Raw genomic sequence first — 144,179 nt, forward strand, 5'->3', positions numbered from 1 at the left:
ATGTTTTAAAAAATGGATAGGAATGAAAATGTCGTAAAGACTGAAATAAATTTTATCTAATTCACAACTATGTGGTAAGCTAATTCCCTAGTTCCACTCTAGCTTTGGTTATTTGCTTTCGGTTTGCAATTTAAAAGTGTATTTCATCTTACACAGCAAAATGCTTAGGAGGTTTACACATCTAAGGAAAGCTCAGGGAAATCCACCTCTTGTTTATCTGTTCTAAAAGTTAAAATTTATTTAAAACGTATTTTTTCTTATAAGAATGTGGAGGAGACTGCTGATTATTTACTAAAATTCATGTAATGCAATTATATTTGGACATATGATCACTCAGTCAAAGACTACATATCCTAGTTGATGTTGTCACTAAATGTGGCCACTGACTAAATCCTCATGAACAGAAGTAATACATGTCACTTCCAGAGCAGAACTTTAAAACACTGAGTGTGCACTTCTTCACGCTCTTCCCCTTTCTGTAAGCGAGAACACTGAGTGGCCTAGGACTCGGCTTCACGCCAAAGAGACACTTTAGGGCAGCAGTTTCTACTCTTAGGTTCATGAACTTGGATGGGAAAATATTACATCCTTATCTTCCCTAGCCCCCAGCTGAAATTAATATTTTCTTCAACTATGAATGTAGACAACAAACCACCACATAATATTAGCAATACCTATGAATTTGCCACCCAAAAGAATATTTTCATATCACATTACAATTTCTTCAGATCTCTCTAAATATCATTTATGCTCCACCCTACTTCAAAGTTATGGATGTTATTATACCCATTGCTAGATTGTATTGTTTAATGAACTAAGAACTTTATTATTGTATCACAATTTAGAAAACTATTTTGATAACTGTCATGCAGTATAATCAGTTTCCTTTGAATCCAAATGTATTTCATTTTAGACGTTAAAAATGTTATTATAAGAGAGAGTCCATATGCTTGAATAGAGGGCTAAAGAAGTTCAGGTTGGGGCCGGCCCTGTGGCCAGGTGGTTAAGTCTGCTCCCTCTGCTTTGACAGCCCAGGGTTTCGCTGGTTTGGATCCTGGGTATGGACATAGCACCACTCATCAAGCCATGCTGAGATGGCGTCCCAATAGCACAACCAGAGGCACTCACAACTAGAATATACAACTACGTACTGGGGGGCTTTGGGGAGAAGAAGAAGAAAAAAATAAACAGGCAATGATGGAGACACAGGATGGAAGGAACTAGGTCCATTTAATGACTGTGTGGAGCAGAATCAGCCTGAAAACTTGGCCCAATCACCTCAGGATTGTAACATGTGAGAGCACTAAACAATGACATTTTTAAGTCACCGTATGTTGGGATGTCTTCTTTTATAAAAGCTTACCTTAAGAAATACATAGAACATAGGTTTTGCTACTAAATGTAAAATGATACATCTGCAATTTTGATATCTATGTGATTAAATGGCATAATAAGTAAGCAATTGTAGGAGTTTCAGAAAAAGAGATGATAGGGTGGGACCTAGTATTTGAAGAGATAATAAATAGAATATTCCAGAATTAAAGAAAGTCAGAAATCTTAAAAATCAAGATGTACACCAAAGTTCTAATAAGATATTATAAAATAAATTTAAAAAATAATCTACACCTAGACTCATCATAGTGAATGCAATAATAGATTATCTTAGAAGTAAAAAAGGAATTTGATATGGCTGTTAAAAAAAAAGCTTTCTCTATTGATATAGAACAATCTCCAAGATATATCATTTATGAAAAAAGAAAGGTCAAAATAGTGCACAAAACATGCTACCATTTGTGTAGTGTGTACATGTGTGTGTGTAGTTGTGTTTAACAACTAGCCCATGTATTTCATGAAAGTTAACAAATGGCTCTTCTGAGCCATATAAGCTGGCTCCAGCATACCCCGGATTATAACCCTTAAAAGAAAATACAGGGCCAGCCCTGTGGCATAGTGGTTAAGTTTGGTGCATTTTGCTTCAAAAGCCTGAGTTCACGGGTTCAGTTCCCAGGCATGACATACACCACTTGTCAGCCATGCTGTGGTGGTGACCCACGTATAAAGTGGAGGACGATTGGCACAGATGTTAGCTCAGGGCTAATCTTCCTCAAACAAAAAACAAGCAAACAAATCCACACTGGTGGTGAGAAGTTTTTCCTCCTGACAATAAATACATGGTATCTTTCCGAACACCATTTTTCCAACTCTATGATATCAACTAAGTGTGCTACAATTCAATTCAATTCAGACACTAACTACCCAGTATTTGTGTCAGACTCCACAGGTTTAAGGGCTCAGTCCAAGACTTCCCTCACTTCAGATGCCAGTCACACTTCTGTCCGACTTGGCTACAAATTTAGGAGTTCCCTGAAACCCCCCCTCCCACCACCTCAGGCTTGATAATTTGCTAAAACAACTTGCAGAACTGAAGAAAATGCTATAGTTACTATTACAGTTTATTATAAAGGATACAAATGAATAGCCAGATGAAGAAGTACATAGGGCAAGGTCTGGAAGTATCCTGAGCCCAAGAGCCTCTATCCCTGTGGGGCTGGGGTGTACCACCCTCCTTGTGTATGAACGTATTTGCCAACTCAGGAACTCCCCAAACCTTGTCATTTAAGACTGTTTATGGAAGTTTAATTATGTAGGTATGATGGTGGCCACTAGTGATTAATTCAATCTTCAACATCTCTCCCTTCCCCAGAGGTTGGTGGGAGGTGGGGCTGAAAGTTCCAAGCTTCTAATCAAGGTTTGGTCTTTCCGGCAATCAGCCCTTGTCCTGAAACTATCTAGGGGCCTGCAAAGAGTCACTTTACTAGAACCAAAGATTCTCCTAGCACACATCGCTGAGGAAATTTCAAGTTTTAGGAGCTGTGTGCCAGGAACCTGGGAAAAAGACCAAATATCTTTCTTCTTATTCCACAGGGAGAGATGGAAAGCTCTTCTTTACAGTAAAATATGAATCAAACAGACTAATAATTAGAAATGATATAGAACACTTGAGTAATACAATTGAACAAGTTTGATTCATTTTTATATATACCTACACACAGCAATCAGAGAATATGTATATTTTTAAAGCTCATATGGAATATTTACAAAAGGAATAATAGAGCAACGCCAAAGAAAATAGAAAGAAATAATGAGTAGAAAATAATGGAAAAGGAGGAAAAAAGAGACAATAAGTAAATTGAGAAACTAGTTATTTGAAGGAATTAATAAAATAGTTGTACCATTAGTAAAAAAAATACAGAAAAACCATAAATAAATATTTGGCTTAAAAGAGACTATAACTGTAGATATGTTAATGCAAAAAATCCATAATCAACCTATAACTCAAAATTGAGTGAGTTTATTATAAGCCAGATCTGAGAACTAGTCCAGAGCCTTCATTCTCCAAGGAAGGAGGGCATTGGAGAAGTAGGATGTACAGAGTGATTATATACCATCTTGGAACAAAGAGAATACGTCACAAATGATAGGAATGTCCCTTTTACAACAGTCAGAAGATTACTTTGCTGACCCAGCAGATTGATGAACACAGCAGGTCTGTGGTCACAAGGAGGTGAGTAACCAATCCTTAGTTTAGGAAGAGATGCTTATCCTAAAGGAAATGCCAGTTTGGGGGAAGTTACATTCCTATCATTAAAGGCATAATTCTTGTCTTTAGGACATAGTAAGTACTTAAAGCAGATGTACAATGCATGCTCAATAAGCCATGTCAGGTCCTTTTGGAAGAACAAGGTCAAGTCAAATTAGTTTTAAACCAAATGGCTTCCTTATGTACTCCAATATATACTATTGCTTTACATTTATTTGTCAGGTACAATTTAGATTGTTAAAATCATATGGAAAATATTATGAACAATTTACATCAATGAATACAAAAATATTGGTGAAATGTGTAATTTTCTGGAAAAATCAGCATCCTAATATTTATTGAAAAAAGAATTCAATCAATCGAAAAATATCAACAAAGCAAAGAATATTACAAAGTTTTTGAAGTGCGAGATAAATTCTGTTGTAATCAAACTGTTTAAAAAATAGTAATAAAGAGAAAATTCATCAACTCATTTTATGAAGCTGTATAACTTTGGTACCAAAATTAAGTAAGGACACTACAAGAAAATATCATACAAAAACCTCACTTATGAATACAGAGCTAAAGATCATAAATAAAATTTTTTTCAAATCCAGTAATTGAAAAAAGAGTCATGACCAAATAAGGTTTTTTCCATGAATGTAAGCATAGTCCAACACCAGAAAATCTGTAGCACTTTATCATATTAATGTTATTTCATGTTCAAATATTTACAGTAAAAGAGATTCTCACATATGTCAACTCATGTATAAAGATATTCACAGCAGCTATTTTGGTGTAATTTCAAAAAAATTGGAAATAAATGCTTTTTAATAAACAAATAAATAAGCAAATCATATATTATTCACTCTGCAGAATCTTATGCAGCAATTAAAATAAATCTATTAGTGAGGAGTGATGTCAGCAACATGGCAGACTGCGTTGTTCCCTTTGTCTCTCCTGCTTTGAACAAAAACTAAATGGACATTCATTGACCAACATAGGGTACCCACACAGCACAATAGGATGCCTGAGAGACCCATGCAGCTAAACATCTGAAGGTGGATGAGCTGAGCCTCCAGTAAGTAGTGGAGATAGGTGAGCACTCCCTGACCCTTCTCCAGTAGCCTTGTGCATGCCAATGCTTTCCCAGCTGGGAGTCCCATAGTGCCACTGTGGCCTCTCAAGTGGGAATGTGCTTCAGTGTGACTGTAAGAAGTGGCATTGGCAGCCCTGAGCCTGCATATGAACACTTTCCCAACTGGCACCATGCTGCTTTGGTCCCAATCAGTGGCCCAGGCATGGAGCCTGAAATGAAGCCCCTCCCACCAAGCACAGCAGCTGGCATGACCATAAGATTTGGTTGCAGATCCACACACATGTGCAAAAGCTTTTTTGGCCAGTGGAAGCACCCATAGTACTACTGCAGCCCCACAGGTGGGAATGTGCATCAGCACAACTGTAAGAAGAGACAGCAGCAGCCCTGAGCCCATGCATGAACACTTTCCTGGCTGGTGGGAGCACCTACCATGCCCCCACAACTTTCAGCAGATGGGGTGGCATCAGAAGCACAGATCCTGCTCCCCCCCAGCAGTAGGAGGTGGAATCTGTGACCTGATACTACCACAAATGCTCCAGCAAAGGATTAGCTCATCAAACACCATGAGAAACTACAGCAACAATTATGAGCATAAGGAAAATGACAGGCTCCAGAATCCAACCTGGAAGTCACAAAAATCTGCAATCTAAATGATAGGGAATACAAAATAGATGTCAAGAAGAAACTCACGAGTTACCAAAGAATTCAGTAAGACAGTTCAATGAGCTCAGGAATAAAATTAATAAGAAGAAGGGGTACTTCACCAAAGAGATTGAAACTAAAAAAAAAAAAAACAAGCAAAATTTCTGGAAATGAAGAACACAATTAGTGAGATAAAAATGATCTAGAATCCTTACGAAATAGAGCTGATTTTATGTAGGAAAGAATTAGTGACTTAGAGGCTAGAAATACAGAAATGCTTCAGGTGGAGGAGGAGAGAGAACTAAGATTTTAAAAAATTGAAGGAATTCTTTGAGAAATATCCAACTGAATTAAGAAAAGCAACATAGTATTATAGGTATCTCAGAGGGAGAGGAGAGGAAGAAAGGAACAGAGAACTTGTTCAAATAAATCATAGCTGAGAACTTCCCAAACCTAGGGAAGGAACCCGAATTACAAATACATGAAGTCGACAGAACTCCTAATTACATCAATGCTAAAAGACCTACTTAAAGCATACAATAGTAAAATTGGCAAAAGTGAATGACAAAAAAAAAAAAATTAAGGGCAGCAAGGAAGAAGAAAATAACCTATAAAAGAACCCATATCAGGCTTTCAGCAAATTTCTCAGAGAAAACCTATACGCTAGGAGAGAATGGAATCTTATATTCAAAATACTGACAGACAAAACCTTTCAGCAAAGAATACTCTATCCAGCGAAACTATCCTTCAGAAATAATGGAGAAATAAAAGCTTTCCCAGATAAATAAAAGTTGACAGAATTCATCATCACTAGACCTCCCCTACAAGAAATGATTAAGGATGTCCTCAGACCTGAGACAAAAAAGGCGAAGGTCTACAAAGCTTTGAGCAAGGAGATGAAATGACAGGAAAAAAATCAGAAAACTGTAGCTGTCTTTCAGAACAGGGTAGCAAACACTTAATTATAACATATAGGATAAAGGGAAGGAAAGCATCAAAAGGAACTATAAACACTTTAATTTAGTCACAAACTCACAACACAAAACAGAATAATTTGTGACAACAATAACTCAGAAGGGGAAGAGGAATGGGATGGAAACTGTTTAGGCTAAGGAGATAAGAGGCTCTCAGAAAATGGACTATCTCATCTATGAGATGTTTTATATGATCCTCACAGTAACCACTAAGCAAAAAATCAGAACAGAGCCACAATTTATAAAAAAGGAGAAACCTGAGCAAACCACCACAGAAAACCACCAAAATGAAATGGCAGTCAGAAATACAAAAGAAGAGAAATAATGGAAATATGAAACAACTGGAAAACAAGAAATAAAATGGCAGTATTAAGACCTCACATATCAATAATCACTTTGAATGTAAATGGATTGAATTCCCCAATCAAAAGACACAGAGGAGCTGGATGGATTAAAAAAACAAGATGCAATAATATGCTGCCCCCAGGAAACACATCTGAGCTCTAAGGACAAACACAAGGTCAGAGTGAAGAGACGGAAGACGATACTCCAAGCTAATGGAAAATGAAAGAAAGCAGGTGTTTCCATATTTATATCAGACAAAGCAGACTTCAAGATAAAAAAAAATAATGAGAGACAAAGAAGGGCATTATATAATGATACAAGGGACTTTCCACCAAGAGAACCTAATACTTATGACTATATATGCACCTAACACAGGAGCACCAAAGTATATAAAGCAACTATTGACAGAACTAGAGGAAGAATCAACAGCAACACAATAATAGTAGGTGACTACAACACTCCACTTACATCAATGAATAGATCATCCAGACAGAAAGTCAACAAGGAAATAGTGGCCTTAAATGAAATACTAGGTCAGATGGACATAATACATATATAGAGAGCATTCCATCCCAAAACAGTTGGATACACATTCTTCTCAAGTGCACATGGAACATTCTCAAAGATAGACCATGTGTTGGGAAATAAGGCAAGCCTCAATAAATTTAAGAAGATTGATGTGACATCAAGCATCTTTTCAGACTCCAATGCTATGATACTAGAAATCAACTACACGACAAAAGCTGGGAAACAACAAATATGTGGAGACTAAACAACATGCTACTGAACAACCATTGGATCTATGAAGAAATCAAAGGCAAAATAAAAAAAACCTGGAGAGAAATGAAAATGAAAATACATCATGCCAACTCTTATGAGATGAAGCAAAAGTGGCTCTAAGAGGGAATTCACAGCAACACAGGCCCACCTCAAGAAACAAGAAGAATCTCAAATAAGTAATCTTAAGTTACACCTAACAGGACCAGAAATAGAAGAACAAACAAAGCCCAAAGTCCGCAGAAGGAGGGAAATAATAAAAATTAGAGCAGAAATAAATGAAATAGAGAACAAAAAACCAATAGAAAAGATCAATGAAACTAAGATTGGTTCTTTGAGAAGAAAAAGGAAATTGACAAACCCTTAGCCAGACTCACTAAGAGAAAAAGAGAGAAACCTCAAATAAACAAAATTAGAAATGAAAGAGGAGAAATTACAATGGATACCACAGAAATACAAAGAAGTCTAAGAGAATACTATGAAAAACTATATGCCAACAAATTGCATAACCTAGAAAAAAGTGGATAAATTCTTAGACTCATTCAACCTTCCAAAACTGAATCAAGAAATAGAGAATCTGAATGGACCGATCACAAGTAAAGAGATTGAAACAGTAATCAAAAACCTCCAAAAAATGAAAGTCCAGGGCCAGATGGCTTCTCTGGAGAATTCTACCAAACGTTCAAAGTAGATGTAATACCCATCCTTCTCAAATTATTTCAGAAAATTGAAAAAGGTGGATCTCTTCCTATCTTGTTCTATGAGGCCAAAATTACCCTGATCCCAAAACAAGGCAAGGACAACATAAAGAAGGAAAATTACAGTCCAATATCACCAATGAACATAGACGCAAAAATCCTCGACAAAACACTGGCAAACCAAGCACAGCAATACATTAAAAGTATCATACTCAATGATCAAGTGGGAATTATACCTGGGATGCAGGGTTGGTTCAACATCCACAAATCAATTAATATGATACACCACATTAACAAAATGAGGAATAAAATATCACATGATCACCTCAATAGAGGCAGAGACAGCACTTGATAAGTTCCAAAATCCATTTATGATAAAAACTCTCAATGAAATGGATATAGAAGGAAAGTATCTCAACATAATAAAGCCATATATGATAAACCCATAGCCAATATCATACTTAATGGTGAAAAAAAAAAAGCCATCCCTCTGAGAATAGATACAAGACAAAAGTGTCCACTGTAGCCCCTCCTATTCAACATTCTACTAGAGGTTTTGGCCAGAGCAATTAGGCAAGAAAAAGAAATAAAAGGAATCCAGGGGCCAGACCCATGGCTGAATGGTTAAGTTTGCATGATCCACTTTGGCAGCCTAGGGTTTCATTGGTTCAGATCCCAGGCTCAGTCATGGCACTGCTCATCAAGGTATGCTGAGCTGGTGTCCCACATGGCACAACCAGAAGGACCTATAACTGGAATATACAACTATGTACTGTAGGGGGCCAATATTTAAAAAACAAAACAAAACAAAACAAAAATGGAGGCCAGCCCAAGGGCACAGTGATTAAGTTCACATGTTCCCCTTCAGTGGCCTGAGGTTCACTGATTTGGATCCTGGGTTCAGACCTACACATTGCTTGCCCAGCCATGCTGTGGCAGGCGTCCCACACACAAAGCAGAGAAAGATGGGCATGGATGTTAGCTCAGGGCCAGTCTTCCTCAGCAAAAAAGAGGAGGATTGGCGGCAGATGTTAGCTAAGGGCTAATCTTCCTTAAAAAAAACAAAACAACAAAGGAATCCAAATTGGAAGGGAAGAAATGAATCTCTCACTGTTTGCAGATGATATGACTCTACATATAGGAAATCATAAAGAATCCATCAGAAAATGATTAGAAATAATCAACAGCTACAGCAAAGTTGCAGGGTACAACATCAACTTACAAAAATCAGTTGCAGTAGACTAATAATGAACCGGCAGAAAGAGAAGTCAAGAACACAATCCCGTTTACATCCGCAACAAAAAGAATAAAATATCTACGAATAAATTTAATGAAAAAGGTGAAAGACCTGTACACTGAAAACTATAAGACATTATTGAAAGAAAGTGATGAAGGTATAAAGAAATAGAAAGATATTCCATGCTCATGGATTGGAAGAATTCACATAGCTAAAATGTCCATATTACCTACAGCAATCTACAGATTCAGTGCAATCCAAATCAGGATCACAATGACACTATTCATGGAAATACAACAAAGAATCCTATATGGAACAACAAAAGATCTCGAACAGCTAAAGCAATCCTGAGAAAAAACATAACAAAGCTGGAGGCATCACAATCCCTAACTTCAATATATACTGCAAAGTTATAGTAATCCAAACAACATGGTTCTGGCACAAAGACAGAACACAGATCAATGGAACAGAATTGAAATCTCAGAAATAAAACCACACACATATGGACAGCTAATCTTTGACGAAGGAGCCAAGAACATCCAATGGAGAAAGGAAAGTCTCTTCAAAGAATAATGTTGGGAATATTGGACAGCCACTTGCAAAAGAATGAAAGTAGACCATTATCTTGCAATATACACAAAAATTAACTCAAAATGGATTAAGAATTGAATGTAAGACCTGAACCCATAAAACTCCCAGAAGAAAATAAAGGCAGTATACTGTTTGACATCAGTCTTAGCAGCATCTTTTTGAATACCATGTCTACTCAGGCAAGGGAAACAAAAGAACAAATTAACAAATGTGACTACCTCAGACTATAAAGCTTCTTCAAGGTTAAGGAAAGCATGACCGAAACAAAAAAAACAACCCACCAACTGGGAGAAAATATTTTGAAAATCATATATCTGACAAGGGGTTGATTTCCCAAACATATAAAGAACTCATACAACTCAACAACAGAAAAACAAACAACCTGATCAAAAAATGGGCAGAGGATATGAACAGACACTTTTCCAAAGAAAGTATACAGATGGCCAACAGGCACGATAAAAGATGTTCAACATCACTAATTATTAGGGAAATGCAAATGAAAACTACAGTAAAATATGGCCTTACACCTGTCAGAATGGCTATGATTACCAAGACAAAAAGTAACAAACGTTGGAGAGGATATGAGAAAACGGAACCCTCAAACACTGCTGGTAGGAATGCAAACTGGTGCAGTCACTATGGAAAACAGTATGGAGATTTCTCAAAAAATTAAAACTAGAAATACCATATGATCCAGCTATCCGACTACTGGGTATTTATCCAAAAAACATGAAATCAACAATACAAAGAGATTTATGCACCCCTATGTTCATTGCTGCAGTATTCACAATAGCCAAGATGTGGAAGCAATCCAAGCCCATCAATTGATTAATGGATAAAGAAGATGTCGTACGTATATACAATGGAATACTATTCAGCAATAAAAAAAAAAGACAAAACCATCCCATTTGCAATAACATGGATGAACCTTGAGATCATGATGTTAAGCAAAATAAGTCAGATAGAGAAAAGACAAATATTGCTTAATTTCACTCATATGTAGAAGATAAACAGACACATGGATAAAGAGAATAGATTAGTGGTTACCAGAAGGGAAGGGAGCTGGGGGGTGGGCAAAAGGGGTAAATAGGCACATATATATGGTGACAGCTAAAAATTAGACTACTGGTGGTGAGCCCAATGCAGTCTATACAGAAATTGATAAACAAAATTGTACACCTGAAATTACACAGTTATAAAACTTTAGGATCTCCATAAAATAACTGAAAAAAACCCATTACATATATCTGCATGCATCAATGTCAAATCCATAATATTTATTGAAAAAGAGTCATCAGGATACCATGTATGATACAACATTTGTGTAATATTTGTAATCAAGCAAAAAAATAGTACATAGTGTTAATGGATACGTACATATAGGGTAAAAAACATAAAAACACGGATGTGAAGAATACGCATATAAACTTTAGGATAGCAGTTCTTCTGAGGAAAGAGAAAGAAAAACGAGATAAGAGGGCTTCAACTCTATAATGTTTATTTCTTAAGTAAAATGACTGAATGTGAATATTTGTTAAATCTGGCTTATGTGTACATGTTTTTTTTTTATGTTGTTCTTGGTAATTCTCTATATGTCCTCAATATTTTGTTTATAAAATGTTAGACAGGGCAATAATAATGGCTCTTTCTGAGACCATAAAGCCACAGTTAATTATACATTAGTTCCAATATTTTTTGTTTTGTTTTGTTTTGTTTTTGTTTGTTTTTTGTTTTTTGGAGGAAGATTAGCCCTCAGCTAACTACTGCCAGCCCTCCTCTTTTTGCTGAGGAAGCCTGGCTCTGAGCTAACATCCGTACCCATCTTCCTCTAGTTTATACGTGGGACGCCTACCACAGCATGGCTGCCAAACAGTGCCATGTCCGCACCCGGGATCCGAACCAGCGAACCCCGGGCCGCCGAGAAGCGGAACGTGCGAACTTAACCGCTGCGCCACCGGGCCGGTCCCTAGTTTCAATATTTTTTAATTAATTAATTAATTATTATTTTTTTAAAGATTTTATTTTTCCTTTTTCCCCCCAAAGCTCCCCGGTACATAGTTGTGTTTTTTTAGTTGTGGGTCCTTCTAGTTGCGGCATGTGGGATGCTGCCTCAGCATGGCCTGATGAGCGGTGCCATGTCCACGCCCAGGATCCAAACCAGCAAAACCCTGGGCTGCTGAAGAGGAGCACACAAACTTAACCACTCGGCCACGGGGCCAGTCCCCTACTTAATTATTTTTAAAATTGAGATTCATAATAGTTTACATCATTGGGAAATTTCAGTTATACATTATTTCTTGTCTGTCACCACACAAGTACTCCCCTTCACCCCCTGTGCCCACCCTCCACCCTCCTTCCCCTGGTAACCACTCAACTGTTTTCTTTGTCCATGTGTTTGTTTATATTTCCCATATGAGTGAAATCATCTCTTGTTTGCCTTTCTCAGACTGGCCTATTTTGCTTAGCATAGTTCTCTCCAGATCCTTCAATGTTATTTCAAATGGGATGAATTTGTCTTCTTTTCTGCCCGAGTACTATTCCATTGTATATACATACCACATCTTCTTTATTCAATCATCAGTCGAGGGGCACTTGGATTGTTTCCATGTCTTGGCTATTGTAAATACTGCTGCAATGAACATAGGGGTGCATATGTTACTTTGGATTGTTGATTTCAAGTTGTTGGGGTAGATACCCAGTAGTGGGACGGCTGGGTCATATGGTATTTCTATTTTTAATTTTTTGAGAAATCTCCATATTGTTTTCCATAGTGGCTGCACCAGTTTGCATTCCTACCAGCAGTGTATGAGGGTTGCCTTTTCTCCATATCCTCTCCAACATTTGTTACTTTTTGTCTTGGTGATTATAGCCATTCTGATTGGTGTAAGGCGATATCTCATAGTAGTTTTGATTTGCGTTTCCCTAATGATTAGTAATATTGACCATCTTTTCGTGTCCCTATTGGCCATCTTTATATCTTCCTTTGAAAAAATGTCTCCTCATATCCTCTGCCGATTTTCTGATCAGGTTGTTTCTTTTTGTTGTTGTTTAGTTGTGTGAGTTCTTTATATACTTTGGACATCAATCCCTTGTCTGATAAATGATTTGCAAATATTTTCTCCCAGTTGGTGAGTTGTCTTTCCATTTTGTTGGTGGTTTCCTTTGCTTTGCAGAAGGTTTTTAGTCTGACGTAGTCCCATTTGTTAACTTTTTATTTTGTTTCCATTACCTGAGTAGACATGGTGTTTGAAAAGATGTGGCTCAGACCAATGTCAAAGAATGTATTGCTGATATTTTCTGCTAGGATTTTTATGGTTTCAGTTCTTACATTCAAATCTTTAATCCATTTACAGTTAATTTTTGTGTATAGTGCAAGATAATTGCCTACTTTCATTCTTTTGCATGTAGCTGTCCAGTTATCCCAACACCATTTATTGAAGAAGACTTTCCTTTCTCCATTGTATATTTTGGCTCCTTTGTCAAAGATTAATTGTCCATAGATGTGTGGTTTTACTTGTGGGCTCTCGATTTTGATCCATTGATCTGTTTGTCAGGGTTTTTTTTGCCAGTACCATACTGTTTTGATTACTACAGCTTTGTGGTATTGTTTCAAGTCAGGGATTGTGATGCCTCCAGCTTTGTTCTTTTTTCTGTGGATTGCTTTGGTCATTCGAGGTCTTTTGTTGTTCCATATAAATTTTTGGATTATTTGTTCTATTTCTGTGAAGAATGTCATTGAGATTTTGATTGGGATTGCATTGAATCTGTAGATTGCTTTTGATAGTATGGATGTTTTGATTATGTTTGTTCTTCCAGCCCGTGAACATGGAATATTTTTCCATTTCTTTATGTGTTCTTCAATTTCTTTCAATAAGGTCTTATAGTTTTCAGTGTATAGGTCTTTCACCTCTTTGGGTAAATTTTTTCCTAGGTATTTTATTCTTTTTGTTGTGATTGTAAATGGGGCTGTATTCCTGATTTCTTTTTCTGCTAGTTCATTGTTAGTGTATAGGAATGCAAGTGATTTTTTAAAATTGATTTTGTACCCTGCAACTTTGCTGTAGTTGTTGATTATTTCTAATACTTTTCTGGTGGATTCTTTAGGGTTTTCTATATAAAAAATCATATCATCTGCAAGTAGTGAAAGTTTCACTTCTTCCTTTCCATTTGGATTCCTTTTATTTCTTTTTCTTGCCTAATTGCTCTGGCCAACACCTCCAGTACTATGTTGAATAGGAGTGGTGAGAGTGGGCACCCTTGTCTTTTTCCTGTTCTCAGAGGGATGGCTTTAAGTTTTTTGTCATTAAGTATGATGTTGGCTATGGGTTTGTCATATATGGCTTTTATTATGTTGAGGTACTTTCCTTCAATACCCATTTTATTGAGAGTTTTTATCATAAATGGATGTTGGATCTTGTCAGATCCTTTCTCTTCATCTATTGAGGTGATCATGTGATTTCTATTCCTCATTTTGTTGATGTGGTGTATCACATTGATTGATTTCTGGATGTTGAACCATCCCTGCATCCCTGGAATGAATCCCACTTGATGGTGGTGTACGATGCTTTTAATGTATTGCCGTATTCAGTTTGCCAATATTTTTTCAGGATTTTTGCATCTAAGTTCATCAGTGATATTGGCCTGTAGTTTTCCTTCTTCATGTTGTCCTTGCCTGGTTTTGGTATCACGGTAATGTTGGCCTCATAGAACGTGTTAGGAAGCACTCCATCTTCTTCAACTTTTTGGAATAGTTTGAGAAGGATAGGTACTAAATATTCTTTGAATGTTTGGTAGAATTCTCCAGAGAAGCCATCTGGTCCTGGACTTTTGTCTTTGGGGAGGTTTTTGATTACTGTTTCAATCTCTTTACTTGTGATTGGACTATTCAGGTTCTCTGTTTCTTCTTCTTCTTTTTTTCTTTTTTGAGGAAGATTAGCCCTTAGCAACTGCTGCCAATCCTCCTCTTTTTGCTGAGGAATACTGGCCCTGAGCTAACATCCATGCCCAGCTTCCTCTACTTTATATATGGGACACCTACCACAGCATGGCTTTTGCCAAGCAGTGCCATGTCTGCACCTGGGATCTGAACTGGCGAACCCTGGGCTGCCAAGAAGCGGAACATGTGAACTTAACCACTGTGCTACTAGGCTGGCTCCTCTGTTTCTTCTTGATTTAGTTTTGGGAGGTTGTATGAGTCTAGGAATTCATCCATTTCTTCCAGGTTATTCAATTTGTGGTCATATAGCTTTTCATAGTATTCTCTTATAATCCTTTGTATTTCTGCAGCATCTGTTGTAATTTCTCCTCCTTCATTTCTAATTTTATTTATTTGAGACTTCCTCTTTTTTTCTTTGTGAGTCTGCCTAGGGATTTGTCAATTTTGTTTATCTTCTCAAAGAACCAGTTCCTAGTTTCATTAATCCTTTCTACTGCTTTTTTAGTCTCTATTTCACTTCAGTAGTGCCAATATTGACATGATTTTAAGTTATTACAGAAATGTTCTGTTTTTGTACTACCTCCTTAGTTTCATTCATTATCATAACAAAAGGGTATGACTTCAGAGTTTGTATCCTTGGGCACACTTCTGGTTGTCAGGTAGGCCAATAACAGCCCTAAGATTCATATTCAATTGTCTGTGATGGTTGCTAAGCTGAAAAGAACCAAAGAGAGGTAGGGGAAGAATTCATGTATTCTGAACAAATTAGTTTTAGTCTAATGTTTAACCTCATATAAAATAGCACATTAACCCCCCTGAAGAGCCCAGAGAGATCTAGAATGCAGTTACTGCTCTCAAAGAAGTTCCATGTTAATTTATATACCTAAAATGTAACAATAGAGAAGAGCATGAAATGAACATGATAGGTAAATATGACAAGAACTTGGAGGGCAAAAAACACCTCTGTGAAGTGAGATGTTTGGTAAGATTTCAAGGGGAAAAGGGCACTTGAGGTTAGAAATCAAAGGTGAGAACTAATCAGATAAAGAAGGCAGGTGGGAATTAAGTCAGTGTTTAGGATGAGGAAGTCTTGGGCCATGGAGAAGACAGTTTTGGGATTTGAATACCTCTTGCTTTGTTCATGACAACTGACTCCAAATTATTTTCCCCTAATTTTAAAATGCAAGCAATACTATTTTATACTTAGGTAGTTTTCCTAAGAAATTAGAGGTATGATATTAAAAAAAACCCTTAAAACTAAATTTCCAGACTGCAGGTAAAAGTTTTATCTTCTTCAGGGGAAGGATACAAGTGCCAATTAGTTCTTTATGTTGAAAAAGAGTACAAATATGTTTATTACTGTATTTGCTCCTTTATTATTTCTGTATGTATTTCTGTCACAAGTTAGAGCTGTCAGTCCAGATAACCCCTTTCTCTACAATAGCTTTATTTTGGGAGACATGCTGAAACAGGCAGACAGTTAGCCATTAATGATTAGGTAGCTAGTAACTAAAGTTTCTTAGTTGTTCACCTGCCCATTGTTAGTTGTGCTGTTTATTATTAAATGTCGTGGAGATAGGCAATATATTATCCGACTCCCACTTGGTTCCTCATAGGTAACATCTCCCTGACACTTGGGTCTCCACCGTAATGGATGCCTGAGTTGTTTTTCAGAAAGTAACAATTACCCCTGTCTGATTCAGGCCAGTGGAGACCACCACCCCACCAACTCAGCCTGTGCAGTTTCTGATAGGTGAACTCCTGATGTCAGGGAGTCAAAAACTCCACCCTCAGATCATGGTAATGCCACCATTTTGTGAACATGTGTCTTATGAAGAGCCATGAAGCTTGACTATGCTTGTGCAGATCATCAATTACCTGATTTATCCTTGCCTCCAATCATCTATTCCCACACTTCAGACCACCTCTCCCCTTTATCCCATAAATATCCCTAATCCTCATTTTTAGAGGAGGTGGGTTTGAGATTTGTTCTCCTATCTCCTCTCTCAGCTGCCTGGTGAATAAACCCTTTCTCTGCTGCAAACTTATCACCTTGGTGATTGACCTTCCTCTCAATTGGCAAAACAAACCTGGTTCAGTAACAATGCTGCCTGTCTCTACCACTGGACATTGGGTGAATGAAGCCTTCTCCATCCCAGCAACATTCTCTAGTTTCATATCTCAGAGAGTAGGGAGTAGGATATCCCCAGAGAGGATATTTAGGATTTATTCCACTCACAAGGCCCTGGGCTCCTTAGGCAGATGTATTTACCTCTGCCCCAGTAACCAGCTTTACATTTCAGGAATCACAGTGAGTGACAGACTTGATCAAGTCTTGATAGGGTCACTCTAGTGACTCTTCAAGAAATAAATAATAAGTTTCTCTTGCAAACAATATCAAAAAATGTCTTATTTTGCTACTCTGCTAAAATATCCATAATACTGTGTTGGTCCGGAGTAAAAGGCACAAAACATGTTCTTCCGTCTTCTCTATTACCACTCCTATTATTTGTCCCAATTCTTCTAAGATTCCTTTTTTTTTTTTTTTCCTTTTTCTTCTCCTCAAAGCCCCCCGGTATGCGTAGTTGTATATTCTAGTTGTAGGTCCTTCTAGCTCTGCTATGTGGGATGCTGCCTCAGCATGGCTTGATGAGTGGTGCTAGGTCCATGCCCAGGATCCAAACTGGTGAAGCCCTGGGCTGCTGACGTAGAGCATGCAAACTTAACTACTCGGCCACAGGGCTGGCCCCTAAGATTCTTTTTGATCTGAGTCTTTTTCTCCTGAATATTACATAGCTTATTTCCATTCAAGTAAGTCATTGAGAGCAATAGAGTAAAGGAAAAGGTATTTAAGGTTACACCCAAGACTGAGGTACAAGAGCAAGAAGAGGAGTGAGGTGGGAAGTAAGAAGAGCTGGTGGAGAATCTTGGAATCAAGGAACAATTGGATTTTCACTTGTGACAAGTGTAAGTTGGTGTTACTTTTAAGTATACTGAATGTCAAAATGTCTTGAATCTGATATTTATCATATGCATGTGTTTCTTTCATCCTTGGACAGTTAAAACATTTTCAAATATCAGAAATTTCTAATACCATTCTGGATAAATCAAGACGTAACAACAAAATCTTCATTGTTAGTGTGGGAGATCAGAATTAGCCACCCCAAGATGTATCTCTTTGCCTTGATTATTATTATTTTTTTTTTTTAGGAAGATTAGCCCTGAGCTAATTACTGCCAATCCTCCTCTTTTTGCTGAGGAAGACTGGCCCTGAGCTAACATCCATGTCCATCTTCCTCTACTTTATACGTGGGACGCCTACCACAGCATGGCTTTTTGCCAAGTGGTGCCAAGTGGTGCCATGTCTGCACCCGGGATCTGAACTGGCAAACCCCGGGCCACCAAGAAGAAGAACTTGCGTACTTAACTGCTGTGCCACCGGGCCAGTCCCCTCCTTGATTATTTTTAAGAAGAAAATATTCTGAAAGAAACATCAACCTTCCCCCTAACTGTCTAAAAGAGTTTAAGATAGAAGTCCTGTTCCAGGAAGGAGCTAATACCATAAGAAAACTATAGTATAATGCAAAATAGGTGTGATAGAAAGGCAACAACAAGCCCATTTTTATCAAATATCTGTCTCTCAGGCCACATTGTCTTTAGGTAGCCCAGCAAACACTTGTTTAACAAACATTTGCATTTCCATCTCCATGTAAATTGCCTTCCTCCTTTTTGAAGTCCCAAACCACTACCTCAAACATTCTCCTTTGTCTTTAGCTGGAGATGGTATTTAAGGTGGTGGCTTTGGCCATTCTGGTGAGTTACTCAGTTTTCCTGGGTTTCTCCCATGTATACATGTTATGAAACTTTGTTTGAATTTTTCCTGTTATTCTGTCTTATGTCAATTTAATTCTTAGACCAGCCAGAAGGACCTAGAGAGTAGAGGAATTGTTTTCCTCCCCTACCGTAGTGTTGATGCAAAATAACCAACAACTAATCTATGCATGAGAGAAATAAGGTGACCTTTACTTGAGCCAAAGAGAGGATCATAATCCAGTAAGGCAGCTTTCACAAAGGAAGAAAGCGTTCTGGAGGAACATGATTTTCGTTACAGTCTTATATCTTTTTAGAACAAAGAATGTACATTAAACACACCCAGGATACATTTTTGTCAAAGTTCCAAAGAGGTATTTAGTTACAAATTAGCAGGTCAACGTGACCCTGATGTTGAGAAAGGGATCTTATTTTAGGAGTACTAATATAGGCATTACCGATAGGGCATTACCAATAGGGCTTTGTAGGAGGGGAAGTACATATTCTTATTTTAATGGTTAAAGCAGATATAGCATGTATGTTTGACAGGCCTTAAATCAGGCCTTTTTTTTTTTTTTAGTTGAATTTGAATCAGTTTTGAATCAGAATAGTTACCCTTTATTCCCCAATATGTGAAAATATTTTGTCAGTAGAATATGAAACTTTCTTCTTTAAAGCTAAGAGCTTGATTCCCTTCAGTGTAACTACTGATTTTGACCTTATTATGAAAAATTTCAAACATTCACAGAAGTGGAGAGACAAATATATTGAACCCTAATACACGCAACACCAGATTAAAAATTATCATTATTTTGCCATACTGGCTTCATCTATCTTCGTTTTCTTTATTTTGTTGCTGAAATATTTTAAAGTAAATCGAAGACCTCATGAGACCTCATTCTACCTACTTATAATTCTACTTATTTTTAATTAAATTATTGATTAAGTAGTTAACAGAAAAACAGGATATTGCAGGAAGTATGCAGTGAGGTGCAAAGTATGGCAATTAATCTTTTCTCATTAATCAAAGAGAGCAGCGGGGCTCTAGTAATATCAATTATGTTTAGAAGTGGAAATTTTTAAAAAATCAAAAACAAGGAAGCAATTTAAAGTATTTTTAAGCCCTTACTTTGGTTTTCCTTCCTCTTGACATATTCCCTATTAACAACTAGCTGTGTCTCAGCACTCTGGCTCCTCAACGTAACTAGGATTCTGTAAATCATATTTGTGTAACTCAGCAAGGGATTGGCAGGATCCTGAGACAGTTCCAACAAAAATTTTCATTTTTTACAGGAAAACCCTGGCCCTTCTGTCCAGGAGACCTTTCTAGTCCTTTATATTTTACCACTTCCATTTATGTTACTGTTATTTTAACTGTATTTATCAGTATTTTAAAAAAATTCTTATTTTCATATGAAAAAAGAGATGAAATAAAATATCCAGTTTTGATGAAGGTATTTTGATGATGGATTTCTGGTGGGAGTAGATATAATTTGATATATTTAAACAAGAAACCAGTTTGATAATAATACTTGAATATCAAGTTTCAATATTTGGAACTTGATACCAAGTTTCAATCTTTGGTATCTTAAATTCTGTTAGCCTTTCCATAATTGAACAGAATAAAAAAATTTTAATGTGGTAATGATCCTCCCTTTGCTAAAAGAAAGAAGGCTGTTTTTTCCTTTCCAGGTTTCCACCCTTTTCCTCTAGAGAAAAGTTCCCTCTGCCAGACTGGATTCATGGACTTTTGAGATGCAAAATTCAAGATTAAGAAGGGGTGGGGGGTAGAAAAAAGCTAATCAATCTAGGGTAATTTAAAAAGTTAAATAACAAGCAGAAGGTGGGGAGAAAGGGAAAGCGGTTGAGAAAAGGAAGAGAATATTGGAGTGTGGTTTGTAAATAAGAGGCTCCAGAATAATGTGGGCTTATGGAAAATTGAAAAGGAGAGAAAAAGAGATGTGAGAAGTGGTACTGGGGTATATGAATGGGAATTTATTAACAATTTACTTGGAGAGCCAAGTAAATTATTAGAATTCCTTTAAAAATATTTTGGCAGTTTGCACTGTACTTCTGTCAGTGTCTCTGTTTATCAACAAATGTTTTTCTCTACTGGTACACATTATTTGAAAGCATCTTTTTGATGACAGCATAAGGTTCTATCTAGTGAATATATTGTAGTTAATATATCATTCCTCTATAATTGGATTTATATTATTTCCATTTTTCTGCTATTTAAAAACCACTGTGATGAATATATTTGGACTCACAGCTTCTTTCTTACTTAAGAATATTTCACTCGGACACACAGAAGTAGAATTATAGGATGAAAGTTGTAAATCTCCAACACACTACCACTGTTACCGAGCCCTAAGGGACAGGTGACCTGCAAGTGGGTCTTTTTGCCAGGAGCCCCTGGCGCCAATAGAAGGAGACCAGGTTCAGAGTAGCAGAGCAGAAACTTTCCTCATTGATCCACCAACGGAGGAGGCAGAGCTCAAGCTCTAACACTCCTGCCCGAAGGGAAGGTGAGCAGGACTCTGATGGCATGTGGAGGGGAAAGGGTCTTCCCATCACCGCTGGGGGTGGGGCCATTTGGGCATGCGCAGATCTTCCCTTCTTGAACATGGAACCTTTTGCACACGTTTCCTTTGGCACAGGCACCTTTTGGGCATGTTTCCTCTTGCTATGGTGGCCCATTGCCATCCTGGACCTTTCAGGTTTGGACTTGTTCTGGGGTTTGGTCCTCTGGCAATGCTCTGCCTTGCTTCTTGTAAGCAACTATAACTTAAAAACAAAGCTTTAGACGTGGAAAATGTTTTGGCGACTTCTCTGGGTGACACCACCAGAAATATATGAGAATACCCATCGTATATAACTTCTTCAGCACTGGGTATTTTATTTCTTAGTGTCTTTTTTTAATGTGATTGTTTTTCCGACTTTTGATATGCTTGCCAAATCATAAATTGGACAAACTTTCCTATTCTCTTAAGAAAAGAGATTTAATCACTATCATCTTAATAATAATAAATGTGTCATCTTAAATTACTTTACATTTATTTCTTAAAGTGGTATTTGATAGATCATCCCTAGATTTTTTTCCATTCTCTCCTTTCCACCCCTCCCTTCCTTCCTTTCCTCTCATTTTTTGGTAAAGCTCTTTTATATTTATTTTGGAATATATTTAATAAGAAAAACAGAAACAAGTTCTCTATCTTGGTAATGTTAATGTTGAGTACTTTTAATAATGTGAAGGGAACTTATTCACTTGCAAAGTCTCTCTGTCCCATTTCATTTATCTTATTTGTTTGTGCCTTGAAGCCATACAAAAATAAGGTCTAATTTGTTCTGTACATAATGCCCTTCGACTGACTGAAGATAGCTGTCTAACTATTCTATTCCCTGTGCTAAAGAACTGCAGTGACTTTAACCTTGCCATAAGCAACAGCATTTGAAAATGCTTCACTAACCTGCTCAAACTTCTCTGGACATGCTCTTCTTTACTCTTTCCTGGAATTGACAGCAGAATTTCAGATGTGGCATTATACAGCATTTTGTAAAACTGCAACTGAAAATAATTGTCCATTATGTTGGAAATATCCTTTGTATATTAGTAACTAACATATTACTTTAGCTCCCAGGAGGCACAAATATAATCAGCCTAGATTTCCTGGTTATATTTATCCACACGCTCATTAAAAAAGTATTATGCTTTTCTTTATCTTAATGACATCATAAATTAGTAACAATCCTGTAAAGGTCTGATTTGAACTCAGTTCAGTGGATCTACTACTTTCCTTGATCTCGATACTCATCTGTGTGGGAAACATAGCTATGTATCAAAAAGAAAGGAAATGTTTTAATTGCAGCTCAGTTGAAGTACTCATAAATTACAAAATAATTAGTCCAGGGTTTTGTTTTTTGTTTTTTGCCAGGAAACAAAAGGTGACCAAGACAGAAATAAGTATCTAAATTGTTGTCAAGCTGGGTTTTCACCTAGTACTACTTCCGAAAATATTCCATCTTTATTTGAAGAAATTTTATGTTTACATTAGACACTTTACCCAAGTCAACAGATGTGAAGATATCTGTAGCCAGACTTGTACAACTGAGATAATAGCCATATTAATACCAATGTCACTTTAGTTAGAATCTAAAAGGTATACCACCATCTAAGAATCTGAACAAAGCAATATTAAATTTGCTTTTTCAATAGAATATTTTTTAGTTCATCACTGCATCACTATGTTTATTTCTTTGTAGCCTGTTTCCATGCACATATTTGAGTATGTGCCAGGTTGAAAGTTTCATTGTTATGAGAAATGAACCACCAAACAATGTTCAAATGAAGGCTTTCCGACCCTAACTGCCACATTTGAAGTTGGAATAGTTACACACGAAGGAAAGATTTGAGGGAATGTGTCAGTGAATGAAAAACAACCTACAAGCAGCAGAGTAGCTTAACAGCATAAAAGCCATTCGCCTGTTTGGTTATTTCAGTGTCATCTGTCTCTTTATATTTGCAATACAAATAGTTAATGAGTTACTTGAAGAAGTTAAACACTGGTGTAGAATTGCAAGCCTTAGGTCGTATTCCACCGTCCAGCTCTCTATCGCATTACTGGGAATTTAAGATCTCTTAGAACTGTTCATTGACTTCACAATAATGAATTCGTCACAGCCTGAAGTAAACAGATCGATCTTTAAAAACCCAATGCAATTTAGATGTTTTTCATAATTTTAACAGCTATGTTGAGCTCAGCGATTTGGTGAGTAACAAAGTCAATTATCAGCTCTGTTAGGTCAGTCTCCTGTAACCTTAGGAAAAAAAGGTCTTAACAACCTAGCACATTCAGCACTTCATGCTCATAAACATCAGTGACTTTTTCAAAGTGTGCTAGTTATCCAAAACTTAACTTCAACTTTTCAATGATGAGAAATATGTGTGACTTGTTTAATTCATTAATTAACTCTGTTATTTCTTAAATGCCTACTACGTGTCAGCCATTGTGCTAGGTAGAGGATACAAAAACAAATAAAATATAATTCCTATCCTTAAAGAACATCTTGTTATGGAAAAAGAAACATAAATAATTATAATACAATATGATATGGAGCCATATTATTTACAATGTTACTGAAGGGGACATTTGTACTGGCCTTTTTCTTTTTTTTTTAATGACATGAAATTGACATAACATAAAGTTAACCATTTAAAATGGAACAAATCAGCAGCATTTAGTACATTCACAATATTATGCAAACATCACCTCTATCTAGTTCCAAAATATTTTCTTTTTTCCCCAGCTTTATTGACATATAATTGACATATAACATTCTGTAAGTTAAGGTGTACAACATGATAATTTGATATATGTCTATATATCATGAAATGAGATTAGTTAACACATATGAGGTTAGTTAGCACACCTATCACCTCACAGCTACATTTTTTTTTGTGATGAGAACTTTTAAGTATTCTCAGCAACTTTCAAGTATACAATACAGTATAATAAACTATATATGCCATGCTGTACATTAGATCCCCAGAATTTATTCATCTTATAACTAGAAGTTTGTACCCTTTGACCACCTTCACCTTATTTCTCCCTCCACTTCCCCCTACAATCTGCTTCTGTTTCTATTAATCCAGTTTTTTTAGATTCCATACATAAATGAGATCATACAGTATTTGTCTTTCTCTGTTTGATATTTCACTTGGCATAGTGCCCTCCAGGTTCATCCATGTTGTCATAAATGTCAAGATTTCCTTCCTTTTTTTTTTTTTTTTTGAGGAAGATTAGCCCTGAGCTAACTTCTGCCACCAATCCTCCTCTTTTTGCTGAGGAAGACTGGCCCTGAGCTAACAGGTGTTCCCATCTTCCTCTACTTTATATGTGGGTTGCCTACCACAGCATGGTTTGCCAAGTGGTGGCATGTCTGCACCTGGGATCCCAACCAGTGAACCCCAGGATGCCGAAGTGGAACTTGTGAACTTAACTGCTGTGCCACTGGGCCAGCCCCAAGATTTCCTTCTCTTTTAATGACTGAAAAATATTCCACTGCATATATATGTATATATATGTGTGTGTGTGTGTATATATATATACACTGTTTTCTTTATGCCTCTGTCAGTATACACTTAGGTTGTTTCCACGTCTTGGCTATTGTCAATAGTGCTGCAGTGAAGATGGCGGTGCAGTTATCTCTTCCAACTCTTCAAGATGGTGATTTCATTTTTTTCAGATATAGACCCAGAATGGGATTGCTGGATCATATGGTAGTTCTATTTTTAATTTTCTGGGGAAGCTCCATACTGCTTCCACAGTGGCTGTACCATTTACATTCCCACCAACAAAGCAGAGAGTTCCCTTTTCTCCACATTCTGGCCATTACATATCTCATTTTTTTCGTAATATCCATTCTAACAGGTGAGAGGTGATATCTCATTGTGGTTTGATTTGCATTTCCCTGATGATTAGTGATGTCAAGCACCTGTCCTTGGATCAGTTGGCCATTTGTATGTTGTCTTTAGGAAAATGTCTATTCAAGTCTTTTGTCTATTTTTTAACCAGACTATTAATCTTTTTTTGCTATTAAGTTTTATGAGTTCCTTACATATTTTGGATATTAATCCTTTATCAGATATATGGTTGGCAAATATATTTTCCCATTCCATAAGCTGCCTTTTCATTTTGTTGATCTGTAATGGTCTTGAAATATGAGTAGGAGTTTTTTTAGGCACAAACTGAAGAAGGGGCATACTTCAAGTGTTCTACTGTTTTATTATAAATCATTAATTACAACTCACAAGTGATATTTCTAGCATGATAAAATTAAGTGAAACAAATAATGTAACATTTTGGTACACTTTATTTATTAATAATGTTAATGTCAAGTGATTCACATATATTTTAAATCATTTTCTTCTGAAGTATTTGATGGGTTCTTAAAATCTTTAAGGGCTTTAAGAGTTTTTCAAAGTCCTTTTGCCAGAAAAATATATGTAACTAGTTTAATAAGCAGTGTCCTCTCAGTACAGTATAAACATAAAGATTATATTTTTCTAAATGACTTCAACTCTTCTATCGAATCCCCCTGACTCATCTCTTAATGACATCCCAGTCAGATCTCAGAACTTTCCAATCATATTCAGTTATTTAAAATTCAGCCTAGTTTGACCTACTTCTGCTCACCCAAGTGCCCTGCTTCCCCCATGTTAGCCAGTTCGTGGCCTGAGGGAATTGAAATGGAAAGAGGAGCTCTGTTCTTCTACGCTTTGTTGGATGTCTTCCTAGATAAATATAGTAAGCTCTTCTTCAGCACAACTCTAATAAAGTATAGACTGTGGACTTTCCTGTTTGTTTTCATGAAGTCAATGAACCCAGCAACATTTTTATTATCTGCCATTATCAACCAAGGCTTTCAGTGGCATGTATCTTGTGTGGACTCAGAATCAAGCTTTCACAATTTGAAGCATGTGGCTGCCTGTTTATAACTTTACGACACTGTTCATTCAAGAAATATTTATGATTACCTACTCTCTGGCAGACTTCGTTTTATAGGTCAAACCATAGCACAGCAAAACAAATGGGTTTCATTTGGATATATTTTTAAAGGCATAAACAAGGTCCTAGGTGGTCCAAACAAATATTTTCTTCTTTATTGATGCAAAATCTAAGTTACTTCTGAAAATTTCAAGGTCCCCATTGTGATTGATAGTTCAGGTTGACTTAAACTGACCAACAGTATAAACAATAGCAAACAAATATTAAGTAGGTACTATATGACACTGTGTTAAGTGACATACATGTTTTATTTAACCTATATAATAATCTGATGACCTCGTTAGTAATATTATTCTCATTTTGCAAAGAGAAAATAGAATGTGAGTAGTCATTAAGCTAGCCTGGTTTGACTACCTGCTAAGTAAGCCTTGAGCTCTGTCTGATTCCAAAGCTGGCTGAGCTAGTCCAGCTGTCTGATTGGAGCCATGACATGAATCTAGGCTCCACCCCTGATAGTTTTGCAAGTTATTGCACCTTTCTGTGTGGCAGTTTCCTCATCTGTAAAATGTAAATAAGCACTGTACCTTTCTCACAAGTTTTATGAGATGAATTCAGTTAAAATAAAGCACTTAGAATAGTCTGGTACAGAATATACATTATAAAAAAATCTTAACTATTACAAGTTCATAACCCCTTATCAGAAACCTATGAGGTTTGATTTATTTTGAAATTCAGGATTTTACAGATTTTAGAGAAGGAGAGCATATAATAAAATTTATTTACTATTTCCAGCTGAGTCTGGAAACCTCCCCATAAGCAAAGATATGAATATATCTGATTTAAACTTGTGAATTCACACAAAGTGGAACAAATGAGGACTATAAGTAGTTTGATTTCAGCTGGTCTGAATTTGTTACCCAATTAGTCTGTGGCAAAAGTCAAAAAGAACTTTTGGCTTTTAGGCCCTTTCGGATTTGAGAATTTTGGTAAAGGGCCTATTATTAACAACTAAGTTATATTACCTATCCCATAAGGGTCAGAATCATCTTTACTTCAGGCTCTAGAATTTCAAATAGGATTCAAAGGAACATTTCCCATGTAAATTCTCCCTAGCAGTTACTTGGCAGAATTTAACACTCAGTGACATTATTTGACATAACCAGTTTCATTTCTTCTGTTCCACAAAAGTTCTCTGAATTGAGTTTCCATTTTAGAGGTTCCAAAAGACATTTTAAATCATTATAAAATTTCTGCTAGCTGCCCAATACAAAGCTTTTGATTCACATTTAGATTTTAAATCTTACGCCATCAGGTTTCAAAAGTCATATAAAAGCTTCCCAACCTTAATCATTTTGGTGCTATAAGCTGAAAACTTTTTAAGTTATAACTATCATTCTGGATAAGCTGGATTTTACTGCAGCTAACATACAGTCCCCTGAATCTCCACGGCTTAAACAATAAAGGCTTCTTCTTAAGTGCTGAGAGTTCAGTGCAGATGGGCATGCACATTAGCTTATAGAAATGTGGTTGAAACAGACTTTTGGGGAAGCAATATAGCATCATGAATCAAATCTTAAATATAGTTATAGCCTTTGACACAGTAATTCTATTCTTGGAATCTACCATAAGGAAGAAATCAGAAATGAAAATAGAGATACATGCACAAAGATGTTACTCAAAATGTTAATTATAATAGAGGACAACTGGGAAAAACTAAAAATCTACTGAAAATAGAACAAATAAAAAAATGATGGCACACTGCTGAAAGAAATTAGGCACAAATAAATCAAAAGACAACCTGTATCTATGGATTGGAAAAATGAATACTGCTCAAATGTTCATACTCCCCAAAGCAAGCTGCAGATTCAGTGCAGTCTCTATCAAAATACCAATGGCTATATGATATCATCACGTTGCACATTTTAAATGTCTTGCAATTTTACTTGTCAATTATTATTCAATAAAATAATTTTTAAAAAATCTTTGCCACAGATTTATTGAGGTGAGAAAACTTTACAGAAAACAGCATGGGCTGTCATTATATTTTGTGTGTGTCATTTAGGGAGATCTAAATAGTCCTTCCTTTCAGATTCAATAAATTCAAGTTATTTAGTAAAAAAAAAAATGCCAGTGGCATCTTTTGCAGAAATAGAATGAATACTCTTAATTCATACAGAACCATAAAGGACTCTGAATAGCCAAAACAATCTTGAGAAATAATAATAAAGCTAGAGGCCTCACACTTCCTGATTTCAAAAAACTAAAGTAATCAAAGCAGTATATGATACTGGCATAAAGACAGACACATGGACCAACTGAACAGAAAAGAGGATCCAAAGTTAAACCCATGATGCGAAACCTCTTAATCTCAAATTTGTGTGCCTGATGGTCAATAAACCAATCACTGAGACATTGGTGCTTGGAGATGGATAAAGTTTTATTCTAATTGGCCAAAATGTGAAGGCGGGAGGATAGGTTCTCTGAAATCTTCCTTAAGGAAACAAGAAAGCAGGGGTTTTCATAGAGCTAAGGGGCTTGGAAGAAAGAGTTTTAGAGAAATGAAGGGGAAATCTGTGTTTCTTTCACTCCAGATAAGCCCATGGGAAATCAGACTTCTGGGTGTCAGTAGCAGCAGGGCGCTGGTTATCTGGTGATTGTTTACTTCCTTGAAGACATTCTTTTTCTTCTGCAAAACAAGCTCATAAATCCCTGTGACCCTTGAGTCAACCCTCAGGTTAAACAAGAAAACAACAAATTAACCAGATTAACTTCTTTTCATCTGTGTCTGTATTGGGAGCAATGCTAACCATGTTCTTATTGAATATTTATAGTAACCCTTTCTCACAAGTTTTATGAGATGAATTCAGTTAAAATAAAGCACTTAGAATAGTCTGGTACAGAATACACATTATAAAACATCTAAACTATTACAAGTCCATAACCCCTTATCAGAAACCCATGAGGTTTGATTTATTTTGAAATTCAGGATTTTAGAAAAGGAGAGCATATAACAAAATTTATATATTATTTCCAGCTGAGTCTGGGAACCTCCCTGCCAAAGATCATTTCAGTGTATAAGTGTGGGTAAGGCCAGGTACCTGAGGGTTACGCCTACCACAGCATGGCTTGACAAGCAGTGCCACGTCCACACCCAGGATCCGAACTGGTGAACACCGGGCCACCAAAGCCGAGTGTGCCCACTTAACAGGTGTGCCACTGGGCCAGCCCCCGCCCTCCACTTTTATATATACTTTCAGCCAAAGATGTTAGGCTTATGTTGATTATTTTTGGTCTCGAAAAGAGAGAAAAATGTGAACTGCTGATTAGAATCAACTATTTTTGACCAGGTGGGAGGAAAGCAAGACCAAGAGAGAAAAGAGAAAAAGAAATAAAACTAAAACAGGGGCTGGCCCTGTGGCCAATTGGCTGAGTGGTTAAGTTCACGCACTCTGCTTCGGTGGCCCAGGGTTTTGCCGGTTCAGATCCTGGGCACGGACAGGGCTCTGCTCATCAAGCCATGCTGAAGTGGCGTCCCACATGCCATACCTGGAAGGACCCACAACTAAAAATACACAACTATGTCCCAGGGGGCTTTGGGGAGAAAAAGGATAAATAAAATCTTTAAAGGAAAACACCCCAAAACCCAAAACTTTATCAAGGAGGGAGAAGAGATATAATAGCTAAATCAGAAAGTTAAAAAAAAAAAAGAGTTGAAAAAATTTCATTCCTCCTAAATTCAAGATCTTTTCTTTTAAACTTCATTGTCTTTTAATGTTTATTTTTATCTCCTATGCTTATTACCGAGCAATTGGAAAAAATACACAAGAAAAAAAACAAGTCATCATTTCTGTTAAGGCAATGATGTCTATCTTCCTAATTCTTTTTTCTGTGCATACACACACACAGATATTTTTTAACTTGAAAACATATACATTGGTCACCTTTTCATTTTGTCTTTCATTTCAATAGATACATTTTTGCAATTACATTTTAGTTTATTGATTGCATAAATTTATGCTACATGGGTATATCACAAGTTACTTATATTTTCCCTATTTTTGAGTATGTAGGTTACTTTCAAATTTCATTATTTCAAATAGCTCAGGGCAGTACAATTAGCTGAAAATACTTAGGACGAAAAGCAAAAAAAATCTGAAAAATTCTGAAACAAAAATTTTTAAATATGTATAAAGATTAAGAAATTGGCTAAATGGGGCCCATGTGTGAAAATTAAAGTTTCTGAGAATGTGTTTGACCACTTTGTCATTTTGACCAATTGTCATTTTTATTATTTTTAACCAAATCACGTGGAGCTGATGTTATTGATAATTATTGCTCTGTAGGAAAAAATACAGAAATTTTTCTTTCTGCATGTTAATATTTTATGGTTTTAAAAAATGAGTGTGTACTATAGGAAAAAAAGCCTTGCACATCTTTATTCCTAGGTAATTTATCCGTTTTGCTGCAATTGCCAATACAATTAAAAAATTTTTTTTTGTTTTACTTACAAACTAGTTACTGGTGGTGCATAAGAACCCCACTTAATTTGCATATTCTATTATAGCGAAAGTAGCCTTGGCTGAGCTGAAAGAGAGATTGATTTTATGGGGCTTGTAGACCCCTCACCTTCTCCTCCCTGGGGTATTTTTCTTTTCCTTTTTCTCCCCAAAGCTCCCCAGTGCATAGTTGTATATTCTTAGTTGTGGGTCCTTCTAGTTGTGGCATGTGGGATGCTGCCCCAGCGTGGCTTGATGAGTGGTGCTATGTCCACGCCCAGGATTCGAACTTCCGAAACACTGGGCCGCCTGCAGCGCAGGGCGCCAACTTAACCACTTGGCCATGGGGCCGGTCCCTGGGATATTTTTTAAATGATAAACGTAGTGCTTATTTTTTCTTTTCCTGTTTTGATGATAAAACGCTTAAAAATCATAAATTCACCTACAAGTGTAGCTCTGATTTAGCAGCAGCCCATCTCGTGTATATTGTTTTCATATCAATTATTTCCCAAAAATTGTTACTATATTTTTAATTTCTTTTTTGATCCAGTTTCTATTTAGAAGAATATTCAGTGGCTTCTTAATGTTGGGCCCTTTGTTTTCAACCTCAGGTTAATACTTTGATTTTGTATGATTTGGCATGTGTCCTGTTTTCATGTTTATTATTTTGTGATAACTTGAGATATAATTAACGTTAAAACAATCAATTTGTATCTATATAAACACATAAGTTTTGTATTTCTTTTATGGCTAATTAGGATATTTCATTATTTGGATTTTTTTACCACTCTGCCTCTTCTCCTTTTCTTCCCCACCCAACTTTTTGTTTTTTCCATCTTAAGGTCTGTGTATTGGTCACCTCTCATATGTTTGTTTCAGACATCTGGTTTTGGGTTCAGACGGTATACCTTGGTTTGGCTATTACTCTTTCTGAGCAGTGACTCAGAGGTGTGGGCATGGGTAGAAACTCCTACAGGTTTTTGTAAAATGTCTCATACTTGTCACATATAAGTATATTAAAAATTCCTTGGACTGATCCTGAGTAGCCCCATTTGGCACATTTTGGCAGCAGTGTTAACCATTTGGATAAGATATTCAGTCAACTTTCTCTCTAATTTACAATGCCAGAGTCTAGACCATATGGTCTTAACGTGTTGAAAAGGGGAAAGAATCACCTTACCCAAAGTCAAAATACATGAAATCCAATGTTCCCTCATTATCGCTAATGGCCTGATAACTATCACAAAAGTTAATTTATTAGTACAGTAGGCTTTGTCCTTTTTAAGCCTTCAGGAATTCACCTTACTGTACTTGGTGGTTATTACTGGATTGCTTGAAATCTGTCATGTAGTGGTTATCTAGGCATCCTGGTTTCTCTCACCAGTTTAATAGGGCTGCATTATGCCCATCTTCATTAAACAAACTAGTATTTCGGGGCCGGTACGGTGTCACAGTGGTTCAGTTTGCGCACTTCGCTTCGGCAGCCTGGGGTTCATGGTTTCAGATTACAGGTGCGGACCTACACACTGCTCATCAAGCCATGCCATGGTGATGTCCTACATACAAAATAGAGGAAGATTGGCACAGATGTTAGCTCAGGGACAATCTTCCTCAAGGAAAAAGAGGAGGATTGGCAACAGAAGCTAGCTCAGGGCCAATCTTCCACACCAAAAAAAACAAAAAAAGGAAAACTTGTATTTCAATGATTTCTTTAGCAATCTTCAGAGTTTTCATATCAATACATCCTCCACAATAATGGCCAATCTCCTCGCATCTGCTCTGGTTTTAGGTGACTTGCAGACATTGTCACTGAGGCACCAGTCACTTTGTCACTCCTCTTTCTTTGCTATTGTGCTCTCTTTCCAGGTCATGTTACTCAGGGCAGCTTTAAAATATACAACGAGGAGAAAAGGACAGTAACATGAGCAGACCTAGTGGATTACAAAGGGCCAGAGAAAGTAGGTCCTGATATTCTCCTTACCTTTCCTCTAGAATATTCTCTGCCAGCCTCTGATAAACCTATCCCAAGGAAAGGAGGGAGAAGCATTCTTCAGTTAGGCAGACCCAAAGCCATAACACAGTTCTGGATTTTGAAATCCCTTTACTGAACCAAGCTTTTAACATTTGAACAATTCCCCTGGCTTAAATTAAGAAAGCCTTTTATCTTCTACTATCTAATAATAATGGCACCATCTCATTTAATAATAGCTAATTATTATGTACCATTTCATTTAATTCAGGTAAAAATTTAACAATAATATATTTTGAGCCCTTACTAGGACCAGTATTATTCTGAAGACTTGACAATCATCTATTACAATGTCGGCATCTCTGTTATTATCACTGTTTTGCAGATAAGGAAACAAAGGTTAAAAGAGATTTTAAAAATTGCTCAAATTCTACAGCAGGAATGTCTAACTACAAAGCTCAAATCCTTTTAATACCCTTCATTACCTCTCTAGTCTCTGTATAATATGCCTTAAAGAGCCAGAAAGCAAAACTGCATGCTTTGGAGCAAGATAGGGTAGAATCTGAAGCTGGACTTGTGTGTTTGTCAAATGCTATGGAGTAGGGATTAACCATTATAGTTTGTGTGCACACACAATTGCTCTGAAATCCTTACTTCCAAATATCAAAATATTGTTTCAAACACTCCGTATGGAGGACTGAATAGGCATAAGAATAGAGATATTAAATGTTTAACTTAGGAATTGGTGTTAAAGTAATTAGGTGCATTTGGGGGAAAGTTAGAATGGTAGGAAAAGAATATAGAGTGATTATTCAATTCAGTATACCTTAGGAGTCTGAAAAAATGGTTTTAAATGATAATGCAGAACGTGTTTAGCCGGTCACTCATTTTATCATTCAAAAGATAATTATTAGGTGCCTATTAATGACAACCATCAGCGAAGTCCTGGGAAAAACAGATTAAAAAAAAACACAGGGGGCTGGCCCCGTGGCCGAGTGGTTAAGTCCGTGCACTCCGCTGCAGGCGGCCCAGTGTTTCGTTGGTTCGAATCCTGGGCACGGACATGGCACTGCTCATCAAACCACGCTGAGGCAGCGTCCCACATGCTACAACTAGAAGGACCCACAACAAAGAATACACAACTATGTACTAGGGGTCTTTGGGGAGAAAAAGGAAAAAATAAAATCTTTAAAAAAAAACAAAAACACAGGATTTAAGAAAGCTAAATATCTGCTTTTTCATCTTTAAAGTGATGTTTTTGCCACTGTGATATATAGAACTACGATGAAGTATTGACCAGCACTTGTGGATTTTTAATTAATACCACTTAAATAACAATAATAAGGACTGCTAAACCAACTTTATCAAATTCTATAAAGCATATAATCTCAACATTATTTTTAAAATTAATCTGCTTTTCCCCACTGATTTAAAATATCACATACTAAATACGCATATACACTTGGATTTTTCTCTCTTTTTCTTTTTTTGATCTGTTTATTCTTGTGCCAGCCTCATAATTTATGGCTTTATGATATGATTCGACACTTGGTAAGATGCACCCTCTTTCATTACTCATATAAGGATCTTTAAAAAGCCTTATTCCCTTAGATGGATAAAATTAGGAATCGCTTGATATATTTCTCAGATCAATTAAATCAATAATTGTGATTTACAATATGCAAGATGCTCTCTTGAGACCATAAAGGATATAAAAAGGAAATTGAGAGAATTCTTGCTCTCAGGAAATTAATCTATTATATGAAGTAGAGTTATAATTTGATTCTAGGAAAATGAAAAAGAGGCAAGTTAGAACAAGCACCCGTGACATGTTTTATAGAGTTAAATATTTATTAGCTCTTATAACTGAGCATACCTATAACTAGCACAGACTTTCTTAGATATTTCATGTGGTCGTCGCAGTAGTTTATAGACAGCCAGCTCCTTTAGGCTATCTTAAAGATGTGAAGTGCAGAACAGGTGCAGCCTCATTTTTATGGAGCAGCTCTGAAAATTGAAGCTCTTAGAGGCTCTTCCTTTTCCTTTGTTTTGGAGGGAGAGTCGAGGAGCAGAACACTCATGTCCTGGAACGTCAGGTATCACAGATGTTTTAGATTTCTGAATTTTCAGTTCCCTCTACAACGACATTAACTCTGTTAGGCATACAAGAATGATTTCATTTTAAACATGTTTTTAATTTGGTGGATGATCTAGCTTATTAGTCATGCCCACATAATCTTATTTCACAGAATCTTTTCTTCTGCAAATTCTTTATGTTATTACTCTGGTAACTAAAGTTGAGTCCATTGTAATTAAAATAGTTATGACTAGAGCCTCTGGACTTACATTCAGTGATCCTTTCATTCCCTCATTACAAGATGCTTATTATGTAGTAAGTTATAAATGTTTTACTAGTCTTTTACGTGTGCTACAATCTTTATGACTTACATCGACAACGTGGGTGGCATCAGGCAAAGTTTGTTAGGTGTTCTAACAGATGTATAAAAACAGAAGTAAATTTGGACTCAGAAATCTAGGGGGCTCCATGAAGATGATTGCTGGAGAGTGAAGAATGAGTGCAATTTCAAGAAGCAGAGATAGGAGGCAGGTCATTCCAGGTATTGGAGGGCCCCAATGTCATGCTAAATACAGGAAGAGGACTAAAATGTGCCGGACACTTTATACTGATGTTATATCTCCATAACTATTTTGTATCCTCTAGACATCTTGCAAGATGCTGGATGGTTTTAATGATGCCTGTAGCTAAGGATTTGTTCCAAAGCCCTAGATAATTTACGGGTTGGCTTGTGGGCTAGGAAGTGGTCACGCAGGAGAGTTTAGCATAATCACAATACTCTATGGTGATAAACCAATACAAGCCCTGACTGAGGGCTATTCTTATGTGAAACTGGCAGTTTCGGAAGCAAACTAGGTGGGCTTAAAGCATTTATTTATTGAGTATCTTTTATTTTCCAGGCACTATTCCAGTCAGTGGAAATGGGGCACTAGACAAGATTGTCTTTGCTCGCTTGGGGCTAACATTGTAGTACAAAAGATAGATTCTAGAAAAGTAAGTACATTGATTTCAAGATTACAGAGTAACAGTGATACACAAAACATAAAACAGGTTGTTGTGATAAAGGAAGCAATAGAAAGCAACTGGGAACAACTATTGGGTAAAATCTGAATGACAGGGAGACACACAGAGAGAAACCAGTAGGTAGAAATCACAAGGAAGCAGAAACAGACAATTAGAAGCAGAATAGAGATAAAAACGGGTGGAGAGAGAACAGGCAGAGAAGTCAACTGTTCACAAACTAAGCAGAGGTTCAGTTGCTGTTGGGTCCTCAGAGCCACTGCTTGATTTCTGACTTCTAGGGCCACTCTTGTCTCCTGAATGTGTGCATAAGGAGATGCATCCATCCAATCCTTTCCCTAGTAAGAGACAGCTAGGTTGCAGCCAGTTTTTATTTATTATGAACAATACTGCAGTGTACATTCTTGTACACACTTTCTCATGTATATGTGTGGGATCTTTGTATATACCTGGAATTGAAATTGGTGGATGGTAAAAAATGACTGTCTTCAACTTATTGAATATTGCAAAATTGTTTTCCAAAGTTTTTTGGGTTTTTTTTTTTTTTGATGAGGAAGATTGGCCCTGAGCTAACATCTGTTGCCAGTCTTCCTCTATGTCGTATGTGGGATGCTTCCTCAGCATGGCCTGATGAGCAGTATGTATGTCTGCGCCCAGGGATTGTGGGCCCATGAACCCCAGGCTGCCAAAGTGGAGAGCACGAACTTAACCACTACACCACCAGCCCGGCTCCCAGTTTTTTAAAAAAATAAATTTACTTTCCCACCAATAATATTCACTTGGCATTATCAGAATTCAAAATGTTTCCAATCAATATGGATATAAAATGTTATTTCATTGTTGTTTTAATTTGCAATGCCTTAATTATTAGTTAGAAAGTTATATTTTCATCAGCTTATTGGCTGTTTGGATTTCCTTTTCTGAAAATTGATGTTTGCCCCTTTTGCTATTGGGTGGTTTGGCTTTCTTAGTGATTAGTGGTATTCTGAATACTACTCTTTTTCTGATCATATACATCATGATTATCTTTTCTTCTTTTATGGCTTGTCATTTAACTTTACGAAGTTTTCAATTTTCACGTTTTCAAATTTACCTGTCCTATACCTTCATGGTGTTTGCTCTATGAGTCTTGTTTAGGAAATCCTTCCTTACCTTACACTCACAGAGAGCTGATCCTATATTTTATTATACATTTTTTTATTCATTCATTTATATTTATTGAGTAACTACTGCCTTGCCGAAGATATAAATATGAACTAAAGTCCATAGTTTACATTAGGGTTCACGCTTCATCTTGCAAAGTTCTATAGGTTTTGAAAAATCCATAATGTCGTGTGTTCACCATTACAGTATCATACAGAATAGTTTCACTGCTCTAAAATCTCCTGCGTCCCATCTGTTCATCCCTTCTTCTCTCTGCTCAACCCTGGTAACCACTGATCTTTTTACTGTCTCTATTGCTTTTTCTTTTCCAGAACGTCATATAGATGGAATCATACAGTATATAGCCTTTTCAGATTGGCTGCATTCACTTAAAAATACGTATTTAAGTTTCCTCCAAGTTTTTTTGTGTGGATTAGGCCCTCATTTCTTTTTAATGCTGAATCATATTCCCTTCTATGGATGTACCATTTTTTATAAATGTATTCGCCTATTGAAGGACATATTGGTTGCTTCCAAGTTTTGGCATTATGAATAAATTATGAATTTATATATTATGTAATAATATGCATATTACATATTATTAATATAGATATAATACATATATCATAGTTCCAAGTTTGGAATTATGAATAAAGGTGCTGTAAACATTCATGTGCAGGTTTTTGTGTGTTTTGTAAGTTTTCAACTCATTTGGCTAAATATCAAGGAGCATGATTACTGGATCATATGGTAAGACTATGTTTAGCTTTGTAAGAATCTGCCAGACTGTCTTCCAAAGTGGCTGTACCTTTTTGCATCCCACCAATGAAGAACGAGGGTTCCTGTTTTTCTGCATCTTCACCAGCATTTGTTGTTGTCTTTTGGATTTTAGCCATTCTAACAGGTGTGTAGTGGTATCTCACTGTTGTTTTAAGTTGTAATTCCCTAATGACATATGATGTTGAACATGTTTTCATATGCTTGTTTGCTATCTGTATATCTTCGTGGTAAGGTGGCTGTTCTGACCCTTTGCTCATTTTTAATTGGGTTGTTTGTTTTCCTATTGTTAAGTTTTGAGTTCTTTGTATATTTTGGATGCAAGTCTTTTATCAGGTATGTGTTTTGCAAATATTTTCTCCCAGTCATTGCCAAACCCAAATTTTCTCTTAAGAATTTTATAGTTTCATTTTATAGTTAGTTCTATGATCCATTTTGAATTAATTTTTGTGAAAGGTATAAGGTCTGTGTCTAGATTCACATTTTTTTGCCTAAAGATTGGCACCTGAGCTAACACTTGTTGCCAATCTTCTTTCTTCTTCTTCTTCTTCTTCTCCCCAAACCCCTCCAGTACATAGTTGTAGATTCTAGTTTTAAGTCCTTGTGGTTGTGCCATGTGGGATGTTGCCTCAGCATGGCCTGATGAGCTGGGCTAGGTCTGCGCCCAGGATCCAAACTGGCAAAACCCTGGTCACCAAAGCAGAGCACGCAAACTTAAACACTCAGTCCCAGGAGCTGGTCCCTAGATTCACCTTTTTTTTGTACGTGGATGTCCAGTTGTTCCAGTGTCATTTATTGAAGCGATTATCTTTTTTCCATTGAAATCTGATACAAATGGCTATTGTTCCTTTTTCAAAGATCAGTTTACATTTGTGTGAATCTATTTCTGGACTGTATTCCGCTCCATTGGTTTATTTGGTTAATCTCTTGCCAATACCACATTGTTTTGATTACTGTAATTTTACACTGAGTCTTGAAGTTGCATAGTGTCCATCTTCTGACTTTGTTCTTCTTCAGTATTGTGTAGGCTATTTGGAGTCTTTTGCCTCTCTGCATAAACTTTAGAATCAGTTTGTGGATATCCACAAAATCACTTGCTGGGATGTGGATTGGAATTGCATTGAATCTATAGATCAAGTTGATAAGAACTGATATTTCCTATATATTCTGAAAGTTTTGCTTGTAACATTTAGGCTTTTAATCTTCTAGAACTGATTTTTGTATATAATGAGGTGGGATCAAAACATTTTTCTCATACAAATGGCAATTGTTCCAGCACCATTTGACTAGCCCATCCTTTCCTAATTTTTAATCCCACTTTTACTGTTTATTAAAAAATGCAAATTATACAAAAATTTAAGAGATACTATCTTGAAATGAGAAGGTATTAGTATATTATTGCTCCCCAAATTGGAAGGAACTTATAATTTAGTGTTTCCTGTAGTACGTGATTTAAAAAAAAACACGCCTGTCTGGAAAATGTTGAGTTAACTTTCTATATTAGAAAATTATATCTTCTTTTCCCTCTTTTTAGTTTATGTTTATTGATAGTGAGCTATGTATTTTGTAATTTTCAAAGGTAAGTAGGTTCTTTCCGAACAATCAGAACGTAAATTGACGTTAATGAGGTAATTACAAACATTCTGAATGTTAATTAAGCTGAATCCACTTAGTGACTTAATTTACCACTAACAAACTGTATTCATCATGTACTAAATGCTGCAAAGAAGACAGATTGAGAGGTCAAATCTCAAATCATTTTCCTCAGTCATAAGGAAAATCAGGTGGTCCCAATAAATTATTTGTAGATTACCCAGTTTCCGATATTCCCTCAAGAGGGGAAATAGCTGCTATAAAACCTTAAGAGTAAAAGTTTGAAGTTAGCCGTTTCAAGGCCCACTCAGCGATACCCTGCAACAGGCATTGAGCTATTCCAGCGCTGAGCCTCCAAACTATTTGCTTTCCTTCCCTTTCATCTTCATCCCAGCCTACAACCTATTTTCCCTGGCTCTGAATCATTCTCAGTATGGTCAAACATCTCACTTCAAAAGAAATCTTGAAGTGATGTCTGTCGTTGTATTACCCAAATACCTTTACTGGTTCAAAGACCATGATCTGAGTGTACAGCTAATGAGAATTTAGTTGTCAACCCAACTACGTAGTCCCCAGTATACAGCAGCTCCAAGATCTAACTCTAACTCGCACCCCAAGACCCTCCTGATCAGGTGAGCTAAAGCTTCAACGCTTTCCAGGTCTTGGCAGGGATCAGGCTCAGTCCGGAGGAGGAGCCCCGCGTTTTTCAGCCTAGCAGCACACACTGCAGGAGCATCCGCTGACAGCGGAGGAACCGAGCTTGGGTCCGCCAGCCCATTGTGTCGGGGGCTAGAAAGTCGGCCTCGGCCCCTGACGTAGGCGGAGGCCCCGCCCCGCGTGTGACGCCAGCGTCAGGCCAGTCCCGGCGTGCTCCGCGGCCGCAGGCGGTCGAGTGCAGACGGGAGGAATTTTCCCCGTGAGCAGCTCCAGCTCGCTTCAGCCGCTGTCCAGACCCAGGTCGGCGAGAGTGTCCCCTCCAGTCGTTCTCCTACCGCTCGCCTGTCAGTCTGAACGCCCCCTGCCCTCCCGCGAGGGCGCCCCGGGACGGAAGGATCCACCAGCCTGTCGGCGCCCGCCGTTCTCGTGGTCGCCGTCGCCGTCGTCGTTGTAATAGTCTCTGCCGTCGCCTGGGCCATGGCCAATTACATCCACGTCCCGCCCGGCTCCCCGGAGGTGCCCAAGCTGGACGTCACGGTTCAGGATCAGGAGGAGCAGCGCTGCCGGGAGGGGGCCCTGAGCCTCCTGCAACACCTGCGGCCGCACTGGGACCCTCAGGAGGTGACTCTGCAGGTAACGCCCCCCCCCCCCAACCCCACCCCCGCGGCCCTGGGTCGCTGCCAACTCCGACGCGGCCCTGGGGGTCCTCACAATCCTTCTATTCCCGGATGAGCGGGCGGGACCTACGGAACGTCTTCTCCCTCAGTCCTTTGGGAAGCGATCCCGTTTTTCCTCCGTTACACCTAGGAAGGTCACTCCCCCCTGCTTTCACCAACGCTAATATTGAGGTTGTCCCGAGGGCACGTTTTTTCTTTCTAGAAGCGGCTACGTAAGTGACGCACCCCTTCAACCCCGGGAAGATTCCTGTTGATAGTTGCCCCTCCTCCCCCTCCTCTGTCCTTTCTAACTGCAGAATGAACCCTTTGCACTCCCTCTTGCAAGGGATCCTCGCCAGTCGGCCCAAGCAACCTTCTCCTCTCCTTCCATAAATGATGCAATAACTAATCCTCTCTGATCTTTTCTTTTCCCTTCCCTCCCCCGTCGGTTTACACCCATTGCTGCCTCACCCTGCGTTTTGTCTTCTCAAATCCTCGGATTGGCGAGAGTACTTGATTCTAAAGTAAAGACCATGATCATCATGTATTACTAGATTGGGTTCTTAGGGAACACTATACACATTATTTGGTTTGCATCGATATTTCTGAGTTTTTTTTTCAGTCGTGTTAGTTAAATTAACAGTATCTGATGTTAGAATGATCAGTGGCTTGTGAATATTTCTTTTTCTTGAGCTAGTGTGTTCATAGAAGATAAAAATTGGGAGGAAAAAGTTAAGAATCTAGGCGTTTTCTAATAACATTTCTAATAAGTTATTATTAGTATACGTGAAATTTATTTTGAATACTAATTGTTTTTAACTTTTGCAGTTTCAGGAACTATATATGAAAATGAACCTTCTGTTCCCTTGCAAACACAAAACAAAGTAATTTTAAAGGTTAGGATAATTGAGGATCTAATTCAGATCTAAGCAATAATGTAAGAACATTCACTTGAAGTAGCAAAATCATGTGTCTTGTTTTGTTGACTAATTTATTTTAGCAATGTTACTGACTTAACGGTGTCTCAGATTCTTTGTTAAAAGTAGTCAACTATACAAAGATGAATAAAACATGAACAGTGTCCTAGGGCCCAGAACGTTCCTGACACTCGGGGTGTCATGAGTGTTAGTTTCATTTCTTATTGCCCAGAAGAGTTTTGAGCAGATCAAGAGGATCCTGTCTTTTGGGAAAAAAATTGTTAGACAAAAATTTTGAAATTTTAAGGGAGTGTTTGTTAGCCAAGTATATAGGACATAGTGAATCCAAAATTATTTTCATATGTAATTTAAAAAAATTAATATATTTTCTTTAATTAAGGAAAATTAAATTAATTGAAACTTCCACAGTTCACCCTTCCAAATTGAAACTCTTGACTTCTTTATTATTCAGTAACTTATTTGTAGTTTATTATAGAAGATTTTTGTATTTATTAAAATGATTTACATTCTGACAGTCAATCATAAATTAGATATTAACTAAAGGCAGTGCTACTTCCTGGTAACTTTGGTATTGGCAAACTGTGTTACTTTTTAAGCAGAAACTTTAAAGTTTGAAGCTTTGAAGACTAGAGTTTCCGTTGAAGTGTTTCTCTGTAGAACAGTAATAATACTCACTGTAAGGTACGATGTGCCAGATTTTTTTATCCTCTAAACAACCATGTTTGGTAGGTACTGTTTTTTTTAGGTGAAGCTCAGAGAAGTAAAGCCAGGATATAGGCAAAAAAGGGACAAAATGTGGTAACATCAAACTGTTTTTGATTGTTGGAAAGTACTTGGGATTGAATCTTGTCTTATATCTATGTAGCGACTTTTGACTTGTGAGAGTTTTGGACTCATCATCTAAATTCATGTACTTATTTGTAAGTGAAGGTAAATACTACTACTTATTTTGCCCTGAGGATGATTGTTAGTTAGAAATGCAATCCTTCCATGTGCAGGCAAAGCTTTTCATCCAGAAGCTGGGACAACTACGAAGCTGAATTGATGGTTATTCATTTCTCAGTTTAGTAGATCTAACTCTCACATTTTAGGTCATTACAAACTGCTTTTATGATGCTTCAGGATTTCTTTAGTAAATCTCAATGGGAATATATATTTTTGAGATTTGTTTTTATTTCTTTTGAAGTATAAAAAGTCATACCTCATTTCAGAAGGGGAAGTATGTATCATATAGTCAGTAGGTTAAAAGAGTGAGGTAGCAGTAATATAGCCCATTTTTTCCCAAAGATTTTTAAAAAATTGTATATGATTCAAAATAATGCTTTAAACATACCTAGAAACTTACTCTAGTAATACTTACTTTATCTGGCAATTAACTCCTGCCAATGAACTATTCAAAACATATCAGAAAATCCAGAAGCTAGCAAAAAAGACTTTGATGCAGTCAAAATGATAGAGGGCCCACTCTTTGCTCAAAACTTATGGACACAGGAAATAGTATCTTATTTTAGATAGGATTTTACCAAGTTTGTTTTGTTTTCCTATCCAGGTCATTAAAAGAGCTGGTGAGCTTTTTGGAGTGCAGCATCTTAGAATAGGCAGAGTAGGTCTAAAACAATACCAGTCACAATGTTTTTGATTTAGTAATATTTTACCGTTTATAAAGCACTTTCACATTCCTTTACCCAACAGCAGTCCTGTGGGGTAGGTGTAGGCTGTTAATATGTATTTTATAGTTAATGACACTGAACTTGCAGTTTGGTAAATGGCAGGTCTGGAATGAGAACTCATGAATTATTGCTCTTGACCAAGGAAAGTTCATGTTTTATTATAATTAAGGCAGGGAAACCATTCTTGTGTAAAATTAATTTCTTAAAAATTAAAGCTTTGGCTCATAAAAAGATTTTTCTTTAAGTTCCCTTGAGCCTAAATTTCCTTTAAGATAGTACTCCTTTTGTGAGGTAACAACTCCCTTCCTGTCTTATTTGAAGATGCGGAGTTTTGATTTACTTCCATTTCTTTGGATAGTCCTTGTATAAAGAAATAAAAAATCAAGTGAGATCTCCTAGGCCCACCAGAGTAATTCTCAGGAGACTCTTAAAATTGTTTTTCTTCCAGAACAGTTGATGAATCAGCGTTTGCGATATTCCAGTATGTTGTCTCTGGATCGTTCTGTCTGCAGTGTTGGACAATGTTTTTTCATTAACTTGTCACTATGTGAATTTTTCTATAACTTGGGACGTTTAGTAGATGATGGCAAAGCCTTCATAGTTCCGATAGAACGTAATTATTATGTGACATTATAAAGCTAACATATCTCTTCTTGCTATAGGGTCTCAATGAGATCACTTGCTGTACGGTACCTTATATTAACTTAGATTTTCAATAAACAGCATATTCCAGTGGTCAAGGGTTTGAACATAGTGCTGGTTTTGAGTCCAGGCTCTATACTTTACTTTGTTACCCTTGTCAAGTTACTTAACTTTCCTAAGCCTGGGTATCCTTAGTTGTAAAATGGGTCCAATTGCTGCTGTCTCAAAGGGTTGTTTTAAGAATGAAATAAATGCTTTCTCTCGTGATCATCTCATGATAATTATTGCTGCTACTGAGTACCTGCTATATATTGGATGCCCGAATCAAAAACAAACAATACATCCATTCTTTGAAATTCCTAGTTTGATCAGGAAGACAAAAATACAGTATGGTGTTTTTGGAATGAACATTCAAATTTTGTTCACATGCAAAGATTACACAAGAACATTCCAAAAGCATACTATTCTTTCTGCTGTACTACAAGTTTTTCTGTGCATAATTTTTAAATCTTTTAATTTTACTTTTTAATCATACAGACAGTATCTTGGAAACTTTGTTGAAGGTTCTGTACTAGCTACCTAGCAGTTTTCATATCCCTTTCCTCTTTACTTAACCATGTTGGAGATAGTGAAGTATTCTATTAAAAATCTATTACTTTATTTTAATGCTGATTTGATATTTAATATTTGATATTTTATTTTAAATGAACAATCAAAAACCAGATATATACAGTTGCTCTATTAAATCTTGTTTTCTTTAGTGTTCTAATTTAGTAATTAATTTTCTTTCCCATTTTTAAAAAGATGAGTTTGTTCTTTAAGTGATAGAAGTTTCTGAAAAGTCTTAGGTAAATTTAAGTAATATATTAAGTGTCAGAAGGATATGATATCTGTAGGAACCTTGAGTCCTGTAGATACATGTAAGGGGTGATAATTTTAATTCAACATAACTTTTAATATCAATGGTTAGGTCCAGTTTTCTATTCCCTATTCCCTGTCTGTTTTCAGTGTTTTATAATAATAAAGTGTTCAAGTGGGTAGTGGGACCTAAAACTATATTGACTGTGGCTAAGAGAGATATATAATGTTTGATAGGCTCCTATCAAAGATCTGTAATGTTTGATAGGCTCCCCGTGTATTTTTTTAAGATGACTAAAAGTCAGGAGCCTGATGTGCTAGTTCATTTCCAAGTATTAACAGCTGTGTGACTTGGACTATGCCAACTACTTCATCTCTTTGGAGCCTCAGCATAGTGTAGTGGAAAGAGGATGGTTTTTGAATCCAATTTTAGCCATTTGTAACCTTCAGCAAGTTTTAAAATCTCTATAAAATGGGGTTAAACTATCTACCTTGGGAAATAGTAGGATAGTAGAAAATAGTAGAATTTTACTACTGTACTACTACTTAGCTACTGTACTACCAATAGTAGTTATGCTCCTAGTACTGATTTTACTACTAATAGAATAGTAGAATATTGTGAGAATTAAATAAAATACATAAAATTATGCATAGCATGTTTTAGTACTACATACTTTCATCTCTCATCTCCAAAACTCCCCCAACTCCCCCCCGCCATTCGTAAGTGGAAAAATTGATGTGAAAGAATTCTATGCTGCTGAAATTCAATAATTCTGATGTGTAGTTTTTGTCCTAGGCATAAAGCTTGTTTTAGCAGCGTTCCTTTGTACATTTAATTGTAGTAGAAGGTAGGCATGGGAGAATGTAGGAGGGAAGGCTTCATAGAGGAGGGCGTACCTGAGCTCAGCTTTGAAGGGAAGATAGGATCAGATGGAATGGTGAAGCATTTCTGGGCAAAGAAAACTGCTTTCAGAAAGCTAGACTACGAGTATCTTGGGCAGAGTGGAGTGTGAACAAGAAAAGAAGTGGGAGTGATTTTTGAGAAAGGGAGTGGTTAAATATGAAGGTTTTATGCCTCATTAAAGAGGTGGTATTTTGTTATCTAGAACATAATGGGAAGCCATTGAATGTTTTTAAGCAGGTGAGTTATATCATGTATTTTTTAGAGAAGTGGCATGCTACAATGTAGCCAGCATCTGTTGAAGGAAATGTTTTGAATTGGGGAATAAGTGATCACTTAGGACGTTGGGTTTGAAACTGGGGGTTACCACACTCTAATAGGATGCTAAATCAATATAGTGGGCTGAAACCACTACAGTTTAAAAAGATGAGTTAATGTAGGCTGTGGTAGCATAGATCAGAGAGCCTTGCAAATAATAATAAGGTAGATATTGTTTTGTGAAGCGTGTTGCATTAAAAAATGTTTGTGAAAGACTTACCATAGGAGAGACTGTTTTGTTAGTTCCGACAAGGACCCAAATTAGGGCAGTGGCCTTGGAGATGGAAACAAGGGACAGATTTAACATTTTAGAAAATAAATGTGCAGGACTTGTTAATTGTTTGCAGGTGAGGGAGGAAGAGGGAAGCTTAAGGTTTTTTTTGTGGGTGACAAAGATAGGGAAGTAATTGAAGACCTATATTTAAGGAATCAGGTTATATTTCTTGTGATTTTTATCTTAAAAGGAGTTATTTTACTCTTTGATATAAGAGATGGGCTATAAATAAATAAATTTTGATTACCCTTTTAAAAATTGTGCAGTACAACAACATACAGAAAAATGCATGAAACATAAATTGTTGTAGAACAATACCTGTGTAACCCAAACCCAGGGGAAGAAGGAAAATGTTACCAGCAGCCCAGAATATCCTCATTTCCCTTCCTGGTCCCTTGCTCTCCCTCTCTCTAGAGGTAATCAAAACAGCAGGTTTGTTTTTTTTTTTAAAGATTCTATTTTTTTCCTTTTTCTCCCCAAAGCCCCTCGGTACATAGTTGTATATTCTTTGTTGTGGGTCCTTCTAGTTGTGGCATGTGGGACGCTGCCTCAGCGTTTGATGAGCAGTGCCATGTCCGGGCCCAGGATTCGAACCAATGAAACACTGGACCGTCTGCAGCGGAGCACGCCAACTTAACTACTCGGCCACGGGGCCAGCCCCTTTTTTTTTCAATTAAGTTAACGAAATAGAATGTTTTGAGTTAGTGATTTTTTTCAAGTCAGTACTCTGAGAAAATAATATACTAAGTACATGAATTTCCTTTTACAAGTGACTACATAAACATGAAATAATTTAGTTTTACTAAAAAGATCTATCACAATGTGAAAACTTTGAATAGAAAAAGGAAACCTCATTTCCTATCCATATTTTATTTAAAAATCAACTATTTTTGGGTTTATTACCTTCTACTACTTCCATGTATTATATATAGTTATAATCATACTATGTGTACAACTTTGTATTTCTTTTTTTCACATTTCATAAACATTTTCCCATGTTTGTATGGTATTGACTATAATTTTTGATAGCTACAAACATAATATTTGGTCATGTTAAACATCACGTGACCTTTATTTTTTTTTCTCCCCAAAGCCCTAGTACATAGTTGTATATCCTAGTTTTAAGTTCTTCTAATTCTTCTATGTGGGATGCCACCACAGCATGGCTTGATGAGTGGTGTGTAGGTCTGTGCCCAGGATCTGAAGTGGTGAACCCTGCACCACTGTAGCGGAGTGTGCAAACTTAACCACTATGCCACCAGGCCAGCCCCGGACTTTATTATTTTTAAAAAATTCTGGAGTATAAAGAAGAAAATTAGAAAGGCTCATATTCTATCTAAGCCTGTTTATTTTGTTTAAGAAATACACATAATAAAATAATAAATATATTAATAAAATATTTAATGCATGTGCACAGCTGTAGAATGAAAAGTAAAAAGTCTAAACTCCCTCAACTCCAAGTCATTCTCCCCAAAGGTAATATTGTGAACAAGTTCTTTTGAACTTCTAAAGAAGTATCAAATTATAGATTTACCAGGGCACGTATCTCCCTATGTTTATGAATATCAGTAAATATAACTATATTCCTTTTGTATAACTAAGTTATTCTATATTTCGCTTTTTAAAATAATATATCTTAGACATCCTCCCATATCAGTATGTATAATCTGCCCCATATATATATTTTTTTTTCAGGAGTATTGGCCCTGAGCTAACATCTGTTGCCAGTTTTCCTCTTTTTCTTGAGGAAGATTGTCCCTGAGGTAACATCTTTGCTAGTCTTCCTCTCTTTTTTTTGTATGTGGGATGCCACCACAGCATGACTTGACGAGCAATGTGTAGGTGCACGCCCGGGATCCAAACCCACAAACCCTGGCCCACCAAAGTGGAGTACATGAACTTAACCACTGTGCCACTGGGCTTGCCCCATGCCCCATATGTTTTAAACAACATTGAATTGTTTCTATTTTTTGGATATTAAAAACAGTATTACAATGAACTGCTTTTATACATATACTTTGGATAACTTTTCTAAGTGTATCTGTAGAGTAAATTCTTATTAGTGGAATTAAAAAGTTAATATCTGTGTGTCAGTCCAGAGAAACAGAATCTCCCATATATACATATATGTTCACACACATGTACATACATACATACAGGATTTATTTCAAGGAATTGGTTCGCACAGTTGTGGAGGCTGGTAAGTCTGAAATTTGTAGGGCATGATGGTAAGCTGGAACCTCTCAGGCAAGAATCAATCCTGTAGTTTTGTTTTTTGGAAGATTAGCCCTGAGCTAACAGCCACCAATCCTGTTTTTGCTGAGGAAGGCTGGCTCTGAGCTAACATCCGTGCCCATCTTCCTCTGCTTTATATGTGGGATGCCTACCACAGCATGGCTTGACAAGCGGTGTCTTGTCTGCACCCAGGATCCGACCTGGCAAACCCTGGGCCGCCGAAGCGGAACATGCACACTTAACCTTTGTACCACCGGGCTGGCCCCGATGCTGTAGTCTTGAGGCAGAATTTCTCTAGGAAAACCTAAGTTTTGCTTTCATAACTCTTTACCTGATCGGATGAGGCGCATTCACATTATGGAGAATAATCTTTACTTAAAAAGTCAACTGATTGTAGATCTACAAACTACTTTCCCAGCTGCATCTAGATTAATGTTTGATTTGTAACTGGGTACTGTAGCCAGTCCAACTTGACACATAAAACTGTCATGCTTTTTCTCACTTTGATATTGCCAAATTATGATGAAATTTGTATTAATTTATTCTCAAAACAGTGTTTGAGGGTATCGTTTTCCTTATACGTTGTCTAATCCCTTTTTATCACATTTAAAGATTTTTGCCAGTTGGATGCATGAAAATGGTATTTTGTTTGTTATTACATTACTTTTAATTTTATTTTGGAATACAGTTTATTCCAGAAAATAGTTAACTGATGTATATTAATTTCTACCTTTCTAGGCTTCCCAGGCTTGTCTAGTAGCTTTTATCTTAAAGAATAATTGAAACTTGTCTTTACTCTGTATTGGCTTGAAGCTCATTCCTTTGAATTCATTAGTTATTTGGTCATTCTAGAGCCTAAATACATATCAAAACTCTGTTTCCCTGCTTGATGGCTTAGTCATCTGTAAGGACTGAAGAAATTTCATAGTAGCTAAGTCGAGTTAAATATGTTTATCATCTCAGGGTTTATAGTTGCAGGACAGTGTCACATACTGAAAGAGGATACTGGATTATGTTTTGGGGGGGGGGGATCTCAATGACCTTCAAGTTCATTGATATTACTTTAGCTTTTAAGGTGTCATTAAAGCTGTAATCTCTTTTTGCCTACCGGGTAGTCTATATTGCTACAAGTAGCAACCTGTGCAGTTTTGGGCACTTGTGTAAGTTCCTAATTGGTATGGTCAGTTAGTCCTGGCTAAAGGGTGAATTTATGTGTGTTTTGTTTTACAGTCCTAAATAGGGGAAGTGTTCCTATAAAACGTATGTCAGTAATACATTCTGGCAAAGGATCCAAAACCCCTCCCAAAATACCTGTTCCACCACTCCAGTTTGCATCCAAACTTTTCCCATCAACAGTAGCATCCCTATATCCTTCCAGTTTAACTGTTGATCCTTTTAGAGTCTCTCACACAGGTTTTGGATTTAATGCATTGCACTTCCATGTCAAGGAGTCTCAAGGTTTCTTCTCCAACACCAGGCCATTTAACCCACATATGTGCATTTGGCCTTGAGTCCCCAGCTGCTGAGGGTCCAGCCAAAATCCTGGCCTCAAATTCAGTTTTCATCTTGATTAATCTGTTACCTAGCCCCAAATTGGTGGCAGACTCTCAATATCATGTCTGCATTCTGGCTTTTCTTTTTTCTTTTTAAAGATTGGCCCTGAGCCAATATCTGTTGCCAATCGTTTTTTTTTTTTCCTCCTTCTCCCCAAAGCCCCCCACTACATAGTTGTATATTCTAGTCGTAGGTCCTAGCTCTGCTTTGTGGGACGCCGCCTCAGCATGGCTTGATGAGCCGTGCCAGGTCTGGGCCCAGGGTTCAAACCAGTGAAACCCTGGGCTGCCGAAGTGGAGGGCGCGAGCTTAATCACTTGGCCAGGGGGCCCGCCCCTTTATCACAGTATTCATCATGATCTGGGGGCAGGGCATATTATCTGGTTGAATATCCTGGTCAGTATAAAGCCAGTCTGATATGACCTGCATATGCAGCATATCAGCCACTTCATCTGGAATATTTCACTTTGCATGCAAAGGAGGGACAGGAAAATTTCTCTTCTCAGGATAAACAAACTTTCTGGCTACTTTTCTTTCTTCTACTAGGCTAGCAGTCCTCTTGGAATTAGGTTGCTCTGTGTTCAGGTTGTCACAGCCATTCAGGAATGTTCAATAGTGAGCTGTGGGTCCTGCATTAGCCCAAATGTGCCTTGGTCTTCAAACCGTAGAGTGCTTGTAACTTAACCATTCTTATGAGTCATGTTGATAAAGATTTTTTAAGGAGCTAGCTGTATTGATCCACAAAATGAGACAAAAACTTTATACTCTATCCTCTGGTTTTGTTAATTTTCTCATTTTGTGCCTCTACCGCCTAAATAGTCTTGATAAACAGAGGTCATAGAGGAGTGATCTGTTGTTCAGCATGATTTCTCTCTCTCGTGATGGGTCTCTGGTTAGCAGCCTGATGTTGGATTGGACGAGCTGGAAGCTGGGCTGGTGCAACATCAAGATCCACCCTAAAACTATCTTTACCTTTCTGTTTTAGGTAGTGACTAACAGCAGACGAGGAATCGTGCATTTAGCCAGTTTCTCCTTTTTTTGCACTTTATTGCGGATTCAGTGACTCAGCTCCTCTGGGGTCGGATGTATCATTTCTAGGTTTCGTTTACTTTTACCTCCTGTAGCAGATGGCAACGGGCCTGCTATTTCATACTATGGGTGATTTATTTTTTTTTAAGATTTTTTTTTCTATTTTTCCTTTTTCTCCCAAAGCCCCCTGGTACACAGTTGTGTATTTTTAGTTGTGGTCCTTTTAGTTGTGGCATATGAAATGCCACGTCAGCATGGCTTGATGAGCAGTGCTGTGTCTGCGCCCAGGATTTGAACTGGCGAAACCCCCGGCTGCCAAAGCAGAGGGTGAGAACTTAACCACTTGGCCACGGGGCTGGCCCATACTATGGGTGATTTTGATAAATAACCAGGCATCAAGGATTTATTGCCCCTTCCTTATTCTTTTCCTCAAGTAATGCTTTAGCAATATTACAGTGAGTTTGGGATCATGCTAGGGAACCCATAAACTTGAGAGTGGTCTTGATATCCCTGAAATAGATTGAGTCATGATACCAGGTATTTTATTTTTTTCTTGTATGTATTTAGAAACACTTATTAAATTCTTCTTCATCTTTTCTGCAGAAAAATATAGCCAGCTTCTTAAGCTTTTCCTCCTAGATAACACATTTACCACCCTGTAATTATTGTGGTTTTTTTTTCCCTTCCCGTTATGGTAACATTGGTTTATAACGTTATATAAATTTCAAGTGCACATCATTATATTTCGATTTCTGTGTAGGTTACTTGCTGTTCACCACCCAAAGACTAATTACAACCCATCACCACACATGTGCCTATTCACCCCTTTCTCCCTCTTCCTTCCCGCCTTCCCCTGTGGTAGCCACCAATCCAGTCTGTATCCTTATGTGATTGATCGTTGTTTTTATCTTCTACTTACGAGTGAGATCATATGGTATTTGACTTTCTCTCTCTGACTTATTTCGCTTAGCATAATACTCTTCAGGTCCATCCATGTTGTCCCAGTTGGCCGGATTTCATCGTTTCTTATGGCTGAGTAGTATTCCATTGGTATATATACCACATCTTTATCCATTCGTCCCTCGATGGGCACCTAAGTTGCTTCCAATTCTTGGCTATTGTGAATAATGCTGCAGTGAACATAGGGGTGCATGTATCTTTACGAATTCATGTTTTCATGTTCTTTGGATAAATACCCAGTGGTGGAATAGCTGGATTGTATGGTAGTTCTATTCTTAATTTTTTGTGGAGTCTCCAAACTTTTCCATAGTGGCTGCACAATTTGCATTCCCACCAGCAGTATATGAGAGTTCCCTTTTCTCCACATTCTCTCCAATACTTGTTGTTTCTTGACTTGTCAGTCACAGCCATTCTGATGGGAGTGAGGTGGTATCTCATTGTAGTTTTCTTGTGGGTTTTTTTTTTTTTTTAGATTTTATTTTTCCTCCTTCTTCCCAAAGTCCCCCAGTACATAGTTGTGTATTTTAGTTGTGGGTCCTTCTAGTTGTGGCATGTGGGGCACCACCTCCGCATGGCTTGATGAGTGGTGCTAGGTCTTCACTCAGGATCTGAACCTGTAAAACCCTGGGCTGCTGGAGCAGAGCGCAAGAGCTTAACCACCCAGCCATGGGGCCATTGTAATTTTGATTTGCATTTCCCTGATAGTTAAGGATGTTGAACATCCTTTCATGTGCTGTTGGCGGTCTTTGTATCTTCTTGGGAGAAATGTCTGTTCAGATCTTTTACCCACTTTTTAATTGGGTTTTTAGTTTTTTTGTTGTTGAGGTGTATGAGTTCTTTATATATTTTGGATATTAACCCCTTATCAGATGTATGGTTTGCAAATATCTTCTCCCAGTTGTTAGGTTGTCTTTGCATTTTGTTGATGGTTTCCTTTGCTGTGCAGAAGCGTTTTAGTTTGATGTAGTCCCATTTGTTTATTTTTTCTATTATTCCCCTTGCCAGGACAGACATGGTACTTGAAAATATGCTGCTGAGACCAATGTTGAGGAGCATACTGCCTGTGTTTTCTTCTAGAAGTTTTATGGTTTCAGGTTTTATATTCAAAGTCTTTAATCTATTTTGAGTTAATTTTTTTGTATGGTGTAAGATAATGGTCTACTTTGATTCTTTTGCACGTGGTGGCCCAGTTTTCCCAACACCATTTATTTAAGAGACTTTCCTTTCTCCATTGTATATTCTTGGCTTCCTTGTTGAAAATTAGTTGTCCATAGATGTGTGGGTTTATTTCTGGGCTCTCAATTCAGACACCAGCTTTTTTTTTTTTTTGAACTTTTTATTAAGGTTATGATAGTTTACAACCTTGTGAAATTTCAGTTGTACATTATTGTTAGTCATGTTGTAGGTGCACAACTTCACCCTTTGTGCCCTCCCCCCACCCCCCCTTCCCCCTGGTAATCACCAATCAATTCTCTTTGTCTCTATGTTTGACTTCCACCTATGAGTGGAGTTATACAGGGTTTGTCTTTCTCTGTTTGTCTTATTTCACTTAACATAATACCTTCAAGGTCCATCCAAGTTGTTGTGAATGGGATGACTTTGTCTTTTTCTATGGCTGAGTAGTATTCCATTGTATATATACACCATATCTTCTTTATCCAATCATCAGTTGATGGGCATTTAGGTTGCTTCCACGTCTTGGCTATTGTAAATAATGCTGCAATGAACATAGGGGTGCATGGCACTTTTGGAATTGCTGACTTCAAGTTCTTTGGATAGATACCCAGTAGTGAGATGGCTGGGTCATAAGGTATTTCTATTTTTAATTTTTTGAGAAATCTCCATACTGTTTTCCATAGTGGCTGCACCAGTTTGCATTCCCACCAACAGTGTATGAGGGTTCCTTTTTCTCCACAACCTCTCCAACATTTGTCACTTTTTGTTTAGGTTATTTTTGCCATTCTAACAGGTGTAAGGTAGTATCTTAGTGTAGTTTTGATTTGCATTTCCCTGATGATTAGTGATGGTGGGCGTCTTTTCATGTGTCTATTGGCCATCCTTAAATCTTTGGAGAAATATCTGTTCATGTCGCCTGCCTATTTTTTGATCGGGTTGTTTGATTTTTTGTTGTTGAGCTGTGTGAGTTCTTTATATATTGTGGAGATTAACCTTTTGTCAGATAAATAACTTGTAAATATTTTTTCCCAGTTAGTGGGTTGTTTTTTTTGTTTCAATCCTGTTTTCCCTTGCCTTGAAGAAGCTCTTTGGTTTGATGAAGTCCCATTTGTTTATTCTTTCTATTGTTTCCCTCGTCTGAGGAGTTATGCTGTCCGAAAAGATTCTTTTGAAACTGATGTCGAAGGGTGTATTGCCTATATTCTCTTTTAGAAGACTTATTGTTTCAGGCCTAATCTTTAGGTCTTTGATCCATTTTGAGTTTATTTTTGTGAATGGTGAAAAAGAATGGTCAATTTTCATTCTTTTACATGTGGCCGTCCAGTTTTCCCAGCACCATTTGTTGAATAGACTTTCTTTTCTCTATTGTAGGCCCTCAGCTCCTTTGTTGAGGATTAGTTGTCCATAGATGTGTGGTTTTATTTCTGGGCTTTCAATTCTATTCTGTTGATCTGTGCACCTGTTTTTGTACCAGTACCATGCTGTTTTGATTACTGTAGCTTTGTAGTATGCTTTGAAGTCAGGGATTGTGATTCCTTCAGCTTTGTTCTCAGACACCAGTTTTTTAACCTGTTCTGCCACTGTGAGTTTGTTTTTTTTGCTGAGGAAGATTGACATCTTCATTGAACATCTGTTGCCAATCTTCCTCTTTTTGTACGTGAGCCACTACCACAGCATGGCCGGATGAGTGGTTTAGGTCTGCACACCTGGGAACCGAAACCAGGCTTCTGAAGTGGAGCATGCTGAACTTAACCACTAGGCCACTAGGGCTGGCTGTGACTTTGGATAAATATGAGAACTTACCTACGCTGTAGTTTTCTCATCTTACAAATTGATCATCTCCAAGGTACTTTACAATCAGTCTGTACATAAGCAAATATTTTTTTAATATCTGTATGTTCTAGGTGACTGTTTCTCAACCCAACCCTTTTTACAATTACTCTCTAAAGAGAATGAAATTAGTTAAAATCAAATTGTTAGTGTCTTCCTAGCAGGAGAAATTAAATACTAAAGAATAGGATTTTGCCGGTAGGGTTGAGCTTTGAAGAGCCACAAGCCATTGTAAAATCTAAGATTTTTTTTCCCCCTTTGGTGGTGATAGAGATGCATGTAATAGACTAAGAAATTTTATTTTATCTTTTTATATATATGAGAGCATATCTGTATATCTCTGTGTATATATATGTTTTTATCTATATCGTCTCTTTAAAATAGTAAGATAGAAATTAAAGCCAAAGTGCCAGAGCTGTGTATTTCTTTTCAGTTTTAAAAACCTTATAGCTTTATGGAATTTTCTCTAGGGTTACTATGAGTTGAAGGTAATGAAAAGATTTAAATGAAAGTACATTCTTGCTGATCTGAGTATTACATTAACTCTTCCTAATACAAGTAAATTTGTTGTTGATGTGTGATATATCTAATAAAAAGTGCACAGATCGTAAGTGTAGAACCTGGTGAATTTTCCTACAAAATTACCACACCCATGTAGTAAGTATCCAAGTCAGGAAGCAGCTTTGGGGAAACGGTACCCCAGAATCCTCTCTTGTGCTCCCTTGCAATCATTATCCATCTATCTCCTCAACCAAGGGTTACTCCTATCCTGGTTTTTTGTCTTGTCGTTTTACCTCTTTATGAATTTTTTGTGCGTGTGTGTGAGGAAGATTGGCAACAAATGTTAGCTCAGTGCCAGTCTTCCTGTTTTATTTTTCCTCTCCCCAAAGCCTCAGTACATAGTTGTATATCCTAGTTGTAAGTCAGAGTTCTTGTATGTGGGATCCTGCCACAGCCTGGCCTGACGAGTGGTGTGTAGGTCTATGCCCAGGATCTGAACTGGCAAACGGCAGGCCACTGAAGTGGAGTGCGTGAACTTAACCAAACTATTAGTTTTCTTTCTTTTTTTTTTTTGAGGAAGGTTAGCCTTGAGCTAACTACTGCCAATCCTCCTCTTTTTGCTGAGGAATACTGGCCCTGAGCTAACACCCATGCCCATCTTCCTCTACTTTATACATGGACGCCTACCACAGCATGGCTTTTGCCATGTCCGCACCTGGGATCTGAACCAGTGAACCCCAGGCTGCTGAGAAGTGGAATGTGTGAACTTAACCACTATGCCACCAGGCCGGCCCCTTTTTAAAAAATTTTTCTTTCTTCTCCCCAAAGTCCCCCAGTACATAGTTGTGTATTCTAGTTGTGGGTCCTTCTACTTGTGGCATGTGGGATGCCACCTCAGCATGGCCTGATGAGCGGTGTCATGTCCACACCCAGGATCCGAACCGGTGAAATCCTGGGCCACTGAAGTGGAGCGTGAGAACTTAAACACTCGGCCACGGGGCTGGCCCCTATTGTTTTTTTTTCTTTAATGGACTCATACGGAATATGCTTTTTTGGGGGTCTGACTTTTCCTGAGATTTTGAGAGATTTATTCATGTATATATAGTTCATCCTCTTTGGCTGACTTATTCCATTGTAAGGATATACCTCAGTTTATCTCTTACTGTTGATAGACACTTGGGTTGTTTTTCGTTTTTGGCTATTACAAATTATACTGCTGTGAACATACTTGTATACATCTTTTGAGAACATAAATATCCACTTCTGTTACGTGAGTACTCGGAAGTTGACCTGCTGAGTCATCTGGTGTGTGTATTTTCAGCTTTACTGGATACTTTTCAGTTTTCCAAAGTGGTTGTGCCGATTTATACCCCTAATAGCAGTATATGAGAGTTTCATTTGTGCTATCTTTACCAACAATTGGTCTTGTCTGTTTTCATTTTTATCATTCTGATGGGCCTTAAGAATATCTTATTATGGGTCTAATTTGCATTCTCCTGCTAACTAGTGCATCTTTTTTTGTGTGCATGTTGGATATTTTGATGTCTTCTATTTTGGGGTGTCTGTTCAAGTCTTCTGCTAATTTTTCTATTGTATTATTTTGTCTTGATTTGTAAATGTTTTTTATGTATTCTAGATTTTAGTCCTTTTTTAAGAAATAATGTTTGGCAAATATTTTCTGCCAGTTTGTGGCTTGCATTTTCACTCTTAATAGAGTCTTTTGATAGTCTTATGATGAGTAGCCTGTTTTGTCTTGATCTCTTCCTATGCCACAGTCATAACGGTATTCCTCTTTGTTTTCTAGAGGTCTTATTGTTTTGATGTTTTACATGTTGATCTGGAGTTATTTTTGGTGTGAGGTGGAGGGAATCATGATTCATTTTTTCCATATGGCTATCAGTTGGTCCAGTATCATTTATTGACAACACCTTCTTTTCCCCATTATAGTGTCAAATTTGTCATAAATCAGGTGGCACTATATGTTGGTTTATGAATTCTCTTCTGTTCCTTTGGTCTGTTTTATCTGTTATTGCACCAGTATCACACTGTCTTGATTACTCTCAAGCTTTGCTGTGGATCTTCATATCTGATGTAGTTGCTGTCGTCCTTGGTTTAGGACTCTAGTTTTGTTCTTCTTTAAGATTGCCTTGACTGTTCTTGGTTATTTATTTATTTATTTATTTTTTAAAGTTTTTTTCATTTTAAAGGGGTGTTTAATGCTTTTTTTTTTTCTTTTTTGAGGAAGATCAGCCCTGAGCTAACATCTGCTGCCAATCCTCCTCTTTTTGCTGAGGACAACTGGCCCTGAGCTAACATCCGTGCCCATCTTCCTCTGCTTTGTAGGTGGGATGCCTACCACAGCATGGCTTAGCCAAGCAGTGCCATGTCTGCACCCGGGATCTGAACTGGCGAACCCTGGGCTGCCGAGAAGCAGAACGTGCAAACTTAACTGCTGTGCCACTGGGCCGGCCCCTATTCTTGTCTTTTTAAATTGCCACATACATTGTATACTCACCTTTTCAATTTCCACAAAAGAAACTGGATAGGATTTTGACTGATATTTTGTGGACTCTATTATTTGAGTAGAAGTTAATTCATTAACAATATTGAGTCCTACAGTCAATAAATATTTATTTAGGTGTTTAATTTCTCTCAAACTTTTGAAGTTTTCACTGTAGAGATCTTGCACATTTCGTTTGATTTTTTCCTAGGAATTTGATGCTTTTTGATATGCTTTTTGAAACTTTAAAGGATATCATTTAAAAAAATGGTTTGCTGTTATACAGAAATTCAATTGATTGTTGTATATTGAATTTACACATAAATTTTTTTTCATTTAGGTTCCTTTTGCTTTTTCTCTATATCTGCAAATAATGACAGTTTTGTTTTTTTCTTTCCTTTCCTATTCTATTCTTTTTTGGTCTTACTGCATTGGCTAGGGCATCCAGCACAATATTGAAATAGAAGGTGATAGTGGGCATCCTTGTCTTGTTCTCAATCTCAGGGAGAACATTTCCAGTAATTATTAGGTGTGACGTTCACTGTAGGTTTTCTTTGGATATTCTGTCAGATTAAGGAGGTTTCATTTTATTCTCAGCTTGCTAAGTATTTTCATTATGAACAACTGTTGAATTTTATCAAGTGCTTTTTCTGCATCTCATGATGATTACGTGATTTTCCTCCGTCTTACCTTGATTTTTTAAATTTGAATATTAAAAACTTTTGTATTCCTGGAGTAAACCCTAATTTGGTTGTGTGTTCTTTTTTTAAAAATATATCATTGTATCAGTTGCTAATATTTTGATTAGGATTTTTGCAACTATGTTCATGAGAGAGAGTGGTCTATAATTTTCCTTTCTTCAATGTCCTTGGCAAGTTTTGGTATCAAGTTGGCGTATTTCTTTCTCTATTTTTGGAAGGGTTGTGTATAATAATATATGTGTGTAGTGAAGTCCACTTTATTGATAATTTGTGTCTTTTTTCCTTGACAATTTTGCTCGAAAGTTACCAACTTCATCTTTTCAAAGAACATTTTAACTGTTGAGTTTTCTGTTTTATTGATAATTTTGCTCTTTTATTTTCTTCCTAATCCTTTTTTTTTTTCACTTTTTGAAGATTACTTGGTTGTTATTTTTCTCGCTTCTTTAGCTGGAAGTGTAGATCACTAATTTTCTGCCTTTTTTATTTTTAATATTTTTATTTATGTGTCCCTGTAAGCACCCACAAGTTTTAATGTGTCTTCATTATCATTCAGTTCAGAATGCTTTCTAGTTATCATTATGGTTTTTCCCTTCATCCCAAGTATTATTTAGGTGTGCACTGCATCATTTCAAATGAGTGGGAGAATTTTTAAGTTTTTTTCTTGATTGTGGTAAGAAACAAATAGCATAAAATTTGCCATCTTAACCATTTTTATTTGGGGTGTGTATATGTGTATGTGTGGTTTGTGTTATAGCTCATATCAATTGTACTTTGAGAAAATACTCTGAATGATTTTAATCCTTTGATATTTATTGAGGCTTGCTTTATAATCTCCCGTATAGTCAATTTTGATAATATTTCATGTAAATTTGAAAAAGATACATATTCTGTTTTTGGGTACAGTGTTCTGTGTATGTAATTAAGTTGGGTTTTTAATTCTGTTGTTCAGATCTTTCATATATCTAGTGATTTTTTTCAGTTTTTAAAAAATCAGCTCTTGAGAGATGTGCTCAAGTTTTGAACAATTATTGTGGAATTTCTTTAGTCTGTCAGTTTTTGCTGTATGTATTTTGAAGCTATGTTATTGGATGCATACAAATTTAGAGTTGTTATATCTTCTTGGTGCATCAATCCTTTTATCGTTATAAAGTGTCCCTCTGTCTCCTGGAATATATTATTAGAATCTGTTTTGTCTGATGTGGTGTAGCTACATCGGCTTTTCTTTTACATGTCTCTTATAAAAGCAGCATATACTTTTTTTTTTTCGTAATTAGTCTTTTAATTGGATTATTTAGTTCTTTTACATTTAATGTAACTACTTATATAGTTGAGTTTTTTTCTCTACCATCTTACTCTTTTTTTCTGTTCAAGCCATCTGTTTTGTATTCCTGTTTTTCACCTTTTTTTCCCCCATTTTTGGATATGTTCCAAATCTCTGAGGAAGTCACCATATTATTTGCAGTGGCAAATTATATTAAGTGGCAAATATAATTAAGCAGTTTACAGTGCATTTTAGTAAATGCTAAGTATAAGGTATGAGCAAGCATTGAGAAGTATTTATGCCCTTTCTGAGTTTAGGGGCTGTCTCCTAGAGAGAGTCTGCAACACTCCTGTGTTGGAATTTTAAAGGAAGTTAGAAGTCAGTGAGGTGGGGAAAAAGAAGGGTGAATTTGTCAGGTAGGTTGCTAGATAACTTTGGAGGTATCAAGGAACTCGTATGCCCTAAGGAGCTTGAACTTTATAGTTCAAGCTCTAAACAGTGTGGAGCCATTTGAAGATTGCCAATCATCATGTTCATATTTGTATTTTAGATAGATTATTCTGGTGGCAGTGTAGATTGTGAATTTTTTTGGAAGAAAGGAAAGTGGCTAAACTGGCATGAGAGAGACCAATGAAGCTATGAAAATACTGCAAATAAGAGATTGACAAGGTCTTGGACTTGGGTGATGTAAGTGGGGGTGAAGAAACAGGAGTGGATTTAAGAATTACCCAACAAGAAAACTTTATGTAGGGGATGGAGAGGGAGGGGTCAAGGATGACTTGCTGGCATTTGCCTGCATAGATGGAAGATAAAATGAATTGGCACTGATGATTTATCTCTGGTTTTAAGCAGTTTTATTATGTGCCTTGGGGTAGTTTTCTTCATGTTTCTTGAGCTTTGGCTTGTTGAACTTCTTGGATCTTTGAATTTATAATTTTTCATAAAACTTGGAAAACTTTTGAGTATTTCTTTAAAATTTTTTTCTGTTTTCTTTTTTCCTCTCTTTTGGAACTCAAATTTTGTGTGGAGTCTCTCAACTAACATGCTCTTCTTTCTCTCTCTCTCTTTTTTTTTTTTTACTACTTCTTTTATGTCTCTGTTTTGTTTTGGATAGTTTCTATTGCTGTGTCTTCAACTTTGCTATTTTTTTTTTGGCAGTATCTAACCTACTGTTAAATCACATATTTTCCACCTCAGACATCTTGAGAAGTTTGGTTTGGAACCTTTTTATATCTTCAGTGTCTGCTTAACTTTCTGTTAGAGAATAAAAAACATTTTTATGGAATATAGTTTTAACGTCTGCTAATTCTAACACCTGTGTCAGTTTTGGGTTGGTTTCAGTAGATTGATTTTTGTTTTTCCTCTTCATTGTGGGTTGTATTTTTCTCTGTGCCTGATAATATTTACTTGGATATCAGATATTGTGAATTTTACCTTGTTCGGCAGTGGATAGTTTTTATAGTTATTTGGGAATAGTTTGAATCTTTTGAGTCTTGCTTTTAAGATTTGTTAGATGAGACCAGTGCAGCTTAGAGTCTAGGGCTAATCTGTAAAACTATAACAGATTTTGTCTTAATCATTTGCTGTTTTATTTTATGATTTTATCAAGTTATTTTTCTGTCTCATTTTAAAATTTAAATATGTGGTTGTCTGCATACTTGTGAAAAACTTAGTGTGTGCCAGGCACTATTCTAAGTGTTTTTATGTATATTAACTTAGTAATTCTCATAATAATGCTATAAAGTAGATTCTAATATGTTGACATTATACACGAGGAGAATGAAGCACATAAAGGTTAAGTGACTTGCATAAGGTTACTCAGCTTGTAAATAACACAGCTAGCATTTAGACTCAGTCAGTCTTGCTGTGTAGTTCATCCCCTGAACTAGTACCATCTTAAATACTTGACAAACAGTGCTGGATAAACCCTTTGAAAAGGAGCTCCGTGAGTTTTGTACTACCTTTGTCTCTCCTCCATTGAGGTGGAATTTTATATTTCTAGCGTATATCTAGTATGGTATACATATCTTGTAGTATATGTCTAGTATATTTCAGAAGGTTCACCGATTGAATTACTGATAGGTTTATAAATGATGTGGGAACCATCCAAGGGCGAAAAATATACTTTACATCTTGAAAGTCAGTGATCTCTATTGAGAGACCATCGGGAACACACCTATAGCTGAACAAGTTTGGTTTATTATTCATTGTGGTAAGGAAGAACTTATACCATGGAGAATGCTGGGGATCTCAGTGAGTGTTAGAAAGGATTTAATGTATGATTTGGGTTTGTCTGGTGATTTGGGAGAGAGTTCATGGAAGCAAGGCTTTCCTCTGGATTGGGTGCTCTCAGGAAGGAAGTGGGGCATGTCTGTGTGGGTATCTTAATTTTACCTAGGGGACTGAAGGTAGAATGAAGCAGGGCAAAAGCTGTGACTGGAAAAGGAACAGCAGTCACTCATTAGCCAGAATAGGGGAATGTTTGGTAATTTTTGTGGTTTGGAAAATTTCATAATTTTGTCTACATTCAGACATGATTACAGAATGGTTTTCTTTTTGTCTTGATCCATTATGGTCATGGAGTGGCCTTGTCTGATATTGGTATTCTGTGAAATTATGTTCAACAGAATCTCAAGGCCTTGCTGTGTGTGCCAGGTCAGTTCCTAGCTGTTGGACTCCTTTTGTTTTTCTCACTAATTTAATTTTTTCACATGTAAACTTGATTCATTGCAGGGAAAGAAAGTGACAAAACATGTATAAGCCAAAAGGAAAAAGTTTAAACTACTTAGAGAGAAACAAGAAACAAGATTACAACTACCTAATATTTTGTTGAATATCTTTGCAGGCCTTTTTGTCCTTATTTATACATAAAATATTTTTATAAATGTGGAATTACATTATTCATATATTTATTTTTTTATCCTAGGGATTTATTGGGACTATCATTTCGTTACAAGTAGGTGGCTGTTGTGCAATAGAGAATGTGATGGTTAGTGTCACTGGATTTGTGATCCTATGCCATCTTTATAAATGTCTATATAGTGTTCAGTAATCCATATGCAGTAATCTTAATATCTGTCTATAGCCTTTTTAAGTGCATACACCTTTATATGTATGTTTCTGTATTTACACATAAATTTACAATATAGCATACTCAGCTAAAGAAATTTATTGTTATAGGCAAGAGTGAGAGAATGTGTTTGTTATAACCTAGATCAAGAAGACATTAATTTTGGTAACTATATGGGTTCTAGTATGTAAGTACCTATTTGCTGTGAGGATACGGAAAACAGATTATGAGTCCTGGCGTTTGAGGAGTGTGCAGTGTCATTCATTAGAAGCATTTCAGAATGTTAATTTCTCAATATTTATTACAGTAATTGAAATAGTTTATCTCTACATGACATCTGAAGAAGTTACAGAGCACACGTGAATTGATATGGCATTGTAATAAGAATGCTTTTCAACATAGATTTTAATAAAATGATCAGCGTTTAGTTTAAGTGCATATACTTCTTGTCAATGTCCTCCTACATACAATCTTTTTGAAATCTAGGTGGAAAGCAGTGTTTGTATGTCTCTGCATACCTAAAACACCTAGATATTCAAAGTAAGTCTCTTTACATTAGCTTATTCAATTTATTTGCATTAGGTGAATAAGGATAACAGTCAAGCCTTGTATATGATAGAAAACTATTGTATAAAAGCTTGTTAGCTGTGTATTAATTTTAGTAAATAACTTTCTAATTTTCATCTGAAGATCTAAAGCCTTTTCAGATGTCATTTTATCATAACAGCAGTCTTATTGAAATGGAAACATTTACCCTCTTTCTCAGGCATTAGTTAAATGTGTATGCATTTAAAATGTATCCTCTATCCTTTTTTCCTGTTCTAGTTCAGTTGTCTTGGAAAAAATGTCCTAACTCTTGCTTTTACTTTTACCTCTTGTCCCTTTATTCCACTTGAGAGCCTCCAAAAACTCTATTATAATTGGGTAAATAGAAGAGTTGGTTTTAGTGCCAGATTAGTACAGGAAAATGAAAGTTACAATTTTTGAGTAGAGAACTAATATTTCTAATCACCTATTTGCTTTTTCTCTATACCATTCATGCTCAGATCTAAAAAAGGATTTGAAGTACGTGACTTAAAGCTCTTGAAATGTTCCAAAAGTCCCTTTTAGGAAATCTTATGGAAATCTCTACTTACCTCTCTGTCTTCCTCTAATTAAGGTTGTGCTTCTTTTTTTAGCTGTAGCATTCAAGTTTAGGTTATAATGTGAATACTGAAAATAATTTCAACAGTAACATGTTATGTTAACCTTAAAATTGGCATTTAAAATTCAGTTTTTTATAAGTTGAAGATTTACTGTAATCTAAATTATGGTAGATTATATTTGTATATTTAAACTTGTGAACGTTAATAAAGACTTTTTTGGGGGCCAGCCCCATCGCTGAGTGGTTAAGTTCGCTTGCTCCACTTCGGCGGCCCAGGATTTCGCCGGTTTGGATCCGGGGCGTGGACATGGCACCTCTCATCAGGCTATACTGAGGTGGCATCCCACATGCCACAAGCAGAAGGACCCACAACTAGAATACACATAGCACAGCCAGAGGCATTCACAACTAGAATATACAACTGTGTACTGGGGGGCTTTGGAAAGAAGAAGGAAAAAAAGAAGATTGGCAACAGTTGTTAGCGCAGGTGCCAATCTTTAAGAAGAGGAAAAAAAGACTTTTTTTTTTTTTTTAACGTCGTATACCATGCTAGGAAGAGGGCAGTATCCCTGTCTCCAGAGACTTTCCAATCTATTAGACATTGGAAGGATTGTGTGTGCTTGCAATGATTGCAATATAAGGCAAACTGGGATACACTAGGTTTCAAAAACTTGTTTAGAAATACTGGAGATTGAGTAATTAACACTTTTAGATCAAGAAAGACAATGTTATAGGAATTAAGGGCAACATATTAAACAATAACATTCCTTTTTGTTTAAATCTAGAATTAAAATTGTAGAAATGTTATGCGAAGTTGTATTCAAAAGTTCTTTTATGTTAAAAAGTAGACATTTTGTTTTAATTAGTATTTAATTATTTTCATGTTATCTCCTATTCCATTCCTTAAAAGTATATAATTGCTTTCCTCCCCCATTTTTTTCTTTTTTTGGCAGCTTTTCACAGATGGAATCACCAATAAACTTATTGGCTGTTACGTGGGTAATACAATGGAGGATGTAGTCCTGGTGCGAATTTATGGCAATAAGACTGAGTTGTTAGTCGATCGAGATGAGGAAGTGAAGAGTTTCCGAGTGTTGCAGGCTCATGGCTGTGCACCACAACTCTACTGTACCTTCAATAATGGACTGTGCTATGAATTTATACAGGGAGAAGCATTGGATCCGAAGCATGTCTGCAACCCTGCCATTTTCAGGTACCTTTCTTTTTCTAAATAATTTTTCCTTTTGAAAAATAAGAGTATTAAGTACACTAAGGAAGTATTTTTTAAAATTGCCTTTTCTTTCTTTGAGCAACTATTTGGTTAACTTAGAAACTTTCTTTAGTTAGGGTTTTGGTTTGTTTTCTTTTTGCTAAGGAGAAAAATTCCTTTCTATCTGCCATTCTCATTGTTGACTCTTTACAAAGAAGCAACTGCTAGAAGTTTTGGATTAGCCTGCTGCAGAGGGTCATGGCTTCCCTTTAATTTTTTTAAAATAGGGCTTGAATCAAAGTATTACATATTTCTTATTACTAAGTTTCATTACTTAGTTGCTCACATGTCAGAGTTCTTGCTTATCAAGATTCTTTTAATTCTGTTAACACTTCTTTGTTACTTTTTAAACTTTTCATTATTTAATTCAATGAATTATGTTTTCTGTAAGAATTAATGTGTTGCATATGGAAAATGCTGTCTTTTAAAATTCTCTTTCCGGGGCTGGCCAAGTAGTGTAGTGGTTAAGTTTGTGTGCTCTGCTTTGGCGGCCTGGGGTTCACTGGTTCCCATCCTGGGTGTGGACCTAGCACTGTTCCACAAGCCACACTGTGGCAGCATCCCACATAAAACAGAGGAAGATTGGTATAGATCTTAGCTCAGTGACAGTCTTCCTCAAGCAAAAAGAGGAAGGTTGCAACAGATGTTAGCTCAGGCCCAATCTTCCTCACCCCCACCCCCCCCAAAAAGAAGCTCTTTCTGTTCTGGAAAACTCTAGCAAATGGGCTTGATTTGAAAACAGCAAGTTCATTCATAGTTTAAACCAGACGTTTTCAAACGTTTAGATCTCAAGACCTCTTCACAACTCTTAAAGGTTATTTAGGACCAAAGAGCTTTTGTTTATGTGAGTTGTATTCATCAATATTTACCACATTGGAAATTAAGTTTTTTAGAATATGAAGATATCAAGCGCACATTCTGTTAGCTGTCAGTGTGATGACATCATCATACCACTTCATGTGGCTTCTTGAAAACTACACTGTACACTCATAAGAGAATGAGTGAAAAAGGTAAACAATATCTTCAGAAAATACTTTTAACCTCACAAACTTCCTGAAAGGGTTTTGGGTCTCCAGGGATCCAGGATCATATTTTAAGATTTGCTAAGTTAACACACGGATAAAAATGGAATGGACCAGTATCAGTTACCTATTTTAAACTTGTTTCAAATAGTATTTTAAAATATTTTGGCATAGAAATCTGCTCAAACCTTAGTTTTAACTGCCAAATATAGTCTCTTCTCATAATGGAGTATACTGTTTAGAATATGTTGAAAGATCCTGATTAATAGATTTATGTTTGTTCTTTTGTGCAGATGTTTTTGTGGTCTTCAGGCTTGCATATATATAGACATATATATATATATGTAAATTTATTTATTTACTTACAAATTCTCAGTCTCATTCACAGAGGTTGAGAAATAATTATATAGTAGTCCCCGCTTACCTACTGTTTCACTTTTCCACGGTTTTAGTTACCTGCAGTCCAAAAATATTAAATGGAAAATTCTAGAAATAAACAACTCGTAAGTTTAAAATTGCATGCTGTATTGAGTAGTGTGATGAAATCGCACACCATCCTGCTCTGTCCTGCCTGGGACATGAATCATCCCTTTGTCCAGCATATCCACATGTATATGCTACCCACCTGTTAGTCACTTAGTAGCCATCTAAGCCAACTTTCTTATTAGTTATTGTTGTGAATCTCTTATTGTGCGTAATTTATGAATTAAACTTTTTATCATAGGTATATATGTAAAGGAAAAAACAGTATATATAGGGTGTGGTACTATCCTTGGATTTCAGGCATCCACAGGGGGTTATTGGATTCCCCGTGGATAAGGGAGGACTACTGTTTAACAGGATAAAAAATGAATTGATGCATAAATTAGGCCAAAGGAAAAGCTCGAATTAGATTCAGATACAAAAAAATCTATTCCATAAAGCTTTTATTTTTTTTTATTTTTTATTTTTTTTAAAGATTTTATTTTTTTCTGTTTTCTCCCCAAAGCCCCCCGGTACACAGCTGTACATTCTTTTTTTGTTGTGGGTCCTTCTAGTTGTGGCATGTGGGACGCCGCCCCAGCGTGGCTTGATGAGCAGTGCCATGTCCACGCCCAGGACTCCAACCAACGAAACACTGGGCCGCCTGCAGCGGAGAGCGCGAACCCAACCACTTGGCCACGGGGCCAGCCCTATTCCATAAAGCTTTTAGAGAAGGGCTATATGAGCTTCCTAGTAGCTAAAGCAGAGAGGAAAATATTAGTTTTAAGAGTCAATGTCTAAAAGATTTAAGAAAAAAGTTGCTTAAGGCTAATACCATTGTTACCAAACCAGGTTCATTTTGCCTGCCGCAGGATTATGCCAATCCCCGTGATGATGAGTTTGCAAAGAGAAAGGATTTAATCACAAGGTGGCTAAGCGAGGAGGTGGGAGAATCAATCTCAGATCCACCTCCTCAAAAATGGAGACTCAGGGATAGTTATGGGATATGGGGGTGGGCGCTGGGGGGGCAGTCTGAAGTGTGGGAATAGATGATTGGAGGTAAGGAAAAGTAAGGCAATTAATTGATGATCTGTGCCAGTGTAGTCAAGCTTGATGCCTCTTCATAGGATGCATGTTCACAAAATGGTCTCGACTGTCCTGAACTGGACAAGGAGTTGACTCTCAGTTCCTGAACCTATTACGATGGTGACCCCAGCCTCAGAGATGTATCTATATTGTGGCTTTTAGTAATGCATTATCTAACTACTTTTGCAAACAAATGACTGAGTATAGTTAAAGCAAGTTGACCCCCACTTTCAGCACTATAACTGGTGTAGCAGTCTTAACTGCCTTTGTAAAACCCATACTTTGGTACGGTTCATACTGATATTCCTAAACTGCCTTTAATACACCAAATTTAAACTTTCAGTTGAACTTAATCTGCTGATCAGAAGTTTATGTTCGGGAGATTCTCAACTCCTTTTACTCTATAGTCACATGATAGAAACTAGAGGCCTGGGTTTTTTTTCTCTTTCAGTGATAGTGCAAAGTTATGAAATCAGAAGTCATGTGAAATTCTATATTAGGCAGTATAGTTCTGTGACTAGGTATACTGTGGAGCCAGATTGCTTTCGTTTTATGAGCTGTGTGAATTTGGATGTAGTACTTGAACGCTTAAATGTGCCTCAAGTTCCTCATCTAAAAGATAAGAGTAATAGTACCTGTGTGTACGGTTGTTGTAAGGATTAAAGTTGTTACTATATGTAAAAAGCTTAGAACAATCCCTGGCATATGTTACACACTATGTAAGCGTTAGCTTTTAACTTTTTTTTTCGCTTAAGACTTTGCATGCTTTACTTGACTTCTACAGAGCTTCTGACAACTTGGATGTTAACTAAAGGAAGTTATTAAAATACTGCTTGGGCAAAATATAGTGGATATTACCAATCTGTTGGCTTTTAGAAACATATTTTTTGAATTTTAAAATTCAAACAGACGTTTTTGCTTTTAAGAGCTGTTTATTATGGCATACAGTCATTTGTCAATGACGGGATAGATTCTGAGAAATGCATCTTTAGGCTACTTTGTCATGTGCAAACATCATAGAGTGTACTTACACAAAGCTAGAAGGTATAGCCTACTACACACATAGTCTCTATGGTATTTATCTTATGGGACCACCATCGTATATGCTGTCATTGACTGAACATCAGTTTGCGACATGTGACTATATAGTATTCCTTGAGGTGTATGAAATCAGCATATGGATGTGGCATAGCAAATATTTATTGCCACTTATCCCCCTCCCTTGTTTGTGACAGACAACACTAACCAGTCTTGGAACTCTTTCTTCCTGAACCTAGATGAGACCTCAGAATCTGTCAACTAAGCAATTTTAGGTAATTACTACCCATTTGTCCTCCCTTGTTTTGGTTTTTATTTTGACTTCCTTGAAGCAACCATTTTATATTAAAAATTAAGATTTTATTTTTTTAACTACTAAAATAATAATAGTAACGGGTATATTACAGTTCTGTTAATTGGAGAAATGATATACTGAAATAATGACGATGGTGCCTAATTCTCATATAGCACTTAATGAGCCTGGATACTGTTCTCAACATGGCTCACAACAATTCTAGGGGATAGGTAATATAATCCCATTTTAATAGATGAGAAAAGTAAGGTGCAAAGATTTTAAGTAATTTGCCTAAGATCGCATGACTAGTAAAAGTACATCTGAAAAGAATACTAACGATAAGTAACTTAACCTTTCTACTTACTCATTGAGAAAAAGAGCATAAAATGTAAAGGAAAATAGTAAGGCCTTTGTTACACCACTTATAAAAAATAACTTACTGTGAAAAATTTTTAGAATTGAATAGACTCAAGAAGAAAATGAATGTAGACTTTCCTATATATTAATTTCTGATCATTTTCTATAATTAAATAATCATCATTAAGCTTACTGTAGAATTTCTCTTCTAACAGGAAAGCTTTTCATAATTGATCTTTTTAAGAACCTCAAGTAGAAAGTTGGAATGCAGTTTTTGATCAAGAACATTGAAGTTTTGTCAAAGCTCACTTTGGTATTTGATATGATGTCACAAACATGTTTGCATTAAATCAACTATATGACATTCTGGAAAAGGCAAGACTATGGAGACAGTAAAAAGATCAGTGATTGCCAAGGGTTGGTGGGGAGGGAGGAGATGAATAGATGGAACAGGATTTTTAGGGCAGTGAAAATGTCTGTATGATACTCTAATGGTGGATACCTGTCATAAATTTGCTCAGACCCACAGAATGTGCAATACTAAGAGTGAACTATGGACTTGGGGTGATAATGATATGTCAATATTGATTCATCGGTTGTAAGAAATATACTCCTCTGGTGGGGGATGTTTATGAGAGGAGGTGATGCATGTGTGGGGCCAGGGGGTTTATGAGAAATCTCTGAACCTTCCCCTCAGTTCTGCTGTGAACCTAAAACTGCTCTACAAAAAAAGTCTATTAATAAAGAAGGTTTTTGCTGTACTTTCAGTTAGATCCACTTATTTAGAATATGTATAAAAATGATAACTAATGCAGACATGCACACATTTCATTAAAAAAAAAGAGTACATAGTGTTAGAAACCAGATATCAGTACTCTCAATTAAACCTGTGACATTTGGCTTGCAATAAGTGATACATTGAATTGACCCACAATTTTGAAAAATAGAAGCAGAGTGGAAGCTGAGACAGGAAGCAAAAGAAGACGACAGTAAGAAACTCTATAATAGGTTATAGTTAGTTAACATTATGAGTAGTAACACTGCTATTTAACTTATTTTGCTATTAAGTTTATTTCAGATTGTGTTGTAATTCTCTTATAGCATATTTAAGTGTTTAGCAGGTTTTGTTAATTACTATACAGCAGAAAATACAAAAAGAAAAGTTAATTGAGGGAAAGGCTTATTTAAATTATTAAAATAGCTGAATTATAGATGATTTCAAAAGGAATATGCTTTTATTGTTTTCAATATGTGTAGAGAAATACTTCAAAAAAATTTCAAGCAGTTGAATAAATGATTATTCTGGAGCTGCAGAAGAGGTTAGGGATATAAATTTGGAATGATATGCTTATTTAGCTTTTCTCCTTTAAAAATGAATTTTGTGTATTTATGGCAAAAAATCTTTGATTTATTCATTAATAAGGACTTGTTACTAATTTGAGGTTAGAGTTAGTTAGGTGTCACATTTTGAGCCATGTTGTTAGAACAGCCTAATATGTAGCCAACAATCTAGACTGATTAATCATAGCTTCAGTGAACGTTGGTTGAGCCTTAGATCAAAGTCCACAGTATTCTCTTGCTTTGGCTCATTCAGACATAGATACTTGCCCATGTTATGATTATAATACAGAATATCTACTTTGAATATAGGAGTCTTTGGAAGATATTTATGTCTAATCTAGCCTAGGGGAGGAAAAGAATGCAAACAGTTCCTGCTTTCCTGATAGTTTACAGTATGTGACAGGACAATAACCTTGGACAAAAAATAAGCTAAATAGTTTACACAGAAGAACAGAAAAGATTTTCAAAAGAAGTTTGGATAGTTTACTGTGGTACACTTGGGAAGTTAGGCAGGTGTTTTGCTGAGATCACATTCGAACTGGACTTCAAAGGATGAGGCAGAGCCTGGAGGAGGCTGAGGGATTGGGATGATAGGTAAAGATGAGTTGCACCAGTTAATACTTAACTAGTGACTGGACTTATGGAAATTTATCAAGATCAGTTTTATTTAAACTTTTTTCTAGCAATCAAATATTGCGGAGACCTGCAGAACATTTTTAAAATTCAAAGGTACTTAGGAATTTTCTCATCAGGTATTTCTCCAAAACTTACCTCTTGCTGGGAATCCCTGGTTGAAGTTTAATTAAAACCACCCAGCAAGAGACACGATAGGAGAAATTCAGTTTAAAATGAATTATTGTACATTTATCAAAAAGCATAATTAAAAAACACTGACATAGTGTTGAGGGTATTGTAGTGGATATGGTACATTGTGGGTTGCAAGTAAAATTGGTGATGTTCTCGTTCGGAAATCAGTAGGGTAGTATATATAGTAACTCATAAAAGGAAGTTATATGCTATGTTTCTGTCATGACAAGTCTTTATGTTGTGATATGACTAAGATACCTCAGCACAAGTAAGTATTATGCTACCAATGAAATGATAATTTTGAATATTGTGTCTAAAACATGCAGAATGGCTGATGCAAGGCTAAGAGGAAAAAATCAGCTTATTAGCTGACCAGGCAGTAATTTGCTTATGTGAAATCTCAAAGGGAGTTTGTAAAAATGAAATAAACTCTTTTGGAATGGTAGGATTAGGGATTATTTTTCACTTTCAAAATATTCCTATTATTGTTATAATGCTCTTAAAATTTTAAAAACTTCCAAGAGAGGGAGCAATTAAATTCGTGGGTATTGGAGGAAATTCTTTGAAGCCTTGAGATTTTCAGACATTTGGCTTTGTTGGGTATGGTATTTTAGAGTAGCATTTGCCTTCATGTTAATGCAGTAAAACCTTACTTATTGAGAACTAGGTAGAGGAAAGATCAATCTATGACAGTGAAAACCAGAAATCTTAAAGTAATTTTTTATTACCTTCTTATATATGAAAATAAAAATTAATGACTAAATAATGCTGTTAATGTAATGAGATTTTTATGATTTTTTTCTGTTGTATATAAAATTTACTAATGAAAACAGTTGAGGTGCTCTAATCAAGTCTTTTTAAGAACTATATTCTTTTTTATGACCATTTATTTATTTAATTAAAAATTTTCTTTTTGGGGCCAGCCCCATGGCTGAGTGGTTAAGTTTGCCTGCTCTGCTTCGGCGGCCCGGGATTTCGTGGGTTCGGATCCTGGGCGTGGACATGGTGCCACTTGTCAGGCCACGCTGAGGTGGCATCCCACATGCCAGAACTAGAAGGACCCACAACTGAAATAAACAACTACGTACCTGGGGGCTTTGGGGAGAAAAAGGAAAAAAAAAAAAAAAATCTTTAAAAAAAATCTTTTCTTTTTAATTATGGTAAAATACATGTAACAAAACTTACCATTTTAATCATTTTTTTAAGTATACAGTTCAGTAACCTTAAGTACATTCACATAGTTGTGCAACCAGTCTCCAAAATCCTTTTCATCTTGCAAAACTAAAATTTTATATGCCTTAAACAACTTCACATTCCCCCCCTACCCTCAGCCTTGACAACTATCATTCTCCCTTCTGTCTATGAATTTTACTGCTTCAGGTATCTTAGGTAGGTGGAACGATACTTTTGATTGTTTTGTGACTGGCTTATTTCACTTAGCATAATGTCTTCAAGGTTTATCTATGTATATTGTAGCATGTGTCAGAATTTCCTTCCTTTTTAAGGCTGAATAATATTCCATTGTATGTATATACCACATTTTGTTTATCTATTCATCCATGGGTGGATATATTTGAGTTGCTTCCACTTTTTGGCTATTGCAAATAATGCTGTTATGAACAAAGGTGTGCAAATATCTTCTTGGGACCCTGTTTTCAATTCTTTTGGGTATATAACCAGAAATGGAATTGCTGAATCATATGGTAATTCTATTTTTAGTTTTATGAGGAACTACTGTACTGTTTTCCATAGCAGCTGCACCATTTTACATTCCCACCAATAATGCACTGTGTTTGAATTTTTCCATATCCTTGCCAACCCTCATTATTTTGTTTTTTGATAGTAGCCATCCTCATGGCTATGAGGTGCTATCTCATTGTGGTTTTGATTTTCCCCATGATTAGTCATGTTTCACATCTTTTTTTATGTTTGTTGGTCATTTGTATATCTTCTTGGGGAAAATGTCAATTCAAGTCCTTTACCCAGTTTTCTAATTGCTTTTTGTTGTTAAGTTGTAGAAGTACTTTATATATACTGGATATTAGTCTCTTATCACATATATGATTTACAAATATTTTATCTAATTCTGTGGGTTGCCTTTTCACTCTGTTGATTTTGTCCTTTGATGTCCAGTTTTAAATTTTGATGTAGTCCAATTTATCTATTTTTACTTTTGTTGCCTGTCTTGTTGGTGTCATATCCAAGAAATCATTGCCAAATCCAGTGTCATGAAGCTTTTCCTCTAAGAATTTTAAAGTTTTAGCTCTTACTTTTAGATTTTTGTTCCTTTTGAGTTAATTTTTGTATATGATGTAAGGAATGGGTTCAAGTTGTTTTACATGTGAATATCCAGTTTTCCCAGCACCAGCTATTGAAAAAACTATTTTTTGCTCATTGAATAGTCTTAGCATCCTTACTGAAAATCATTTGACCATAAACTCAGGGGTTCATTTCTGGACTCTGTTCCATTGGTCTACATCTCTGTTGTTATGCCACTACCACACTCTTTTGGTAACTGTGGCTTTGTAATAAGTTTTGAAGTCAGGAAATGTGAGACCTCCAATTTTATTCTTTTTTTTTCCAAGATTGTTTTAGCTATCCAGGATTCCTTAAAATTAGATTTGAATTTTATGATGGATTTTTCTATTTATGCAAAAGCACTACTGAGATTTTGATAGGGATTGCTTTGACTCTACCCATCACTTTGGGTAGTATTGACATCTTAATATTATGTCTTCGAATCCATGACCATGGGATGTCTTTCCATTTACTTGTGTATTTAATTTGTTTCAGTAGCATTTTGAAGTTTTAAGCATACAAGTGTTTCACTTCCCTGGTTAAGTTTATTCCTAAGTATTTTATTCTTTTTTGTGCTGTTGTAAGTGGAATTGTTCTCAGTTTCTTTTTTGGATTGTTCATTGTTAATGTAGAACTGCAACTGATTTTTATGTTGATTTTATGTTCTGCAACTTTGTTGAATTCATTTACTAGTAAAAACAATTAATATTCTTAAAAAAGCCATTCTTCACAAATTGCTTGTTTTGTTCAAGCCCAGTGTATCAGAAATTTTAGATAAGTATGGAACTTGTAATTAGGACTCAATTTTTAAATCTCTTAGCAAAGCCTAGTTTTTTAAGTACGTAGTGCTATCCTTGTAGTTGAACTATACTCGTTATTTGTATAGTAAATAGATTTTCTTCCCTTTCTTATTATTTCGCTACAGAAAAGATACACTAGTAGTTCTGGGACATGTAGAAATTGCCTTGAATTATAGACTTGGAGAAGCTTATACAAGATGTATCTTTCCTGTCAAAGAAGAGGCAGTATTTCAAATTGATAGTCTGTTTTTGTATGGCAAGGGATTAATTTTCTTATAGTTCTTATTATATGAGATTTTGAAAAATCCAAGAGTTTAATCCACCTGACAATGAACCTAGTAGTAGGGGAATCCCTTGCTCAATTTCTAAATGTACCCTCAGTCTGTTGCCGGGATAATGACTCATTCATCAATTATCTATTGTGTACCTCCTCTCTAAGTGCTGAGTGCTAGAATAGATTGAAGAATAAGGCATAGTCTTTGCCCCTTGTAGGATAACTTAATGGTAGTATTTATCAATAGTATTGATAAAGCAATCTCATTATTATTTGCTGCTATTCTGTTTTGAATTATATAGGAAAATGCTACAAAACATTTTAAAAAACACACTGAATATATTTTTGCCTGTGTAAACATGATACTATCATTCAGTATTAATTTTGTCTCATATAATCTTATTTTAATAATGTGCCTTTAGATAGGGCAAATATATCTGTAATTTACTTTAGAAGACGTTAATTATTAACTCTTGAGCTTTGACATTTTTTGCAAATACTAATTTTGCTGTAGTATCATTAATATTTTAGTTTGTTTTTCATTTGAGTAGGTGTATATCACCTTATGCAGAAATGTTTTTAAAATTTCATATAAAAGTAATGTGCGTAATTTCAGAAGTTTGTTCAAAGGAGAAAATTATATTTGATAAATTTCTGATACAAATCACTGTCATTTGGAGAATTTTACCTCTGTCACTCCATATAGTTTATATTCATTTAATATTTGTATTATAACTAGTAGGAAATTGGTGTGAAATGTGAAGTTAGTCTACAGACTCTTTGTATATGAATATGAATGTGAAGTTCATGTTGTCATTGAACTTAAATCTTTAAATTGATTAAATTTTTATATAAATTTATTTTTGGTATTTAGGGGCATATCGTGTTAGAGTTGAAGGAGAAGTTTTGGTTATGTAATACGGCAATAATTTTGTTTTCCTTATAAGGAACCTGAGACTCAGAGAAGTTAAAAGATTTCCTTAAGTTCAAATTGAAAATACAACTGCAAAGTCAGAATGAAAACTCAACTAATGCTTTGCAGTGTTGGGGGTATTCTATTGTGGAAAGGGCTTGGTTTTTGCATCACTTGATCAGTTCAAATCCTGGCTCAGCCCTGGTTAGCCACCTTTCTGCCAGATAAGTTAAGGCACTCAAAATTAGTAGGTGCTTTCTCTTTCAGCAGCTGTTCATGTCAACAGGTTCCATTAACCTGTAAGAACCCCTGGAGTTGTGACCATATTTTATCCATTTTTCAAGTATTTACCAGAGAATTGTCATTCCGGTAGCTCCTAGCTGAATAATATATTATAATCGTGCATTTATTTAACCTTCTATTTAATTAAATATTTAACCTAGCATTTAACCCTTCTCCTGAATCACTTATTCAGTAAACATTTGGTCTCATTTGTTCAGTAAACATTTCTAGGATATAATGTTTTGTTGACATAGATTGTCTCTTGAGTTGTGTAACGTGGGTTGTATCTTTTTTCAAATCTCTTGTCCCAGCTAGCCTCCTTAAAGTTTTAAGACCAGTTCTTACTGGCTTATGTATGTGTCACACAAACATACGTACAAAAAATAACCAATACCATTCTATAGATAAAGAGGGATAGGTGAGTTTGACTTGAGCCAAACTGAGGATTATAACCTGGGAAGGCCTTTTCCAGAAAGGAAGAAAGCTTTCCAGAGAAGCATGGTTTTCACAATAGATTTACACCTTTTTAGAACAAAGAATCATACATTAAACATGGCAGGGTACATACTCATCAAAGTTTCAAAGAGGTACTCAGCTGCGAATTGACAGGTCAGCGTGACCCTGATTTTGCTAGAGGGCCTCACCTGGGTATTACCAACAGGGCGCTACCAACAGGGCGTAGGAGGGGAAGTATGCATTCTTAAGAGTTCATTCTTTAGAGGTTAAAGCAGATGTACAGTGTATGTTTGATAGGGTGTAAGTCAGCCTTTTTAGTTCAAACCGAATCAGTTTTGAACCAGAGTAGCTACCACATATACCTCAATATGTGAAAATCTCTTGTCATGCACCTATATATATTTACATGTGGGTGTGTGTTTATATATGTATTTGCACTCTCCTTTGTTTTGATTTTGTCACCTGGCTTTTTCACGTTGTTTCCTGGTGCTTAAAGTATCATCTCTTCATTTGAGGCCTAGCCTTGTATGCATATATGAGAGATTGGCATAAAATAGATTTCTTTTTTTCTGTATTCTTTTTTTAAAGATTTTATTTTTCCTTTTTCTCCCCAAAGCCCCCTGGTACATAGTTGTGCATTTTTAGTTGTGGGTCCTTCCAGTTGTGGCATGTGGGATGCCACCTCAGCATGGCTTGACGAGCAGTGCCATGTTCGAACCCAGGATTCGAATCTGTGAAACCCTGGGCCGCTGAAGCAGAGCACGCGAACTTAACTACTCAGCCACGGGGCTGGCCCCCTTTTTCTGTATTCTTGTAGACATGAGTATGTGGTCTTGAGGAAAGTCAGTCAAACAATAGTTAATTTATATAAAGAAATGTTTGTTTGCCAGCTTGTTTGAGAGAGATGAGCCAAAGACACAAACCCAAAAAGATTACAGATTTTAATTTTTTGCTAATGCATTAGGACTCTTGGTCGAGGATAATAATTTGAAAATTCGAACTGACTTAAAGAAGAAGGAATTTATTCCTGCGTATATCTGAGAATATTGAGTTCAAGCATGGGTGGATCCAGGAGCTCTAACAATGTCATTAGAAATATCACTTTCTTACTTCTGTTTTATTCTGTGTTAGCTTTATTTTCCTGCAAACTTTCCTTCGGAGAGGCAGTTGTAATTATCAGCAGTTGCAGGCTTATCTAATCAGTCTAGCTGTGGTGGAAGGAGTTCCTCTTTTACTAATAGCTTCCAGCAAAGTCAGTAGCTTCAATGAATGTCTTAGGATCTGTGGGGTAATAAGCCCAAACCATCACTGTGGCCTGAAGGATGGAATGCTCTGGGCAGGTCTGTCATATATATCCCTCCTAAAGTTAGTGGTATAGACGGGATAGGGAGTTAAGATTCAGATCAGACCATATGAACTAAAAGTGAGGGGCACAGAAGTTTGTCTGAACGAAAATCAGGAGTCTTTTGTTACTCGAAAAAGGTGGATAAGAATGGTCGCTATAGTGTAAAAATATAATAAAACTGTGTTATTTAATCACAGGTTGGTGAGGGATTGCTACGGTGCTAGATTCCCTGCACGCCTTAGTTGAGTGGTTCGCAAATGTTTTTGCATTTTAAAGTCATCTGGGAAGCTTTTAAATATCTTAATATTTAAATATTAAATCCAATTAAATTATTCCAATTAAATCAGGCCAATTAAATGAGAATTTCTGGGAGTAGCACCCAAGGCTCTGCATTTTTTTTTTTTCTGAAGTTTCCAAAGTTTGATTTCAGTACATAGCCAAGCTACAGAACTGGAGCATTGTATCAGTGCCCCTCAAACTTTCCAGTGGTTTAGGATCACCTGGAGATCTTGTTTAAAATGAGGAGTGCTGGGGCCCACCCCAGAGATTGTGACTCAGTAGATTTGAGGTGGGACTTCAGACATTTCTAGGTGGTGCTGTGTTGTAGGTCCTAGGACTATACTTTGGGGAGTATTGTATTAGATAGATAGAATCTTGAAAATTTGCCGGTTTTAAGTTCTTTAATTTGTAGATTATTAAGTCATTTTTCCACCTGCTAGTCTACAGACTTTGATAACATTTCTTATTTCTGTTTGGTATGCTTATTCCTTCATTAGCATTTGCTGTACTAGGTTCTATAGATACAAAGCTAGTGTGGACACAGGTGTACACAGCTTCAGATCATTTTGTTGTTGCATCAAGAAGATTGATTCTGACATCATAAAATCCTAACGTTCGTTCAGAGAATTTTCTTTAATGCCATTATAGAAATTAACTCACAGAACTCATTTGCCCATTACCTTTTTACTTCTGTTCCTTTTTGCCCTTTAACCTCAGTGACTTCAAAGGCTTAAAATTAAAATGTTTTGGTGCAATTTAAATGTATCTCTGATTAATGTGTGATGTGTGCCTTAGAACCATTTATAATTGTGTATTGTTCTGCTGGTCCGAAACATTGTTTATATAATCAACATAGTCCACCTACTTCCAGACTATCATCCCCTTTTGGACACAGTGTTTAATTGTCATATTAATTGTAGATGTTTCTTCCTACTGATGCTTTAAACGTACGTTTGTCTATCCTTGTGAGAATTCACTTGCCAAATTATTTTGAATCTTATATATGATAAAAATAAATCATATTATGAATGGATACATGCTAGTTATTTTAGTTTGCCTGTTGATAGACATGAACTGTATGATGCTGAACATTTTCTTTTTATGTTGTTTCTTTTAAACAGGCTAATAGCACGTCAGCTTGCTAAAATCCATGCTATTCATGCACACAATGGCTGGATTCCCAAATCTAATCTGTGGCTAAAGATGGGAAAATATTTCTCTCTAATTCCCACAGGATTTGCAGATGAAGACATTAATAAAAGGTAAAATCACTTTTACATTCAAAAATATGTTTTACATTGCTTTGCTATATATTTAGGGTTTCAAAGATAACTGCAGGGTTTCTGTGTATAAAATCTGGTTTGGTTTATCTCTTTTAATAAAATAAGCATTGGTCCATTTGACTCTCAGATGGCACTGCAGAAAAAACTGCCCCTCTCTCTTCCCCGGCTGACTCAGGGAAAAAAAACCCCCAAGACTGTACAAAAACGAGGAGCAGGGAGCTGAGTAGAGGTGAGGGACCAAGAAACAAATAGAGAACATTTATTTGGAAATAAAGGTAATGTAAAGATCACTATGAATGAGTACATTTTTCCATAGTATGAGTTGGCCATAGAGGCTTTTTAAAAATAATTTCCTTTCGTTCAAAGCTGTTTTGATTGGCACTAGAAATCAACATTGGGGCAGTGTAGTAATACTGGAGTGTGAAAAAGTTTGGGTTTAGTTTACTGTGACGAAGTCCCAGATAATAAGCTTGAAAATTTGTTTACTGGAGCCTTATTCAGCTTTTGTAAGACTGACTCCCCAGGTTCACACTCAGTCGGGTATTTCATTGTTTTCTATATAAAAATTTTTATAAATCAGTATTTAGAATCTAAATTATATGAACATATTTTTACAGGGTGTGATTAGTACTCTTACAGAAATTGGAGATCTTGTTTTGTCCTTTATACCAAAACATACATGAAGACTTCACCTTTTGTATTCAGAAAGTCTTTTTTTTTTAAGACAACAGAGGCAAGCAGGACTTAGAAATTATTTTTTATTTTTTATAATTCATTAGGTAAAATATATATATTGTTCTGTTGAGTTTGATTATTTCAAAGATTAGTTTGATTCACTCTGTGTATGTGTTTGTATTTGTAGGTAGTTTGTCAGACTTTGAATTTGATAGGGATATTATACCCCTTGGACTGAGGTAAGCAAACATCTGGAAGTCTCCAGTATGCTGGATGTTCAGGAAATGACAGCATAAAAATGGAAAATTCTCTTTTGAAATAGCTATCTTATTGAAAGGTTTTGGGGAAAACCACTTAAAATGATGAAGTAGATGGCAATAGTGAATGCGAGGTCTTCTGACTTTTTAGGATAGTGCAGAGGTGAGAGGCAGTCTAGTATTGCATGCGTTAAGAGCACAGGACTCTGGAGCCAAACTGCCTGGGATCAAATCTCACTTCTGCCAATTAACAGTTCTGCTGGGTAACCTTGGGCAAGTTACCTATTTCCTCATTTGTATAATGGAAATAACAGGAGTGGTATATTTAACTTTCAGGGTTTTTTTGAGGATTAATTGAGTTAGTATATATAAAGTGCTTAGAACAGTGCCTGGCCATATAAGTGTTAAATTTTAGCTGCTGTTTGAAAAATTATTATTATTATTCACAGGAGTTTATTTATGTAGGTTTTGGGTTACATTTCCTAGACTCTCCAAGATATACCTTAAATCCTTGAGGTTAGTAATACTCTGGAGAAGCTGGAGATGCACTGTGATAAATAACAGAGCGTAAGCACCCTGCTCCAATAGAATATACAACACTAGAACATTAAAAGCAATTTATATATTAAAAATATTTTTCATATTTTCTTCCATTTGTTTTTGTTTGTACATGATTATAATTTTTTTGAGGTCATATTGTGTAATTTCAGGTATACATTGTTATTTTTCAGTAACACTAATCTCTTCTCTTTGTCCATGTGTTTATCTTCCACATCTGAGTGAAATCATACGGTGTTTGTCTGTTTCTGACTTATTTTACTTGACATTCATACCCTCAGGGTCCATCCATGTTCTTGCAAATGGGACAATTTTGTCTTTTTTTATGGCTGAATAATATTCCATTCCATACATACAGTAGTATTCCATATATATATCTCTCTCACATTTTCTTTATCCATTCATCAGTTGATGGGCACTTGGATTGCCTCCACATCTTGGCTATTGTGAATAATGCTGCCGTGAACATAGGGGTGTGTAGATCTCTTTGGATTGTTGATTTCATGTTTTGGATAAATACTCAGGTGGGATAACTAGATCGTATGGTAATTCTGTTTTTAAGTATTATTTTTTTGGTGAGGAAGATTGGCCCTCAGCTAACATCTGTTGCCGATCTTCCTCTTTTTGCTTGAGGAAGATTGTCCCTGAGCTAACATCTGTGCCGATCTTCCTCTATTTTATGTGGGCTGCCTCTACAGCATGGCCTGATGAACAGTGCTGGGCCAGTGCCCGGGACCTGAACCTCTGAATGCTGGGCCACCAAAATAGAGTGCATGAACTTAACCACTAAGCCACTGGGCCAGCCCCAACATGGATATTTTAACTGTGTTTATTCTTCCAATCCATAAGCAGAGAATATCTTTTTATTTTTGTATGTATTCTTTGATTTCTTTCAATAATGTCTTATAGTTTTCAGTGTATAGGTGTTTCACCTCCTTGGTTAAATTAGTTCCTGGATATTATATTCTTTTTGTTGCAATTGTAAATGGGATTGTATTCTTGACTTCTCTTTCTACTAGTTCATTATTAGTGTATAGAAATGCAACTGATTTTTGTTAAGTTGATTTTGTACCCTGCCACTTTTCTGTCGTTGATTATTTCTGATAGCTTTCTGGTGGATTCTTTAGTCTGCAAACAGCAAGAGTTTTACTTCTTCCTTTCCAATTTGCATACCTTTTGTTTCTTTTTCTTTCCTAATTGCTCTGGCCAAAACCTCTAGTACTATGTTGAATAAGAGTGGTGAGAATGGGCATTTTTTTCTTGTTCCTTTTCTCAAAGGAGTGGCTTTCATTTTTTCAGCTTTAAGTATGATGTTGGCTATGGGTTTGTCATATATAGGCTTTATATGTTGAGGTACTTTCCTTCCATACCCATTTTATTGAGAGTTTTTATCATAAATGGATATTGGATCTTGTCAAATGCTTTCTCTGCATCTATTGAGATGATCATGTGACTTTTATTCCTCATTTTGTTAATGTGGTATATCAGACTGATTGACTTGTGCATATTGAACCATCCCTGCATCCTGGGTATAAATCCTACTTGATCATGGTGTATGATCCTTTTAATGTGTTGCTGTATTTGATTTGCCAATATTTTGTTGAGGATTTTTGCATCTATGTTCCTCAGCGATATTGGCCTGTAGTTTTACCTCTTTGTGTTATCCTTGTCTGGGAGAATGAATTAGGAAGAGTTGATCGTCTTCAATTTTTTGAAATAGTTTAAGAAGGATAGGTATTAAATCTTCTTTTGATGTTTGTTAGAATTCTCCAGAGAAGCCATCTGGTCCTGGAATTTTGCTTTTTGGAAGGTTTTTGATTACTGTTTCAATGTCTTTTACTTGTGATTGGTCTATTCAAATTCTCTATTTCTTATTTGTTCAGTTTTGGGAGGTTGTATAAATCTAAGAATTTAATTCAGTTTATTCTAGGTTGTCCAATATATTGTCCAATATATTTTTTCAGTATTCTCTTATTATCCTCTGTATTTCTGTTGTATCTGTTGTAATTACTTCTCTTTCATTTTTAATTTTATTTATATGTGCCTTCTCTCTTTTTTCTTAGTCTGGCTAAGGGTTTGTCAATTTTGTTTATCTTTTCAAAGAACACCTCTTAGTTTCATTGCTCCTTTCTATTGCTTTTTGAGTCTGTATTTCATTTATTTCTGCTCTAATTTTTATTATTTCCCTCCTTCTGCTGACTTTGGGCTTTGTTCTTTTTCTGGTTCTGTTAGGTGTAGTTTAAGATTACTTATTTGAGATTTTTCTTGTTTGTTGAGGTAGGCATGTATTGCTGTAAATTTCCCTGATAGCACCACTTTTGCTGCATCCCATGAGAGTTGGTATGTTGTGTTTTCATTTTCATTTGTCTCCAGGTACTTTTTGATTTTCCCTTTGATTTTTTTCATTGATTCAGTGATTGTTCAGTAGCATGTTATTTAGTCTCCACATATTTGTGACTTTCCCAGCTTTTTTCTTGTAATTGATTGCTAGTTTCATAGCGTTATGGTCAGGAAAGATGCTTGATATGATTTCAGTCTTCTTAAATTTTTTGAGATTTGTGTTGTTTCCCAGCATATGGTCTATCTTTGAAAATGTTCCATGTGCACTTGAGAAGAATTTGCATTCTGCTGTTTTTTTTTTTTAAAGATTTTATTTTTCCTTTTACTCCCAAAGCCCCCCTGTACATAGTTGTGTAGTTTTAGTTATGGGTCTTTCTAGTTGTGGCATGTGGGATGCCGCCTCAGCATGGCTTAGATGAGCAGCGCCATGTCTGCGCCCAGGATTTGAGCTGGCGAAACCCTGGGCTGCCGAAGCGGAGAGCATGAACTTAACCACTCGGCCATGGGGTTCTGCTGTTTTTTGATGGAATGTTCTATATATATCTATTAAGTCCATCTAGTCTAATATTTCATTTAAGGCCACTATTTCCTCGTTGACTTTGTGTCTGGATGATCTATCCATTGATGTAAGTGGGATGCTGGGGTCCTCTACTATTATTATGTTGCTATGAATTTCTCCCTTTAGGTCTGTTAATAGTTGTTTTATATACTTTGGTGCTCCTGTGTCAGGTGCATATATATTTATAAGTGTTATATCCTCTTGGTGGACTGTCCCTTTTATCATTGTATACTGCCCCTCTTTTTCTCTCATTGTCTTTTTTATCTTGAAGTCTACTTTGTCTGGTATAAGTATGGCAACACCTGCTTTCTTTTACTTGCCATTAGCTTGGAGTATCGTCTTCCATCCCTTCACTCTCAGCCTATGTTTGTCTTTAGAGTTGACATGTTTCCTGGAGGCAGCATACTCTTGGGTCTTGTTTTTTAATCTGTCCAGCCAGTCTATGTCTGTTGATTGGAGAATTCAATCCGTTTACATTCAGAGTGATTACTGATATATGAAGGGTTAACACTGCCATTTTATCTCTTGTTTTCTGGGTGTTTTATATTTCCATTTTTCCTTTTCCCTTCTGTTTCTTACTGCCATTTCAGTTTGGTGGTTTTCTCAGTTTTCTCTTTATTTATGGCTTGTGGCTCTGTTCTGATTTTTTGTTTAGTGGTTACTATGAGGTTTGTATAAAAGATCTCATAGATGAGATAGTCCATTTTCTGATAGCCTCTTATCTCCTTTAGCCTAAGTGGTTTCCGTTCGTTACCTCTTCCTCTTCTGAGTTATTGTTGTCACAAATTGTTCTTTTCTGTGTTGTGAGTTTGTGACTGAACTGAAGTGTTTCTAGTTATTTTTGATGCTTTCTTTCCCTTTGTCTTTTATGTTATAGTTAAGTGTTTACTAACCTATTCTGATATAGAGCTGCAATTTTCTGGTTCTATTTGTGTATTTATTTCCTTGCTCAAGGTTTTGTAAACCTTTGCTTTTTAGTTTCAGATGGGAGTTTCAACGTTTCTTGTAAGGCAGGGCTAGTGATGATGAACTCCCTCAGCTTTTGTTTATCTTGGAAAGCTTTTATTTCTCCATCATGTCTGAAGGATAATTTTGCTGGATAGAGTATTCTTGGCTGAAAATTGTTGCCCCTCAGTATTTTGAATATATCATTCCACTCTCTCCTAGTCTGTAAGGTTTCTGCTGAGAAATCTGCTGAAATCCTGATAGGCATTCCTTTGTAGGTTACTTTCTTCTGCCTTGCTGTCCTTAATATTTTTTCTTTGTCATTGACTTTTGCCAGCTTTACTATTACATGCCTTGGAGAAGGCCTGTTTGCTTTGATGTGTTTAGGAGCTGTATTGTCTTCATGAACCTGTAAATCTGTTTCTTCCCAAGGTTTGGGAGGTTCTCAGTTACTTCTTTGACCAAGCTCTCTGCTTCTTTCTCCTTCCCTTCTCTCTCTGGAATGCCTGTAATCCTTATCTTGCTTTTCCTGATTGAGTCAGATATTTCCCAAAGAATTTCTTCATTTTTAAGAAATCTTAGTTCTTTCTCCTCCTCCACCTGAAGCATTTCTATATTTCTATCCTGTAAATCATTAATTTTGTCCTTCGTAACATCGACTCTATGTTTTATGGATTCTGGATTTTTTTTTTCTCATTGTGTTCTTCATATCAATAATTTCTATTTGGTTTTCTTTTAGTATTTCAATCAATTTGAAGTGTTCCTTCTACTCATTAATTTTATTCCTGAGCTTGTTGAACTGTCTTTCTGGGTTTTCTTGTAACTCACTGAGTTTCTTTATGATAACTATTTTGATTTCTCTATCATTTATATTGTAAATTTTGTGAGTTCAGGATTGGTTTCTGGAGACTGGTTATTTTCCTTCTGCTCTGAAGTATTAATGTAGTTCTTTGTGCTGTTTGATGAAATGATCCTTTGCTGGTGCATTTGTGGTAGTAGCAGGTTACAGAATCCACCTTCCACCGCTGGTGGGGAGGAGGGGCAGGAGCTGTGTTTTCTGATCCCACCCCATCTTCTGGAAGTTGCGCTAGTAGGTCTGATCTGCATTTGCGTACTGGCTGCAGCTGCTTGGGAGGTTGTGCATGCACATGCAGGTGGGGCCTCTCTGTTCTGCTGGTGAGTTGCTCCGGATCAGGACCACTGAGCTCAGCAGCAAACCAGCTGAGCTGGTGTGCTAGATGTGAGGGGAGGGGTGCTTTCTTTCACGTGCAGGCTGGCTCTGGGCTTGTGGGCGGCTCGGCTGAACTGTGTGCTAGGTGGGGGCCGCTCTTTGCGGGCTGAGCTCCACCACTGAGTGGGGAGCATTTCAATGGGTAAGGCTACATGATTGTAATTATTATGTTCATAATTGTTTGAATCCTACTATTTCCATTCAACTCTGTACTTTTTAAATAGATTCTTGAACAGTTAGGCCATTTTGAAAATAGCATATAGGGGTTACTTTTTGAAGCTTTTGCAGAAAAGAATGTATGTAGAAAAGAATGCACTAGTGGGGAAAATACAGGTAACAACCACCTGAATAGGCAAATTCATTAAAGTAAATTCACTGATACAGAATCTTTATTGTTTTGTAAAATGGAAAGGTAAGACATAATTTGAGAGACTGTAGAGAAAAATGAAGAGAACTTGGCTTAAGTATTAAGGGAAGAAGAGAGAAAGTAACAGCAATTTTGTAAGCCTGATGGTGCTATTGAGGAATTAATGGTAGCACCCTATTTTTGTTTCATTTTATTTTTATCAAATGAATACAAATGTAGTGTCATAAATAGCGTGGAAGAGTGTAGGACAAAAAGCTGTGATCTCTAGTCCTGCTTGTCGCATTTTCTCCCATCCTTCCCGGTCTCACTACTCTGAGGTAATTTCTATAATAGATAATATGAGTATTCTGTGATATCATTATCATATGATGATGTAACAATCAATGATTATATTATCATATAATAATGAGTTGATTTATCAGTAGTAGATAATATCTATGACTTTGAAAAGGTGAATTTAGCTGATTTATACTGCATTCACTAGTAATCTTCAAATAAATGTTTTACCTCTTTAATGGACTGTCTTTGTAACTTTAAATAATATCCTTAAACCTCTTTTTATTAAACTCTTTGTGTCTTGGTGTCCCCATCTATAAAACAGAGATAAATGTAAAACATTTAGTATAGTGCTTAGTAAATGTTAGCTATTATGTATATAGTTTTTCCTCCCAATTTTGTAGTGATAGATTTTTTAGTTTTTCCCCTGCATTTTAACTGTTGCTCAGTTTCTTTTTATTCATCATTAAGTTCATTATAAAGATTTTTCTTTATTCCAATTTTGGAATAATTGGCTTGTTTTTTTTTTTTTTTTAAAGATTTTATTTTTTCCTTTTTCTCCCCAAAGCCCCCTGGTCCATAGTTGTATATTCTTCGTTGTGGGTCCTTTTAGTTGTGGCATGTGGGACGCCGCCTCAGCGTGGTTTGATGAGCAGTGCCATGTCCGCGCCCAGGATTCGAACCAACGAAACACTGGGCCGCCTGCAGCGGAGCGCCCGAACTTAACCACTCGGCCACGGGGCCAGCCCCTGGAATAATTGGCTTGTTTTAATTTAGGATTCTTTGTAATTAAGTGGAAAGAACTTCTTAAAAATAGATTTTAATCCTTAATCAAACTTGAAACAAAATGTTGCCGTTAATATAAACAAGATATAACTCTTCTTTTAAAACTGAAAGGTTCCTAAGTGATGTCCCAAGCCCTCAGATTCTTCAGGAGGAGATGACTTGGATGAAGGAGATTCTTTCCAACCTGGGCTCACCTGTTGTGCTTTGCCATAATGACCTATTGTGTAAGAATATAATCTACAATGAGAAACAAGGTAGGTATTTGACCTTAGCAGTAAGTCAAGTTGATTTCTTTATGTTCTTAATGATCCTTTGATCTTTCTATCAGTAAATAAGTTTAATTCAAATGCAAGAATTAAAAACATGTATGATGTCTTAAAAGTTTTCTTTCACATTTTAAAGTCTTGATAACTGTGCTAAACTAGGAATATATGTTCTGTGTCTATTTGTATAAAATATGTTTCTTAAAATTGGTTTATTAGAAACAGTTTGTGATTCCTGTTAGAGTTTTAAATGATAAAGTGACTGTTTATAAATTTATGTGTAAAACCTATTTGGTAATTCATGGTTTGAAAATGCACCTGCTTGTAATGGGGTTTATGAAAGACCAACTGACATTGCACTGCTTTATAGATACAGAAGTTTTCTCAGTGTTGGGAAGGACAACAGTATTAGAAACAAATATGTCTCCTGGTTTCCTATTATCTGTTTATTATGATGATTTGTTAGATATTTTGATGCTAAGGAGAGAGTTACAGATGGAGGAAATGTTATTTGTAGTTGCCGAAATTTCTCTCTACTAAAGTAGTAATCAAGAAGCTGTGGTAAATAGTTTTAACATTTTTTGAGGTAGACAGTAATACTTTTTGGTGAAATGCCTTTTGGGATTGTTTGTATCTTGCTGTATTCAAATTCTCTATGTTTTCATCTTTAAGAAACACTTGGTTGCATTATATTATTTGATAAAGTGGTTTGAGGTTTGGTTGCTAAATGATAGATGCTCTTCAATACTAAATTGAAATTTAAAGATATAATTTGGGTTGAAGGATTAGTATTAATTCAAAATGTCTTTTGAAACTTTATGAAGCTATTGCGTTTTATAAAGGAAACCAATTTCGAAGATAGTCATTATAGCTGGAAGATTATTTTGAATCAAAAGTGTGCTGTTGTGAAGATACCAAAGCCAGAGAATTCTCATTAATGGTCATAATTATATTAAATAACTATTTATGGCCATCCTTATTAGATTCTAAATTGAGACTATACTAATGCAAAGATTGTTAATATTTGTTACTGACTTCAAGTTGAAGAAAATCAACCAAAGAACACTGTCATGGGTGGTAAACTGAAGCACAGATTTTCAAAACCATGTTTGAGTACCTATTATATTTGATAGTTTAATGTGGATTAGAGATTCTATTTTCTAAAATATATTGAGCTAACATCTTTATTTTGAATGTCTTGAAATCTTTCTGTGGAGTAACTTTTTTTAAAACTTTAGGTGTACCCTTACGTAGTTGACAGTGTCCTTTACTATATGTACTAGTATATATGTCATAGTATTTATGTACTCCATTATATACTAGTAACCAAATCTCAAAGCCATTTGTGAGACAAGAGTATTAATTATGCGTTAAAGTGATGTGTTAGCTTTTAAGTTCAGTGCAAGACCTAATAACACATTATTTTATATAATAGAATTTCAAGTGAGGGACTTCATCTTACGTTTTTGAAGTGGACACTCAGCTTTATTTTTAACTGCAAATTAATTTTAAAAAATTTCCTTTATAATATAATTTTAACTTTTCATATTTTTATTTTATATCTTTTGCATATTCATTTCACAGAACAAACTTATACATAAAACTAAAACATAAGGGACCAAAAAAATCAGATTACTTTGTCTTATGTATTTAAAAATGCATTTACTTTTTTATTTAGCTAGTTGCCTATCTAACCTATTGATCAGTGATATGAAAAGTTCTCATATTTTCATATAAAATCTTTATGCTTTAGTTTGGCTTTAAGAGTTCAAGGTTGTCATTTGTTTATTTTACTAAGAGTTACCGAAATCATCTTTTTGCATCTGATTTTTCTTTCTTACATAGAAGAATAAATTTCACAGTTCAACAAATGTAACTTATGTTGATAGATTTTTTAAAGTTGGCCCTTCTTTGTAGAAATCTCATGTACCATTTATTCTCGTCTTTGTGGTTATGTTTGTGTGTTAGTTATGGAGATGTTCTGTTATTTTTTCTTACCAATGGTTTTGTAGTGTCCGTTAGGAAGGCTAGTTTGGACTGTGTGGCATCCATTAAAGAAAAAAAAACAACTTCTATGTGATTACTTGATACATAAGCATTAAGAAAATATGGTTGAATGTTGTTCAGGTAAAATCTAAAACTCATAAAAGTGTGGCAAGAAGCTTGTTCTGTTTATTATTATCTTACTTTGTTTCAACTTAGGAGCTAATGGTTTTGAAGTAATACAACTGTATGACATATTTGTCTTTAGTTATAAGGAGAAGATACCATGCCTCATACTTAAAAAAATGTAAATTCTGGAAATTTAGTACATTTAATAAGCAAAACATGTATATTCGAGACTAGCATAGTGTTAGTACTTAGAGCTGCCATCTCAAGGAGGGTAATTAAAATGAGAATATAGACTGCAAAGTTCTTTACCTTCTTAACTGGTTCCTTTGTTGTAGCATCTAAAAAGCCAAGTGTTAAGTTTTTTGAGATTAAAATAGTTCCTACATAGAATAAATAAACTGCATATTATATTCACAAATGTGTTTGATTTGTTATCACTTTTTAAATCCTTCATGTGGTTTAAACTCAGGGCTTTACCCTTTTGAACCCACCTATGAGATATATAAAAATAATAAGATGAAAGCCAAAAGACTGGCCTTTGCATCGTGAAGCTCAGTATCTCTCTCTAGTCTGTTGTAGACTCTTAGTTTCTCAGAAGTGCAAATTTTAAACTTCATGAATTTATAGTGGATCATCTTGCAGTCTCTGCGTGTATTTTTCAACTATAATAACTTAGATTTTGAATATTGTAACTAGATTAAAAATTTCATATAACTGTTAAAAGCAGATGTATTAAAGCTTAATTAGAACCAAGAGAAGTCAGAAAGAGTATAGATTTTGGAATCAAGCATACTTGTGTTCAAATCCCTGCTAAATCATATATGGAATTAAGTGGTAATTAGACAAATCATTTTCTCTCTCTGTTGAATGTATTTGATCCTTGACTATCGGCACCAGAATCACCTAGGGTACTTGGAGGAAAATGCAGGTTTCTGGGCCCCATCCAAGACAAACTGAAAAAGAATTTCTATAGATGAATTTAGGAATATGTATGATTAACAGATTTTCAGGAGGTGCTCATACTGTTGATAGTCTAAAACTTTAGTTTGCTTTATTTGTAACTTAGAGATGATATGTAGTTCAGATGGTTCCTGACAAGATTTTAGATCATGCATATAGAGTATATAGCACTGGAGTATGTACTTATTCTATTAGCAGCTCTCAGTGGCAGCTATTCTACTGTGATAGAGGTTGACAAACTTTTTTTCTAAAGGGCTAGATAGTTTGAGTACCATATTATAGTCTCTTTTGCAACTATTCAACTCTAGTTGTAGCACAGAAACAGCTAGATAATACATAAATAAATATGTGTGGGTGTGTTCCAATAAAACTTTATTTACAAAAACAGGCAGTGGGCTGCCATTGGCCTGAGCATATGTATTTTGCTAACACCTGTTTTATGATTATAGGATGCATTTTACAAAGTGTATTTGATTCTGAAAAAGTGAAAATGGTTACTGTAAGCCAGAAGTTTAACTATGTCGTATAACTAGAAGATTTACGCCTCATGGGTATGAGATGACAATTCAGTTTGTTTTTAAGTGCAACTTACAGATTCTGTCTTAACTATAACTTGAGTGATTAAAGTTTAAAAATGTCTGTATATATAAGTGCATATTTATACACACACACACAAACACACAAACATGAAGACTGTGAGCTCCGTGCAGTTTATAGGCACTTTCACATGCGAATGTTACAGGAATTGGTAGGCATCGCAGGAAGAAATACTACCTCTACTTGTTCTCACCATGTCAGTTGACAGGACTCAGGAATATGGGAGAAGAGTGAGCTTCCTTTCTGAAGTTGATGGTAGCTGTCAAGATTTTTGAAAAGTTAGTCAGTGCCAGGAATTAGGTGGTTGGTAAACTTCGACCCATTCCTTGCCTTCAGTGAGATGACATCTTAAAAAGGTAAGAAAAGAATACTTAATGATATGATGATAGAATTTATTATGTAATGAGAAAACCAAAAGCAGTGGTTCTTGCTCCAGAACTGTAAGTCTTATCAGTCATCTTTGAAATTAATTAATAATTAATTTTAAAAATTTTTTGCTAAGTAGAACAAATTGTAATATTGCTTATTGACTAACTGATTTCAGTTCTAATATTTTAATTAATCCTTTGCTGACATTTTAGAAGTAATTGCTAAAGCTTTTGAGTTTGTCTCACGTCCTGATGCTCTGTCAGAGTGTTTATTGGTGACTATTTTGTTTCTCTCCCTCTCCCCCATTTCTTCGTAAAAGCTCGTGTAAAGATCTACTATATAACTTAAAATTTCATTAGTGGCAATCATTGATTGTTTTCTCTGTCAGCAAAATACAAGAAGCTGATTTACAGCTATTTAAGGAAATATAAATGAGTGGAAGAAAAGGAAAGCCTTTTCTGGGGATTATAGAACAAACCAGGTTTTCTTTAGAGTTCTACGCAATATATATAGAAAATGCATGTCACCATTCTTAGTTACTTGATTGACTCTAAATCTTATCCACTCTATAATTATTCATGAAAAGGCATTGTTGTGGTTGAGATTGTTCCATTGATGTTTTAATGGCTTAGGGGAGGTTTTTTTATTGGTTTTACTTTAAAATTTAAGTAAATATAAATTTATTTTTATATTTTGGAAATCTGTGTTTTCCAGGGTGGAGTTGTTTTTTATGAAGGATAATCTTAACCTTGTTTTAACTTGTATTCCAGATCACTATTTAGCATGAAATAAAATATCCCTAAATCAGGTAATAAAAAATTTAAATGGACTGTGAAAACCCAAACTCTTAAGGAAGAGCTGTCTAAAATAGACTTAATTCAGTCCCGCTGTATGTTTAATCATATACTTGAATAAGAATGTCAGAAATGCCACACTTTGTTCTTTAGGATTTCATGCTTATCCTCCCTCCCCACATTTAAACATGTGTGTTATTATGTGTCTCAGCATTCTCCGAAAAGTCTCCCATTTATTCCACTAGCATTTGAATACTTCCTGTGTGCTAGTGATTGCTCTGTGGGTTGCGTGATGAAAGGGACCTACTGCCCCTCTAGGAAGCCATATGCTGTATAGTGGAGGAGTCAGATCATCAAACAGATATTTATATTCAGAGTGATGAGTGCTAAGGTGAAAGTGTACACAGGGTACTACTGGATGCCAGACTGAGGGATGAAGGGACAGTTTCCCAGAGCAGAAGACTCCATTTTTCTGCATGAGAGAGAAAGCATTTTGTTAACATTAGTGTAATCAGTTTTTTTGCTCTGTTTTCTTTCTGCCTTATCTAACGCTGCAGAGCAAGTAGAGCGAGTCAGAAAGATTGTCAGGTTCTCATATTGGTTAGTTTGCTTTTTATTTTTGTCTTTTTCTTCTTAACAACAGCAAAATAAGGGAATCCAAATGAAAGTATCATATGAATTATGTAGCCTTAGTTAATAAACTAATTTTTTTAGTTTTAAAGTACTTTAATAATTCAACTATTTTCAGCTATACTGGGATTTGAATAATTTAACTCAATAGCATTTGGATTTCATTACCATGAAGATAAATATAATTGCAATAAATATGACATTAAAAAGTAGCTTTTGAAAATACAGATTATAGTTTTATTTTTTAGTGAATCTTATGCTGTACCCATTAAGTACTAGTCGGTGTGCTAATTACATAAAGATAAATAAAATATAGTCTTAGCCATTAAAGCAGTGCTGCTTTACTTTTCAGAGGTCAGGGGTCCCTTGAGAATCTGGAAAATTGAAAAACCCCTCAGAAAATACACATACACATAGAATTTTGTGTAAAATTTTGGAGAATATTTTCATTTTCTTTTCATCTATGAAACCCCAGTTAAAAATTCACATCTTAAAGCATTAACAAGATAGTCATGTCATATGAACTATTAGTTACTAATAGTGATGTGGATGTTTCTCTAAATAATTAGTGGTTTTAGAAATCAAAAGCTAAATTTGTAGAAGAAAAAAATTTCAGTATGCTTCCTATTGGTAGGAATGCATTTTCCAGTAATTTGATTTTTCTGGCACCCAAAATAAAGGAAGCAGGCCTCTTTAATTTTACTTTGTTGCAGAAGATTAAATTTAAGGTTGAGTTCCACTTTGTTTGCAGTAGTTTGAAAAAGAATAGTTAATGGAGATTTTTAAAAACAATTTTTTTCCTTTTAAGCTTTGTGTCTTGTAAAATGTGAGTTTGCCAAATTTTCTTCATCTGCTACAGATTAGGTATGCCATTGTTGCTGCCATGTGGCGGCGCACCCCGTGCTTCTTAAACGCACTGACTGGAGGTTTATCGCATCACTTGTTCACATGCACGGAGCCTGGTAACAGCCTCATCTGTATCTTGTTAGCTTCATTTTCTTATTTTTTAAATTTCATTATTTATAAACTCAACATAGCATTTAAAAATAAAGGCTAGTTTTAATGAATTAATGCTACTACAAAAAGTTGTTGCTAAAATTTTCATACTGAAACAGATTTTAACTTTTGTTAAACTGATCTATGCTTTATTTAAATTGTATTTACTTTACAAGCAGGCATGTTTTACCTGCCATTTTAACTATATTTGCCAAATTCTAAATATAATTTTGAAAATTGGAATTGAAGCTTTTGTTTATGTGGCAAAAGTAAGCTTCAGGACTGGGCTGTGTATTTTTATTGGCAAGTAACAGTTAATATGAGCTCTACAAGAATTTGTGCTTCAAGATGTAAAACAATCAACAGCTGCAATTTAAAAAATGATATATTAAAACTGTTTGGTTAGCTCAGTTGTGCAACTTGGTAATTCCTCTTGAATCCTGATTTCTTGAAGGCCTGGTGGATAGGTCTCTCTCAAATCGTTGTGTTTAGTGTCTTACCTATTGACAGTTTTGTTTAGAGAATTCATCTTAATCTTTTTAAACTATCATTTTTTTCCTCCTAAAAGTAATGTTTATTGTAAAGAAATTAAAATATAAGGGAAAAAAGGTCACTTGTCTATCACCTGTAATGAAACTACTGGAGACGTTTTGTTTTGTTTTATTCATTATTTTTTTCCCTATGCATTTTATGTTTTTTTCCTGTTTTCAGGCACACTATTTTAATAATTTGGATCACCATGTTTACTATTTTGTATCTTTTTTTCATATAACATTTGTAATTCTTTTGGTCATTAAATAATTTTTGAAACTGAAATTTTTTTCATGGCTACAAAGTATTTTGTTGTGATCATGGTCTTTACCCTTTCATTCCCAATGGTAACTAGAAAAAAATTTTAAAGGATGTTCTGACTTTCCTTCTGCAGTTTTATAAAGTTGATTTGGTTAAAACATATTCCGTCTTCCCATTTTACAGTTTAGTAAAGTGATTTGGTTAACTTTAAGACTTTGTGTGGGATAGTTTTTTTGTGAATTCAAGAATATAATACTTGTGGTTGAATTGCAATGCTTTATTATAGTCAGCAACATTTTAAAACCTTAATATTTATTTTGTTAGTATGCATATAGATTTTGTTACTTTGATGATTCTTGCTTATTTTACTCTAGACTTGGCTATTATTTATACAAGTTTAGAATTATTAACAATTACATTAAAAAATTTTTTGCTTTTATGTAAAATATTCCATTTGCCATGACATTTTTTTGTCATATAATTCTGTTTTTCTGAGTTTGAATGTGATCAACATACATCCCCAAGTTAAACATATAGATCTGTGTCAACACCTTATAGTACAGAAGCTCCTTTATTTGGGAAATGCCAAAGTGTGTAGACCAGGAGTTTGTTTTGATACCTCAGCTTGATGGTTTAAAAGACAATGCAACTAGGCATATGCTATGCATTTTCTCAATATAAGCAGCTTAGAAACTATTTGCACAGCCATCTCTGTTCATCTGTCCATTTTAACTGTTTGTCCCTGTTTAAGCCTTTGAGTTTGTGATCCCTGGTGTAGACAGTGACCCATTTTGATTTTTTTTTAACGTCTCTATCTCTTTTTAATTTTTTCTCTTGTCTCTCTTTTAAAAAATAGGACCTAAATCTTTGTTGAGCCAAACTCTGTGATCTCAGTACTCAAACAGAAGGAGTTCCTTAGCAGTAGTATGTTGAGCAGGCGGAACAGGAGTGTCTTTGTAAAATTGTAATGAAATGTGCATAAAAATATTTGGCATTAATTTAGAATAGGAACCTATTTAGCTTATGTAAAAATTTCTCAAATTAGAGAACATTTAAAAACAACTATACTTTTGCTCTTTTTAAATGATAAAACAACCACCTTAAGACTGCTCAGGTATGCTCTTGGAAACCTTAGGTATGTAGCAATCCAGGAAAATGTAAGAGTTTGATAGCAACTTATTTCTAAAATTAGAGATAGTGTTAAGTTGATCAGCAAGTGTTGTTACAGCATAACTGTAGGGTTTACAGAATTCAAGTCTTTCGAAGTTTATATTTGACTTCCACATATAGATTATTTTGTCAATTCACTGTTGGAGTATCATGGATTAATTTTTGTTGAAGTTGCATAGGTTATTAACAGTTTCCAAAGATGAATTTTCATTTCTAATTAAACTTGAATTTTTAAGTAACTGATGCCCCCGTGTGGTGAAAGATATATTTTGCTTTTATTTGAACTTGGAGAATGACTGTGTTTTGACTTTCTTTAATATAGTGGACATTAATGTTCACAAAGAAGCTGTTGACCAAGATACGTAATTTGAATTTTGTAAAGCTCATTGCCATAAAATTCACAGCCTTACCCTGTACTGTCTCAGAAGTGCATGTAATCAAGCACGTACAATGAGACAAAATATTGGCAGCTATTTAATTACAAATAGCATAGGGGTTTTCTAATCTTACATGTGATTTCTTATGTCTTTGTTTTTGTGTCTCACATAGGTGATGTACAGTTCATTGATTATGAATATTCTGGATACAACTACCTGGCATATGATATTGGAAATCATTTCAATGAATTTGCAGGTAAAATCCAGGGTTTAACTTATGGAGTAGCATATGTAACTTTGAAATGATACTTTCAGAATCTTTTTTTCTTACTTGAAGATCAGCTAAGGGGCAGGAGCAACATTTTTTAACTACTTCTTGACCTTTTTTTCTTTATTTTTGGAGGAAAGAGGAGATGACCTCTTAAGGAAAATAAGAGAAGAATGGTGATTGTGACTTTTATTAAGACCTGACATAGTGTAAGGTGCTTCATAAATCTCATCTCATCTCATTTTTTTTCTCACAACAATCCTGTAAGTTAGTTAATATTCTCAGTTTACGGATGAGGAAAGTAACTCACCAAGATCACAGTAAAATACAGAGAATTAAGATTTGAAACCAGTTTTTTATCATTTAAAAGCCTTTGCTATTTCCATTGTGTACTTGGGCTTTTGGAATGTCAGTTAACTAAAAAAGCTCAAGAATTTTTTTTTTGTCTTTGGCTATGAATAATTAAAAAGCAGGTCATTTTTACCCCTGAAAATCTGTTATCACTAAGTATAAAAGTTTTGTTTTTTTTTATGTAAGTGGAATTAATTTAAAATACATTTTGTTACTATATTTGGAAACATGAAATGCTTTAAAACTAAAGAGTGGGAAATTCTTCTGGATGGTTCACACCTAGTAGGAATTTTTCATTGCTGAATTTGTATTTGTATAAATTCATGCATTCATGTGTTTTCCATATACTTTAGGTTTCCAGACTGGGGAAAAAGCTGAGGAAAAGTTTTAGTTTACATGTTATCAGTGATTTCCCTCCACCCAGCTTATTATATACATGCCATATCCCCACATATATGTGTACCTATTTTCATATATCTATAGGAGGGGAAAGCAGCAGTATGTATAATGAGATATCGCTGTGTTAGTAATAGGGGTAGTCACTGCTGCGGATGTGAAAGAGGAAACTCCATTGATCTTCATATGATTTTGTGTAGAAAAATTGAGTTAAAACTTGAAAGGTAGAATTTGGATGTGCAGATAGAAGAGAAAGGTGAGCACTGCAGAAAGGAGGAAGAAAACTTCAAGGTGAGTATGCTTATTTTTGTAGGATATAAAATTCATGAAGGAGAATAGAGGGTTGTAAGATTAGAGAAATAAGTTGGGACTGACTTATGAAGAACCTTGAATGCTAGGCAAAATAGTATGAACTTTATCTTCTAGGTTAGTATTTTTCAAACTGCAGATCATGAAATCAAATTTTTAGGGTAGTTATTTTAAAGTAAGGAATGGAAAAGAAAAGACAGAAAATATCATAGTTGGAATGTGCAGGGTAAATAGTGTTTTGTGAAACTTAATATCAGGTGTGTGTTTAGGTTTCAATATAAAATGTATTCCTTATCCCATGAATAATGGTCAGAAAAGCTTTGGAGCTACAGTTTTAGGAAATGCTCTCAATATTAGTGTGCATAAGCTTTCCTGACGGTACGTATTAAAATGAAGATTTGTGGCTTCTGATGCATGTGATTCAAGCTTCACACTTTGTGGAAAAGTTGATTATGATGATCCAACTATCTTGTGCATTAGAATTCAAATTGGAATACATTATGATTATTTGGTTTATTATTTTAATGAATTTTATTTACTTAATATCTGGTATTTCAGCCAAAAATGGATACATTTTGTAATTTTTTTCTGAAAGAAATGTGTACATCGTAAGGATTATTAAAGTATGCAGAAGAAAATGTGCTTTTGAAATCTTCGATGTTACTTTTTTTCCACTATAGGTGTGAGTGATGTAGACTATAGTCTTTATCCAGATAGAGAACTACAGGGCCAGTGGCTGCGCTCTTACCTTGAAGCCTACAAAGAATATAAGGGCTTTGGGACCGAAGTAACTGAAAAAGAGGTAGAAATACTCTTCATTCAGGTCAATCAGTTTGCATTGGTAAGTTTAAATGTAAACAGTGAATGAAAAATTCTTACTATAATTCATAAAGCTTTTAAAATTTTCCTCATCTTATAAAACAACTCATTTTGAGTTTTGTGAATTTTTGTTCAAAATAATGACAAAACATGATTGTTTACAATTCCCCCATTGTAATGCTTTTGAGGACAAAGATTCTGTTTCATTCCTGACTATATCCCCAACCCCTTGAACAACAGTGCCTGGCCACATGGTAAATGCTCAGTAATTATTTGTTTAATGAGTGGTTCTAGTTAGAGTTAAGATTAATGTGTGAAGCAGTTTTTTATATCTATTCTCTTTCTTTACATTATGAAAAATGTACAGTCAAGGACAGATTATGGGAAATGAGGTTTTCCACAATAGCATTGAATCATCACATGATAGTGTTAACATGATAAAAGTAGATTTGAAGAACCAGTAGAATTATGTTTGTCTTATTGACCTTTGATGAGCAGTTATTTCCAGTTTCTTTGATGTTTTAATGCTTTAATCTTATTATTTTCAAGACTTACTTTTCTTTACTCTAAATGTGTTTATTTTTAAAAGATTATGTCATTTAAGTGATTTTTTGAGAATGACATGATGTGTTAGAATGAGCTTTCAGGTAAGTTGTTAGACAGTTGAATACTAGGTTGCAGTTACTTTAGCTGCTTCTTTTTAGTTTTAATATAATTCTGTGTAGTTGACATGGGGAATATTTGTAATGTAGTCTTTACAAATAGACTCTATTGGTGGCTCACGGGTGTACTGTTTCCATAGTCTTAAGAGCAGCATTTCCCCCAGAGTCATTCAGACTACATCTCAAGTAAGAGGGTGTGCTGAAATGTGACTTTACCTGCTGTTCTGATACCTATTTTCAGCAGAACTCTTGATTAAATTAATAGTGTACTTTCCAGCTGGTCCTAGGATACTTGCTGTTTCTCTTTATTCTATTTAAGCATGATCTTAAAGTAGAGAAAGTAGGGCTTGCTTTCTCACAAGGTCATTTAATAAACTTCAGAATCATCTTAATACTTCTATTTAGGCAATTTCTGTATTAGCATGAGAAATATTGTTGATATAATTTGTATATTTTTCATGTACCCATTTAAAGAAATTAAATTATTCCTAAGGCATTGAGTTTTATTAAGTTCCACATAAAGTCCACATTGCTTATAAATTCTTAGTCAACAATTCCATTGTTTACTGTTAGAGAGTTAACTTGGGTTCCCTTGTAAACTTGATGATGTTGAGCACCTTTGTTGGATACTGTGATTGTATATATGTGTGGTATTGAAAAGTACAGTTACTTCTGGTTTGACAGCCAAGTTGATTATAAACAGTCATTAATCAGATATTCAAGTACTTATTATTACTCTGGGTCAGGTAGATTGGAACCTTAAAAAAGGAATGAAACGGTGCATTCTTTCGAAGTGCTTATAATTTAGAAGGGCAAATGAAATGTACAAAATAACCTTATTTAGATGAAATTTAACACCCATCCCTATTTAAAACTCTTAGCAAATTAGAATTGGAAGGAAACTTACTTAACCTGATTTTTTAAAAAAAGATATTTAACCTAATTTTTTAAAAGAAGAATTTATCCATGAAATGTACACCAAACATATTTATGAGATGTCACATGTTCAGTAGAAAGTCTTATAGAAAAGGATAAAGGGATTGATAGAGACATAAAACTTCAATACCTTTTTAATAATATTTATTCCTCATTTAGTATGTACTCAGAATTTACATATTCTTAGTTTTCACAGAAGCATTACATAGTTTATTATATTCTGAGATTCTAATACCAATTCTCAGTTCTGCCTCAGTAAGAAACCTTTGAAAACCATTTATTAAGTCAGTTTTGGTTTGAATTCCTCTTCTTTTATCTAAATTCTGCTGATTCTCTGTGATGTGCTTTTCTTGCCCTTTCTATTCTTGATCTTTCTCTTCTGGGGTGGGTTATTTTCTTGCATCAGGGCCTCTATTGCTGTCTTCAGAACAGAAAGAATATAGCAGAACTTAGCTGCCTCACACTTGGCTTCACCAGTCCCTCTCACTAAGAAGATTACTAACTCTCCTTTTGATGTATCTTCCTTTCTTTTTAAAGGCTGTTTTTGTAGCTTCTTTTTAAGCTAGCAAGTTTACCTAATTTTCTTATCAACTCTTAATTTCATTCCGCCAATCATTAAGTAAATGACTGTCATAGTCTCAAGTGTTTGAATGAGTAAATATTTGGGAAGGCAGGGCAAAATAAAAGCAAACCCAGTCTTACTCCTTTATCATCTTTCCTGCACGCCTCAGACTACTGCAGTCTTTCTTCTCCCTCACTAGTCTAAAAAAAATGATTCAGATCATGGTTACCAGTAATGACATAATTGCTAAGTCCAGTTTAAAGTTTTCAGTCTTTATGTTACTTGATCTGTCTGTAGCATTTGACAGTATTTACCACTGGTTCTTAGAATTTTCTCTTTCATTAACTTGTTACACCAGTCATCCTTGGTTCTCCTCTTTTGTGCCTTCCTGCTCAGTCTCCTTCTCTGGCTACTTTTTTCCTCCTCTTCCCCTAACCCTCTTACATGTTAGTGTTCCCTAGTGTTCTGATGATGGGCTCTCCCCCAATCCATTCACTTTATATACTTCAATTGGGTGATGTAGTCCTATAGCTTTCATTGCCTTTTCTGTTAATGATCCCAAGTTGAGTTTCCTCCCATTGTTGAGCTCCAGATCAGTACTGACTCTCTCTGTCGGGGGTCCCGTTGGTATTTGACCACAATACATCCAAACTTGAGTTTTATTTCCAGCATCCGGTCCTCTATCTCATTATTTATTCTTTATTCTACTATCTTGATTTAATTAAAATACCATGCATTCAGTTGCTGTATTCTGAAAACCAGGAAAGAAGGAATTTTCTTTCATGTGTTCCTCTTCTCTATTCTTACTTGTTTTTTAATTTCCAACTTCTATTATTCTTGTTTTCTAAAGTTCTTTTAGTTTCAACCCTTTCTCCTTTAATTGTATAACCTTTGATTAAGGCCTTAATCTCTCACCTGCATTAGCCTTTACTGGTCTCTTTACCTCTGGGTTTTTTCTGTCTGTGATTCATCCTGTACATTTAAAAATGATCTTTCTAATAACTAGAATCTAATTCATGAATCTGATTGTGTCACTTTCCTACTTTATGGCTCCCCCGTGACCTGCAGAATGATATCCAAATGATAATATCTACAAATTCTGTCTTATTTCTCACTTCTGACTTCTGCTCTGGCAGAGTCATCTTGTTTTCTGCACACTCTGTGATGTTTCAAGGGAGGAAAAAAGAGGTTTGAATAAGATTAGAGTATAGATATTTTTAAATAAATTGTTGGTAAGTGTTAATTTCTCAGGGCATGTTCAGATGTCTAAATGTTAAAAGACTTCACTTGTTATTGATTGTTTACTATAATTAATGTTGAGGACATGGCAAACAAAAGTAGGTATTTGCATTATAAAACCAAATAGAGTATACATATGGGTTTTTTAAGCTTTGAGGAATTTTTAGACACATTGTTTATGGACTTCAGATTCTTTCTAAGTAAATATTGGGGTTATATAGGGGTTTTTCAAAAAACAGTTTGAGGATTCATCTTAGTTATTTAGCTTTGAATTTTTCTTTGCAACAGAGGTGGGCAGCCTAGAAATTAAAATACCCTTTAGAAGTCTCTCTATTAATCTTACAAATCTGAGAGAAATAGTATAAGTAAATCACAGAATATTATTTTATTTGGACTAAAGCATTCTCTCTTTGCCAATTTTGGGACTGCAAATGATGAATGAGCTATTTCCTACATTGCCTTTTCATCCATTTAAGAGTCTAATGTTATATATAAATTGTTTATTTTTCACCCTGTAAAAGGTGATACGTACCAAAATGAGATTTTTCTGAAGTTGTATGTATAATGCTTCTCTAGTATAGAATCATCTAGTTATTTTATATTACTATATGAATAAAAATTGATTGAGAAATACAGTTACCAGCACTGCTAGAAACAGTGGGAAGAGCTGGTTTGATGATTACTTTTAGGTATAGAATGTCTTCTGATTTCAGTGTTTTCCGCTACAGAACCAACCGAATAGGAAGAGATTAAGATACCATCCACAGATGATTTTTTATATCACTTAAAATATGCCGATGTGATTTAGACTACTGGTTCTCAAACTTTTTGGTCTCAGGACTCCCCTTTATACTTAAAAATTTTTTTGAAGACCTCTGCGAGCTTTTGTTTATGTAGGTTATCAGTATTTACCATATTGGAAATTAAAACAAATTCAAAATACTTATTAAATACCTATTTTAAAAAATAGTAAACTCATGTTAACATTAACAGCATTTTTTTAATGAGAAATAGTAGTTTTCAAAAACAAAAAACAATTTAGTGAGAAGAATGGCATTATTTTATACTTTTGCAAATCTCTGTAATGGCTGGCTTAATAAAAGCTGGATTCTCATATCTTCTTCTGCATTTCATCTGTTGAAATACATATTGTTTTCATTGAAGTATATGGAGAAAGTCCTGTTTCACATGCATATGTTGTTGGAAAAGCGAGGAGTATTTTGTCTTTTCAGATAGTTGTGGATATTTTTTGATACTTCATCAAAACTCAACAAGTGATAGTTTCTTAAAGGCTAGTTGCAGTGTGCAATCTGACCACATTAATTAACTTTTTGTACTTTATTACATTAAAGTCTATTGGTTTGTCTTGTACTTTGGCTCTTGTACCAGGGTGTGATTTTTAAATTTTAACATCATTCATTAGTTATTTGGAAAATATTGATTCATTGAGTTGTATGGATATTCTAAATGTTGTACATTTCATTATATATCAAAAAAATTCAATACTATCACCAGAAGTGTCATCAGAAAAATTTTAAGTATTGTGTTGAGAAGCTGGTAAGCTCACAGAGTCAAATAAAAATTTTCCAAAGTTCTAATTTTAGGTTGAATAGTCAAGGTCTATCACTGGCAACAAATTCTGTCAGTTATTTTCGTTGAAATGACAGGTTTCTTTTTCATGTTTGAGAAATGTCTGCCAAATACCCAAGTCTAAGAACTCTAGAGCTATCACTTGTTCTTTCAAGTAAAAATGGTGTTCCGTTAAAAATGTGCAAGTTCACTCAGAACTCAGTTGTGTGTCCTTGAGACAGCCTTTGTGCTTTGGGTATGCAGCAGACATGCTTTATGATGAGGGTCAAGGCTGCCCCAGGGAGAGAAGCCCAAGGCATCCTGCCCTACATTCCCATCTATATCATCCTCTGGAGGCATAGGACGTCCTGAGGTGATCTGACCTGATTCCTATGCAAAGTTATAGGACCACCCAATAACCAGATCCCACCTACACTGATAACATTTTAAGTTTTTTTCATCTTTCCTCTGTCTTGTAAGGAAATAACTCACATACCTCTGCCTTAATAAATTTAGCCCTGCCCTCAACTCATTGCAGCTCTTCACTGCCCGTGGGTCCTGTCCCCATGCTGAAACTCTTCACTGCCCGTGGGTCCTGTCCCCATCCTAGTCTCTGAATAAAAAAGTATTACTATCAGACCTTTCGAGTCCAAGAAATCTTTCTTTCTACTCCTCAGCTCGCCAAGCGCGCATGACTTTATGTGTACTTTCTATGTCATCCCAGAGAATATTAGAATAACATGTACTCAAAGGTAGAAATTTAATAAAATTAATAAGTTTTAATGGCTTCATAAAGGACATTCTTCAGTCTGACTGGCTTTTTATTGTGAGAGTGTCGTGATGAAGAATAAGGCTACTATACTAATACCGTTTGGTGCTCTCCCTTGACTTAATCTTAAGGTATCAGTGGCTTCACCCACCATTGCTTTTGAACCATCACTGCAAATTTTAAAATAGTCAAAAAGGCAAGAAACATACTAGTAATATTATAGAAATAGTTTTGGGCCTCAGGAACCTCCCATGGGTTCATGGACCACTTTGAGAACCACTGATTTAGACTTTCAAAGTAAGGAACGCATCTCATCTCATAATTCGGTTCACAATACCTGAGATACTTCCTTAGAAAGAAGACCATTTTTGAAAATCTTTATCATTCTAATTTCATATAATAATAGGTTCCTAAGGGCCCTGAAGGGTCCTGAGTGCAGCAACTTCTGTTCGCATGGAGTTTAGGGTGTGTCACCCTCCCACCATGTGAGTGTGTTCTGGTTCACCAACCTGAAAGCTCTCCAAATGCCGTCCTTTTGATTTTTTACAGAGGTCTCATTACATAGGCAAGATTGATTAAATCGTTGCCCGTTGATGCTTTAACTAGATCTCCAGCCACTCCCCGCTCCCCGGAAGTCAGCAAGTGGTGGGACTGAAAGTTCAACCCTCTAATCACTAGATTGGTTCCCCTGGCAACCAGCCCTCATCCTTAGGTGCTTTCCAAAAGTCACCTCATTAACATAAATGCAGGTTGTTATGAATAACAAGACACTCCTTTCACTTTTATGGCTCTGCAGCTATTTCAAGAACCCATAACAAAAGACCAATATTTTAACAAAAGGTTCTCCCGTTGCTCTTATGCTTAGGAAATTCCAAGGATTTTGGGAGCTGTAAGCCAGGAACAGTGCATGAAGACCAAATATTATTTCTTATTATAAATCATAGTAAGATACCTGCATTTTACAGATGAGGAAACAAATGTACAGAGGGGTTAATTGAGTTGCTCAAAGCCACACAGCGAGTAATGTTTCCAGTTTGACTCTAGAGCCCAGCCTTTTTTTTTTTTAACCATTAGGCTTCATGTGCATGTGACTTGAGCTGTTTACTCTTTACTACATTGTTTGTTTTCTGTACCTGCATTTGATGAAAGTTTTATATCCTGCTAGTGATATTTTTTGAGGAACATAAAAACAAAGTGCAATAGTATTTTTTAAATAGAGATTTTTGCAGCAACGTACTTTTTAAAGATTTTATTTTTCCTTTTTCTCCCCAAAGCCCCCCAGTACATAGTTGTATATTTTTAGTTGTGGGTCCTTCTAGTTGTGGCGTATGGGATGCCGCCTCAACATGGTCTGATGAGTGGTGCCATGTGTGCGCCCAGGATTCGAACCGGGGAAACCCTGGGCTGCCAAAGCAGAGTGTGTGAACTTAACCGCTCGGCCATGGGGCCGGCTCCAGCAACATACTTTTTAAATAGAGATCTTTAGAGGGTAAAAGGTTTTTTTACATATATAGTTTCCATTAATCTTTAAACTAATCCTGTGTGGAATACAAAATGGTTAATATTCTCATCTTTTAAGTGATAATTCTGACACTAAAAATTAGTGACTTATTAAAGTTTACAAAGGGAGTTATTGACAGAGCCTGAACTTGAACACCTACAACTCATAATTCAAATTAAAAATTCTTTTTTGTATACTGTGCTGCTTTACCTACCAAATTACTTTTTCTTTTTTTTAATACCGAGATCACAGCTGTTGAGTAAATTTTTTTAGAGACTTTTTGTTGTTACTGTAGTGAATTTAGCTGGAACAAAAACCTTGTCTTTAAGACTGTTTTTTTCCTCAAGTATTTCTAGTTAGAGTAGAATCTTTCTTGGGAAATGAAGGCTTACCTAGTGTTAATTATATTTAAAATATCATCATGTTTAACCAAAAATAGATTGTAAAGCGCACACGCACAATTATTTTACAGCTCCTAATCACACAGTCATCTCTTTTTTACTCTGAGTCCTAAGACCTGTCTTTGTCTGACATAAGTAAAGTTGTGTTACTTTATGTCATGGTTGGTTATGCAGAAATGTCAATAAAAGTTGTTTTCAGATGTTTGTCACCCCTAGAACATTCTTTACATTTAAATATATATTTTTGAGATTTATATTTTCCTTTTTGTTTGTATTTTTATGTCAAGAAACAAAGTCCTTTGGTAATACAGTTATAGGAAAGCCTGTTAGCACTTAAACCATTAAAAACACTTAACCAGCATCGGTCAGTGCTGATAATGCACTCTGCCTACACAGAACAAGTTACAGGAATTGGGCTCTATATTTTAAGTGATTATAATTTATTATAACCTCTTTGGTGTGGACAGAAGTGATCTCTAGCCATCCAGATAACTGTACACTTCAGTATTACCTGTATTTTAGATATTTTATATTAAAAAAGCATGGAGAAAGTATTGTGCATGGAGTTGATGAAAAAGGAAAAAATTGACAATTTGTTACTTGTTTTCAAAGAAATGCATCATCTAATTCTTGATTTTTCTTCCCTCCTTTTTAGGCTTCTCATTTCTTTTGGGGCTTATGGGCTTTGATTCAAGCCAAATACTCCACTATTGACTTTGATTTCCTTGGGTAAGTTTACTTTTACTGTATGCAGTTATGTTTGTCTCTACTTTGTTTGATTAACATTTAGAACTCGGGGACATTGCAGTTATTCAGTCAAATCTTATAAAGTTTGCATACATTTAATAATTCGTCTGCGAGGAAATCTGGTATAATTTGTTAAATGCTCTCAGTACTGGAAAAGTCTCCAGTAGGTGGTGCAATAAACTAAAAATATGTCCTTTGAAAATCTTAAAACTTAAAAAAATCAACTTAGAAGGTGTGAGTGGAAATAAAGGAAGGATTAAGTTTTTCAGCTTTGACTAATTCTGTTGTTACTCTTTTCTCACTAGGTATGCAATCGTTCGTTTTAACCAGTACTTTAAAATGAAGCCTGAGGTTACTGCGTTAAAAGTGCCTGAGTAAAGAAGACATTTAATTATTCTCAAGTGGCTGAACAATGCTTGTGAATCTTTTCTTAAGAAATTCTGAAAAGCCAATATTTGATAAAATTCTGTTATTTAATTTGGTTATCTTGCTTTACAAATTATGCCTCTAAACAACCAATCTATTTTTTAAATAGACTGAATGATGTCAAGAAATACACCTACTGCTATCAATATGTGTTGGATTAGAAATTTGTTAAATCTACAAAAAGGTATAAAGATGTCAGTTTAATTCTTTCTTTGATAATTTAATCTATGTTGTATGTGAATTATTTATTATAAATTTAACATGATTCTGTGACTGCTTTCATCTTTCATCTGTTCGTTGAGTGTAAGCAATGAAAATGTTCCAGAGAAAATTTTTTTAAGTCTTACGTTAATAAGATTAATTTTAGTAAACATTCTAGATGTTCAGTGTAACCGTTTTATCTTGATGTCTTGCAAGTAAAATGAATCATTTACTCTTGAAATGCCAGACATTGATATAGATAACTTAGGATGTTCATAGAAAAATATCTGTTTAGGAGGGTGAAATACTTTCACTATCTATGCTAATGGTACATCTTTTTGCATTGAATATTGACAAGTGTTTCTTTTTTGGGAATATATTTTAGAAGTAAAATGCCTCTTTCCCTGTGTAGTCTGGCAGTATGAATATTAATATTTACCATATAATCCTGGAATAGATATATGATGATTTTATGTTAGCAAAATCTGCATTAAATAACGTTTTCATATATACTAAGTATGGTCATTTAAGTTACTAGTTTGTTTTTAAAATTTAACTATCTCAAATTGTTTCTAACCAAAAATTTTGTTTTACTTATTGACATGTTCTTTGTTTTTGTTTGTTATTAAATAGTAACCAGTAGAACAGTTGCTAATTTTTGAAACAAAGAATGTTTATCATACTTGGAAACAAGAAAATGTCATTTAGATTAATTCTTTCTTACCTCTCTAGATTCATTCCTTACATTTTGGTTTCCTGTTTTAGGTTGGCTTCATATCTTTAAAATGATAGCAAATGATTACTTGATACATGTAGTTTCAGAGAAATAAGTTGAGGTGGTTAAAGAATTAAATAAGGAACATTTAGAACATTGATCTTGTGCACTTAAAATCAGATATAACAATGTGAATTAAGCAGAAATACTCATGGTAGGAGGGCTTCTGTTTTGATTTCTCTTGATTTTAAGTGTGTTTTGTATTTTTTTTTTAGTGTGTGGGGATGACAGTTATATGGAAGGAAGTTAGATCTTTGTGATGGATAAGTAGGCTTCAAGTTTTGAAGACTGCTGTGTGGAGTTGAGCAATCATGGTTAACTTTACTTAGAAAATTAGTCTGACAAGCTTTGCACTTTGGTCACATAAGTGCCCATGTACAAAGTTGGCTTAATGGATCTGCATATTCAGAATATGCAACTACAAATTTGTCCTCTGAGAAATCTTCTGGGGAGTCTGATGTATTATTCCAAATGACTTATATTCTCAGATAAGTGCTTTAAAATACTTGGATTATCTCAAGATGTTTAAAGCTAATAAAATAAGTAGAAACACTTAAAGGCCATTTTAAATGGTAAATTCTAGTTGCATAAATAGAATCTTAAAATCTGTTTGTAACTATAACAGTGTTAGACCAAGATTTGTTTTCTACCTCCCCAGTGTTACAGATTTCACTTCTGCTTTTATAAATCATATTACTGTAAGATCAATAGAATTTTAGCTAATTGACTAAATGAACAGAACCAATTAATTAATAGCTTTTTGTATAATGTTAGAGTGAACCTGAGAAATTGTTTTTGGTGGAATTTTCATCTGTGGTTGGAATGTTTTCTTAGAATGATGAGGAATATGTAATACTCTTGACCTTTTTGCTTTCTGACTTCTTAAAGTGCAACAGTATATATCTTGGAGAACTATTAGGGCAGAGAAGATCATTTTTCTACCTTATTCCATATTCTTCAAACTATTTTGAATAGAGATTCACTGAGCCATAGCTGGTAGACTGTTCATAGCTGCTAGCTGTGACACTGTTGTTAGCATTTCAAGAGATTCATATAGAAGTGACTGTAAAGGGAAATAAAAGCTCTCACTTTATCCCTAGAAGTATGTAGTGGGTCTTGGGAACAAAAGAAGATATTTAGGATATTTCCTCCATTCAGGCTAGATTTTGGATGTTGTGATGCTCCCACTTCCTGTACAGGACTTTGGGATTATGCTGCAGGCTAATAATAGGGTTCAAAATTACTCGCTTTTTTTATTGACCATTTAAGGGATTGTAAAGGAAAACCATCCCTCTAAAATTTGTCCTGTGGCTTGCTGAGATGTCTGTTGCCTTTTTATGTTAAGTTAAGGAACTTGAATGCCTTACCTAATGACTCAACTGGTAGTAAGCTCATTGTGTAAGTCTGAAAATGGTTGTTAGAGAAGTGGCATTCATGTATACTCATTGTTAGTCAGTAGACCATAATGGCCTGGGTGCTTTTAACAAGAAAAATTCCACACTTCTTTTCTCTTTGTTCCTTACGTGTATGATCTTACCTGACCAAGTAATATTTGATTTTTTTTTTCCCCCTCCTGACTCCATGCTGCCACCACTTTCTGGAAATCAAAGAGATGTGGTAGTAAATCATACTGTTCACATGATCATTTGAGATCAATATGAGCACAAAACTTCATCAACTAGGTCTGCCTGGAATGTATATAAAACAGTGTAAATAGAAGTTTGTAAATTAGTGTGAATTGTATCTTGCATATGAGATTGTGTATTGTTTTGCCTTTTCTTCCCTTTTGTAGAAATTTTTTGTGAGGAAATGATCCAGCTCTTTGGTTTTAGACTGGAAATAGCCAACAGTTTTGGCTGCACAGTGGGGTAACAAGAGGAACTGGAAATAGGGTTTATCAGTTTTTGTTAATGTCAGTACTTATTTATTTAGCCTCTCAGTGCCTAATAGGACTTTTCTTCATTATTTAGTTGGCCATTAGTTTTTGTGAGGTTAGATTCCTGCAAACAGTAAATTAATACACTGTTAGAGCTCCATTCTTTGAGTCATGATTCTAAGCTAAAGCAAATTAAAAATATAATTTAATGATTGCAAACTCAAGTATTATCCTTTCCTATTTTTAAGGTAACCTTTTTCTACCAAAAAAACCCTTGAACTTTTATATATCTCAATGTGAATCTAAATCCTGTATAAAGAGATATGATAATTAATAGTCCTTAATTCAACTTAAGCATGTCTCAGTTGGTGTCTCTGAATATAAAGTTATTCATTATGGGATTGTAAAAGAAAAGACATAAGTAATCTTTTAATGACTGCTATTTCCATTTTTTCTGAACTAAAAATATTTATTTTAACTTCATAAATATGTTATGAAAGCTTCCAGATTTAAAGGAAAAAAATCCCCACAAGCACTCTCAATTAAAGTTAAAAACTTCCACTTTTAAAATTATATAGATTTCTTTTTTATACTGCACAAAGCCTTCTGTACCATTTTTTAATTCTTTCATAATATAAATGAGAATACTATCAGTTTGATTTTCTGCTTTAAATTGCTTTTAATAAGCATTTTATACTGCATTCCAAAGTGATAGAGACTTAAGCTTTTAATATTTATCAGTTATTCAATTGATAGACAAAGTTAACAGTGCTCTATGCTGGGAGGAGAGTTATTGGCAGCAGCTTGCACTACTTTACACAAAAGGCAAACGCTCTAGTAATTATTATGCACAGAGGAAAATGAATTGTGAGTATGTGGTAAAGCAGCTTTATCTTTATTTCAAAATTGATTCGCTCTGATTTTTTTTCTGTAGTTCATTAGATTTTAGATTGTCCTTTGACTGGAAACTTAGTTACATTTAAGGCAGTCTGTTTTGTTTTTGTTTCTCTTCTTAAAGAAAGACATTGGTTATGTTTAACTGCTTTTTTTCCCCCTAGTACATACCACTTGTGTGATTACAGTATTATTCTTATGTCTTGGATTTGATGTCTTTGGACACAAAAGTGTCACAGTTATTTTAAATGAATTTTCTCCCCCATCTTTGAAGCTTAGTCTGTAAATGAATTGCTATAAAAGAAAAGGCTTGGGTTTGCATTACTTGAATACTTGAAAACTGAAATTAAGAAGATATATTAAATAATGAATTAGATTTTTCTAAACACAGTTTTTACACTAAAATTTTCATTTTTAGATTATAATTTGAAATGGGCAGAAGATTTCAACTATTTGAATGGAAAAAATAATGATAGTGCTTATAGAAAATACTCTCGTGTTTGAGGCATACAAAATTCAACTTTTTAGTAGGTTTCTGTCCTGAAATCTTCTTTCTCTTCTTTCCTACACTTAATGCACTTACTATGCTACTGATACTATCAAATAGGTTAAAATAAAATCTGTGTTCATTATGAATCCTATACCTTTTCTAGTTATGAAAAAGTTGCTCTGTAAAATACTCTTAATCCCTACATGTAGGCATATTTTTGTTTACGTCTTATCCATTAATGGCATAAATATCATTAATCATTTTAACAAAACACTTATGTTTATAAAAATTGAAAACATTACATATTGTATTTGAACTAGTTAGTGAAGGGTAGGAAAAAGCTGGCTGATTTGAATTGTTCGCATAGTTAAATTGCAAAACTCTTAATAAAGGAAGTTTCAGAGATAGGTTGAGACCTGATGGTATCTGTGTAAACTAGCTCCTGTGACCTGGAAAAGACCCCACAAGAGCAGTGGAGGAGATGAGAGTATTTCCTTGCCTTGGTTGAGGTGTGCTGCTACTTAAATTATGTAGTGACACACTGAAATTTTTATTGTCCAGTAATCTGAAGAACTTTCCTGTTATTTATCCATACTAAAGTAACTGTAAATTCGTGGAATCTGAAAAGAGGAAACTTTTTAACTGTACTGTATTTAGGAGCCTTTGTACAGCTGGGTGAAGTTTCCATGATATGAAGTATTTGAATTTTAAAATATACTGTTATTATAAGGAAGAAGACCTGGCAATATTACATGTTCTTAAGTAATAATTTCCTTATCGGTTTCAGAAGAAGAAAACCAAAATGAGTAATTGTCATTGCATTGGCTGTATGTTGAATTGGGAAATTGTGGCATAAAGCTTAAATTTGTGTTTATCAAATGTGAACCATAGTAGTTCAATGCTGCTTTGTATATACTGTAAGTGCTACAGATAGTCTCAGCACTGAAAATGTATTGATACCTCTCAAATGAATGCAACTTTTGATGTAGGTGTTTTGATATGCCTCAGAAAATATCTGAGTGTCTGAGAACTCGTCAATCTGTTTGGTAATGAAGATACTTCCTGTCTTTTGTTGCATATTTTCATGTTTAAAATTTAATTTTTACATTTTTACTACTGTTAATTTAAGTAAAATTTGTTCTGTGGATAAAATGGGGTTGCCAGTGAAGAAAATTAAAAACAGCCTCATTCGTGTAACTGCTTAAGTAAAAATACATTTTTGCTATATGTTCATAAACTTTTACTGAAACTGCTTGTATTTCTGTTTAAATGTAAGTGATGTTTAGGCTTTATTTCTGTTTAATAAGGCCTTTTACCATTGATTAAATGAGGAATGTATCTTTTGAAGAGATTTATATTCTGTAAATAAAAATTGGTTGTAACAATAAAGTTGAATTCTAACCGCAGTGTATCCATAAATCTTATTACTTCAATTTATTTTTGAGGTTTTGCTTTTGTAGAAAAACAAATCTTTTCAAAGTTAGTGTGTAATTATTTGAATATTTAAAGTGATTCTTTAAATGTCTAATTCTCTGGTTTTATAATATAGTATTCAAAAGTTTTGAAAAAAGTTTACTTTAGAAAATTTGGTTGAGATGAGAGTGTGGAATATTATGTAACTTATGAACAATTCTGTTTACCTAGTTCAAAGATTCATTATTCTTCTAACCACTATACTTTGTGTCTTCACTGTGTTTGGGGCTGGATGAATAAAGACACTAAGACTTAGCATCTTAACAATCTAGGCAGGAAGTATTTATTCCACTAATGTTTATTAAGCCCTTTCTAATTATCAGGTAATGTGATAGATGGTAGATGTAAAAAGATAGGGGATATGATCTCTACCTTCAGATGTTTATCTTGAAGATCAATTCTCCATAACAAAAATAGTCAGCAATCTGTGTGTATGGGTTTTATAGAATGTTTTCTAATTTGAGTTGTTTGGCGTTTTCTAATGATTAGCTTGAGGTAATATATGCCCAGCCAAAATACTACAAAAGTGATGTGTCCTTGTTAGGGTATCGCATCTAAAGAACTGATTGTTGATGTTAAATGTTCACTCAGTGGTGTTCACCTGGTCAAAGTATTGTTCTGTGTCTTCACTGTTTAGTTATTTTACCCCCTTGTAACTAATAATAGCAATCTGTGGGGCGATACCTTAAGATTATATAAGCTTTTTGTTCTTTTTCAAACATCCCCTGTCTCCCTCCCCCAATTTAGCAACACTTGATAATTGTCTAAACCAATGTTTATTATGATGGCTGCAAAATAGTCATTTTTAGTTTTGCTACATGCTCCATGTATATCAGTGTTATCACTGTTTTACGGTAAGGAATCGTCCTCTCGTGTCTTTTCATTTGTCTGTCTGTCTGTCATATACCATCCATGTGACTGTATTTTAAGTATAGACTCATAGGTTTCTATCAGTGGATTATAATCTGTTCCTGTATTTATTTATATTGATGTTAAAATTCTGAGATTTGGCTTGGGAGAACTCCATCAAATCTGGTTCCTGTGTCTTTTTGATGTGCCCCAACATTTTTTGAGCGCTTCCTTACTTTCTAGTAAAACAAGACATTCCAGACTAAATTTGTACATTCCCTTCCTGAGCCCTGGAATCAGCCGTATCTCCAAGGAGCCTGGTTCCTTTTAGGGTGAATAGTATTCAGAAACTTGGATCTGAGAACTAGGTATGCTCATTGCTTCTGGGATATCACTGAACCTAGGCTTTTTAGCTGACAGAGCAAGGAAACACTTATATTTATATATAAATGTATGTTTTGGAAATTGAGTCCACATTGATACCTCCAATTTCTAATCCAACTTCGCAGAGTTCTTCCTTGCCTCTCCCATTTCATACTTGTTTCTTTCTCCTTACTCTGATGATATAGATAGGTATTTTTGTTAAGAATACTGTAGAATTGATATGTCCTTTTCAGTGGATCGTATGAGGTATAAGATGTTAGTTTGTTTATTATTAGTGATATTAACCTTAGTCACTCGATGAAAGTGGTGTCTGCCAGGTTTCTCCCTGTTTTCTCCTTTTAATTGATAAGTATCATGTGGGAGGGGACATTTCGAAAGTATGCATTTGTTTTGCTGTTAATTTTACATCCATTGGCAGTTTTTGCCTGGAACAGTTGTATTTGTGATGTTGATTTTGTATTTCCCTCTTTTCTTCTACATTCTTAAATTGGAATTTTCCTGTAAGGAAGAGCTGTATTTTCCTTACATTTATTTATTTATCCAACCGTATCAGTAAGGACACAAGCATATTTAATTCTTAGGGCTATAATCTAGTACAGTCATTTCCTCGCTCAGTTTGTTCCACTTCGGTGCTTGAGAGCTTCAGGTTGCCTGCTATCTCCTTGCAACATGCCCACATCATTTTTTGAGTGCTTTCTTTGCCGGCAGCATAAGGTGTTCCAGGCTAGGCTTGTACTTTTTTCTCCCCAACCCTCAATTCAACTCTTTCTTCAAAGAGCCCTGACATTTTTATTATTTTTAGGGCATATTTAGAAACTAAGATCTGAGTGCCAAGTGTGTTCATTGTTGCTAGGGTGTTACTGCTTCTCAATTCCGCCAGTTCACAGAATTAGGAAATACTAGAAAAGTCATAAGAATAGTTCAGTGCACTCCCATATATCCTTTTCCAAACACCTCCATTTAGTGTTTTACCTCCCTTTTTTTTTGTTTTGCTATTTCCTCTCTATATTATTTCTTTCTGTGAATTATTTGAGAACAGTTTGCATGCATAGATCTCCTTTACCCCTTAATACTTCTATTTCCTAAGATACTGTCTTTTGACCTCCACTGTTTCTAATGAAGAGTTGGTGATCGTTTGAATGAAATGTTTCTCTTTATGTAGTGTGTTACTTTTTTCTGGCTGCTTTCAAGATTTTCTCTTTTTAATTGGTTTTTAGCAATTCGATTATGATCTATTTAGGTATGATTTCCTTTGTATTTATTATTCTGCTTGGATTTTGACCTTAATCTGTAAATTTATTTTCTTTCACCAAATTTGGGGGATGTTTCAGCCATTGTTTCTTCAAGTACGTATTCTGGCCCGTTCTCTCTTCTTTTTATGAGTCTCCAATTAGTGGTAGACTGATATTGTTCGACAGCTCACTAAATGCTCTCTTCATTTTCCCAGTATCTATTTTATCTGTGTTTTTTATATTGGATTATTTTTATCAGTCTATCTTCATATTTCACTGACTTCTTTTCTTCCCCTCTCATTTCCAAAATGCTGTTATGCCCATCCAATGACTGTTTTTTCATTTTGGATATTACTATTTTCAGTTCCAGAATTTCCATCTGATTATTTTTAGGATTTCTATTTCTTTTTTGAAACTTATTATTTATTCATTATGAGCGTGGTCTTCTTTATATCCTTGAACATAGTTACGGTAGTTGCTTAAGAATCCTTATCCACTAATTTCAACAACTGGGTCACCTTAAGGACCATCTATTGGTTTCTTTTGAGTATGGTTCGTATTTTCCTGTTTCTTTGTATTTCTAGTAGTTTTGATTTGTATCTTGGACATTGTGATTGATATGTTTTAGAAACTCGATTCTTGATCCTCTGAAAAGTATTGATTTTGTTTGTTTTAGCAGGCATATAACTTGGCTGTACTCAGACCTCAAACTCTGTCTCCCCTTTGATGGACAGCAGCCAGAACTTTTGATCAGTTTTTTTTTTAACCTCAGTTGTGCTGATTGGAGTATGCCCCACAGACATGTAGTTCAGAGGTCAGCCAGAGATTTGAGCAGAGTATATATGCAGAGTTTAGTGCCATCTCTTTTTGGGTATTTCTTGGACTTTCTTTCCGTACTTTCCGACTGTTCCATACTTCAGAGTTGCTTTGAACTCTGTCCTCTGGTTCTTCAAGTAAGTAAGACTGCAGGTTTTTTGAGTTTTAAATACCTCATAGACCTCTGACTTGTGGCTTGCTTTCAGCCATAATGTTAATAAAATGGGAAACTCAGTGCCATTCCCTTTTTCTAAGTGTAAATTCTGCTCTGTGCTTTTAGGTAGTTTTATATCACAATTTCATAGTTATCTGTGGGAACACTGGTTTAATAGCTGTTCCTCCATCATTCAATGTACAGTAGAACCTTTTTGTAGCTTTTTTAGTTGAGAATTTAATTGATACTGTAAATTGGTATCGATGTCAAAGGTTCTGAAATTTTCTCTAATTATAACCTTCAATGAATACCATATATTATAACTTGCAGTGTTTTAGTTATTATTTTCCAGAAGTTGTGTAATTTGTATATATTTCCCTTTTTACCTGAGTTACCAGAAAGCTGTTTAATTTCTAGGTGTAAGGACCTTTTTGGCTTTTGGTGGTGTTCTTCATATCTGATTTATTCCATTGTAATCAGAGTGTTATTCGTAATATTTCTACTTTATGGTAATTATTGATGTTTTGACCTAATACATGATCTACTTTTGGGAATGTTCCATGTGTTTTTGAGAAGAAAGTATATCCTCTGTTGTCAGAACATGGTGTTATACATAGACATGCTCATGCATATATACATTTAAGTGTGTGTATATACACATACATACACACATTCAGTCTGTCATTATTCATGGATTCTATATTTGTGAATTTGCCACCTTACTCAAATTTATTTGTAACCCCAAAGTCAATTTTGGGGGCACTTTTGCAGTCACTTGTGGACAAGTGCGAGTGCAGAGTGGTGAAAAATTTCTGTCACCTGACATGCAAATTCCCAACTGAGGCTGAATAAGCTGACACTCTCCCTTCTTGTTTCAGCTCTCATAGTGTAAATGTCCTTTTCACCATATATTTAGTGCCACATTTTCCACATTTTTGTTCTTTTTGTTGGCAGTTTCACTGTTTGAAATGGCTCTGTAAGCATAGTGCTAAAGACTTCCTTGGTTTGGTCTCAGCTATTCTCTTCGGCTTCAAATCTTCTCACCCCTTGCCTTATACTTTGAAACAGAGTGACACCCATCTGCTTATAGTTCTGGCACATATCATATAATCTTGCTCAAAACTCTGTTTGTTTTTTTTCATGCTTCTCATCATCTTGTCAGGTTAATTCTTACTTTGTTACAACTTTTTAAAACTCTGTCAGTCTGATTTGGAAGTATCACCTCCAGAAGGCCATCACCCTGCTTGGCCAGTTGTCCTTTCTGGCTCTTTTCCCTACCTTACTGCAGTGCCCCAGGAACACCTCTCACCAATGAAGTTATAATTGTCTGTTTATGAGTTTGCCTCCCTGAGTAGACCTTATGTTCCTTAATGTTAGGAGCCTTATTTATCTTTTTTTTTTTTTTAAAGATTTTTTTTTTTAAATTTTTTCCTTTTTCTCCCCAAAGTCCCCCCGGTACATAGTTGTGTATTCTTCGTTGTGGGTTCTTCTAGCTGTGGCATGTGGGACGCTGCCTCAGCGTGGTCTGATGAGCAGTCCATGTCCGCGCCCAGGATTCGAACTAACGAAACACTGGGCCGCCTGCAGCGGAGCGCGCGAACTTAACCACTCGGCCACGGGGCCAGCCCCAAGGAGCCTTATTTATCTTTATGGTGTCATAGCCTTACATAGTGCTAGGTACAAAATGGGGCTTCACTTTATTAAATGAATGAATCAAAGTATTGAATAGTTAGGAAATATTTCCAATCAAGCAAAAAATAAGTAAAATAAAAAGATAGTATTTGATCGTGGAGAGAGAGAAACTCTGGATATGGCTATCCAGAATTTGTGAGTTGATAGGATATCTGAAAAGCTGCTTCACTGAGGAAGCTGAACTTCAATACTTTGGAAGTTAGAAATTCTTTTTATTTTTTACCATGTACTTCTGCCTGGCTTGATTTTAATTTATTTAGTTGAGCCGAAATGTAGAGAAGTGTGTAGGTAGTTTGTTAACTGCCATTCATTTTCTAGAGGACCAGAATTCAGTGTTCTTAGAATCTAGCATCCCAGCAGCTTTTCAAGCCCCACCCAGTGTATGTTTTTAAAAATCTAGGTCCATAACATTGACACAAGCAGTAAAAGATCTTTTCTCTCTAGATGAGTTCCAGTCAAAATCTGTAGTTGTGTTTCTCATAATATTGTCTAGATGTCAGTAAAACCCAAGCCAAGCATTGATTTATACGAGAACTTTACTTTTGAAAGTGGCTGTCATTCATTATGCAGGAAACAATCTGTTTTTTTGTAAAGATTTGGCAGTTGCGTTGGGTTATTTCCGCTGCTCCCTTAACTCAACCAGAATATCACAAAAGAATCAGCTTAATACTACCCTTTGACATAGTGGGTATTTTCACTGTATTATTTTAACTCACAACATTGTGAGTCAGATGTCCTACTTTGTACTGCAATTTCCTAGTTGATTTTCTCAACTATATTCTGAATCTTAATAGTTGAAAATTATTTAGTCTCTTTTAAAAACTATATATTTGGTAATTGATAAAGGATTGCCATTTTAATCTTCTCACTACATTTTAAGACTCTAACTCAAACTGTTCTCTTTTTTCTCAGTTTTGTAACACTTGGTAAGAATTTAAAATTTTATTGTGCTTCTTGCAGTTTTTTTTTTTCACATGGAAGCAGAAGGCTGTGTAGGTGCCTTGTAAAAGGCTGTCTTGGTGACATCCCTAGCAAGAACCTAAAGCCATTTACTAAAAAAGATTTCTGAGTTCCAGCTTTGAAATATTCTAAAAGGAAAAATCAACAAGAAAGAAAATGTAACCCCTTGACCACATTTGCAAGTGAGTTTCCTTACTTGGTTAGAAGAGCGGAGTTGCTTTTCTTTGTCTTGTGTTACCTGATGCTGTGTTGACAACGTCATCTCATTTATTTTTTGCAGTAAGAAATGAAAGCTAAGGTGGGGTTGCTAATAGTACCAGTCTTTGTAAAGGTTGAATGGAGTTTAGTTTCTGTTCTTTTTCCTTGTCAACTCAGAATAGCTCTTTGGAGACAGCCAGAAACTAGAAGTAAAGTGTTGCTTACTGAAAAGACCCTGTTCATGTGTCTTTGGAGGTCTCAGACTTTTGAGTTTGACTTCTTCCAGTCTTTTATCTCTGAAATATTATGTAGGTTCTTCCTGAATAGGGGCCATTTTCGCTTAGCTTTTGCATGATGTTACAGACTGAATGTCTTCCCCCCTCATTCTTATTTTATAGTCCTAACCCCCAGTGTGGCTATATTTGGAGATGGAGCCTTAAGGAAATAATTAAGGTTAAATGAATGAATCAAGGTGGTGCCCTGATCCGATAGGATTAGTGTCCTTTCTTGAAGCACACGTGCACTGAGGAAAGGGCATGTGAGCACACAGCATTTACAATCCAGGAAGAGAGCTCTCTTCAGAGACCTATCAACTGGCATCTTGATCATGGACTTCTAACCTCTGGAACTGTGAGAAAGTAAATTTCTATTGTTGAAGCCACCCAGTCTGTGGTATTTTGTTATGGCAGCCTAAGCTAACTAATACAGATGGTAGGAATGTAGACTGTCTTAGAATTTTTCTGTTGTAAGTACATAGGCTGTGTGTGTGTGTGTGTTGGGAGTGGATTTTAAGGGAAGAGAATATATAAATATTAACCGTTTACAAGGTACTTTACTTTCTTCCTTACCTTAACTGAGAGCAGCCTTTCTCCTGAGGATGCCACTTAGTCACAGTCCCCAAATCCACGTGTCTAGGGCTCAGAGCGCTGTGGATATTTTCTTAGCCTCCCACTGCTATTTCTTTCCAACAAACGCTTGCCCTATGTGAAGTTCATGAAACATGGCTATGTCACACCCAAGTTGTCCTTCTTACTGTCATTTTTTATTCTGGAAACACCTCCTTACTCATGAAAGGCTTCAGTATCTGAGTCACAGTCCTCTCTCTCATGCCCACTGCTGCCATCACCACAGAAAACTTAGCTGTACCTGTGAATATCCCTTCCAGCAACTCAGGCCAGAAGTTCTTTGGCCTCTTCAAATTTGAGTGTTCCTCATTGCCATTTCATGTCAACATCCTGTCTGTATGGTCATAGTCTGTGTCTAATTTATCATCTGAAAAATCACCACAGAAATGTAGAACTTTATTACACCGGTTTTTGGCTCCACTTTCCAGTTCATCCAGTTTTTTTCATTTTCTTCCTTCCACCATACCTTTTCTTTTACCTCAGTAAAACCTTCAGAACTTGGAACTCTTCCTTTTCTGTCCAAACATCCCTCTTCTGGCCTATCGTTGTTATCTGGCCTGCACTCTGGTTTGTTATGTCAGGCCTTCCTGCCGAGCATCCCCCATTACTGACCACTTCTGTTTTTCTCCCACCACTGTCCAGCCAACACTTAGGCTTGGGTATATCCAGCTGGGTGCCTCATGCACTCCTGCTCTTGAGACTGGCACTGCTGAGTGACACGATTTTGCTAGTTGATGCTCCTACGCTTCCAGAGTTTCCACTGTAGCCTGGGCCTTCAGCAGCAGTTGATTTCCGGAGCAGAGGGTGGAGTTAATCACACTCATCTATTAAAGAAGTGTTGTCGTAGCAAAGCACCTCTAGTTAGTTTGCTCATTCATTTGTTAATTCATTCCCTTTTTTATCCACATCCTTACTCATACTCCCCTGCTCATAAGCAACCGTTTTATTGTATACCTTTTTATTTGAATATAGTTTTACAATATGTGTAAGGTTTGTGGCCATTTATTTTCAGTTCACATAACTGATATTTTATTGATTTCATTCTTATGCTCACTTGTCTCGCCAGTACTATATTTTTAAGATTAATTTGTGTAGCTATGTGAATATGTACATCTAAGATACTGTTGCTCTGAGCTGCATAATTCTTCATAGTGCATGTCCAACACATTTCACCTCTCCTTCCTCCCGGTGATGAGCACCCAGGTTGCTTCCAACTCTGCCACCACTAACAATGATAGAATGATGAATTTGCTCATTATGTATCTACAAACGGACATGAGTAATAATTTTGTGTGTGTATGTGAGAAAGATTGTCCCTGAGCTCACATCCCTTGCCAATCTTCCTCTTTTTGCTTGAGGAAGATTGTCCCTGAGCTAACATCTGTGCCAATCTTCCTCTGTTTTACATGTGGGATGGCGCCGCAGGGTGGCTTGACAAGCAGTGTGTAGGTCTGTGCCTGGGATCTGAACCCGTGAACCCTGGGCCACCAAAGTGGAGTACACAAACTTAACCACTATGCCACCGGGCTGGCCCCTGTGAATGTTAGTTTCACTGGATATATCCAAGGAGAAGAATTGCTGGGTCATGAAGTATGCATGTGTTTATGTTGACCAAGTAATGCCAGGTTGCCCTCTGGATTGTTTTAATGTCCCTTTTATCAGTGAATAATGTTTCTATTATATCTCTCTCTATCTATCATCTATCTCAAAGGAATATATATATATTTTGTCAGACATGAAACCTGCTACTACTGGTTACCTAGTTTTATTTTGGTTCATATTTGCCTGGCATATCTTTTTCCATTGTTTATGTTCAACCTTTCTGTGTCTTTTTACTCTGAGTGGCTCTTGAAGATAACATATTGTACATTTTCAAATTCAGTCTGAGACTGTCTTTCAGTTGGTGAGTTAAAACATTTTCTTTTAGTACAGTTATATTAAAATTTACTTCTATCTTAATATTTCATATTATGTACTTATTGTCCTGTTTCTTTTTACTCCCTAGTTTCTATTGTATATATAAAATTTACTATGACTGGGTTAAAAGTTTTGCATTCTATTTTTATTTTTATGGTGGTTGACCTTAATGTACAAACCATGCTCATATTTATTTTATCCTAACAAGGTAAGTATTTGAAATTACCAATATTTGTATAGCTATGGCAGATTTGGAAATGTACTACTCAGATCTCCCCTCAAAAAAGGACTTTGTATGGAGTATGATTAGCTGACAGCCTCCAGCTATTAGCTCCTTCCGGCTCTGCCTCATCATTCAAACTGAGATCACACTCTTCAGGGCAGTCCCCAGCCAATGGTACAAAGACCGGCCATTTCTTCCCTATGTGGGGAGTCTTCCCTAGTGGGGAGTCTTTATCTTGGAGCTCCCCATTGATCTAGGCAGAGATTTTATCAGGTCTGCCTCATGGTCTGAAATTTCCCCCTGACAAATCCTCTTCTTGCCCTTTTCTTTCACAGGTGCTATTCCACAATAAGCCTTTTACATTTCAAACTCTTATCTTGGCACCCGTTTCCCAGAAAACCCAACCTGCAACAATTGGTGACAGGAGTAATCCAAAACATCAGCAGTAAGGTAGGAGTTTGCAGCTGGTTCACTCACCCCACCTAGTAGGTGGTGCATAGACAGCCCCCTGGCACTAAATGCAAACTAATTGATAATACTTTCACTGATGGTGAACTACGATGGTGTGCTGGTAAGTAGAAATGCATTGGCCAGTGTGATCAATCAGGAGTTTGAAATAACAGGAGAAATGATAAATATGAAGATAGCAGAATTGGATTGTTGTTAGTAAATTGCATTGAGCCCTGCAGTTGGATAATGAAAGTTTGAGGTCAATGAACAGATGATTAAAAACTAAGTAATAAACAGAGCTAGTCTCTTTGGTAGCTTACAATGAGTTTATTGACTTTGGGGCACCCTCTTAGGATGTGCAATTTCACATCCTAGTAAGGGCCCCAGGGGGCGATGCAAACTTCCTACTAGGGTTGTTCCTAGAAGTTGGCCCACATGCGTGAGGTTGAAATGCCTGAATTGCCATGGGAGACAGAGAAAGGCACTAAAGGTCAGGAAAGTGGACATGCTGAAATTGGATATATGAGGTCAGAAGACTCATCAGAGGATCGTGTTTCACAGAATGCTTGCAGGACACGCCATTCACCAAAGCCATCAGGAATGAGCAGGTGAAGGGGGCACCAGTATCACCAGGAAGTTTAGTGATGGCTTTCCTCTGGAAGGCAAGGTTGATAGTAGGAGAAGCTATCACAGAACTTGTCTCAGTGATAGCAAGGATGATGATAGTGCTATGACATGTAGAGGCCAGATGATGCTGCTGAACCAGGTAGTCATGATTACCAAAGCAACCAACAAGCATGGGATAGCAGCCAAGGGAGCCCGACCAGTTGAGAATTACGGAGATCATTATCACCATTAGATGTGAGCAAGTAGAGCTACTACCATGGGGCCCATGCTTTGGAGTACCTTCCTGGTAATTTTTTTTGGCTTCCTCTAGTGCCTAGGACCAGCTGGGGCTGGGACTGCCATCCAGCCAGGATACCCCAAGACTAGACCAGGACCCTCGGGGCTCCAATTCCTATTTTTCCCCTTTGGGAGCTCTTTAGTCCTCTAGCCTGCATGTGGCATCAACCGGATGCCCCAATGAGCTCAGGAACTCGTGCTTATGGGGTTGTCCTGGAGCCCTGTGGTCAGGCCTCAGTTATAGGAGGCCAGTCAGGAGAGTGAATCGTTCCTGCTGACACGGTATTTCTTTCATGGGGTCATGTCAGTGGTGTACTGATAAATGTGTAACAGCCAGCTCTCACAAAAAAGCCCTGAGGTGTTTGCTAATATCCATGGTGTAAATGCTCTCATCATGGCCAATTTCAAGCTACTGACATGGTACCACTGAACTGGGAAGAGATGCTAACAGTTGGCTCTCATGAGCTGGTGTCAGCCGTCTCTGGTACATTAATGGATCATTCAAGACGACTGAATAGTGCTGACGTGCTGGTTTTGGAATGACTCTTGCTCATGTAGGACCAGAATGACTTCAGGGTTTTGGGTTACCAATGATCTACTGCTGACTCTTGGGACTGAACCACATGTAAGCCCATGCATTGACTTTCACCTATATGTGTTTTGACCATGGTACTGGTTCTGTTCTACAACACCCAGCACAGGTTTAGGCATCCTTTACTTTGCATGCCCTCCTTCTGCTGGTACTCAGAGAAGTCACTTCACTCCCTCCTTAGGCTCAAGCAGATCTCCCTGAGTGACTGCACCTATCTCCTTTGAGGGCTTTCAAGAGCATTGCTCTGTGATGCCAGTGGGTCCTTCTGATTGATGTACTCTTTTACCTTTGATTGACATGGATCACACTTAAGCTATGCCAGGTGAAAGATGGACATTCCTTTAATAATACTATTCTCCTTACTCCATCCACGGGTTCCTTATCTGGTCTTCCTGGTGGTGGTAGTGTATGGAAGAGTGTGGTGTGGTTGACATAAAAAGGGACCACATTCTTGGAATGCAGTATTATGGCCTAAAGAGTTCAAGAGAAGACATGGCTGGAAGATATTCTACATTTTTGCTATAAAACTCCAAATGATAAATTTTAACTTTAACAAATTATTGTTCACATTTTCCTACATACTCTGGGTAAGACTTGCATTTGTGGTTATCATCAATAAAGCACAGGAACAACTTTGAGAGAGTCACTGGAAGCTAGTAGTCATGGAACTACAAGGGACGATGCAGGATCGTAAGTAATGATGTAACCAGCATTAAATAAATGGTATAAGGGAACTGCAGGCAGCGGCAAGAAGATCTTCTCTGTCTCAAAGCAAACGCTCTGAAGAGCCACGCCATTGTGATTAATAGCAGTGTTGCTGCCCTTTCCTTACAGTGGGAAATATGAAATTAGTCAGCAATGGTGCATTTGAGAATAAAGAACATTGAGAGATAGTCCCTGGACCTAAACACTAAGAGATGGTTTCTGGACTCTACAAAGGATCTTCATGTGCTTGTGCACTGATTGGACAGAAAAACAATATATAATTTCCTCTTCTCTACCCATCATTCTAAATCTTCATTGATAAATCATTATACTTCACATTGGCCTATGAATTTTGTGATACACTTTAAATCAATTATTAATAGAGACAGGAATCTACAATAAAACATTTGCTCAGAGCCATACACACCTAAAGATTGGCCTTGGTGGAGATAGTTAATAGAAATCAGTATCCTATGGGGCAAAGGAAATGAGCTTACTATATGTAAATAAGAGCAAAAATAGATGTGCAGAAGGCTGAAGGCAGTCTTGCTAATAAATCTCCTGCCCAATTTTTAGACATGAGCAATTTTCGAATCTGAAATCCATTTACAAAAGAGTCAGCCAGATCCTCAGGGGCTCAGTAACTGCAACACCATAGTAAGTAAAAGTCTAATGATTCTCTAGTCTTTATCTGAAGGGTCCTGCAGCCATTGAGACTATACAATGGAGAAAGAGGACTACTGGGAAATTTTGAGGTCCATTGGACATAGGGTCCAAGTTGGCATTAATAACTGGAGACAGAAGCATCATCGTGCCCCCCCGACCCCCCCATCCCCCCCCCCGCCCGGCCGCGTTAGAGTTCTGGCATAGGGAGATCAGGCTTTAAATGGAGTCCTTGTCTAAACCTGGCTATATTGGGCCCATTGCGTGCATAAACCTTCTTGATGGTCATTTTCCCAGTCCCCTGTGAAAAGTTGGAATTGATAGTTTTGGAAATTGGAGTAACTTACATATTGGGTCCTTGGCCTATGAGGTAAGAATGATCATAGTGAGGAAGGCCATGTGGAAAACTGTGACACTGCCCTACCCCAGCCAACAAATAATCAAAACCAGTATTGCATCCTGAGGAGGATGGTGGAAGTTAGTTCCACTCTTAAAGATCTAAAGGATGCAGAAATGGTGAACCCTCTCATATCTCTAATTTTCCAGTTTCACCGTTGCAGAAAGAGGATGGATTTTCAGAATGACTGTAGACTACCACAATCTTCACTGAGTAGTGGCCCTGATTACAGCTACCATGCTAACGTGGTATCCTCATTGGGGCAGATTAACATTGCTTAGGTACAGGGTTTGCAGCCATTGGTTGGACAAATATATTCTTTCCTATCCGAGTCATGAGGCACAAAGCAGGATCAGAGACAGTATTCATCCACATGGACAGAACAACAATATGCATTTTTAATTTTATTCCAGGACTTTGTTAATTTTCTCATCCTCTGCCATAATATAGCCCAAGTAGATCTAGACCATCTGGACATCCCACAGAACATCATATTGATTTACTACATCAATGACACCCAATTGATGAGGCAAGATGAACTTGAGCTACCTAGCATGCTGGAGGCCTTGGTAAAACACATATATGATAATCCCTAAGAAGATTCATGGACCTGCCATTTAAGTAAAGTTTCTAGGGGTCGAGTGGTCAGGAGTATGCTAGGATATCCCCTCCAAAGTAAAAGACAAAATGTTTTATTGTGTGTCTCTAACTACAAAGAAGGAATCACAATGCCTAGTAGGTCTCTTTGAATTCTAGAGGCTCCACATTCCACACCTAGGAATACTGCTTCAACACATGTAGTGGGTGATATGGAAGACTGCCAGTTTTAAGTGGGGCTTAGGGCTGATAAGATTGCCACAACGGAGTATTTGGTGTAAGTAGCTCTGCCACTTAGGCTATGTGGTTTGGTAGACTTTATAGTATTGGTAGAAAAAGATGGAATGTGGAGTTTCTCCCAGTGGAAGGATCAAAAACTGGCCCCTTGAGTTTTTGGAATAAAGTCTTTCCATCTGCAGCAGAGAATGAATTGCCTTTTGAAAAATAGCTGTTGGTATGCTACTAGGTCCCAGTAGAGTTGGAACCCTTGAACATGGGACCCCAAGTAACCACATTAAACTGACCATCATGATCTGGATCCTTATGGTCATACCAGGTTATAATCAGGTGGGCCCAGTAGTAATCCACTTAATTGTAAGTTGGAAATAGTACATGTGGGACCAAACATGAGCTGGATCAAAATATATGAGCAGACTGAATGAGCAGATAACCCACCCCCTAAGTCATCCATCGTATTTACACCATCACCCAACTCACAACTATGGTCATAGGGGAAGTCCTGTATGACCAGCTGAAGGAAGGAGAAAAAGCCTTAGCTTGGTCTATAGACAGAGGCAGACTGGATGTGGATGGCAGTGGAATTACTGCTTCACTCAGGGTGGTCTTGAAAAACAATGGAGAAGGAAAATATTCCTAGTGGACAGAGTTTTAGGTGGTACACTAGGCTATCCACTTTGGGTAGAAGGAGGTTACACTATTTAGGATAAATAAGAAGTAACAAGGTGGTCAGAGACGGAAGGAAAAAAGATTGGAGGATCAGTGACAAGGTCTGAGATGGAGACATATGGATGGAAATATGGGAGTGGGCAAAAGTGTAAAGACCTTTCTATCATACATTAACCTGCCCCGGAAAGAATCCACCAGCAAAGAGCTGTAAACAAATAGACAAAACGGCTTGGCCACTGACATTAGTCAGTCTTTATCAGTAGCCACCTCAGGGCTAGCATGATGGGCACATGAATGAAGTGGCCACATTAGCAGTGGTGGAGGCTACGTGTGGATTTAATAGCATGAATTCCTACCTACAAAGTTGGATCTGCTGCCTCTGAATGTCCAACCAATCAGAGAACAACACTGAGCTTCTGCTATGGCGTAAGTCTTCTTTCACAGGTGTTAGCCTCCAATTATCCTTTGTGCTCCCAACTCTGTCTCAGTGTCTGCTTCACAGAGAACACCACCTGTGACAATATATCTTTCCCAAGAAGACATTATTTACTGTGGCTCTTCCAAAAATACGTCATGCTTCTAAAACTGCTATTTCACCCCTGGAGACCCCCCTCCAGCAGTTGATCTTGCCACTAATTTCACAGCGAATCAGAAAGTCCAATCACATTACAGCCTCAAAACTGCAAATAGGTGCTGGCCCTGTGGCCGAGTGGTTCAGTTCTCGCGCTCTGCTTCGGCAGCCCAGGGTTTCACTGGTTCGGATCCTGGGTGTGGACATAGCACCACTCATCAAGCTGCACTGAGGTGGCGTCCCACATGCCACAACCAGAAGGACCCACAACTAAAATATACAACTATGTACTGGGGGGCTTGGGGAGGAGAAGAAGAAAAAAAAAGATTGGCAACAGATGTTAGCTCAGGTGCCCATCTTTAAAAAAAAAAACAAAACTGCAAATAGTATGCATCCTCATCATTTACTTTTCTGCAACCTCAGAAGTAGAGATGCTCTGATGCCCTCTATCCATTCAATACTAACGCCTCCCTCTGCGTCCTCTCCTTTATGTTCAATATTTCCCCATTAATTGCTTTCCTCATAAGACATGAGAATACTAAAGTCTTTTCTTCCATTAAAACAAAGAAAATAAGTAAATACCCCCCTTTACCTGCACACTTCTCTATTCAACTTCATAGCCAAAGTTCTTGAAAAATTAGTGTGCGCTTGCTATCGCCACTTCTTCACCTTTGTTTTAGTCAGAGTTCTCCAGCGAAACAGAACAATAGGATCTATATAAATATATAATATATATAAAATAAAGTATTGGCTCACTTGATTATGGAGGCTGAGAAGTCACACGACCTGCTGTCTGCAAGCTGGAGACCCAGGAAAGCCGGAGGCGTAGTTCAAAGGCCTGAGAGCTGGAGAGCCAATGGTGTGGATTCCAGTCTGGATCTGAAGGCCTGAGAACCGGGAGCACTGAGGGTGGGAAAATGATGGCCCAGCTCAAACAGGCCGAGAGCAAATTTTCCCCTCTTCTGCCTTTTTGTTCTATTCAGGCCCTCAGCAGATTGGATGATGCTCACCCACATGGGGGAGGGCCATCTGCTTTACTCCGTCCACCAATTCAAATGCTAATCTATTCTGGAAACATGCTCACAGACGCACCCAGAAATAACGTTTAACCAGCTCTGTGGGTATCCCTTGGCCTGGTCAAGTTGACACCTAAAATTAACCAGCATAACTTTCAACTTCCTCTTTCATTTGTTATGGTTTCAGCGCTTTATTTTTTGTCAGAACAAAAGAGTTTTCAAAATGAATACGTGATATACATTCTAATTTGACCAGAGATTTTCTTTATTGGTTTTCTTTGTAAATCAACTAGTGTGAAACCTTTGATGAAACCTAAACTTAAATAAATTTCCAAGTCCTTCGAAAGAATCAGTCTGTGCACTGAGCTCTGTTTAGGGGAGGGAAGCCCAAGTCTAGCGAAGCAGATCCAGATATCCTGGGCAGGCATATGGCCTATATATTCTTCTTGCACTACTTCCACAGATATCCTTCCTGATCTCTGTGAATAAAGGAAGTTTCTGGTATTCTCCAAGTCCCTGAGGTAAGGATGGAGGCATAGTGGAGGCGACGGGGCTGGGACAACCAAAAGAAGAAGGGTTATGTGAATAGTCTGACCCATAATATTGACGGATATCAGCTCTTCCTCCTAGTTCCCTCCTCCGCAAATCATTTCCATTCCCTGACACTGACCTCAAGTACGTATTGATCTGAGACTTGACACTATGGCACCTGTGACCAATTGGCTTAACCTTCGGTAAAATCCCATAGTTCTTTCTGTTATTAAGATTAAGATGCTCTTTTAAATTCAGGACAGCTTCCTATGGTCTCCTTTCTTCATGGCCTCAGGGACTCGGCCTCCTTTCCTTTCTTCTTCCTTTTCTCTTAAAAAAAATAACCTTTATTTTTTCCCCGTGTTATTATAAGGGGAATACCTGTTTACTAGAGAAAAATCAGTACATATACAGAGGCCAACAATTAAATTATTTATAAACATATTTTTCATTTGAGTATATATATTTTCCAAACTTTCATTATGCATTATCTTATATTTGCGTATGAGTACATAAACACGTAAGTCTATTGCTAATTCATGATAGAAATGAACGCACACACACACTATAAAATGGACTACAATTATTTTTTTATTTTTTAAAGATTTTTTTTTCCTTTTTCTCCCCGAAGCCCCCCCCGGTATGTAGTTGTATATTTTTAGTTGTGAGTCCTTCTAGTTGTGCTATGTGGGATGCTGCCTCACCATGGGCTAGATCTCAAGCAGCAAAACCCTGGGCCGCTGAAGTGGAGCACATGAACTTAACCACACGGCCACGAGTGATGTGTGTTTTTTTAAATATATTTTGTTGTATTTACTTCCAAAAGACTTGAACAAATTTTTACTCCTACCTAAAGTTTAAAAGAGAATCCTTGCTAACACTGGCTAATTTTCATTTAAAAACACTCAATCCAATAAGCCCCAAATGATATCGCCTTTTCTTCATTAAAGTTCTGGCCACCCACTCTATAGAGTGGATATCAGATCCCCACAAATAGCTGTAGGGTAGAAGGCAGCCAATCTTTACTGCATACCCATGCTTTGCTGGGCGCTATGCTAATTTGGGAATGCTTAAATAAATATAGCACAGTTCCAGTTACCTTCCATTTAAGTTTAAGGGAGTGGAGGCAGGGGTTTAGAGGGACCAGTAAACATGCCATTCCAATACAGCGAGTTAAGTGTAATATGTGAAAGTGCTATGGGAACACTCAGTCGGGAACTGAGGCCTGCCATGAGTGTTAGGTCTGAGTGTTAACTCAGTGTCTGAGTTGAGACAAACCAAGATTAGAAGTTAACCAGGCATAAAAATGGGTTTTCAGACAAGGATAAAAATCTGTGGCAAGGCAAGGAAGTGTGAAGCTACCACGGCCTTGTTGGGAACAGCGAGTAGCCTGGTATGGCTGGTGGCAGAGTGTGAAAGTTGGGGCGACAGCAATGAATGAGACTAGAAAGCAGCAGGAATTGCGTGATGAAGAAGTTGGTTGTCAGCATTTAGGATTCTTGTGGGTGGTGAGAAGTCGTGGAAGGTATGAAGCAGAGTGTCACATGCTTAGATCTGCATTTTTGAGGATTAATGATGCAGTGTGGAGGGTCAAGCAGAGGGGCTACTGACTAGAAGCAAGGAGTCTAGCTAGAAGTTTAGTGCATTAGTCCATGCCGGAGAGGGCAGCAAGAACTCACCCACAAGGGATGTGGACAGAGAGGAGGGTGAGTTTGAAAGATAATGCTGGGTGATAGTAATAGCATTTGGGCTATTTGGGCTGTTGAGTATCAGAGAGATGGAATGTTCTTGCCTGGGTCATCTGGCTGAATAGTCGGGCCATTTTAGCTACAGAATCCCTTTGGTTCCACATTCTCAATCCTTTCCTTTGTCTTATGGTGCCAATCCCACACTGTGTGAATACTTTATGCTACTTTGTCACATACTGCAAGAAGAATAACTTCTATGGAGCTGGAAAAGGTTAGAGAAAGGTGAGAACGCTCAAGGAGATGGAGGAGTTAGAAATTAAGATTAGTCAGGCTGGAGATAGAACGGTGAAGAGACAATATGATAACTCGAGGCAATGAATATGTTTATTACCTTGATTGTAGTGATGGTTTCATGGGTGTATGCATATCTCCAAACTCATCAGATTTGTATATTAAATATGTCCAGTTCTCTTTACATCAATTATACCTCAATAAAACTGTGGTTTTTGTTTTTTTTAAAAAAAATAAACCATTAAGGGGTTAGATAAGTCGAATAAGGATTTGTTCATAAAGACCTGAAATACCAAATTAAGAGCTAACCCTGAATGGAAAATTTAGGAAAATAAAGCTTAGGAAATGTAGGGACCTTGTGACAGTGAGTGGAGGTACAGTCTGAAAATGTTAGGAGAATCACGAAAGTTTAAGTCACAAATAAGAAACCTTCAGACAGAAGCTTAGGTATGGCCTTTAACTCAGCTACACGTGGTGCAACTGTAGCACGCTGTGTCCGCAAATGCCTACAGGTGTGAAAAAACATCGTGGTTTGAGTATTTAGGGGCAATATCCAAAAAGACCACAAGGTGGTAACATTATTTCACAAGTCTCTTTTGCTCTGGTTGCTTCCTCTCTTTCTGTTTGTATTTATGCTTTGATTTCTCTGCGTTTCAGTCATTTTAATTTTTCTGCCTTCTTCTGACTTATGTATCTTCCTTTTAAAATTCTTTCCTCTTTTTCATCTCTCATCGTGTCCCCTTAATTGGCCATCATTAGAAGTAATGCAATCTTTCCATTATTCACTGAGTAGAATTTTGTTTTGTCCCTCAACTGAATAAAATTTATTATAGAAAAATTGAAAGCTATATGAAAGTCACAGAATAGTGTAATGAATACCTGTGCACCTATTATCCAGCTGCAGAGTCATCAATTCCCGGCCAATCTTATTTTACCTTCACCCCCATCCACTTCCCTGCTTCCCATCTTATTCTGAAGCAAGCTCCAGTTCTGTGGCAAGTTCATCTGTAAATATGTCTGTATATATCTTTCATGCATGAGGATTCTTAAACATAACCACAAAGCCAATACTACGCCTAAAAATTTTAACAGTTCCTTAATATTACACAATCCACTTAATGTTCAAATTTCCAATTGCCCCTTAATGTCAATTAAAAGAATTATCTTAAAATTTGTCTGTTGGAATCGGTATCCAAATAAAGTTCACGCAGCGTAATTGGTCGATTTTTCTCTTCATGTTTTTTACTCTTCAGATTCCTGCTTTCTTTCTCTCTTTTTCAACTTGTAATTTATTCGTTGAGGGAACTAAGTTATTTTTTCTGTAGTGTCCTAGAGTCTTGATTTTTTGTGATAGCTGTCAATTTTTAAAAAGGATATTAAGGCATTTTGTAATTTTCCAGAAAAATTTAAGAAGCAGCTAAGTACTTCCTTTCTTTGTTCCTCTTGCTGAGCTTCTGAACACTGCTGGAAAATCACACACCTGTACAACTGGCGGCACCAGGATCCAACCTCAGGTGAAGCATCACTGCAGATCAGATCATCATTTTTCTTGCCTCTGATAAGTTTTATGTTCCTCTGTTTCAAACCTTTACCACGCTCCTCAAACTCTATAAAGTGTGTTCTTTCAATCTCCTGCACTGTGCTCCATTGGCTATCTTTTCTTCTTTATCTTAGACTGACTTCTCCATTGGTCCTTGCATTCTGGTCTCACTATCCTAAAATAATTCCTTGCCTAATTCCCAGCAAAGGGCTACCTCTGGGTGTAGGGCAGGCTTTGCCCTGCACAGAGATACTCAGCTTGAGGCGGGGTAGCACTCTGCCTGCCAGTCTGTGGGCCCGGGTGCAAGTTTGCCTCTGCCCAGAAGAGGTGCCTTTCGCTAACTGGCACAAAGGGGTCGGTGAGCTACTCGTAGCCCAATTCCCACCTCCTCTGTAAGTTTCATTCAGTCCTTGCCTCCATGCCCCAAAGTGTTCTCTCTAACGATTCTAACAATTACCGAGTTTCCAAGTACACGTGGCCTATCTTCTGTCTTCTTTCTGTTTTACCCGGATATGGCGAATGGTGCGACTGGTCATCCCCAAATGTGCCAGACTCTGCTTTTCCAGACTCTCCTCTGGTGTTTCCAAGAACACCCTTCTCTCCCAGTTCTCCTCTTAGTTTTGTCATTATTTCTTCTTTGTTCTTTTGCTGGCTTCTCCTATCTCTTAAATTTTGTGGTTGCTTATGGTTTCCCTACTCCTCTCCTTTCTCCTTGTCATAGGCTCTCCTGGGTTTATCCATTTCCATAGCTTCAGCACCATTTCCAACTCTATACTCTAGAATATCTCTCAAGCCAGTTTCAGCTATTCTCTGGTCCTCCTGTCCCAAAGTTTAAGAGCCTTCAACATATATCAATCTGGAATTGTGTAGACACTTTAAAACTGTCTTATGAATTCTTGATCACTGTCACCATCCAGTTTCCCAAGCTGGAAATTTTCGTCATCTAACATTCTCATCTATTAAATCCGATCAGTCCCTAAATTCCTTTTGGTTTACTTCATTTATTCTAAATGTACTCACATAGGTTCTGTGGCGCAGTATCCTAGGCACTAGGGTTTCAGCACAATCCCCTGTTCTCATGGAACTTACAATTTAGTGGGAGACAGAAACTAAACAGGTCATTAAGTAAATATGTGGTATAAAAGATGGTGGTAAGCAGTGAGGACAAGTTTTAAATGCATCCTGTTCTGGCCTTTCCTTCCCGCTGTACTGCCACTGGGCTGGCTCAGGCCTTTTCCGCGTCTCACTTTCACTACTGACCTGGCCTCCAAACAGGTGCCTTTGCTTCTGGCCTTTCTCTCTACTGCTCTCTATTATCCACACTTCCTCTTGGCTAATATTCCTTATAAATAAAAAGCTCAAAAGTCAACATTAATAATGCAATCTCTTGCGAAAAGCAATTGGCTCCCTTACCTGGAAAATAATATCCGGACTTTATGGCATTGCAATTAAGGCCCAACTTAACCTCTTTAGTCTCCTGTCACTCTCCTCTTCCTCCCTCCACTGTCCCAGGCTCTTTTGCTGTCACGTCAAGCTTCTTGCCTTTCCTGGGACGTGCCCTCTTTTAACACTGTGCCTTAGTGCATTGCCTGTTCTTCTGCTTGAATATTCTTCATCACGTTTACAGCTTGAATGCCACTCCCCTGGGGAAGCTTTCTTCAGGCCTCTAGACTGAGTTAGCTATTTCATCCTCCATGCTGGACCACCACTCCGCTCTTAACTGTATAATAGCTTTTAACATGTTTTTCTTGGAATTTAAGCTCCTGGTGGAAGTGGGGCAGAAATACTGTCTTCTGTATCCATGGGACTCACACATCCACATGACTCTAGGACCTACTTAGGAGTTTTGCCCGTGGTGAAGGAGAAGGAAGTCATCAGTGAATGCATCCCAGCTCTGGGGCCGGACAGACCAGGATCCGACTCCTGGCCTGGCCACTCACTAGCTATGTGACTTCAGACACATTATATACCCTCCTGGTGCTTTGGTCTCCTCATGTTTAAGTGGATATTGATAATTGAACATATCTTACAGAATTGTAAAGATCGGTGAAAATAAAGCACATAAATTGCTTCCCACAGCGCACGGCAACCATGCAGGGGCAGTAGTGCCAGCTTTACCAGATGCTTATAAAATGAACAGAATTAGCATAACCTGAGTGATCCCCAGTTAAATGATTGTATTATAAGCTAGCAGCCCCCAAAGGAAAAAGAAAAGCTCGCTCACCACTGGTTTAGAGGGTGCAAAGGGAACAGTTCCAGAAAGTGTAATTAAGGGAATCTGGGAATACTTTGATAGGGCACACGCCGTTTTATACCTCCATCTGGGTCGAACCTGTACCCTTCGGTGGGATGTGAAGTCTCGATGGCACTTTATTTAGGGCGTCATCAGACCTGCTATGAACTCAGGCAAAGAGTTTGTTTTGAGGAATAAAGGAGGTAGAGGATCTGAGGGAACCATTAGGGAGCCCAGCTGCCATTTCACATGCAAGACAGAGCAGGTTCACGGTGTGCGCCTCTTGGGGAGGGAAGAGAAAATGTCAAGGATTGTACTGGGAAGGTGCTGGAACACTTTGTGCGAATGTGGATATTTGGATCAAATGCCTCTAAGGCCCCAAGACAGCACCACAGGCTGTAAACTGACAAGGGAGAAGGAAGACGGAAGAGGACTGTGCTTCTCTGCGATGAGTATGTAGATGATACAACTCCAACGGAGCAGGGGTCAGGCCATAAAAGCGTTAGCTAATGACCTTGTTTCAGAACAGCATTACAGACAAGCTATGACTAATTCAGTCTGGATTTGACGTTTCATTCTGCCGCTGCTACGGATGCTTCTAGAATGATTAAAAAAGGCTGCGTTAATAAATTCTGGTTTAGAGTGCTGAGGAGGTCTGATAGACTTGTAGAGACCTCTGGCACTAGTGCAAAACAGAATTCCTACAGATATTCTAAATATTAATTGGAAATGTTCCATTAGGATGGAGAGCCTCAGGGCATGTATTTTCTTAGGTTGACGGCTTGTGTATCACATGGGGGAAATGTCGGTCCGCTTCTCCCCCAGACCTTAGGTAGCTCCTGTTAGTCACTTCCATTGATGTCGCCCCCTGGTGTTCAGTCTGGGAAGGATCTGCCAAAAGTTAATCTTCATAGTTTCTTGGGATTTGGAGGGAAGCATTCTGAAACTTAGTTTTAATTTTGCTAAATGAATTTAGCAAGTAGTTAATCCCTGCAAAGGACGAAGATTTACAAGTTGGTCAGGAGATGAAGTTAGCAATTTATTATACGCACAGGATGCTCCAATCACAAAATAAACCATTTGACAAATCAAATGAGAAGTAATCAGATGTTGCATTGGAGATAAATTTATCACTGGGATTCACCCCTTCTCTCTGCAGAGCCATATTCTCGCTTTGCTTCGTCAGGAGAACTTTTCTGGCAAACCCAGCGGTGCGCTGGTCACTCTTCTCTTTTGACCTCTTCGAGGCTTGGTGTATTACGTAAAATAACAGAGGATCCATGGGAAAACTTCCACTCAATCTCACCGCTAAGCATGTTCTTTCTTATCCTGAATGATTTATCCTGTGGACACAAAGACTTTTGTAACTGACCAAGTTTCCTATATCCCTTTAACTTTAAGGATTTTTTTTTTTTGAGGAAGATTAGCCCTGAGCTAACTACTGCCAATCTTCCTCTTTTTGCTGAGGAAGACTTGCCCTGAGCTAACATCCATGTCCATCTTCTTCTACTTTATACGTGGGACGTCTACCACAGCATGGCTTTTGCGAAGCGGTGCCATGTCCGCACCTGGGATCCGAACCGGCGAACCCAGGGCCTTGGAGAAGCGGAACGTGCGAATTTAACCGCTGCGCCACTGGACCAGCCCCTAAGGGCATTTAAGAATAGAATTTTACCCATGTGGCGTGGCAACAACAGAGGACAATGTGGTATGGATTGCAGTGTGCTAAACTTCTCCCCTAAATTTTATTCTCTTTTGCATTTTTTTGTTTTTAAAAATTTCTTTATTCTAGTGGTTTATTTTCATTATATTTTGCAAAAACATAAGTATGTGAATGGTAATTTTAAAAACAAGCTTGGTCCTTCATCCTGAGCAATACTGAAACAGAGCGTGTGCACTTATTCATACACACATGGCTAAGCATCCCCTTTACAGAAGAAGACAGAAATACTCTATGGAAGAGCATGCATGTGGATTCCCCTTGTCCTCACTTATTGTCAGAAAAGGAAGTTCTTCCTTTGAAACTCTATCTTTTGTGTCCCAGAAGAAATCTTTCACCTTCATATTTTTTTAAAAAAATTATGGTGACATTGGTTTATAACATTATATAAATTTTAGGTACACATCATTATATTTCAGCTTCTGTATAGACTGCACCGTGTTCACCACCAAAAGTCTAGGTGCCATCTGTCACCATACACATATGTCCCTTTACCCCTTTCTCCTTCCCCCCAACCCTGTCCCTCTCTGATAACCACCATCTGTTCTATGTGTTTATCGTCCATGTATGAGTGAAGTCATCCAATAATTGTCTTTCTCCCTCTGACTTATTTTGCTTAGCATAATACCTTCAAGATATGTTCATCCATATTGTCTCAAATGGCAAGATTTCATCTTTTTATGGCTGAGTAGTATTCCATTGTGTATATATATACACCACAACTTCTTTATCCATTCATCCGTTGATGGGCACTTAGGTTGTTTCCAAGTCTTGGCTATTGTGAATAATGCTGCAGTGAGCATAGGGGTGCACGTATCTTTTCCAATTAGAGTTTTCATGTTCTTTGGATAAACACCCAGAAGTAGAATAGCTGGATCATACAGTATTTCTATTTTTAAGTTTTTGAGGAATCTTCATACTGTTTTCTATAGTGGCTGCAGCAATTTACATTCCCACCAGCAGTGTATGAGAGCTCCCTTTTCTCCACGTCCTCTCCAACGCTTGTTATTTCCTGTCTTTTTCACAACATCTATTCTGACGTGTGTGAGGTGATACTTCATTGTAGTTCTGATTTGCATTTCCCTAATAATTAGTGATGTTGAACATCTTTTCATGTGCCTGTTGGCCACTGTACGTTTTCTTTGAAAAAAAGTCTGTTCAGATCCTCTGCCCTTTTTTTTTTTTTTTTGAGGACAATTAGCCCTGAGCTAACATCCACTGCCAATCCTCCTCCTTTTTTGCTGAGGAAGACCGCCCTGAGCTAACATCCCTCCCCATCTTCCTCCGTTTTGTGTGTGGGCCTCCAGCCACAGCATGGTTTGACAAGCAGTGTGCAGGTCCACACCCAGGATCTGAACTGGTGAACCCTGGGCTCCCGAAGTGGAGCAAGTGAACTTAACTGCTGGGCCATTGGGCTAGTGCCCCTCTGCCCATTTTTTGCTTGATTTATTGTTTTTTCTGTTGCTGAATTATATGAGTTCTTCACACATTTTGGAAATTAAACCCCTTATCAGATATATGATTCACAAATATTTTCTCCTTCTTTTGCCTTGTAGCAGCTTTTCAGTCTGATGTAGTCTCAATTGTTTATTTTTTCTTTTATTTCCATTGGCTGAGGAGACACATTCAAAAAGATATTGCTGAGACTGATATTGAAGAGCCTACTCCCTATGTCTTCTTCTAGGAGTTTTATGGTTGTAGGTCTTACATTCAAGTCTTTATTGCATTTTTAGTTAATTTTTGTGTATGGTGTGAGATAATGTTCTGTTTTCATTCTTTTGAATGTGGCTGTTCAGTTTTCCCAACATCATTTATTGAAGAAATTTTCCTTTCTCCGTTATATGTTCTTGGCTACTTCGTCAAAAATTAGCTGTCCATAGATGTGTGGGTTTATTTCTGGGCTCTCAATTCTGTTCCATGATCTGTGTGTCTGTTCCTGTGCCTGTACCATGCAGTTTTGATTCTCATTTGCATTTTGACTTTTCCTCTCTCTCAGCTATTTTATCAAAAGCCTAGTGTGTGTGTTTGTATTAGACTAGGGGAGGAGAGGCATGACTTTTTTTCTGGTTATAAGCATTGTTCTTGGGCATAGAATAGATGCTGAGTAATTGTTTTTCAAATTAAAGAGTTTCTGAGAGCATCCCATAGTATTTTGGGTGTAGTTTCTAGGCTTATTTTTGCCACGTCTTCCCCTTTCATCCCACAAACACTCCCTTAAGTGAATTTCCCTCTTTAGCTTTCGTATTGCCCCCTAGAGACATCCTTCTAAAATGCAAATGTGACCATTCCATTCTAACATTTTTGTTCTTAAAATCCTTCACTCCTTCAATGGTTTCTAACTGTTGCTAGGACAACAGCCACATTCCATATATGGCTTACAAAGTCCTATGTGACTTAGCCTTTATTTCTTTAGCTTTCTCCCACTCAGTGCCACCTGTCACTCTATATTTCAGACATCTTAAATAATTTGTGGGTTTGGGCTGTAATTAAAGTCCCTAGTTAGTTGAATTTGTGTTAATCAAAGAGAGATTATCCTAGGAGGGCCTGACCTAATCAGGTAACCCCCTAAGTGGAGTTAGAGAGATTTAAAGCATGGGAGTCTCTTGCTGGCTTTGAAGAAGTAACTTGCACATCATAGGAGCACCATGTAGCAAGGACCTGAGGGCAGCCTCTAGGAGCTGAGGGTGACCCCCAGCTCAGACCCAGCAAGAATACTGGGACCTCAGTCCTACACCCACAAGGAGTTGAATTTGGCCAACCACCTGAACGATCTTGGAAGAGGACCCTGAGTCACAGGTAAGCTCACAGCCTTGGCCACACCTTGCTTTCAGCCTGGAGAGACTCAGTCGAGGACCCACTTCATCTATGACTGGACTCCTGACCCACAGAAACTGTGAAATAATAAATTTGTTTTGTTTTAAGCTGCTATATATTTTTTTGAACTTGTTATGCAGTAATAAAAAACTAATATAGGAGGAGAGAGAAAGGATGGAAGAAAGGAGGGAAGGAAGTGAAAGGAAAGAGGGGAGGGAGGCAGAGAGGGAGGGACAAAGAGAGGGAGAAAGGAAGGAAGCAAGGAAGGGAGGGAGGAAGGAAGAAAGGAAGAAAAGAGATATTTGGTTATAATTCCCACTCCCTTGCTCTTTTTCTTAGGACAGAAAGGTATAGTTAAACACAACTCATAAATTTTGAGGAGGGTAATAAATGTGACTTCATGAAGTCTCATGTGGTTTTTAAGCTTCTAGATCATACTTTATGGAAGGTTTAGCAAATTTACTAAAGTACATTATAAGCCAGTACCACCTTTGGTTTGGTTTATTTCCTTTAAAGCTGAGGGGCACTAAATGTTCAGATTTCTGAGTTTGCTTATCTTTTTCCACCTAGATGAGCTTTTTAGATTTTTACTTCCCTATTAGGCTTTTCAGTGTTCTTCTGCACTTAAAATTTTTGTTAATTAAGAAATATATGTTTAATAGACATATGTGATAAATTATATCACATATAAAATAGTATATACGTATCCAGTTTAAAAAATATTAGTAAAATGAACATTCATATACATATTACCCAATTAAAAAAATTCATTGTCATTTTAATTCGTATTTCTTCTATAATAGTGCTTTGGACATGTTTCAATATGTGGATGGTTTATTTGTGCTGCATCTGTGAGATGCCTGTTTGTGTATTTTGTCCATTTTTCCTATAAAGTTATCTTTTTCTTAAAGATTTATAAAAGTTCTTTATAAAATGTCGTAATCTTTTCTCAGTTATATGAGTTGAAAATAACCACTTCTGATTATGGGGTAATCTTTTACTCTCTTAATGCTATCTTTTGTTGAATGGCAGTTTTTTTGTGCTTTTTGGGTGAGGAAGACTAGCCCTGAGCTAACATCCCTTGCCAATCGTCCTCTTTTTGCCTGAGGAAGATTGTCGCTGAGCTAGTATCTGTGCCAGTCTTCCTCTATTTTGTATGTGGGATGCTGCCACGGCATGGCTTGATGAGTGGTGTGTAGATCCACTCCTGGATCGGAACCTGAGAACCCCGGGCCACTGAAGCGGAGTGCACAAACTTAACCACTGCACCACCAGGCTGGCCCCAGCAGTTTTTAATTTTAATGTGACAAAATTTATTAGTCTTTTTCTTCATGGGTTATGCTTTTTTGTCATTTAAAAAAAAAACTTTCCCCTTTGTAAAGTTATTTATAAGACATTCTCTTACTTTTTTCCATAAAAGTTTTAAAGTTTTTTCTTTAATATTTTTATTATTTTCGACATGCATAACCAGTTTTCCTAGTACCATTTATTGAATGGTCCATTCTTTCCCCAGGATCTATAATGTCAGGTCTGACGTAAATCGTGTTTCCATAAATGCCTGCTCTCTGTGATATTCCGTTGATTCATTTTTCTAGTCTCACACCAATACCACACTCTTTCAATTATCATAACTTTTATTCAAACTTTTGCTTTGTGGTAAATCACCTAATCTTCCTTTTCAGGAGTGTCTGGCCTCTTCTTAGCCCTTGACCTTTCCATATAATTTCATCTCAATATTTTATTATGAAAAGTTTCAAAAATGAAAAAAAATTCAAAGAATTTTATAGTAAACAAACGCCTGTGAACCCACTACTTGATTCTACAATTAACATCTTACTATATTGCTTTGTCACATAACTATCCATCTCTCTATCCATCCATTAATCTCCATTTGGTTTGTAAAAATTAGCTTTTAATGTCCCATAAAATCTTATTGGACTGTGATCGGAATTAAATTGAATATGTAGAACACAGGGATTACTGACATGGTTATAATACATATATGTTCATATAACCCATGGTATATCTCTCGTTTATTTAAATCATCTTTCATGCCTTCCAGTAAAGTATTATATTTTTCTTCCTAGAGAGCTGGTAAAGCTTCTGTTAAATTTATTCACACACTTTTTTTAATTTTTGTTTTTTAAGTGATATTTCTAAAAGTTGTATATTCTAAATGTTGGTTCCTAGTATCTAAAAGTGCAATTGACTTTTTAATATTGATTTTAAAACTAATAATCTTATATCCAGCTGCCTTGTTAAAATCTTTTAATTGTTCTAATACTTTGTTTATATAATCTTTTGAGTTTTCTATATATACAACCTTACATTCTGTAAATAATGATGGTTATTGATTTTTCCTTTCCATTTCTCATGCTTTTGACTTCTTTTTTCTTTCTTACTTTACTGATTCAGACATCCTGTATAACGTGAATAGAAGTGGTGATATCAGCCTTTTTTAATCTTGTTTCTAATTTTAAAGTTAATGCTTTAAATTTTTCCCCATTCTGTTGATATTTGCTATAAGTTGTATTTGGTGGGGTAGATGTTTTAGTTTGTTAAGAAATTTGAAATTTACTTTTTAAGCAAATTATTTACTTTCCATGCAGATGTGAGTGTTTGGTGGTTTGAAGCAATGAATTTGAACCTCTGAGAGCTTCTTTTTAATGAGGATAACATTTCCAAAGGGGAAGATCTCTCTCATGCTTTTATTTGTAGCCCCAGCCCCAGCACTCGCTCCCTACTGCCATCTTTGCTGTCAGCCTAATATTGCATGAGCTCTCAAGAAATGCCCATCACTTAATGCTGAAGATTTTTTACTTCTGGTCCTGGCAGTTGATGGTCCCTTTGGCATGAAAAACTTTTGCCCGTCTCCTTTATTCCTGCTCATCCTAAAGCTGATGTGTTGCTTGAGTCAAGCTGTAGACGTTTGTTCGGTTGTCTTTACATCTCACACAGAGCAAACATCAAAAAAACCAAGGTGGGGGGAAGAGGGCATATTTTCAGTTCTTTTAGTAATTTATAAATTCTGTGAGTTCCTCGTAGAACTCTTTTCCAAATAAAATCCTTAACTTCCAGCAATACCAGAGGTTAGAGTCAAAGTATCTAAACTGAGACAAATAGGCAATATGGGAAAAACTGGGAATGTGACTATTTTGAACTTTCTTTCAGTCCTGGTGATGAGCAGAAAGTCTTCGTCTTTGTCTAGCCTCCATATCAGTCAGCAGTTGCCAAAATAATGCCACATACAAATCTGCCCAGAACTCTGCTTACCCAAGCCTTAATTTTCCTAGGTAACGATCTGCAAGTTTGTTGGGCCATATTTGCTTCAGGACGATTGGCCTTGGCTCTAGGCTTCAGATTGAGTCTAGGTCTGCTCCAAATGTTTCTCCATTCTCTTCGCACTAGCAGCAATTTCAAGAATGCAAGATGACAAGTAAAATTGCACAAACACACTTAATTCCTCTCCTTGTGTTACATGTGCTATCAACCCTTTAGTCAAAGCGAGTCACATGGCCAAGCCCAACATCAATGGGGTGGAGAAACATACTCTGCCCACCCTAGTGTGTGGAGAGAAGGAATAAGTGAAACGAAGAACAGAAGTCTACCACAGCCTTTCATATGTGGTGATTAAATGAAATAACTTACAGAAAGTGCTTAAAACATAGTAAATACTCGCTAGAGTTGCCTATTACTATTATTATTTTATGTAAAACAAAGGGCTCAAACTAGGTGATCTTTAGAATCCTTGATATATCTA

At 36.4% G+C, this 144,179-nt stretch overlaps 1 protein-coding gene across 1 annotated transcript; it reads left to right on the forward strand.

The window, feature by feature from the left end:
- Nucleotides 1-39,203: 39,203 nt before the first annotated feature.
- On the forward strand, nucleotides 39,204-113,405 carry ETNK1 (ethanolamine kinase 1). The gene is made up of 8 exons (XM_008512801.2): nucleotides 39,204-40,562; nucleotides 65,100-65,359; nucleotides 79,593-79,733; nucleotides 87,860-88,002; nucleotides 96,981-97,064; nucleotides 98,813-98,973; nucleotides 107,246-107,319; nucleotides 107,643-113,405. Exons 1-8 carry the CDS (start codon nucleotides 40,407-40,409, stop codon nucleotides 107,713-107,715), a joined length of 1,092 nt encoding a protein of 363 aa, XP_008511023.2. The 5' UTR covers nucleotides 39,204-40,406; the 3' UTR covers nucleotides 107,716-113,405.
- Nucleotides 113,406-144,179: the final 30,774 nt, after the last annotated feature.

The sequence above is a fragment of the Equus przewalskii genome, chromosome 5, assembly GCF_037783145.1.
Source record: "Equus przewalskii isolate Varuska chromosome 5, EquPr2, whole genome shotgun sequence".
In the NCBI taxonomy this organism is placed as follows: domain Eukaryota; kingdom Metazoa; phylum Chordata; class Mammalia; order Perissodactyla; family Equidae; genus Equus; species Equus przewalskii.

What these genes read in the sequence shown, in the direction of transcription:
- ETNK1 (XM_008512801.2), top strand. Translation starts at nt 40,407, where the DNA reads ATGGCCAATTACATCCACGTCCCGCCCGGCTCCCCGGAGGTGCCCAAG. An exon ending in TGCAACCCTGCCATTTTCAG is followed by an intron (nt 65,360 to 79,592) that starts GTACCTTTCTTT and finishes TCTTTTAAACAG; the next exon opens with GCTAATAGCACGTCAGCTTG. An exon ending in AGGTCAATCAGTTTGCATTG is followed by an intron (nt 98,974 to 107,245) that starts GTAAGTTTAAAT and finishes CCTCCTTTTTAG; the next exon opens with GCTTCTCATTTCTTTTGGGG.